Here is a 144,179-nt window from a genome sequence, read left to right on the forward strand (position 1 = left end):
TGAAGAAGAGGTTCATGTTCTAGCTAAGACAGGAGTCTTTGAGAATATTTAAGTGTTAATGGAGGAGGACATAAGGGTTAGCAAACCCTAGGATACCAGACTGCACCATTCAATACACAAATCCGTTCTTTCAAAGGCACATATCCCAAGTAGGTACTAACATATTGCTTCAAAACCATTTAATCTCAAATCTTTTACTAATTCCATCAACTAATCTTTCAAGGGAAATTAGAGTTTATTTCTTCTACTGCAGATTCCTTGACCGGAAGTTAATCTCACTTTTCCTAGAAGTATTCTCTCAGTCATTTCATTGAGAAGCCATGTATATTAGTATTGCCACCATACTCTTAGTATTGAGAAGGAGAAAAATAACTGCTTAAATCTTAGGATAGTGATTATATTTTGCTAATTATATGAAAGCATCAAAAGAAGCATATTGATTTTGTTGCTGTTACAGAATCTTGTCAGCGATCATTTTCTTTATTATTTATTTGTTCCAAACAATACATTTGGTTATTGCCTGTTGGTAGCAGTGTTAACCAAATATCATTAGAGCTGCTGCAGTATTATGGTAAACATAGGGAGAAAATACAATAATCATGTACTGCAGTACACTAGCTTTTTCATGTAAATTCAAAAGACAAAGGACATAGGTTTGCATTTCTTATTTAGGTAGTATTAGTTTTTATTCAAGGCAACCAATCATCATTAGAAATACATGATTAACAAGGCCACTGTTTTTCTGTATGGGCAATACTTCAGATTCTTTTTTTGGGACGGATTGATCCCTTGCATCAAAAATTCATCAGTTAAAAATAAAAAGAGCTTTTATGGAAAGAAAAAATATTTGTTAATCCAAAAGATCCTATTGATACCCTAGACAAATCTGGAATTTACAAAATCTCCTGCCCACATTGTGACCTTTCTTACATCGGGCAAACTCGCAGAAATATTCGCACACGCTTTAAAGAACACGCTGCATGTTACAGACTGGGAAATTTCAACAAATCATCCGTCGCCCAACACATACACGAAAACTCACACAACATCACAATTGAAGACCTACAGCTATTGAAACATGTGCCTAATCACCTACTCGACCATTACGAAAGTCTGTACATTAACAAAACAAAAGAAAAACTCATGAACAGTGACAAAGGCCCAATATCGTCATCCTTGTTTTCAATCTCCCTTCCGGAATCATGACCGTCCCTTCCCCAACGGTCAAACGACCACCCCCCCCCCTTCGACCTTCAAATTTCCCAAGAATTGTACCTTCTCCTGTTGGCCCCTCGCCCACCCACCCGTGCTTCCCCTCCTTCCCCCCCCCCATAACCTTCCCCCGTCCGTTACCATGCCCCCCTCCCCTACTTAACTGTTACTTACATATTTTGGCTCCGACTAATCATTCTTCTCTGAAGAGGCCTGCTTAGCAGGCGAAACACCTGGTGTCAGGTTTTTCGGCACTTTCCCCTCCAGCACTGTACTTTTGTGTCGTCCGAGTTTGAGTGACGGGTCACTGGCGCCGGGTTTCCAACCCCGTAAACCCTGTGTGTGTGAGTGTTTGTGACTTGCGAAGGTCAATTTGTTTGCAAATACCTGAGCGAGGGAGTAAGTGTTATATAATTTTAATTTATTTTTTCATTTGTATGAGTGACGGGTCACTGGCGTCGGGCTTCCCGCCCCGTAAACCCTGCGTGTGTGTGTGGTTGCGACTTGTGAAGGTCAATTTGTGGTGCAAATACCTGATCAAGGGAGTAATTGTTTGAACTATTTATTTTATTTTACATTTGTTTGAGTGACGGGTCACTGGCGTCGGGCTTCCCGCCCCGTAAACCCTGCGTGTGTGTGTGGTTGCGACTTGTGAAGGTCAATTTGGTGTGCAAATACCTGATCAAGGGAGTAATTGGTAGAACTATTTATTTTAAATTTCATTTGTTTGAGTGACGGGTCACTGGCCTCTGGCTTCCCGCCAAACAATAACTTTCCCACCCCCTTCTATATTCCACCTATAAGTGCCCTTAAGTGTACGGCTTTGGGTTTTACTTTCTTTCCATGCACTCGGCCGTAGTACGTTCTTTATCTATTTATTAAGAGCTTTTATGACTTCAAAACAATACCAGCAGATAAGAATTGAATATAAGTAAATAAAACCTTCATCTACTGTCTTAGAGTTATGACCATTGCCCCAGTATACACATCCTGTATGTACTGGAGAAAGATGAGTTCATGTTGCATATTTCAAGATGAAAATGATTGCTTACTGTAAGTTTTACCATTTACGCCCCAATACTAGAGTTAATATTTATTTAAACCAAATTTTTACTTATTCTTTTTATTATTTTAAATAATTTTATTTTAACTAAACTATGGTCTGATATTAATAAGTCACAAATGGTTGAAATATTTTTTGGGTCAAAGTTAGTCACAGCATAGTCATTTGGGGTGCCTCCAGGGAGTAACTCTGGTAAGATTATTAATAAAACATGTAAAACCATAATTGTTGAACCAATTCAGTAACTTCGACCTACAAGTGGAGTCTATCAAGATATCACATTTGAGGTCACTATTCACCATTGGTTTCCAGAGTGGAACCTCGCTTATCGAGCACCTCGCACTGCAAGTAATTCGCATAACGAGAAATGCTATTAATCCCGATAACGACTCCTTAACGACCGACTTACAAGCACGCATGGTATGATGTGAGTGTCTCGTGGCCTCCATATCTCATTTAGCCTGCTGTTTTGGACTTGAAACTTCTTAAAAGCTCGTGGAGTTTCTATATGGTAAAAAACAGCGGTATATTTTCGAATCGCCTCTCGACTTTGTGCAAAATAGCAACGTGGGACGGCCTTTCATTGCCTTACAATCGCATTCTCTTGCTATGGGCACACATATATGTTCACATCGGTATCTCCTCCTCCCACAGAAAACCGTCTCGTTACAATTAGAAACATGTCGTGATATATAATCCTCTGAATCCACGAGCTTACTGAAATCGCCGATGGAATTCTCTGCTACCTTTCTTGCTTCGCCATGCCTCAACACACCGTGGATGACTCGGGTGGTTCTTTTCGTTAACTTCTGGGCCACGCACGGCTCCCCTTCAACTTTGTTCGGCCGTTGATGATCCTGGTCTTATCTTATCCGGTCACCCAGCGAAGATGACTCCCCCCTTCTCGCAGATTATATTCTCATTAATGGTGTCACATTGCAATATCTTTCCATTTATGCATACGAGAAGCAACCTTTCAACGTCATTGAGAATACGTAACCGTTGCGTAAATACTCTACTCAATCTATTTGAAGCAATTATCTCCTTATTCTTGTTCGTGTTCTTGAAGAAAAGGTAAATCATTGATGACGACCGATTGTTGATGAGCGCACCAAGTCACCCACGCCCACACGATGTATCTGATTTTACATCCATTTCCCCTGTTATTTTTTATTTTCATTTCCATATGGCTTTCTTCTCACAGATTTTTCTTGGGGTCAATGTGCTCAACACAGAACATTATTAAACTTTGCACAAATAAATCACTAATAATATGCTTGAAAGCAGCGTTGGAAATATATGTGATCAATAGCGAAGCCAAGACGCAAGCGGAACGAGTGCTAGAGACAAACTGCGGTAGCAGGCGATCGATGTATCCGAGAATTCACCTTCCTCTTCACTCGTTGTGCGGAAAGTCGGTCGTTAAGGAGTCGTTATCGGGATTAATAGCATTTCTCGTTATGCGAATTACTTGCGGTGCGAGGTGTCCGACAAGCGAGGTTCCACTCTACAAAAAAGCATCTTTTAACTTTTATTTTGAGCGTAGGATGCGGCGAGGACACATGACAATTGAAGCAGGATAATAGGAGGCTGTTGAAATGTGGATGCAATGAAAGATGGAGAAGGGGAAGTGAACAGAAGGTAAATCTAATGAGGAAGTGATGAGTAATGTGAGGGTATTTTTAAGTGAAATCCTAAGGATCCCGAAAAAATTAATTGAAAGCGTATTAAATGGCAGGGGGATGTTGAGGATATTGATTAAGACGAGCATTCTAGACTAAAGAAGAAGGAAAGGAAAAGGATAAAGTTGTTGGACCCATTAAAAGGAGGAAGGATATATGCATAGTGATAATAATATCCCCCACATGAACTACAACCTTTCGTGGGGAAAATGTTTGTGCGTTTCGATAATCCCTTGATTTGTGATGCAGACATAGTAGTTGGCCAGCAGAGTTGGCATACGGGAGATGCAGCAAACAGTGGCATTTGACCAATCGGTTTCTCGGATTGCAATTGGGGCACACCTCATTGATTATTTGAAGTAGAATTCAGCGCTGTAAAAAGACACTTCAGAAGGGAACGATGCAAATACGATGAAAATGACATAATATGTTCGTAGAACCATAAAGGACTACAACAACAGAAGCCTATCCGTGTAATATTTTTACTGAACCGAAAATTCCAATACAGATGTTCTACACAAGCTCGACGACCTAATATTGCTATCAACAAAAACATAGCACCAGTAATATTTTATCCGCTGGTGATACTAATCTACCGTGCATTGATTGGGACTCATACTGCGAAAAAAATCTTCATAAAACAGATATTAATTCTGAGAAATCCTCCATATAATCCCAAAACAGCCTTTGGATAAAATTTCAAAGTCATAGCATTTCAACCATAGCATACTTGATATCTCATGATATTCAAGGCATACTTGATATCTCTACGACTTATGCACCGTAAATCTATATAAACCACGAAATAATGGGAGGCCTCCGTAAACATGAAGCTATTCCTGTAATATTGAAAATTAAATTCGCCAAAATAAACAAACCAAAGCGTAAAATATACTCATTCTACAAGGAAAATTTTAATAAACTACGATAATATTGAAAAAAAATCAGGATACAAGAGGAAACCCCGGACAACCGGTATTGAGTAACTTTGTAACATTGCTTCAATATTATACGCGAAGGAATGAAGACAGACATTCTATCCTGACTTAAATGCAACAGTAGGTAAATTGTATGACACAACGGAGAAGTCAGATTGGTATTAAAATGGCATAGAAGACTACAATCAGATTAAAGAAACAGTTCTAAATGTAATCATATTTTTTATATGAATAAACCCAAATAGAAACTCAAATAATGCCGAAGAAAAACGAAAAGTATCATACACAAAGCCCTGCACGCCTCAAAACCTATAATACCATGCGGATATCTTGAGGAAAAGTCAAAGGCGTCCTGATCCAACATTAGAGAATTTTCGGGGCAACGTCCAATTGTACATAACGTGATGGATGGAAAAACGGTAAACTAGTTACAAAAAGCGTCAAAAGGCAAATATTCAAAATGAGTTTTTCCAGATCGTAAAACCCACGTGGAGAACAATTGATCGACATATCACTGACCAAGAAGAGAACACAACATCAGTTCCGTAGCATCAAAGTGAACAAACGCCAGTTCCAGAAGAAATACCTGCTAGAATAATAAAGGAATCAACTGAAGATATTGCCCTGGCGTTAGAAAGTGTTTTTCTAAAATTGATAAAAGAGGGCTCAGTACTTTGCGACTGGAAATGATAGAACCTGCATCTATAAAGCCAGCGACCACAGAGAACACAACATTGTAAGGAACCTTATGAGATTTCTCGATAAACTGGAGACACGAAGGCAAAACCGGCAAGGATATAATAAGAGCAGATATTACGAAGCACAGTTGGGTCTTTTCATTGACGATATCCTACAATCGGGAGATAACATCACACAAGTTGATGCAGTATTTCTAGATTTCCAAAAGGTTTTCGTTCAGGTTAATGCACAATAATGTATTACAATATTTTCAATTATTATGGTAACAATGGGAAAATAATAATTGGATTAGAGAATTTTTGTCAAATCGCAAACAAATAGTGGTCATTGATGGGTTGTGCTCAACGGATATAGATGTACGTGTAGATGAAATAGAGAACGGTGTAGATGTAACTTCGGGCATCCCCAAGGATGCGTAATGAGGTCGCATCAATAGACATTTATGACTTGAACTCACTCGCTAATAGTAACCAAAATTATTTGCCAGCTATTCTCTGGAGCGGGGGCGGCCAATCCAGGGCATATGCGCCAAACGGGACGCATTGGATGATTGCAAGTGGCGCATTTCATCCTGGCGACTAGTTATTTTTTTAAGCAGGTTTCATAACTGGATCCATCTTAATATTATCATCACCAAAGTGATCTCAGTTCAATTCGTAAAGCTTTCGGTAATATTCAACTTCTCGGTGACTGAAACTTAGAATAGCACTTGTGAGATGTTACTTGTGGGGTTAACAAGGGTACGAATTATTTTTTTGGTGACGCAATTGCGCATTCGTGCTCAAACGACCACGAACACCGCACACCAGCACAAACACATCATGCGTTTGAAGTCACGTGCGAATGAGCGGCGAGCGTGCGATATGGTCAGTCAGTTCCGAGTTAACCATCGTGCCGCGGAGATTGAAGCACGGCTGCATTGAGTGAACTAGCGTGATCTTTTTATTTAAAGTTACTAAAAGAGGAATATAAAATTAAATAAATATCAAGATTTCCAAAGAAGAGTGTAACTACGTTATTACAACACTTGAGCAAGAGAAGCCAAGAAAGTGATCGTAAGAACGAATTCAACGTTCAGTGGGAAAACGAGTTGCAATTTATGGCAGGTTCATTAGGAAAATCGTTAAGGCAGACAGATATGAGACGCATCGATGAATCCTCTCCGCCTGTATCTCAGTAAACGGAGGACTATGTGCATTTTTAGGTTGTCTTTCCCATAGTGTTGGCAGAACATACCGGCCTATGTGATGTTGCCCAGGTAAACATTTTTTAAGAGGGATTGGTAATAATTTTAATGTTGTTGAAGAACTTTCCAGACTTGGGGTCTTTGCATGGTAAAGTGTAAATAACTGTATTTCAAAAGGCTCAATTTAAGGTCCAAAATTAGATTAAAATGAAATTATCAGTGAGAATACTGGGGCTACAACTTTGTTCAAACTTTTACAAAATATTCTATATTGAAATATCACTGCATATCACCAAGAGGCACAGTGTGGGAAAACAACAATTATGCGAAATGGTTTGTTTCACGTTGTGGACTTTGTGAATATAATTAGAGCAAGAGTATTAAAGAGATTTAATCAGATTGAAGGGAATTCAGAGAAATTTTAGATTTAGAATATTTTGAACGTATTGTGAAGTGCGCTGGCTTTCTAGAGGTAAGGTTCTAAGTATATTTTGAAAATTGGAAAACGTCTTTTCTAATTTTTTTGGAATAATGGAATGAAATATTTGATGAAAGTACCCTATAATTAAAATGGAATTTTTAATTGATGTTAATAGCCAACACAATTATCTAAATATAGAGCTACAATGCACAAATATATTATTTCCTAGCTTAGTAAATAGCATTAGCTCATTTAAAATTGAATTTCAACTTTTCATTTCCCAGTTAGAAAATAAGAATTCAAGCAATTTAACAATTTTGAAAGAGCAGGGTGAATGTGCTGCGATAAATAACAGTTAGACTTATTCCATTGAAAACCTCAAGTTTTTGAAAGAGTCGTTTCACAGACGTTTTCACGATTTTACTAAAGGAGAAGACCGCATGCTCGTATCTATAAACCCAATTTCACTTGGCGAACAAGGCACATGCATATGCCTAGCAACATACAAATGTCTGTGATTGATTTTAAAACAAATATATTCTTAAAATTGAAACTTTAAGACCTTTTTTCTGATCCACATGCTTCTTATACAATTATTTTCTGAGATTCCTTACCCAGTGAACATAATAAAAACTTCGTTGAAATTTTCCACAGTTAAAACTTTCGATACACTGTATCATCATCAGGACCTGATGATGATACAGTGTATCGAAACCATGGTCGGAAATAAAGTTTTAACTGTGGAAAATTGCAACGAAGTTTTTATTATGTCTCGATTCCACAACATCACGCCTGACTCTTCACTTTTCCCAGTGAAAATATTTCAGAGCTAAGAAAATATGAATAAAGTTATACAAATCACTTTTGAATGACATGTAGATGTGAACATCCATTTTCATCCATGAAATTCATTTAAAACTAAACCACGTCGCGAATAACTGACTCAAATTTGAAAACACTTCTGGTGCTTTCAGTGTCAAATTATGCACCAAAAAATAAAACACGTAATTTAATTGCAAATTTAATATAATTAATAATATAATAAATGGTATCGTATATTTAATAATTAAATGAAACATTTTATAACCAGCAGGGGTAAATGTTTCGACTAAGGTAAGCAATACTTTTGTTTCTCATGTTGATTTTGTCAATAAACATACTTTTATTTAAGAGGGCCACCGCTGCCATAACTAATATTCCAGGTCTCTTATTTAATATACTCTTGTCTTTAAAAATGGCTCAAATCAATGAATTAAAAAGCATGATGGAGTTATTCTTTTTCCTCCCTTAAGGCAAAGCAGATAATCCCTATTTTACAGCCCAAAATGGAAGAGGGAAACGGTAAAATATTTTCCTTGTGTAATTTATGGCACATCTGGACTCGTCTGTGAAATAATTGGACCAAAATTTGCTTAAAATTGGCCACTACAGCTTTGTGACAATTGGCACCAGACGTATCACACAGTCACAATATCGGATCGTTGCAATGAATGGAGATTGGTACTCAGCATAGGAAAATGCGCAGTTTTAAAATTTGGACGAAAGTAAGTTGTGAACAGGGCATAAATTATGAAATGGAGTGTTCAACGCTAACTACAGCGGATCAAGTAACATATGTTGTGGTAGTTCTAACACCACGCCTTTTCTGGGGAGAAAATATCAGGAGAATATGCGAATCCGCTTCCAAGGAACTCTTAATAGGCTATAATAAACGGGTTGTGTGGAAATGTAATGAGAAAGTAAAGGAGAGGTGTTATTTCACTCTAGTTAGGCCTGAATTGGACTTTGCCGAAAATCTTTGGGATCCTTGACAAAAGTTAGACATGATCCGGAAAAAATTCGTCAGAATCGTCTAAAATCGTTGAAATAAAAAGACGAGAGTGGCCCCTATGGGGAGTTAGGCTGGAAGTCACATGAGATGTGAAGAGAAAATGGGAGACTTTTCGTAAGTTCCAGAACAAATTATATTAATAATGGCAATGAAAGAATTGTTATGGCCCCACACTCAAACGTGCGTTATGGTGATGATACGTGGAAAAAATAATGCTAATGTGATTAATGGCTAGTGTTGAAGACGGATAATATGTATCAGTATAGGGAAGGACAACAAGTATGTGAATGTGAGGCAGTATATAAAAAGGAAACTGAATTTATAACCAGGCAAACCGATTTTTAAAACCCGAATTAACCTGTAGTAGTATCACTACCCCGGCGCAAACAGTGTCCCGTCTGTAGAATATCACTTTTCTCGACGCTCGTAGTCACACGTACTTAACGCACCGCTGGCATACTGTGACACTGTGATTCTCACGCATAAAACAAATAGAAATATATTCATTCCAATGTAACCTTACATGGTTGACGAAGGGTTGTAAGAAATATGCTTGCGCGGGAGAGAGAGAAAAGAAATAAAAAAGAAAGAGGAAGTGAAGTCTGACTTTCTTCGACGGCGCTCAATCAGAAGAGGACGTTCTAAAGACTTCCGTGAATGCATTAATGTAAGACGAATCCCTGAGATGAAGAAAGATGAATTGAAATATTCTCAACTTACAATTATTCCTATCGGCTGTAGTCTCCAAAGTTCCATTCCTCGGGATTCCTTATTTCCTTTCTGCATTTTCAACCATTCTCGTCTCTCACAGCACTGTAACATTCTTCCCTTTTAAACGAGTAGATTAACACTCAATCACCAAATATATATCCTGCAATGCCTTTCTTTTTCTCAATACATTATCCGCAATCGAAGGAATGCACTTCAAGTCTATTCTATAAATAAATTGATAAAAGATTTGGTGTTTTCCCGGCGTATCAGCTGCGTTAATTCCTCTCGGATCCTCCACTCGGTTAAATCGTCCATATAGACGATATACTATATATTCCATATGGACGATATAACCCGGCGGAGGACCCGAGAGGAGTTTAAGCACATAAATAAATTGTTTCCAGTTTGGTATTTAGTTAAAATGCGTACAATTCCATGAGCATCAGAGGATTAAATCAACTAATTAATTATTTGACCGAAAAACAGTGTTGGTCACACAAAGGTCTCCTTGCAAAAAGAACTAATACCCCCAAATATTAATGGTTTTCAACTCCAGATTTCAGACTCCGCACAGTCTCATTAAAAGTGATCGAAAAGCACTGAGGAACTCTTAGCACATGTTGATCTTGACCTTAAACTTGGAATATTAAACTTATTCGCTCAAGCAATTGAAATCGTTAACAATTTTTCGTCATATTCGTATGTACTTGTTATACTTCGATGTGATTACGTGGAATTAGCATTTTAGATTACCAGTCTTACTGGTATGGAAGCATGATGCAAAAACATGTGATTGTTCCAAGAAATAAATTCCCAAATAAAAAACTCGGATCAACGGAATGCGAAAGAAATGTACCGACTTCAGAATAGGCAATGACAAATACATTTATTTTTATTAATTAAGAGCAGAAAACATGCTGAAATTATGGTTGCCAGCTGACGGAAGAAAAAAATAATAATCTGAGCAAAGGAAATTTTCGTAGGACGGTGGCCATTTAACGCCGAAAAACTATCCAAAGTAAATTGAAATTTTTAAATCATCTCGTGCCACATTCCCTCAATCTGCTTTGCATTCATTTGATTTTGAAAGCACTTCCTTTATGATTGTAATCATGATGAAATATAACTCTTGTCTAGTAAACTTCTAGTGAATAAGTTACTAGCAGTCTCACAAAAAATCATCCGATACTGGTCCCCAATATTTTTGGTGGGAATCTACATGTCCGTCATTATCGCAAAATATTTGAAAAATTGGCCTGAAAATAATTACACCCATTCCACAAATTGCATGGCAAAAATTATAGCAAGAAGAGATTTCAAAATAATCAAGGCGCAACTATTAGAAAAATAAGCACTCACCTTCGTGTAGTTCGGCGACCAACTGAAAGGATTAATTTACTGAAGGAAAAGCCGTTGGCCAAACCGTTGGATGACGTCATTTCTTAAAATTTAAATTTGTCAATTATGATTGGTTATTACAAATACGCGAATTTTAGAAAAACCTATCTCAAGGATTTTTCATTATATAATTTTCAAAACCATATATTTATTATTAATTATATAATTTTTATTTCAGTTAAAATAATTTTGATTCGTGATTCAACTATCCACCGTGATCTGGTATTCCATAACAAGATGGTTCGAGGGAGATAGTTTACCATTTGCACAAACAATCTCAGGACGCTGACTGCAACACGGCCAAGGCGCAAAATGGCATAGATACACTTACCTGAGTAAAATATCCTTATGGGATCCCGGGCTCTTAGTCCATATTGAAAAAAAGGTTCTCCTGTCGTCTGTCCTGGTAAGAAGTATTATTCTTTTATTTTCAATCAATGACGGTTACTTAATATATACCCGAGAACCTGCACGGTCACTGAAATCATCCACCTCGATTATCTGCATAATCACTAATTAACACGATATTAAGCACTCACTTCCAGTTTCACCGTTCGTCGTTCTATTGATGCAATCAATCATTTTTTATGGAAACTACCCTTCAAATTTTGAACACACTTTATAAACATCCGTACCCGATAAAAGGAATGCACACTCGAGGGGGCACCTATTGGGACAGCTTGAAGTAAGTATCCAGAATTAAATCGAAAACATCACTTTTTCCCCGTGACAATCCAATCGTCAGCACGAAATACCGTAGCTGCACGCCGCGCAAGCTTTCGATCACTTCCCCTGCACGACCAGCGCCTATACGGATTACTCTTAGCTTTAGCAATACTCAGGGAAATAAAAGTACAGATAATGCCTGGACAAGGAGCACTTCTTAATGACGCACTGCTTGGTGGATGTTTCTTCGGAGAATTAATGCAAGACCCATGAGACTCTTTCAGCTGCTATTCTAGAATTGACTCAAACGGACATTTCGCATTGAATATCGGTCGAAACTCTTACCCTCTCAGCTCCTGTATAGAGAATGTAATGCCCGAATATGTCTGAAATGAGTCATGGGGCGCAGTTGAATTTCTTGAGGGCTCTAACTCCCCTTGCCGGCCTGGAATGTGTTCTAGTGGACATGTACGGTATACAAAGAACTCCTTTTGAAGTGACTGCGATAACGCCAATCCTCTTTAATTTTCAATGTATTTTTCACTTTTATTCTCGCGCTTGCCGTTAGTTTGAATCCTGGTCAAGGCTAATGATATTTACACCCTGAAATTGTTGCATTGTAAGAAAACTTTAATTTTGCGCTGTAATGTCTTATGGTGTCTCCCAAAGAACAGGTAGTAGATGCTGTCATGTCTCGACAGTGGTCAGCCAAAGAGAGTAAGAACCTGAACTGACCTTGAGGGCACTGACGCCACCGATGGGATCCACTGTGCCGGTTTCTTTGTTTTGACTGAAAACTTTGGTGGCAGTAATGTTTCATCCTTCAAAATAGTAATGGATATATCCTTTCACTAAGTATCATGAATTATTTAAAGGCCACTATCACTCTCTATATGCCAGTGAGTCACACGTGGCATTTAGTTGACACTGATAATAATTGGAATTTCCCCACTACAATTTTTTGTCCATTGATTTTTATCTTCTACGAAGGTTGGCATGCATGACCCTCCTTTACGGACTCTCTTGATATCTGTTGAGTTTGTTAAATTCAATGAGAGGCCGTGAAATTAATGTATTTAGCTGAGAATCTCAATGAGTACATCCATTCTAAAGGAGGCTCATACTGAAGAGTTCCAACTTAAGTGGCACACTCTCTTCATTAGTTTGATTGTATTACAACCAAACTAATGAAGAGAGCGTGCTAGGTAAGATGGAACTCTTCAGTATGAGCCTCCTTTAGAATGGATGTATTGACTTGACTGAATATTTAAAAAGGAATATGGAATAACTTTGGGACATCCATTTTTATTTTTACTTGTGACCTAGATCTTGGTGCCTCACATCATCAAGTAACATCAGTAATGAGCACAAAAGCCTCCTTTAGCTGGATCACAGCCAGGAGAAGGATATGGAATGAAGCAGAGGAGGCATTGGGGTAGGCATGCTGAAATTTCAACTTGATGAAAATGCAATTGCCTACTTAAAATGGACATTACATGGCAAGAGAATTGCCAAGTACCTGAGTGATAGCATATTGTTTTCAAAAGACTTTGAAATGATCATCACCACTCAAATATTTAGAAGTTAACTTCACTCAAACAGCATTAAAATTGACTGAAATGTACTGCAGCTGAGACTCCCCTTATTGAAGACTACTTGTTTCCAGCTCTATACGGTATCCGCCCTACTAGCTGTTAATTTATTATTTATGAAGGAAAAATTTCAACAGATATGGCAATAATAGTACTATGTTGCTAAGTACATGCTTTGGCGACCTGCCAATGCATATTCAAATTTTAGCATACAGGCATTACCTGATAAATAACATCATATTAACCCTGTCTTTGTCTCAACAGCAATCAATGCACAAATGAGATTACTATTAACTGGCAATTATGGAACTTGTCCAACTTAGTCACACACGGCAGGAGGGAATCATGATCCAGGAGCCAGGTTAACAACAGAAAATAGGACTGCACTTGCTAAATTGGGACTTAGAATGTGTGAGTGATGTTACAGCCAAGGTATATAGAGAGCATTATGCAGTATGTAAAGGGAGGAAATGTGGAATAGAGGGGAATGTAGAACCAGGATATGGTGGTCAGATTATTGAACACAATGGTGGAAAGAATATGATAAACATCAAGCAGGTAAATAACAGAGTATAAGTAGTAGAGATTAAAGTATCAACCGTGAACCTAGGTCTTATTCAGGTTTACGTATAGACAAGAAGAGGCCATAGGTAGAAAGATGGAGAAGGTGTACAATAGACACTGCTGAAAATACTACTCTGAGTATTAAGGGCGTAAAATAATGTAAAGCTGTAAAGTATCACTTTGAAACCTTGCCAGTATAATCGAAATTAAAAAAAACTTTTATAGACCACACGATAACTACTTGGAAGGGGACGAGGATTTAGGGAGAAGAGACCCAAGGGTGTAGCCATGGCACAAATGCGGTCATTAATAGAATAGAATATAAAATAGAAATTGAATAAGTTTGTTCATGTCGTAAATTTTGTTAAACAATGCGATGTAATTTGCTGTGTATTAATAATGAATCTATCATAGAAAATAGGAGAGTGTTGGAAGGATAAGCGACTTATTCACAACTTGAGAATGCCTCCAACTGCCTGCGGGGGATTTGCCAATAGGGGAAAAGGAAAGCACCATCCAATGTTACTCTTCATTATATATATATATATATAATTCTTAAGAAAAATGGAGAAGAAAATTGGAAGAGGAATGATAATTGATTGGGAATACATTATAACAGTTAATTCTGCTGATGATTAAGCTTAGATTACTAGTCAGCAAATGAGTTGAGATCCTAAGGCAGCACTTTATGATCTGCATGCCATAAAGGCGTAAATACCCTCTTTATTTATTAATGAAACAAATTTATTGAGTGTTAAACGAAAAAAACAAAGTACTTTACAATATCTCCTAAACCAGAACAGTTTTTTTCTCTAAATTTCACCATACACACTAGGCACCACATATACTTTAGGCAGTCTTTCGCTTAACCCACTTTCATAACCGAGTTTAGTAGCCAGGGCCAATTAAAAGTGACTACGACGCGACACTAAACTTGGCCCACGATCTCAGCTGATTTTCCAAGATTTTAAAATTATCTCCTTAACCAGAAAATTTTTTTCTCTTATTTTTACATTACACACTAGGCACCACATGTTCTTTCGGCAGTCTTTCGCTTACCATACTACCTTGATCAAAAAGTTCCCGGAATAACCACCATGTGGCGCTCCCATCGTTCCCTTTAAATCTTAGTGTCATAACTTGACATTTGCAAAAGTTACGTAGCCAAGAGTACATCTATCTCTGTGTGTGTTGGCGATTTTTTACAATTGCAGAAATGGATTTAAATTTGCAACAACGAACTTGTATTAAATTTTGCGTAAAAAACGGATTTAGTGGCGCACGGACGTTGGAAATGTTGGAAAAGTGTTTCGGCAACGATTCTCTAAAAAAAACGGTCGTTTACCAGTGGCACGAGCGGTTCAGAAGTGGTCGTGAGTCAATCGAAGATGATGAACGCAGTGGCAGACCATCGACATCGAAAGTCGGTGAAAAAATTGATAAAGTAAAAGAAATGTTGGTCAATAACCGCAAATTAACCATCAGAGAAATAGCGGAGGACTTGAACATTGCCTATGGATCCGCCCAAGACATTGTGGTTAATGATTTGGGTTTCCGTCGTGTAGCAGCAAAGTTGGTGCCAAAAGACCTCAATTTCATGCAAAAAAGAGACCGTGTTGACGTCGCAAAAGACATGATTTGCGAGGATGAATCCGATCCCACATTCATCAAAAGGATCATTACTGGAGACGAGACGTGGGTTTATGAGTATGACACGCAATCCAGACATCAGGCAAGTGAATGGCGTTCACCAAATGAGCCGAGACCAAAAAAACCACGTCGTTTTCAGTCAAAAAAGAAGGCAATGCTGACGGTTTTCATGGATTACAACGGCACCGTCGCACAGTGCTATCATTATTCGTAATTTTTTGACGAAAAATGCAACAAATACCATCCAACAGCCACCGAATTCACCTGATTTGGCTCCCTGTGACTTCTTTCTGTTCAATCGAGTTAAAAAAAACCATTACGGGGAACGCGTTTTAGCAGCCGAGAGGAAGTAATGGAAAAATCGCAGGAAGCACTGATGGACATACCGAAAACCGACGGTAACTTTTGCAAATGTCAAGTTATGACACTAAGATTTAAAGGGAATATCAACAACAGATGTACCAATTTAACAAAAAAAAAACAGAACTCAAATCGGAACGATGGGAGTGCCACACGGTGGTTATTCCGGGAACTTTTTGATCAAGGTAGTATACCTGAATAATAACTAAGTTCGTCGGTTCTGCTTTTATCTCTACTAGTAGTCTTCTATCCGTTACCTGCTCTATGTTGACTATGCTTCTTCCTACCTCTTCATTTAATACTATGGCAACCCCTCGTTGGCTCTCGTCCCCACCGCTGTATATTATTCCAAACTTATCACTCCAATAATCCCCGCTATCTTTCCATCTCACCTTGCATAGACCTAAAATATCGATATTTCCCCTTTCCATCTCTCGCTTAACATTCTTCAATTTCCCTGTCCTCATCATTGTCCTAGCATTCCACGTTCTTATTCTAACTAATGTGGTCTTCTTCTTCTGCGTCTTCTGCCCTGCTGCCGCTGGTTTTCCCTTGCAAGGGTTTCATAGGATGACGACTGTGGAAGCCTTGCCTCCCTTGCTGCCGGGCACAACACACAGCCGATTGGGCCGAGCCCCGTGGTTGCGAGGACTCAAAATCTCTGTATTGCCCATCATTTAAATCTGGGGAATGGGAATTGAGGTGGTTTCCCGTTGCCTTCCTCAATAGTGTTTTTAACATGACACCATTACTTACTGGCCGCCCCAATGGCATCAGACGCCATTGCAGCCGCCTCACTGAGGAACAGGCGCTGCGTGGACTACCTTTCGTCTGGCTCCTAACCTTCGACCTATCTGGGTGACCATACCAGGAGCAATTATTATTACTCCCGCCGGCAGAGCTCTAGGGGCCATCAGAACACACAAGCCCTTCCACCACGTCAAGGTTGTAGTCCGGGGAGGAATAAAAATATATATATATATATATATGTCTGTGTGTGTGTACATATATAACTAATAATTAGCACTGGGCCCATAAGGCCCATAGTTAGTTTATTTTAACAGATACACTAAAATAATTATATAAAGATTGCCGTGAAACACGGGGAGAGAAGAAGAATCATGTCTTTTGCGACGTCAACACGGTCTCTTTTTTGCATGAAATTGAGGTCTTTTGGCACCAACTTTGCTGCTACACGACGGAAACCCAAATCATAAACATCAATGTCTTGGGCGGATCCATAGGCAATGTTCAAGTCCTCCGCTATTTCTCTGATGGTTAATTTGCGGTTATTGACCAACATTTCTTTTACTTTATCAATTTTTTCACCGACTTTCGATGTCGATGGTCTGCCACTGCGTTCATCATCTTCGATTGACTCACGACCACTTCTGAACCGCTCGTGCCACTGGTAAACGACCGTTTTTTTTAGAGAATCGTTGCCGAAACACTTTTCCAACATTTCCAACGTCCGTGCGCCACTAAATCCGTTTTTTACGCAAAATTTAATACAAGTTCGTTGTTGCAAATTTAAATCCATTTCTGCAATTGTAAAAAATCGCCAACACACACAGAGATAGATGTACTCTTGGCTACGTAACTTTTGCAAATGTCAAGTTATGACACTAAGATTTAAAGGGAATATCAACAACAGATGTACCAATTTAACAAAAAAAACAGAACTCAAATCGGAACGATGGGAGCGCCACACGGTGGTTATTCCGGGAACTTTTTGATCAAGGTAGTATGCTCCTGGCCTAGTTTAGTAACCAGGGCCCAATAACGTCTCCACGGTCGTACTCTCACACGAAAAAAACAAAGTACTTCATAATATCTCCCAAACCAGAACAGTTTTTTCTCTAAATTTCACAATACACCTTAGGCTAAACATGTACTTTTGGCAGTCGTTCGCTTACCCCATGCTCCAGGCCTTGTTTAGTAACCAGGGCAAATTAACATCTACTAGTTCGACAACCATCACGAAAAAACACAAAGTTCTTCACAATATCTCGTAAACCAGAACATTTTTTTCTCTAATTTTTACACTGCACACTAGAAAAAACATATATTTTTGCAGTCTTTATCTAACCTCATGCTCATGGCCCAGTTTAGTTGCCAGGGCCGAATAAATGTGACTACGACACGATAATGAACTTGGCCCACCGTGAAGGGTTATCTCAGCTGATTTTTAAAGATTTTAAATATATCTCCTTTGCTAGAACATTTTATGTCCTAATCTTACAATACACCCTAGGCTACACATGTACTTTCGGCAGTCTTTCGCTTACACCATGCTCCTGGTCTAGTTTTGTATCCAGGGCCCAATTACGTCACCTCGGTCGTCATCTCACACGAAAAACCACAAAGTACTTCACAATTTCTCCTAAACCAGAACACTTTTTTTTCTAAATTTCACTATAAACCCTAGGCTTAACATGTACTTAGGGCTGTCCTTCGCTTATCCCATGCTATTGGTCTAGTTTATTAAATTCGGCCCAATATCGTCACCCGGGTCATCATCTAAAACGAAAAAACACAAAGTATTACATAATATCTTCGAAACCAGACCATTTTTTCTCTAAATTTCATTGTACACCCTAGGTAACACATGTACTATCGCCAGTCTTATGCTTACCCAGGGATACTGGTCTAGTTTAGTAAAAGTGGCCAAATAATATCATCAGGGTCGTCTTCTGACACAAAACGAACAAAGTATTTCACAATATCTCAAAAACTAGAACATTTTTTCCCTAAATTACACCACACACCCTAGGCTACACATAGACCTTTGGCATACTTTCGCTAACCTACTCCTGGGTTAGTTTTGTAACCAGGGCCCAATTACGTCACCTCGGTCGTCATCTCAGATGAAAAAACACCAAGTACTTCATAATATCTCCCAAACCAGAACATTTTTTTCTTTTTTATTTCCAACAATACACACTAGGCACCACTTAACTTTCGGCAGTCTTTCGCTTAACCCCTGCTCATGGCCAGTTTAGTGGCCAGCGCCGATTAAAAGTGACTACGGCACGACACTGAAATTTGCCCACGGTGAAGGGTTATCTCAGCTGATATTCCAAGATTTTCAAAATGCCTCCTTAACTAGAACATTTTTTTGTATAAATTTTACAATAAACCCTAGGCTACACATGTAATTTCAGCAGTCTTTCCCTTACCCCATGCTCCTGGCCTAGTATCGTAAAAGGGCTAAATGACGTGCTTCAAACAAAAGAAAACAAAAAGTGCTTAAAAATATTCCCTATACCTGAACATACTAGTATTTTTCTTTATGTTTTACACTACGCACTAGGCACCACACGTTCTTTCGTCAGTCCGCGATTACCTCATCCTCCTTGCCTATTTTAGTAACCAGGGCCAAATATTATCACCATGGTCATCCTCTCACACGAAAAAAAAAGTAATTCACAATATCTCCTAAACCAGAAAGGTTTTTCTCTAAATATCACCAAACACACTAGGCACCACATATTTTTCGCAGTCTTTCGCTTACCCCATTTTCATGGCCGAATTTAGTAGCCAGGGCCGATTTAAAATGACTACGATGTGACACTGAACTTGGCCCGCGATGAAGGGTTATCTCAGCTGATTATCCAAGATTTTAAAAATATCTACTTAAATTGAACATTTTTTGTCTAAATTTAACAATACACCTTAGTCTATACATTTACTTTCGGCAGTCTTCGCTTATCCCATGCCCCTGGCGTAGTATAGTAATAGGGGCCCAATAACTTCATCTCGGTTGTCATCTCAAACGAAAAAACACAAAGTGACTCACGATATCTCCTAAACTAGAACATTTTTTTTCTAACTTTTACACAATACACTGGGAAACACACAAACTTTCGGCAGTGTTTCGCTTACCCCAAGGTCATGGCCTAGTTAGTAGCAAGGGACCAACTATTTCACCAGGGTCGTCATCTCACACAAAAAACACAGAGTACTTCACAATATCTCCTAAACCAGAAACTTTTTTTCTCTAAATTTCACAACACACACAAGGCACCACATTACCTATCACCAGTCTTTCGCTTACCGAATGCTCATGGCCTAATTTAGTAGCCAGGGCCGATTAAAAATGACTACGATACGACGCTGACTTTACCCACAGTGAAGGGTTATCTCAGCTGATTTTTAAGGATTTTAAAAATATCTCCTTAACTAGAAGATTTTTTGTCTAAATTTTACAATACACCCTCGGCTACACATGTACTTTCGGCAGTCTTCTGTTAACCCCTTGGTTCTGGCCTAGTATAGTAACCAGGGGCCAATAACGTCACCACTGTCGTCAACCCCCACAAAACAACACAAAGTACTTCACAATATCTCGAAAACTTAAACATTTTTTGCTTCTAATTTCTCAATACACACTAGGCACCGCATATAATTTCGGTAGCCTTGGGCTTACTTCATGTTTCTGCCTAGTTTAAGAGCAAGAGCCGATTAAAAGTGACTACGACATAACTAAGCTTGGCCCACGGTGAAGGGTTATCTCAGCTGATTTTCCAAGATTTAAAAAAAATATCTCCCTTAACAGAACATTTTTCTCTGTAATTTTTACATAACATACTAAACACCACATGTTCTTTCGGCAGTCTTCGCTTATGCCATGCTCCTGGCCTAGTTTAGTAACCAGGGCCCAATAATATCACCTTTGTCGTCATTTCACACGAAAAAAATACAAGGTGCTTTACAATATATCCTAAACCAGAACAGTTTTTTCTCTAATTTTCACCATACTCATTAGGCACCCCAAAATCTTTCGGCAGTCTTACGCTTACCCCATTTTCATGGCCGAGTTTAGTAGCCAGGGCCGTTTAAAAACTACTACGAAGTGACACTGAACTTGTCCCACGATGAAGGGTTATCTCAGCTGATTTTCCAAGATTTTAAAAATATCTACTTAAATAGAACATTTTTTTGTCTAAATTTAACAATACACCCTAGTCTATACATTTACCTTCAGCAGTCTTCACTTACCCCATGCTCCTGGCGTAGTATAGTAACCTCGGCTCAGTAATTTTTTCTCAGAGGTCATCTTACACGAAAAAACACAAAGTATTTCACGATATCTCCTAAACCAGAACACTTCTTTGTCTAAATGTCACAATACTTACCAAGCACCACATATACTTTCGGGAATTTTTCGCTTACTCCATGCTCAAGGCCTATTTTAGTAGCCAGGGCCCAATTACGTCACCTCGGTCGTTTTCTCATACGAAAAAACACAAAATACTTCACAATATTTCCTAATCCAGAAGCCTTTTATCCTAAATTTCACAACACACACAAGGCACAACATGAACTTCACCAGGCTTTCGCTTACATAATGCCCATCGCCTATTTTAGTAGCCATGGCCGATTAAAAATGACTACGACACGAAACTGAACATTGCCCACGGTGACGGGTTATCTCAGCTGATTTTTAAAGATTCTAAAAATATCTCCTTTGCTAGAACATTGTTTTGTCCTAATCTTACAATAAACCCTAGGCTACACATGTACTTTCGGCAGTCTTTCACTTAGCCTATGCCTCTGCCCTAGTATAGTAACCAGAGCACAACCTCACCACGATGAGATGTTATAAATGTCTCCTTAACCATAACATTTTTCGCTTTAATTCTTTCACGGTTGTCAACTCACACGAAAAAACCCAAAGTACTGCACAATATCTTTGAAACTAGAACATTTTTTGCTCAAAATTTCTCAACACAATTGGCACCACATAACCCTTCGAAACTCTATCGTTAACTCCATATTCATGGCCTAGTTTAGTAGCAAGGCCCAATTAAAAGTGACTACGACACAACACTATACTTGGCCCACGGTGAAGGGTTATCTCAGCTGGTTTGGCAAGATTTTAAAAATATCTCCCTGACCAGAACATTTTTCTCTGTAATTTTTACCTTACACACTAGAAACCACATGTTCTTTCGGCAGTGTTTTGCTTACCCCATGCTCATGTTTAAACCCATGCTCATGGCAAGTTTAGTAGCCAGGGCCGACCGAAAGTGACTACCACACGACACTGAACTTGGCCAGGGGTGAAGGGTTATCTCAGCTGTTATTCCGAGATTTTTAAAAATATCTCCGTAACTAGAACATTTTTTTTAAATTTTACTATATACCATAGGCTACACATTTAATTTCGGCAGTCTTTCACTAGCCCCATTCTCCTGGACTAGTGTAGATCACAGGGCCCATTTACGTCACCTCAGTCGTCATCTCACACGAAAAAAAACAAAGTATGCCAAAAAATCTCCTAGAGCAGAATATTTTTTTTCTCTTAATTTAAAAATCAACCTTAGGTTACACATGTACTTTTGGCAGTCTTTTGCTTACCCGATGCTTCTTGCCTTGTTTAGTAAGCCGGGTCAAATAATGCCACCACGGTAGTCAACTCAAACGAAAAAACACCAAGTACTTCACAATATCTCCTAAAACAGAACATTTTTTTCTCTAAATTTCTCAATACACACTAGGAACCCAAAAACGTTCGGTAGTCTTTCGCTAACTCCATATTCATGCCCTAGTTTAGTAGCAAGGTCCGATTAAAAGTGACTACGACATCAACCAATCATTGCCAACGTTGAAGGGTTATCTCAGCTGATTTTCCAAAATTTTAAATTATCTCCTACCCAGAACATTTTTTCTCTAATTTTTACATTACACACTACATGCCACATACACTTTCGGAATATTTTCCCTTACCACATGCCCCTTGCCTAGTCTTGTAACCAAGGCCCAATTATCTCACCAAGGTTGTCATCTCACGCAAAAAAACAAAGTACTTCACAATATCTCCTAATTCAAAAAATTTTTTCTCTAAATTTCACAATACACACTAGGCACCAGATATAATTTCGGCAGTTTTTCGCTTAACCTATGCTTATGGTTTAGTTTAGTAGCCAGGGCAAATTAAATGTGACTATGACACGACCCTGAACTTTGCCCAGGATGACGGGTTATGTGAGCTGGTTTTCCAAGATTTTAAAAATATCTCCTTAACCAGAACATTTTTTCTCTAATTTTTACAAAACACACTAAGCACCACATGTTCTTTCGGCATTTTTCGCTTATGCCATGCTTCTGATCTAGTTTATTAACCAGGGCCCACAAAAGTCACAACGGTCGTCAATTCACACGAAAAAACATACCTCGTCAAAATATCCCCTAAAGCAGAACATATTTTACTCTAAATTTCACCGTGCAAACTAGGAACACAAACGTTCCGAAGTCTTTCGATTACCCCATGCTCAAGGCCTGGTTTGATAGCCAGGGCCGACCAAAAGTGACTACAACACGACACAAAACTTGGCCCACAGTGAAGGGTTATCTCAGCTTGTTTTCCAAGATTTTAAAAATATATTCTTAACCAGAACATTTTTCTCCCAAAATTTTACATTACACATTAGCAGCCACATATTTTTTCGAAAGTGTTTCGCTTACCCCATGCTCTTGGCCTAGTTTAATAAGGAGGGCCCATTTGTGTCACCACGATCGTCATTTCACGCAAAAAAAAGTACTTCACAATATCTCCTAAACCAAAAAACTTTTTTCTCTAAAGGTCACAATACACACTAGGCACTACATATAGTATACTTTCTGGAATTTTTCGCTTAGCCCATGCTCAAGGCCTAGTTTAGTAACCAGAGCCAAATAATGTCACCAGGGTCGTCATCTCACACGAAAAAACAAAAAGTACTTCACAATATCTCCTAAACCAGAACACTTTTTTCCTTAATTTTTAAACTACACACTGGGCACCATATATACCTCCCGCCGTCTTTCGCGAACCCCATGCTCATGGCAAGTTTAGTAGGTAGTGCCAATTAAAAGTGAGTACCACAAGACACTGAACTTGGCCCACGGCGAAGGGTTCTCTCAGCTGATTTTCCAAGATTTTTAAAAAAAAATCTGTACCGAGAAAATTTTTTTTCCAAATTTTACAATACACGATAGTCTACAGATGTACGTTCGGGAGTTTTTCACTAACCCCATGATCCTGGCATTGAATATTAACCACGACCAAATTACTTTACTACGGTTGTCAACTCACACGAAGAACACAAATTACTTCATAATATTTTCTAAACCAGAACATTTTTTCCCTAAATTTCACAATACACCCTAGGATACACATTTTGTTTTGGCAATCTCTCGTTTTTCCCATGCTTCTGGTCTTGTTAAGTAACCAGGGACAAATAACGTCACCTCGGTCATCATATCACACGAAAAAACGGAGCATACTTCACGATATCTCCTAAACTAGAACATTTTTTTCTAGTTTTTTACACTACGCACAAGGCAAACACATATACTTTAGGCAGTTTTTCGTTTACTCAATGCTCATGGCATAGTTCAGTAGCCGTGGCCCCATAATGTCACTAGGGTCGTCATCTTACACGAAAAAACACAAAGTACTTTACAATATCTCCTAAAGCAGAACGTTTTTTTCTTCAAATTTCACATTACACACTAGGTACCACATTAACTTTCGGAAATCTTTCGGTTACCTAATGTTCATGGCCTAGTTTAGTAGCCCAGAGCCAGAGACACGACACTGAACTTGGCCCACGATTAAGGTTTGTCTCATCCTATTTTCCAAGATTTAAAAAATATCTCTTTGCAGGAAAATGTTTTATGTCCAAATTTTACAATATACCCTAGGCTACACATGTACTTTCGGCAGTCTTACGCTTACCCCATGATGCTGGTCAAGGTAGTAACAAAGGCCCAATAACTTCAACTCGGTCGTCATCTACCACGAGAAAACACAAAACACATGACAATTATTTTTAAACCGGAACATATTTTACTCTAAATTTCACAATACACACTAGGCACCACATTATCTTTCAGCAGTATTAAGCTAACCCCATGCTCTTGGCCGAGTTTAGTAGCCAAGGCCGATTAAAAGTTACTACCACTCGACACTGAACTTGGCTCACCGTGATTTTCCAAGACTTCTCCGTAATTTTTTTGTTTAAATTTTATTTTACACCATAGGCTTCAAATGAACTTTAAGTACTCTTTCACTAAACCCATTCTCCTGGCCTAGTATAGTAACCAGGGCCCAATTGCGTCACCACAGTCGTCAACTCATACGAAAAAACACAAAGTACTTCATAATATCTCCTAAACTAAAACATTTTTTTCTTTTTTTTACACTACACACTAGGCACTACATATTCTTTTGGCAGTCTTTCGCTTACCCCAAGCTAATGGCATAGTTTAGTAGCCAGGGCCAATTATGTCACCAGAGTCGTTTTCTCACACGAAAAGCCAAAAAGGACTTCACAATATGTTTTAAACCAGAACATATTTTTCTCTAAATTTTACAATTTAACAATACTAGGAAACATATATGTTTTCGGCAGTATTTCGTTCTTACCATGCTTATGGCCTAGTTTAGTAGCCAGGGTTAATTAAAAGTGACTGCGACATGACACTGAACTTAACCCACGCGGAACGGTTATCTCAGGTAAATTTCCAAGATTGAAAAATATCTCCTCAACAAGAACATTTTTTTTCTAATTTTTACATTACACACTAGGCACCACATGTTCCTTCGGAAGTCTATTGCTTACAACATGCTCCTGGCCTAATTTAGTAACCAGGGCCTAATAACGTAACCACGGTCGTCACCTCACACGAAGAAACACAGAGTACTTCACAATATCTCCTAAACCAGAACATTTTGTTCTTAAAATTTTATAATACACACAAGGCAGTCTTTCGCTTACCCCATGCTCATGGCCTCGTTTAGTAGCCAGGGTCGATAAAGTGTGAGTACGATACGACACTGTACTTGGCCCACCATGAAGGGTTTTCTCAGCTAATTTTCCAAGATTGAAAACATATCTCCTTAAATAGAACATTTTTTTGTTTAGATTTTACAATTCACCCTAGGCTACACACGTACTTTCCGCAGTCTTTCGCATACGCCATGCTTCTGTTCCAGCATAGTCACAAGGGCAATTATTCTCTCCAGGGTCGTAACTGGTACGAAAAAACCCGAAATACTTCAAAATATCTCCTAAACCAGAACATTTATTTCTCTAGATTTCACAATACACACTAGGCACCACATGTACTTTCGGCAGTCTTTGGCTTACCCCATGCTTATGGCCTAGTTTAGTAGCCAGGGCCGATTAAAAGGGACTACGTCACGACACTGAACTTGGCCCACGGTGAAGGGTATTCTCAGCTGATTTTTTAAGAGTCTAAAAATATCTCAGTCACAAGAACATTTTTTGTCTAAATTTTACAATACACCACAAGCTAACGCATATCATTTCCGCGGTCTTTCGCTAACCCCATTCTCTTTGCCTTATTTAGTAGCCAGGACCCTATTATGTCACCTCGGTCATCATCTCACACGAAAAAACAAAAAGTACTTCGCGATATCTCCTAAACCAGAACATTTTGTTTTAATTTTCCACAACATACTAAACACCTCATGTACTTACAGCAGTTTTTCGCTAACCCCATGCTCATTGAGAGGAGAGAAAGTAAAACCCAAAGCCGTACACTTAAGGGCACTTATAGGTGGAATATAGAAGGGGGTGGGAAAGTTATTGTTTGGCGGGAAGCCAGAGGCCAGTGACCCGTCACTCAAACAAATGAAAATTAAAATAAATAGTTCTACCAATTACTCCCTTGATCAGGTATTTGCACACCAAATTGACCTTCACAAGTCGCAACCACACACACACGCAGGGTTTACGGGGCGGGAAGCCCGACGCCAGTGACCCGTCACTCAAACAAATGTAAAATAAAATAAATAGTTCAAACAATTACTCCCTTGATCAGGTATTTGCACCACAAATTGACCTTCACAAGTCGTTTCAACCACACACACACGCAGGGTTTACGGGGCGGGAAGCCCGACGCCAGTGACCCGTCACTCAAACAAATGAAAAAATAAAATAAAATTATATAACACTTACTCCCTCGCTCAGGTATTTGCAAACAAATTGACCTTCGCAAGTCACAAACACACACACACACAGGGTTTACGGGGTTGGAAACCCGGCGCCAGTGACCCGTCACTCAAACTCGGACGACACAAAAGTACAGTGCTGGAGGGGAAAGTGCCGAAAAACCTGACACCAGGTGTTTCGCCTGCTAAGCAGGCCTCTTCAGAGAAGAATCTGACACAAACGTTCCGAAGTCTTTCGCTTACCCCATGCTCTTTGCTTAGTTTAGTAGCAGGGGCAGATTAAAAGTGTCCTCGACACGATACTGAACTTGGTCCACGGTGAGGGGTTCTCTCAGCTTATTTTCCAAGATTTTAAAAATATCTCCTCAACCAGAACATTTTTTTCACTAATTTTTACATCACACAATAGTCACCACATGTTATTTCGGCAGTCTTTCGCTTACCTTATGGTCCTTGCATAGTTTAGTATGCAGGCCCCAACAATGTCACCAGGGTCGTCATCAAACACTAAAAAACAAAAAGTACTTCACAATATCTCATAATTAGAACATTTTTTCTCTAAATTTCGAAAAATCCTTGTCTACTCATGTACATTCGGCAGTCTTTCGCCTAAGCCAAGCTCATGGCCTAGTTTAGGAGCCAGGGCCCAATAACTTTACCCCGGCCTTCATCTCACACGAAATACACAAAGTACATCATACTATCTCCAAAACTAGATCATTTTTTACTCTAAATTTCGATAAACACCCTAGGGTACACATATACTTTCGGCAGTCTTTCGCTTACCACATGCTCCTGGCCTAGATTACTAACCAGTTGGCAAAACCGTCACCAGGGTCATCATCTAATCGAGAAAACACAAAGCACTTATTATCTCCAAAACCAGAACATTGTTTTCTTTAAGTGTTACACAATACAAGGCACCACATATACTTTCGGCGGTCCTTCTTTTACCTCATGCTTCTTGGCTAGTTTGTAAACCAGGGCCCAATAAATTCCCCTCAGTTGTCATCTCATACGAAGAAATACAAACTCTTTCACAATGTCTCCAAAACTAGAAAATTTTTTCCTCTAAATTTCACAACATCCTAGGCTACTAATATATATTAGGCAGTCTTTAGCTTGCTCCATGCTTCTGGCCTAATTTACAAACCAGGGCCCTATAACGTCACCTCGGTCGTCATCTCAGATGAAAAATCACCAAGTATTTCTTAATTTCTCCTAAACCAGAACAATTTTTCTTTAATTTCCAACATTACACACTAGGCACCACATATACTATTGGCAGTGTTTCGCTTACCCCATGCTCATGGCCATGTTTAGTAGCCGGGGCCGATTTAATTTTAATACGACACGACACTGAACTCTGCCCACGATGAAGGGTTATCTCAGCTGATTTTCCCATGATTCTAAAATTTCTCCTTAACCAGAAATTTATTTTCTCTAATTTTTACATTACACACTAGGCACCACATATTCTTTCGGCATTCTTTCGCTCACCACATGCTCCAGGCCTGGTTTAGTAACCAGGGCCCAATAACCTCACCAAGTTCGTCTACTCACATGAAAAAAAACAAAGGCTAAACCAGGAAATATTTTTCTTTAACTTCACAATACTTGCTGGGCACCACATATACTTTCGGCATTCTTTTGCTTACCTCATGCTCATGGCCTATTTTAGTAGCCGGGGCCGATTAAATTTGACTTCGACACGACAAATTACGTCACATCGGTCGTCATTTCACGCAACGCAAACACAAAGTACTTCACAATATCCCATAAACTTGAACATTTTTCTCTCTAATTTTTACCATACACACTAGGAACCACATATACTTTCGGAGGTGTTTCGCTAAACTCAGGCTTCTGGCCTTTTTAGTAAACAAAGCCCCATTACATTACCTCGGTCATCATCTCACACGAAAAAACAAAAACTACTTCACGATAGCTCCTATTCTAAAACATTTTTTTTAATTTTTGCAATACACACTAGGCATCATATGTTCTTTCGGCTGTCTTTCGCTTGCCCCATGCTCTTTGCCTAGTTTACTAACCAAGGCCTAATTATGTCACCTCGGACTGCATCCCACACGAAAAAACACAGTGTACTTCAGAATACCTCCTACACCAGAACATTTTTTGTCTAAATTTTACAATACAGCATAGGCTACAAATATACTTTCGGCAGTCTTTCGCTTATTCAAAGCGTATTCTAGGCTATAAAGAAAAAATGTTCTGGTGTAGGAGATATTGTGAAGTACTTTGTGTTTTTCGGGTGAGTAGACGACCGTGGTGATGTTGTTAGGCGCTGGTTACTAAACAAGGCCAGGAAAATGAGGAAAACAAAAGACTGCCGAAAGAATATGTGTAGCCTAGGGTTTGTGGTAAAATTTGGAAAAAAATGTTGCTGTTACAGAGATATTTTTAAAATCCTGGAAAATCAGTTGAGATAACCCTTAACCGTGGGCCATGTTCAGTGTCGTGTCAAAGTCAATTTTATTCGGCCGTTGCTACTAAACTCATCTATGAGCATAGGGTAAGTGAAAGATTGCTGAAAGTAAAATTGGAGCCTAGTTTATCTTGTGAAATTTAGAGAAAAAAATGATCTGGTTTATGAGATATTGTGAAGAACTTTGTTTTTTTTCGTGTGAAATTACGACCGTGTCGAGGTTATTGGGCCGTGGTTACTAAACTAGGTCATAATCATGGGGTAAGCGAAGGACTGCCAAAAGAACGTGTATATTATTAAGGGTATTATGAAATTTAGAGAAAAAAATTTTCTATTTTAGGAGGTATTGTGGACTACTTATTGAGATTGACCCTTGTGACGTTATTGGGCCCTGGTTACTAAACTAGGTAAGTAACATGGGGTAAGCGAAAGACTGCCAAAAGAAAATATGGTGCCTAGTGTGTAATTTAAAAATTAGAGAATAAAGTGTTCTTGTTAAGGCGATATTTTTAAAATCTTTGAAAATTAGCTGAGATAAGCCTTCACCGTGGGCCAAGTTCAGTGTCGTGTGGTGGTCACATATTTTCGGCCCTGGCTACTAAACTTGGCCAAAAACAAGGGGTAAGCAAAAGACTGAACACATTGAATGAGATGCCTAATGTGTATTTAGAAATTTAGAGGAAAAAAGGTTCTAGTTTCGGAAATATTGTGCAGTCCTTTTTTTCGTGTGAGTTGACAACCATGGTGATGTTATTGGGCCCTGGTTACTAAACAAGGCCAGGAGCATGGGGTAAGTGAAAGACTATTAAAAGTGCATGTGTAGCCGTTGGGTAATTACGAAATTTAGTGAAAAAATTGTTCAGGTTTAGGAGATATTGTGAAGTACTTTGGTTTTTTGCGTGAGATTACAACTGTGGTAAGATTATTGGACCTTGGCAAGGGGCATGTGGTAAGCAAAAATATACCGAAAGTGTATGTGGCATGTAATGTGTAATGTAAAAATTAGAGAAAAAATGTTCTGGTTAAGGAGATATTTGTAAAATCTTGGAAAATCAGCCAACTAGGCAAGAGGCATTAAGTAAGCTAAACACTGCCGAAAGTACGAGGGTCATCCGGAAAGTAGTACCCGTTCGTGAAATAAAGACACAAAAGTAAATATTAACAAACATAAAAAATTTTATTTGAAAGAGGATACTTTAAACTACTTCTCAACATAATCTCCAAGCAAATTAAGGCATTTGTCATAACGTGTGACAAGTTTCTGTATTCCTGCTGCATAGTCCTTCGCCGCCAGCTCATTGAGATACGCGAGGGACCCATCTTGCACAAATTTTTGCATAATGCAGATGGTGTTTAACAATTTCATGAACAATTGTTCGAGAAACATTGGGAAAATGCTCACAGATGTCATCAATTGTGACGCGCCGATCGTTCATCACGAATTCGTCAACTGAGCTCACCAGTTGGTCTGTAATGACAGACGGTCTCCCCGAACGCTCATCGTCGTGTGTGTTCCCCCTCCCCATGTTGAAGTTGCGACACCACCGCCGAACAGACGACTCGTCCATTACATTGTCTCCATACACCTCCTTTAATTGGCGATGAATATCACATGGGCGAACGTTTCTTGCATTGAGGAATTTAATCACTGCCCTCACTTCACAACTGGCGGCGTGCTCAATTTTTTTAAACATTGTAAACAATCACAGAAACAACACAGGCAATGCTAGCGTCACGCAACTTGGCTCAGAGAAGGCAGACAAGCCACTGAAGCTATCTGACCTCGTCCAGCGGCTACTCGCGTCGTCAGCACTTCATGCGGCACGAACGGGTACTACTTTCCGGATGACCCTCGTATATGTGGTGCATAGTGTGTAGTATAAAAATAAGAAAAAAAATGTTCTGGTTTAGGAGATATCGTGAAGTATTTTGTGATTTTTCGATGAGATGATGACCGAGGTAATGTAATTAAGACATGGTTACAAAACAAGACCAGAAGCATAGGGTAAGTGAAAGACCGCCGAGAGTATATTTGTAGCCTATGGTGTATTGTAAAATTTAGACAAAAAATGTTCTGGTTTAGGAGGTATTATAAAGTTCTTTGTATTTATTGCTGTGAGATGATGACAGGGGTGACGTAATCGGGCCTTGATTACTAAACTAGGCCAGGAGCATGGGGTAAGCGAAGGACTGCCGAGACTATATGTGGTGCCTAGTGTGTAATGAGACATTAAGAGAAAAAAATGTTCTAGTTTCGGAGATATTGTGAAGTACTTTGTGTTTTTTCGAGTAATATGACGACCGAGGTGACATTATTGGGCCCTGTTAGCCAGGTCATGGGGTTAGCCCTGTTAGCCAACTAGGCCAGGAGCATGGGGTAAGTGAAAGACTGGCGAAAGTTTATGTGTTTCCTAGTGTGTATTGTGAAATCTAGAGTAAAAAATAATCTGGTTTAGGAGATATTGTGAAGTACTTGGTTTTTTTGTTATGAAATGACGACCCAGGTGACATTATTTTGCCCTGGGTACTAAACTAGACATAGAGATTGGGTAAACGAAAGACTTCCGAAAGAACATCTGGTGCTAAGTGTATAATGTATAAATTAGAGACAAAATTTTCTAGTTGAGGATATTTTGTGAAGTACTTTGTGTTCTTTCATGTCAGTTGACGACCGTGGTGACGTCATTGGGCCCTGGTCACTAAACAGGACCAGGAGTATGTGTTAAACTAAAGACTGCTGAAGTTAGATGTGGCTCCTTTTGTGCAATATAAATATTAGAGAAAAAATGTCCTGGTGAAGGATATATTTTTAAAATCTTGGAGAATCAGCTGAGAGAACCCCTCACCGTGGACCAAGTTCAGTATCGTGTCGAGGACACTTTTAATCTGCCCCTGCTACTAAACTAGGCAAAGAGCATGGGGTAAGCGAAAGACTGAAGAAGGTATATGTGATGCCTATTGTGCATTGTGAAATATAGAGAAAAACATGTTCTAGTTTAGGAGATATTATGAAGTACTTGGGGTTTTTTCGTGTGAGATGACGACCGAGGTGACGTTATTGGGCCCTGATTGGTAAACTCGGCCAGAAGCATGTGGTTAGCTAAAAACCTCCTAATATTCATGAGTAGCATAAAGTGTGTTGAATTTTAGAGAAAAAAATGTTCTAGTTTCGGAGATATTGTGAAAGACATTTATTTTTTCGAATGATATGACGACCGAGAGAAAGTTATTGTGCCCTGGTTAAAAAACTAGCCAAAAGCCATGAAGTAAGCGAAAGACTGCCGAAATTATATGTGGTTCCTAGTGTGTATTGAAAAACTTAACGAAAAAAATGTCCTGGTTTTGGAAATATTATGAAGTACTTTGTGTATTTTGGTGTGAGATGACGACAGAGGTGAGGTTATCAGGCCCTGCTTACTAAATTAGCCCAGGAGCATGGGGCAAGCGAAAGACTGCCGAAAGAACATGTGGTGCCTAGTATGCAAAGTATCAATTAGAGAAAACAAGGTTCTAGTTAGAGAGATATTTTTAAATCCTTGGAAAATCAGCTGAGATAACCCTTCACCGTGGGCAGAGTTCAGTTTCAAGTCGCGCTGACATTTAATCTCCTCCGGCTACTAAACTTGTCCATGAGCATGGGGTATGAAAATGACTGCCGAAAGTATATGTGGTGCCCTGTGTGTATTGTGAATTTTAGAGAAAAAAGGTTCCGGTATAGGAGATAATTTGAAGTAATTTGAGTTTTTTCGTTGATTTGACAACCGTGGTGGACGTTATTGGGCCCTTATTACCAAACTAGGCCAAGAGCATGTGGTAAACGAAAGACTGCCGAAAGAACATGTGGTGCCTAGTGTGTTATGTAAAAATTAGAGAAAGAAATGTTCTGGTTAAGGAGATATTTTGAATATCTTAGAAAATAAGCTGAGAATACCCTTCACCGTGGGCCAAGTTCAGTGTCGTGCCGTTGCCAATTTTAATCGCCCCCGGCTACTAAACTAGGAAATGAGCATGGGGTAAGCGAAAGACTGCCGAAGGTATATGTGGTGCCTAGTGTGTATTGTTAAATTTAGAGATTATAATGTTCTGATTTAGGAGATATTTTTAAGTACTTTGTGTTTTTCACCAGCAGGATGTTGTAAGCGAAAGACATCCGAAGGTACGTGTGTTTCGTAGGGTGTACTGTGAAATTAAGAGAAAAAATGTTCTAGTTAAGGATATATTTTTAAAATATTGGAAAATCAGCCGAGATAACCAATCACCGTGGGCAAAGTTCATTGTCGTATCATAGTCACATTTTATCGGCCCTTGCTGCTAATTAGGCCATGAGCATGGGGTGAGCGAAACACTGCCAAAAGTATATGTGGTGCCTTTTCTGGATTTTAGAAATTAGAGAAAAAAATGTTCTGGTTTAGGAGATATTATGAAGTACTTGGTGTTTTTTCGTCTGCGATGACGACCGAGGTGACGTTAATGGGCCCTGGTTTGTAAATTACGCCAGAAGCATGGAACAAGCAAAAGACTGCCTAATATATTTTAGTAGCCTAGGGTGTTCTGAAATTTAGAGAAAAAAATTTTCTAGTTTCGGAGATATTGTGAAGGACTTTGTGTTTTCTCGTAAGAGATGACAACCAAAGTTAAGTTATTGGGCATTGGTTAATTAAATAACGCATTAGGTAAGCGAATGACTGCCGGAAGAATATGACGTGCCTAGTACGTATTTTAAAAATAAGCGAAAAAAGTTCTAGTTTCGGAAATATTATGAAGCACTTTGTGTTTTTTCATGTGAGATGACGACCGAGGTGACGTTATCATGCCCTGGTTATTAAACTAAACATGGAGCATGGAGTAAGCGAAAGACTGCCGAAAGAACAGGGGTTCCTAGTGTGTGATGTAAAAATTAAAGAAAAATATGTTCTGGTTAAGGAGATATTTTTAAAAATTTTGAAAACCAGCTGAGATTACAGTTCAACCTGGAAAAAATTCAGTGTCGTGTAATAGTCACCTTTAATCAGCCCTTTCTAATAAACTAGGCGATGAGTATGGAGTAAGTGAAAGACTGCCGAAAACATATGTGGTGGCTAGTGTGTATTGTAATTTTTAGAGAAGAAAATGTTTTGGTTTTGGATATATTGTGAAGTACTTTGGGTTTTTTTCTGTTAGAAGACGACTCTGGTGATGTTATTGGGCCCTGGTTACTAAACTAGGCGAGGAGCATTTGTTAATGAAAGACTTCCAAAAAAACATGTGGTGCCTAGTGTGTAATGTAAAAATTAGAGAAGAAAATGTTCTGGTTAAGGATATATTTTGTAATCCTTGGAAAATCAGCCTTTACCGTGGGCCAGGTTCAGTGTCGTGTCGTGGTCACATTTAATCGGCCCTTGCTACTAAATTAGGCCATGAGCATGGGGTAGGCGAAATACTGCCAAAGATATATATGGTGCCTAGTGAGTATTGTGAAATTTAGGGAAAAACATGTTATGGTTTAGGAGATATTTTGAAGTGCTTTGTGTTTTTCGTGTGAGATGACGACGAGCTGACGTTATTGGGCCCCGATTACTATATTAGGCCGGGAAAATGGGGCAAGCGAAACACTGCCTAAAGGACATGTGTAGCCTACGGTGTACTTTAAAATTTAGGGAAAAATTGTCCTAATTTCGGAAATATTGTGAGGTACTTTGTGTTTTTCCGTGAGATGACGAACGAGGTGACGTAATTGGATCCTGGTTACTAAACTAGGCCAGAAGATTGGGATAAGCGAAACTGCCAAATGTAAATATGAAGCCCAGGGTGTATTGTGAAATTTAGGGAAAAAATATTCCGTGTTGAGATATATTGTGAAGTACTTTGTGTTTTTTAGTGTTAGATGACGACCCTTGTAACGTCATTGGGCCCTGGCTATTCAAATATGCCCGCAACATTGTATAAGCGTAGGTCTGCCGAAAGAACATGTGGTTCCTAGTGTGTATTGTAAAAGTTAGAGAAAACAATTTCTGGTTAAGGAGATATTTTTAAAATCTTGGAAAATCAGCTAAGACAGCCCTTCGTCGTAGGCCAAGTTAAAGGTCGTGTCGTGGTCACTTTTAATCGGCCCTGGCTAAAAACAAGGCCATGAGCATGGGGTAAGCGAAACACTGCTAAAAGTATATGGGGTGCCTAGTGTTTATTGTGAAATTTAGAGAAAAAAATATTCTAATTTAAGAGATATTGTGAAGTAGTTTGTGTGTTTTCGTGTGACTGACGGCCGTGGTGACGTATTGGGCCTTGGTTACTAAACTAGGCCAGGAGCATGTGGTAAGAAAAAGCCTGCCGAGGGTATATGTGGTGAATACTGTATATTGTGAAATTTAGAGAAAAAAAGTCTTCTGGTTTTGGCTATATTGTAAAGTAGTTTGTATTTTTTCTGGTGAGATAACGACCGAGTTGAAGTGGTTGGGCCCTGGTTAAAATCCTAGGACATGAGCATGGGGTAAGCGAAAGACTGCCGTACGTAAATGTGTAGTCTAGGGTGTGTTGTGAAATTTTGAATAAATAATGATTAAATTACCGAGAAATTTTAAAGTACTTTGTGTTTTTTCGTGTGATAAGGCGACCGAGGTAAAGTTATTGGGCTCTGGCTACTAAACTAGGCCATGAGCGCGGCGTAAGCGAAAGACTGCCTAAAGTATATGTGGTGCCGAGTGTGTAGTGTAAAACTAAGAGAAAAAAATGTTCTTGTTTGGGAGATATAGGAAGTACTTTGTGTTTTTTCGTGTGAGTTGACGACCGTGGTGACGGTATTGGGAAAAGAAAAAAAATGTCTGGTTAAGGAGATATACATAAAATCTTGGAAAATCAGCGGAGATAACCCTTCACCGTGGGCCAAGTGTCGTGTCGTAGTCATTTTTAAACGGCCCTGGCTACTAAACATGGCCATGAGCATGGGGTAAGCGAAAGACTGCAGAAGGCATATGTGGTGCCTAGTTTGTATTGTGAAATTTAGAGAAAAAAATATACTTGTTTGGTACCTATTAAGAAGTAGTTTTTGTTTTTTCAGTTGGAATGACGACCGAGGTGAAGTAATTGGGCCCTTAATAAAAACCTAGACCAGGAGCATAATGTAAGTAAAAGACGGAAGGTTTCTGTGTATTCTAGGTTGTGTTGTTAAATTTAAACTAAAAATTAATCTAGTTTCGCTGATATTGTGAAGACCTTTGTGTTTTTTCGCTTGAGATGACGGCCGAGCGTAAGTTATTGGGCCCTGGTTAATGAACTATATCAGAAGCATGGGATTATCGAAAAAATGCCGAAAGAACATGTGGTTTTTATTGTACACTGTAAAAATTAGAGAAAAATATGTTATTTAATATCTAGTGTTTATTAAGAAATTTAGAGAAAATAATGTTCTGGTTTAGGAGATATTGCGAAGTACTTTGTGTTTTTTCGTGTGAGATGACGACAGAGGTAACGTCATTGGGCCCTGGTTACTATTCTAGCTAAGAGACATGAGGTAAGCGAAAGACTGCCGAAAGTATACATGGTTCGTCCGGAAAATAAGTGTACTAATTTTTTCCCACCGCTCCAGGCGCGCCCAGCACCGCTCTGACGGGCTGCGATTGGAGGGGGGTATGTTGGCAAGCGACGCTGAAAAAGGCAGTCGGCTCTGAGCTGTGGTGTAGTGAGGAGCTCTGTTAACGCGAACCTCCACGCTCGACCCACGTCACGGAACGCGATGCCGAAGTTTTTGGAGCAGCGTTATTCGCTCAAATTTGCGGTAAAGCTTGGGAATTCGTCTACCGAAACTGTCGGTATGATTAACCAGGCTTACGTGGAGTCAGCCATGTCCAGAAACATGATCTTTCGGTGGCACAAGATGTTCGTGGAGGGCAGAGAAGAGGTCGACGACGAACCACGGCCTGGACGCCCATCAACGACACTCACCGACGAAAATGTGCGAAAAGGTCGCGATGTACTGAACTCTGATCGTCGTCTTAGTGTTCGGATGATAGCAGAGCAGTGTAATGTGCCAAAAACAATAGTGCACGAGATTATTAGGGAGCAATTACAGATGCGAAAAATTTGTGCAAAGTTGATGCCGAAAGTGCTCAGTGATGATCAAAGACTCAATCGTTTGGAAATCGCGACACAACTTGCGGATCACTGCAAAAATGATCCACATTTTTTGGAGAACGTTGTTTCGGGTGACGAGACGTGGATCTTTGAGTACGACCCGGAGTCGAAGAGACAAAGTGCGGAGTGGCACACCCCATCATCACCCCGTCAAAAGAAAGCTCGCATGAGCAAATCTCGGATCAAGGCGATGCTCATTGTATTTTTTGACAAAAGGGGAGTCGTCTACTACGAATTTGTACCTGAACGACAAACTGTAAATGCTGCATTTTACGTCCAAGTGCTCAACAGGCTTCGAAAACGAGTCGCCCGCGTCCGGCCAGCGATCAAAAACATCTGGCGGCTGCATCACGACAATGCGCCGTCTCACACCGCGCTTGTCGTGTCGGACTTCATGGCCAAGCACGGCGTGGCAACGCTGCCGCACCCGCCCTACAGCCCGGACTTGGTGCCACCGGACTTCTTTCTGTTCCCGAAGATAAAGAGGAGTTTGAAAGGAACGCGATACGGGACTTTGGACGCCGTCAAAGACGTGTCTTCGAGAGGTTCCCGATGATGCCTTCGCGGGAGCGTTCCAGGAATGGGAACGCCGCTGGAACAAGTGTATCGACTCACAAGGGTCCTATTTTGAGGAATATTAGCTTAAGATATGTAAAAGTGTAATAAATTTTTTTGCCTGAGCTCAGTACACTTATTTTCCGAACGAACCCTGTATGTGGTGCCTAATGTATATTATAAAAATTAGCGTAAAAAATGTATGCTTTCGGAGATATTGGTAGTACTTTGTGGTTTTTCTTGGGAGATAAGGACCCTGGTGACTTTATGGGGCTTTGTTACTAAACTTGAACAGAAGCTAGGGGTAAGCGAAAGACTGTTCAATATACATGTGTAGCCTTGGTTGTAATGTAAATTTTAGAGAAAAACATATTCTAGTTCCGGAGATATTTAAACGAATGTGTGTTTTTTCGTAGGAGACAAAGACCGAGGTGAAGTTATTGGGCCCTGGTTCATAACCTACACCTAGAACATGGGGTAAGCGATAGACTGCCGAAGGTATGAGTGGAGCCTAGTGTTTATTGTGAAATTTAGAGAAAAAAATTTTCTGGTTCAGGAGATATTATGAAGTACTTGGTCTTTTTTCGTGTGAGATGGCGACCGAGGTGACGTTATTGGGCCCTGATTACTAAACTAGGCCAGAAGCATGAAGTAAGCGAAAGACTGCCGAATGGACATGAGTAGCCTAGGGTGTTTGGAAATTCAGAGAAAAAAATTTTCTGGTTTAGGAGATATTGTGTAGCACTTTTTTTAGTGTTAGAAGACTTCCCTGGTGACGTTGTTGGGCCCTGGGTACTAAACCATGCCTAGGATGTATTTTGAAATTTAGAGAAAAAAATGTTCTAAATTTAGGAGATATGCCAAGTACTTTGTGTTTTTGCGTTGTAGATGACGACCCGGTTGACGATATTGGGCACTGGTTACTAAACTAGGCCAGGAGAAAAAGGTAAGCAAAAGACTGCCCATAGTATATGTGGTGCCTTGTGTTTTCTAAAACTTAGCAAAAACTGTTTAGTTTCGGAGATACTATGAAAAACTTTGTTTTTTTTTCGTGTGAGTTGACGACCGAGGTGACGTTATCTGGCCCTGGTTACTAAATTAGACCAACAGCAAGGGATAAGCGAAAGAATGCCGAAAGAACATGTGGTGCCTAATGTATACTGTAAATAATAGAGAAAAATATGATCTGGTTAAGGAGATATTTTTAAAACTTTAATAATCAGCTGAGATAACACTTCAACAAGGGTAAAGTTCAGTGTCGTGTCTTAGTCACTTTTACTCGGCCCTGGCTACAAAACAAGGCCATGAGCATGGGGTAAGCGAAAAACTGCCGAAAGTATATGTGGTGTCAGGTGTTTATTGTAAAATTTAGAGAAAAATATTTTCTGGTGTAGGATACATTGTGAGGTACTTTGTGTTTTTTCGTGTGACTTGACGACCGTGGTGAATTTTTTAGGACATTGATACAAAGGCTAGGAAAATTTATAAAGAAGAACACCGCCGAAAATAACATGCGGTGCCTAGTTTGTAATGTAAAATTTAGAGAAAAAAATGTTCTCGTTTAGGAGATATTATGAAGTATTTATTGTTTTTTCGTTTGAAATGACGACCGAGGCAACGTAATTGGGCCCTGGTTACATAACTAGGGCAGAAGCATGGGGTAAGTCAAAAAATACCGAAAGTATATGTGGTGTCAAGTGTGTATTGTACAACCAAGCGAAAAAATGTTCTGGTTTAGGAGATATTGTGAAGTACGTTGTGTTTTTTCGTGTGAGTTGACGACCGAGGTGACATTATTGGGCCCTGGTTACCAAACTAGGCAAGGAGCATGGGGTTGGAGAAAGACTGCCGAAAGTATATGTGCTGCCTAGTGGGTTCATTAAATTTCAGAGAAAAAAATGTTCTGGTTTAGGAGATATTGTGAAGTACTTTGTGTTTTTTAGTGTTAGATGACAATCCTGGTGACGTTATTGGGCCCTGAATACTAAACTATGCCAGGAGAATGGGGATATTGAAAGACTGCCGAAAGAACACGTGCTGCCTAGTGTGTAATGTCAAAATTGGGGAAAAAAATGTTCTGGTTTAGGAGATATTGTGAAGTACTTTGTGTTTTTTAGTGTTAGATGACAATCCTGGTGACGTTATTGGGCCCTGAATACTAAACTATGCCAGGAGAATGGGGATATTGAAAGACTGCCGAAAGAACACGTGCTGCCTAGTGTGTAATGTCAAAATTGGGGAAAAAAATGTTCTGGTTTAGGAGATATTGTGAAGTACTTTGTGTTTTTTAGTGTTAGATGACAATCCTGGTGACGTTATTGGGCCCTGAATACTAAACTATGCCAGGAGAATGGGGATATTGAAAGACTGCCGAAAGAACACGTGCTGCCTAGTGTGTAATGTCAAAATTGGGGAAAAAAATGTTCTGGTTTAGGAGATATTGTGAAGTACTTTGTGTTTTTTTTGCGTGACTTGACGACCGTGGTTACGTTATTGGGACATTCTAAACTAGGCCAGGAGCATGTATTATTCAGAACACTGCCGAAAGAACATGTGGTGCCTATTGTGTTATGTAAAAATTAGAGAAAAAAATTTATCTGGTTAAGGAAATATTTATAAAATCTTGGAAAAACAGCTTATATAACCCCCTACCGTGGACAAAGTTTAACGTTATTGGGCCCTGGTTACTAAACAAGACCAGGGCATGGGGTCTGCGAATGACTACCGAAAGTACTTGTTTAGCCTAGGGTGTAGTGTGAAATTAGGAGAAAAAATATTCTGGTCGAGGAGATATTTTTTAATCCTGGAAAATAAGCCAAGAAAACCCTTCAACGTGGACCAAGTTCAGTGTCGTTTCGTTGTCAAATTTAATCGCGCCTTGCTACTAAATTAGGCTATGAGCAAGGGGTAAGCGAAAGACTGCCAAAAGTATATGTGGTGCCCTGTATGTATTGAAGAAATTAGAGAAAAACATTTTGTGGTTTAGGAGATATTATGAAGTACTTGGTGTGTTTTTGTTTGAAATGACGACCGAGGTGACGTAATTGGGCCCTGATTACTTAACTAGGCCAGAACCATGGGGTAAGCGAAAGAATGCCGAAGGTATATGTGGTGTCAAGTGGGTATTGTACAACCTTGCGAAAAAATGTTCTGGTTTTGGAGATATTGCGAAGTACGTTGTGTTTTTTCGTGTGAGTCGACGACCGAGGTGACGATATTGGACCCTGGTTACTAAACTATGCCAGGAGCATGGGGAAATTGGAAGACTGCCGAAAGAACATGTGCTGCCTAGTGTGTAATGTAAAATTTAGAGAGAAAAAGTGTCGAGTCGTAGTCACTTTTAATCGGCCCTGGCTACTAAACTAGGCCATGAACATGGGTTAATCGAAAGATTTCCGAAAGTTTAACTGGTGCCTAGTGTGTAGTGTAAAAATTGGAGAAAAAATTTTTCTGGTTTAGAAGATATTGTGATGTACTTTGTGTTTTATCAAATCAGATGACGACCGAGTTGAAGTAATTTGGCCCTGGTTAAAGAACTAGACCAGGAGCATGGGGTAAGTCAAAGGTTGCCGAAAATATATGTGTAGCCGAGGGTGTGTTTTCAAATTGAGAGTAAAAAATGATCTAGTTACGGAGATATTGTTAAGTGTTTTGTGTTTTTTCGTGTGAGTTGTTGACCGAGGTAAAGTTATTGGGCCCTTGTTTCGAAACTAGACTAGTAGCATGGGGAAAGTGAAAGACTGCCGAAAGTAAGTGTGTATCTGAGGGTGTACTGTGAAATTTAGAGAAAAAAATCTTCTAGTTAAGGAGATATTTTTAAAGTCTTGGAAAATCAGCCCAGATAACCCTTCACCGTCGGCCAAGTTCAGTGTCGTGTCGTAGTCACATTTTTCGGCCCTGGCTACTAAACTAGTTCATGAGCATGTGGTAAGCGAGAGACTGCCGAAAGAACATGGGTTGCCAAGTGTGTAATGTAAAAATTAGAGAAAAAATTTTGCTGGTTAAGGAAATATTTTTAAAGTCTTGGAAAATCAGCTGAGATTATCCTTCCTCCTATGCCAAGTTCAGTGTCATGTCGTAGTCACTTTTAATCGGCCCTGGCTACTAAACTAGGCCATAAGGATAGGGTAAGTGAAAGACTGCCAAAAGTATATGTGGTGCCTAGTGTGTGTTGTGAAATTTTGAGAAAAAAATATTCTGGTTTAGGAGATATCGTGAAGTACTTTGTGTTTTTTTCGTGTGAGATGACGACTGAGGTGAGATAATTGGGCCCTGGTTACTAAACTAGGCCAGGAGCATGGGGTAAGCGAAAGACTGCTTGAAGTACATGTGTAGCCTAGGGTGTATGGTGAAAATTAGAGAAAAAAATGTTCTAGTTTAGGAGATATTGTGAAGTACTTTGTGTTTTTTCGTGTGAGATGACGACTGAGGTGAGGTAATTGGGCCCTGGTTACTAAACTAGGCCAGGAGCATGGGGTAAGCGAAAGACTGCTGAAAGTACATGTATAGCCTAGGGTGTATTGTGAAAATTAGAGAAAAAAATGTTCTAGTTTAGGAGATATTCTGAAGTACTTTGTGTTTTTTCGTGTGAGATGACGACCGAGGTGAGATAATTGGGCCCTGGTTACTAAACTAGGCCAGGAGCATGGGGTAAGCGAAAGACTGCTGAAAGTACATGTGTAGCCTAGGGTGTATGGTGAAAATTAGAGAAAAAAATGTTCTAGTTTAGGAGATATTGTGAAGTACTTTGTGTTTTTTCGTGTGAGATGACGACTGAGGTGAGGTAATTGGGCCCTGGTTACTAAAATAGTCCAGGAGAATGGGGTAAGCGAAAGACCACCGAAATTATATGTAGTGCCAAGTGTTTTTTATACATTTTAGCGAAAAAAATGTTCTGGTTTACGAGGTAGTGTTAACAACTGTGTTTTTTCGTGTGAGACGACGATCGATGGGACGTTATTGGACCCTGGTTACTATATTACACCAGGAGATGGGGTGAGTGAAAAGTTCCTAAAGTACATGTGTTGGTTTGGGTGTATTGTGAAAGTTAGAGAAAAAAATGTTCTAGTTTCGTAGATATTGGGAAGTGTTCTGTTTTTTTTCTTGTGAGTTCACCACCTTGTTGACATTATGTTGCCCTGGTCACTAAATTAGGGCAGGAGCATGGTGTAAGCGAAAGCCTACTGAAAGTACATGTGTAGCCTAGGGTGTATTGTAAAATTTAGAGAAAAAAATATTCTAGTTTCGGAGGTATTGTGAAGTATTTTGTGTTTTTTCGGTTGAGATGACGACTGAGGTGACGTTATTGGGCCCTGGTTACTAAACTAGCCCAGAAGCATGGGGTAAGCGAAAGGTTGCCGGAAGTATATGAGGTGCATAGTGTGTGTTTTAAAATTTAGAGAAAAAAATGTTCTGGTTTAAGAGATATTTTGAAGTTCCTTCTGTTTTTTCGATTGAGATGAGGACCGTTGTGACGTTATCGGGCCCTTGGTCGTAAACTAGGCCATGATCATGGAGTAAGCGAGAGGCTGAATGTAGAGGAAAGAGGGTTTAGTGTTTTTGCTAAATTTTAGAAATAAATGATCTAGTTTAGGGGATATTTTTAGTAATTTTTTTTGTGTGAAAGGACGACTGTGGGGACTCTACTGGTCCCTGGAAGCTACATTAGGCTATAGATGTTGGTTTTATGGCTACGTCTTGATAGAGCAGGGATTGATGAGTGTTTTCGGTGATTTTTAAGAAAAGTTCTTTTTTAGTTCATCAGATATTGCCGAAAATTGTTTTCGTTAGGACATATGTGTTTTTCTATAAAAGACGACCCCCGTTTGGGCTAACTTCAGTGTAGTTGTCTTCCTAAGGCCGTATATCGTATACTACATAATTCATCCCGGTCTTACAATTCCAAGTGATTACAGGGAGTATCACTTAGTGTAATATGTCCGTTGTAGTTGAATTACTTCAATGGTTTATGGGATTTACTTAGTTACTTCGTGCAAAATATATACGTTGGTATGACTGAAAAATTCAGAGCTCCAACGGCCGTTGGATAGTCGTGGGCTAGATCTCCGTGGGCCAAGTTCAGTAAAGTCGCACCGCGACCTTCATTTTTATATCTAATTGTCCTCGGGTCTCTTTAGCTATTGCCTACACAAATACTTGTGCGTTGAGCATTATAGGTGATAATGGAGATCTCATTCCTCTACCAGACAATGTTCCTCCGTATTTTAATTTCGAATATACTGGCTACAAGCATATATATATATATATATATATATATATATATATATATATATATATATATATATATATATATATATATATATATATATATATATATATTTATTTATTTATTTATTTATTTATATATATATACTAGCTGAATACCCGGCTTTGCACGGGTTAGGGAGAAACAATAATATAAATATACTACATAAATAAAAACAACAAATTATAAAGTACAATAATACACTACTTCATACAAATTTAAGAATCTTTTTTATTTAACACCTGTTTATAAACTACATTTTTTGTTTCATATCCAGGAGAAAGAATATATAAATTTTTAGGCGAACCTACTTTGGAGCAAGCAACATAAAGTTGCCCGTGGCTAAAACATGGCGATCTTAGATCAACACCACAAAACTTTAAAGACTGTCCCTGTGATTTATTAATGGTAATTGAAAAAGCTAGCCGGACTGGAAACTATAATCTTTTAAAGTTGAGGGGAAGATCAGTTGGGATTAGAGGTATCCGTGGAATAAAAATGATTTCACCTTTTCCTTTTCCAGTTAAAATGACTGCCTGGATTATATTTTTCATTAATTTTGTCACACACAATCGTATCCCATTGCAGAGATTTTTGGTGGATCTAAATTTCGTAATAAAATGATTGGAGATCCTACTTTAAGTATAAGGCGATGTTGTGGCAATCCAGCTGGATCAAGTGAATTTAGGAATTCCGTTGGATAATTGACGGCTTCGTCAGCATCCACTACGGTATCAACCGATTTATATTCAATCACGTCTCCTGGCAGCATGGCTAGTATCTCCTTGTTAATTTCATTAACATCATCGTTCTTAGGAGCAAGAATGGCTCTTTCTCGCAACCATTCTAAATTTTTATAATTTTGATTAACGTTGGGATAGACTGCTTGTATCATATCGCGGACAGTTTTCACCGATACACATAAATCTGATGACAATTTTATCATACCAGATGCTTCAATAACTAATCTATCTTCTCCAATCTCCAAAAGTATATTTGCAAAGTTTTGAGCATTCCCATCTCTTAAGAGGATTCGCATGTTTTGTTTAAGGCTAATTTCTTGGACATGATTCCATAGAACAGAATGTTTTAAACAGGCATAAATTTCATCGGCTGGAGTCGATTTTGGAATGACAGGCAGAGTTTGACGGAAGTCTCCACACAGGAGTACCAGAGCTCCTCCCATTAAACTGCAGTTTCCTCTAAGATCTTGAAGTGTTGCGTTGAGGGCCTCAAGAGATTTTTTATGAGCCATCGTACACTCATCCCATACTATCAATTTACATTCTATAAGAACTTGTGCCTGGCCGCTTGTTTTATTTATATGACATGTGGGATTTTCTTGTCGGGAAATATTAAGTGGCAACTTAAGGGCAGAGTGGGCTGTTCTTCCTCCTTCCATTAATGTCGCTGCAATACCTGAAGATGCAACGGCTAGAGCAATTTCTCCATGAACCCTGATTTCAGCGAGAACTAAATTAATTGAAAATGTTTTTCCCGTGCCACCAGCAGCATCAAGAAAAATGATACCTCCTTCTTGTTTATCTACTTGATCCATTATTGTTTCGTACGCGAATTTCTGATCTTCATTAAGAAGTGACTTTTTATCCGCGATGTGTGCTTCTAAGTCTAAGACATTGTAGCTAGTTTCATGTATATGATCTGGATAAAATACACCCCGTTGATCTTGTACAGGTGCAAAAAGACCGAGTTCCACTAAAGTCTTGTTAACCATGGTGATACACTTTTCCTCCAAAATAATCAAAGTTTTATTAAAAATGTCGGAGTTAAACATAATATCCAATGTAGGATTTTCACTTCGAACTTTAGCCAGTATATCCTCACTCATTGATTCTTTATATTTTTCCCATAATGTTTTTGGGTTAGATGGATTTCAGGAGGTTGTTGTGTTTCTATGACAGCAAAAAAGTAAACAAATTACATACATACAAACAAACACTCTCCTTTATATATATAGATTATTAATATATATATTAATATATATATTTAATATATTATTATATATTTTATATATATATATATATATTATATATAATTATATATATATATATATATATATATATATATATATATATTATATATATATATATATATATATATATATATATATATATATATATATATATATATATATATATATATATATATATATATATATATATATATATATATATATATAAGAGAATGAGGGCAGTGCTTGTAGTGATTTCGAGGTCGACATGTAAAGTTTTTTAATAAAAAAACTTTTAAGAAATTGTTCTTTTTATTGCTTTAGAGGGTAAAAGTAAATGATACACAAGGATTTAATGATACATTTTACAATATATTATAGCATATTAAGTACAAGTTTTTGAGTAAGATACAACTTAAAAGAAACGTAGGTTTTCTTCTTTTTCTTCAGCTTCTAATTTTAGCGACAATCTTTTCTTAGAAATAAATCTACAAACCCATCTTTTCAATCTAGAACAATTTTTTACTGCAAACCTGTACTTATCCGTCTGATTACATGGTAATGGGCACTTGCCTCCCAATGGTTTAAGATACTTTAGAGAGGGTACATTAAATAGGTTTCTAACTTCGAATACATCACGATCAAAAGCATTAGAGAGGAATTTAAATTTTTCAATACCTTTTACAAAGATACTTATAGGTCAAGGTGTTTTATTTGAGAATTTTATGCAGTTCATTGTATGGTGTTTCCCCCACATTGGGAGATATCCCATGGTGATGCTCTTGCACCAACGTATTTTCACAGTTCAAAACATAGTCAGGAGGTATTTGAAACACCCACGACTCACGCCGGTCATGTTCGAGATCCTCGATGGCTAGTTCTCTGACTATGAATTCATTCATCACACCATTCTTCCACACTAGAGCTTGAAAGTCTAATATCAATGCATTGATTACGGTTGACCCTAGTGGGTAAACTCAAAACGGTGGTACATTTTATCCCACTGGAAATCTCACTCTCAGGACGCTGTATTGTTCGTCACCGAAAGTGATGTACGCCTTCTCGATGCCCGCAACTTTCAAAGCGTGGGAAATATTGCTTATGTGGATAATTACTGAATGACTCGATTAAGTGACTACATCAAGAGCTGAGTCAATCGCTTCGAAAGAATTTACTAATTCTTTCCAATCTTCAGCTTTAACAGCAACGCAAGTGTTCTTACTTCCCAAATTTACATTGAGGTTTACTAAAATATTTAACAAAATGGACAGAAGAATCCACGAATGGAGGAATGACTGAGGTTTCAAAATAGTCTGTAACGGAAGCTGCGTAGTTCTTTAGGTTGGTCCACTGTTCCCGGTTGAGTCTTGCATTTTTACCCGAAGAGGAAATTACCACGCACGGCGTAGTCATTTCCGTCAACCAACCGATCTGCTCACTTTTGCTCTTGGTCAGTTTCAGGGATGACCGGAGCAGAGCAGGGGAACTCGTACGGTCGGAGGATGAAGACCACCTCCTCTTGATCGGCTGCAGTTGCATTCTCGACTGATACTCGTGAGACTATCACCGTGCTTATATAGTAGAGGATGCATCCAGCTCCTTAAACATTTCGCTGATTCCATTAAGAGAGGAATCAATCGAATCGAAAGAATTTACATTCTTTAGCTTCAAGGGCAATGGGATAGCGAGTGATCCGACTTCTCAACTTAACGAGGGGTTTATCGAATTATGTAATAAATTGAACGATGGTTGAATCCACCACGTCCCAAGGAATCACAGATATTTTTAAATAGTCCGCAACAGAGGCAGCTTGGTTTTTTCAGTTAGTCCACTCTTCCAGGTCGAGTCTCACGGTTTTCCTCCAAGAGGAAATTTGCACATTGTATACCACCCTACACAAAAAGCGATACACACGCTTTTGTTTCTGCCCAGAGACTCAATTGTCTACGGCAGGGGGAAGGATCTGTCCTTCTTCACCTGAGGCCGCAGCATAATTCACTGATGCCGTGAGACTGTCACCGTGCTTTATATTACAGGATACATGCATTCATCGTGAATGTTATCTTACTCAAAGAATATTTCGGACACGTCTCATCGTGCAATAAACATTCTAAGAAAGAATCGATCAGATGATAGCTATCTGAATCATCCAATTTGCTGACTATTTAGGAGATAAATCAATTGACTCGAAAAAATTCACTAATGCTTCCCAATCTTCAGCTTTAAGAGCTACGCGATTGTTCCCACCAAACAAATTTACATGAGGTTTACCGGAATACGTTGCAAATTGAACGCACTTAAATTCATTTCTTTAAAAAAGGTAGAACGTGTCGGCAGGCATCGCAGAAGTGTTTTGCTTTAGTAGAGCTAGCACCAGCTCCACTTTATATAATCAGGGTGTGTCTCACTAGAATCAGTTAACTATGCAGCAGTCACAAGTGAAAGAGAAGAAGAGATCTTCGTTCTTTACCTCCTACCCCTTATTCTGGAGAATTGAGGATCTGGGTAAGAACAAAAGTGCACGCGTCAGTTGGTTGACGGAGTCGGCCATGCCTTACGTGGAAATTTCCTCCTTTAGCAAAACCGTGAGATTTGACCAGAGCAGTGGACCGGGATCAAAAACTACATAGCCTCCGTTACGGACTATTTCAAAACATCAGTGATTCCTTCATATGTGGATTCGTGCGTTCAATTTGCAACGTATTCCGGTAAACCTCACTTTCGGTGACGAACAATACAGCGTCCTGAGAGTGAGATTTCCAGTGGGATAAAATGTACCACCGTTTTGAGTTTACCCACTAGGGTCAACCGTAATCAATGCATTGATATTAGACTTTCAAGCTCTAGTGTGGAAGAATGGTGTGATGAATGAATTCATAGTCAGAGAACTAGCCATCGAGGATCTCGAACATGACCGGCGTGAGTCGTGGGTGTTTCAAATACCTCCTGACTATGTTTTGAACTGTGAAAATACGTTGGTGCAAGAGCATCACCATGGGATAACTCCCAATGTGGGGGAAACACCATACAATGAACTGCATAAAATTTCCCCATATGCCTTTGAATTACTCGAAATACGTTGATATGCGTTGAAATTTTTTCCGCGTAAGCTTATGTCACGTATACGTTTCCTGATTTTCCAGCCATTCTCTCACACGTCTTTTACTTATTTTATTTCCGACTCCCTCCCACAGTCGCTCGACAGTAGAAAAGCTGTAGTGATTCTTCGGGTTGAAATACTACCTTGAACAAAAAGTTCCCGGAATAACCACCGTGTGGCGCTCCCATCGTTCCGATTTGAGTTCTGTTTTTTTTGTTAAATTGGTACATCTGTTGTTGATATTCCCTTTAAATCTTAGTGTCATAACTTGACATTTGCAAAAGTTACGGTCGGTTTTCGGTATGTCCATCAGTGCTTCCTGCGATTTTTCCATTACTTCCTCTCGGCTGCTAAAACGCGTTCCCCGTAATGGTTTTTTAACTCGATTGAACAGAAAGAAGTCACAGGGAGCCAAATCAGGTGAATTCGGTGGCTGTTGGATGGTATTTGTTGCATTTTTCGTCAAAAAATTACGAATAATGATAGCACTGTGCGACGGTGCGTTATCATGGTGCAAAATCCACGAGTTTTCTGCCCACATTTCTGGTCTCTTTCGGCGAATTGCTTCACGCAAACGTCTCATAACGCCCAAATAATACTCTTTGTTTACTGTCTGGCCTTCTGGCAAAAATTCATGATGCACTACACCGTTGTAATCCATGAAAACCGTCAGCATTGCCTTCTTTTTTGACTGAAAACGACGTGGTTTTTTTGGTCTCGGCTCATTTGGTGAACACCATTCACTTGCCTGATGTCTGGATTGCGTGTCGTACTCATAAACCCACGTCTCGTCTCCAGTAATGATCCTTTTGATGAATGTGGGATCGGATTCAGCCTCGCAAATCATGTCTTTTGCGACGTCAACACGGTCTCTTTTTTGCATGAAATTGAGGTCTTTTGGCACCAACTTTGCTGCTACACGACGGAAACCCAAATCATTAACCACAATGTCTTGGGCGGATCCATAGGCAATGTTCAAGTCCTCCGCTATTTCTCTGATGGTTAATTTGCGGTTATTGACCAACATTTCTTTTAATTTATCAATTTTTTCACCGACTTTCGATGTCGATGGTCTGCCACTGCGTTCATCATCTTCGATTGACTCACGACCTCTTCTGAACCGCTCGTGCCACTGGTAAACGACCGTTTTTTTTAGAGAATCGTTGCCGAAACACTTTTCCAACATTTCCAACGGCCGTGCGCCACTAAATCCGTTTTTTACGCAAAATTTAATACAAGTTCGTTGTTGCAAATTTAAATCCATTTCTGAAATTGTAAAAAATCGCCAACACACACAGAGATAGATGTACTCTTGGCTACGTAACTTTTGCAAATGTCAAGTTATGACACTAAGATTTAAAGGGAATATCAACAACAGATGTACCAATTTAACAAAAAAAACAGAACTCAAATCGGAACGATGGGAGCGCCACACGGTGGTTATTCCGGGAACTTTTTGATCAAAGTAGAATGTAGAACTTAATTTGGAGTTTTCCAATGAACACACGAATAGGCTTCTGCCGTTGCATTTAACTTCGGGCGTCCCCCAGGGAAGTGTGATAGGGCCTCTTCTTTTCTTAATATACATAAATGACTTAAGCACACACGTTAGTAGCAATATAAGGTTATTTGCTGACGACACGGCGATATACAGGGAAATAAGGAGCCAACTAGATCGCGAGCTACTCTCTAGAGACTTAGACAATATCTCGGAAAGGTGCAATAAATGGGGATTAACACTTAATATAGATAAATATGCAGTTTTGAAATTTTGGAATAAAGGAAGCGAGGAACAGGATATAAACTACAAAATAGAGGGTTCAGTATTGACTACGGCAAATCAAGTTAAATATTTGGGGGTTGTTCTAACACCACGCCTTTCGTGGGGAGCACATATCAGGATAATATGCGGATCAGCTTTAAAGAAACTTTGCTTCATATAACGGGTGGTGGGGAATTGTAATGAAAAAGTTAAAGAAAGGTGTTATTTTGCTCTAGTTAGACCTCATTTGGAATATGCCGCAAGTATTTGGGATCCGTGGGAGAAAATTTGGCAAAAAGAATTAGATAAAGTCCAGAGAAAATCCACTAGATTCGTTAAAAACTGTTATGATAAGAACACAAGTGTGAAAGGTCTCTTAGGGGATTTAGGCTGGGAGCCACTTGAAATACAAAGAGAAAAAGCGAGGCTTAGACTTTTAGAAAGGTACAAAACAAAGGAGTTTAACTATGACACTGAAGGAATTATAATGGCCCCACACTACTTAGGTAGATCAGACCACAAAGATAAACTAAGGGAGATAGATTCCAGGACAGATAGGTACAAATACTCATTCTTTCCCCGAACAATCAGAAATCATAATAGTAAGAAACCGAAGTCACTTTAGAAATATTAAAAACATTGAATTTACAAGTCGGAACAAAATTAAACACTGCAAAGCTGTTAGGTATACTTTAAGGTGCATGTGTATGTAAGATGTAGTTTGAGTGTTTGCATGTGTGTGGGGCGTAAGTGTTCATGCATGAATTTATGCCAAGTTTTTTTATATGATTTTGTGGTTATTGCATGCGGCTTTTTTTCTCTTTCTTTTCTAAATTACGGGTGGTGTCCTAACACCCCCCGCCACACGCCCTTGCGGCGGCTTGCGGGGTATTAAATAGATGCAGATGTAGATGTAATCGTCACGAAAACACAAGTCGAAGTGAGAAAGGGTAAGGGCAATGCGAAGAATATATAGTGTTACATGTGTGGGGGAGGGGGGGGTTGGTGAAAAGGACAAGAGCCAATGGATAAGGCTGATGGTAGAGAAGTTTGAAAAGATAGGTTTTGTAGTGAGGGGGGGGGAATTACACGGTCAAGGAAATGACCGTTGCAAAAAGGGGGAAAAGTGAAGGGGAAGCTTAGCACAACCGTTAAGCGAACGTAGAGGGGGAGGGAGAAGTGAAAGGCAACCTACAGACAAATAACCGTTGAGAATGTGGGAAAAACTTTACAGAGGATGAAGGGAATACCTCAAAAACGGAGAATTGACAGTTAGGGAAGGGAAAGGAAAAAGGATAAGAAACACAAACGTTGAAGAGACTGTAGGTTTACAAAGAACTAAGGGCTATTTTAAATTTAAGAGGGAGAAAAGCGAGGAATGTGAAATAGGTCCTGTGTCACTGTTTAGGAGATTGTCTCTGTTTTGAAAATTAAAATACTCTCATAAGCGTCAAGTAAATTATTCGTAGTTTGTTTTAGGAGATTTAAATTGTCTTTTGTCATGTGGTGTCCTGTTTCAATTAAATGCTGTGCCATACTGGATTTGTCTGGTTTCTTTTGTTTGTAGTGGGCGTAGTGTTCTTTATATCTAGTAAAAATGTTTCTGCGTGTTTGGCCTATGTAAGAAGCTTGGCAAGTCCCACAGTTGATTTGGTAAATACCAGACTTCTCTGTTGTAGGTAGGGGTACATTCGTTTGAACTGATTGGTCTAATTCACGTCGATCATATTCACGTTCCAATTCTCTATCAAACGCTTCCTTCATTACACGATCCAGCATTGCCATTCCTAACTTCACCAATAAACTGCCGCACATGAAGTAACACATGTTTTCAATCAACAGCAAAGCCTGGTTATGCACCTCCTCATGTACCTCAATATCGAGATTTCTTGAACTTACTGGATTTCGATGTATAATTTCTTCTGACCACAGGTCACGTGAATTGGATGGGAAGCATGTCGAATGGATGATAACAAATAATGTGCGTATCTGACTTGGAGAAGCAGATATAGTTGTTTCAGCAATTGCCGGGCTCCTATGATTATCGCTTTCATTTAAATTGAGCTCTTGACACGCAGCACGAAATGTCGGGCACATCATACCATTAACAGATCGTAGTAATTCGAACGATGTTGGCCCTCGAACATTCACCAGTAACAACCGCAAATAGAAGTATTCATCATTCTGCGGATGAACTGCATTAATACGGCCAAGACATCCGTAGAACACACATCCGGACAACCAGGAAACCCGTCGCCTTGCTTAAAATGCTGAAATGTATTCGATACGGTATTTTATGATACGATATTACGATACGATATTACGATAAGACATTTTAATGGCTATTCTGCTATTCTGGGGTGAGACGAATCCAGAAAACTATCCATGTACTAATAGATGATAACAATCAATGAATTCATGGAATCATAATTTACTATATCTATATCTACCGTCTTTGCACAGAAGATTAGAGCTATGTGATTGATATTAATTTCAAGCAACAGATGGATAAAAAAATAAACTACATTTACGAGCCAACACAATATGCCATCTTATTGCTTTCTCACTATGGTTCGAAACGAGAAATAGGCTTGTGCACCCTCTTATATGCTATATAAATTAACTTTCAGCATATCAAATATAAAAACTAAAAAAGTCTCGTTTTGTTTGCTTTACTTCGCTTTCTTAGGATTGGCTCTCAGCTGTTCTATACACCCTCTAAGTTCTATGAAAGATCCGCCTACGGTGATTGTTTCACACCTGAGTTTAGCTTTGGAAATTTAGAATTTTCTCAAGAAAATTACCCATGGAGAAGAAAATCGTATAGAGTGATGTTTAAGCTATAAGTCATCAATTTCGCAAAAGAAAAGGTGAATTGTGAGGTTGCCAGGATTTATCCATTTGTAAATCTTTTCAATCAAAGTTATGTTCTAGTTGGGAAAAGTGGATGATGTCTGGTATGAAAGACAACACAGAATCGGAAAGAATTGAAAGTCTCTTATGAAGAAATAAGCCAGTGGATCCTGGAAAGTTGGCAGGGTGTAAAAAATACATTTGAAAAAGCTTTTGGCAATATTTCAATGCAAGTCATAGAAGATGAGGAAGTGGTAACCTCGGAGAGCGAACTCGGCGATGTGTGTGATAATAAATGCACTTAATTCATTTCATTGTGATTCAGGTGACGAATTTCTTGGATTCGAGTGATCTAGCTATCCTATCATGTATTTATATTTATGTGAACATACTACGACGTCCTCTTCGTATACGTGAAGTATTATGTATTAGAATGAAGAAGTACTGCGTATTAAAATAAATGAAGCATAGAAATTATAAGTTTATTTTTTCTCATGGATTTATGAGATTAAATAACACCAACAGTAGCAGATTTATATAAAATAGAATGCAATTAGAAAGGCGTGCTTCCAGGTTAGTTTATTTTTGTTAAAGTCTTTTTTAAATTATTGTAAACATGTACATGTTTGATTTTTTCAATTTTCATTGCATAACGCGCATTGTCATTTTTTTGATCATCTGAACATTTTTGTATAGATAACACGTGCGTTATCGATGGGAAAATATGGTACTTGTGCATTATGCACGCAACATTTAACAGTCGCTTAAATAATTTCATGCACAATTTCTTATTTGTTTTACATTCTATCATGTTTGGCTGAAGTTTTTGGTCTTTCATATCCACTCCACTCATGGCTCTATAATGTACTTCAGCTTAAAATTTCCATCCTTCAATTGAAAATTAATGCGGTGAAAGGTTGAGATAAATGCTACAGGTGTTTTATCCTTCCACTTCATGACCATAATTTGTCACAAAATCATGAAATATTCTCTCCTTTTCTCACCGTTGTGTTTTTTACTTCTTTCGGGACATTTTCCCAAGACCACCGTAAAGTTCCAGAAACATTGGTGCCACACTTCAATAAAATAAAAGCCTTTGTGAAATAAAGGTTGAACAAGTTCTATGGCAGTTGAAGATGTCTGAGCCCATTCAGAGTTTCTGTAATTAAAATGGTTGAACCAGCCCCACAATAAATGATAAAGCTCCACAAGTAATCAGTGTCAGATTTAAAAAGTTCATAGGTTTTTATGTCAAATTTAGATGACTTCAGAGGAATTGTCTGAATGACAGATGCCCAAAGTGTAAGGGATTCATCAATAGCAATATTTTCCTTTATAAAATAAATACTCTCAAATTTATTCTTCAAACAACCAGTGATAGGGTAGATTTTGAAAAGCTTGTTGTTTCCGGTAAAATTTTGAATTTTATCGTAATTAGCAAAATGTAAAAATTTGGAGATGGAGAGGAGAGACTTTCAAACCTATCCTTTGACAAAATTTGGAGGAAAATGGTTGTTTCCAGGAGTGGATTTCTTGAAAAATATGAATGAATGCTAGGTTTGTGCATCATTCCCATCAACATTATCAGTCTGAAATAAACATAAGTCTCTCCAATATCTACAGGTTTCTGTTGGTTCAGTCGTGAGTGAGACAATGAAGCATGGTTTCATAAGCAGGCTTAAGCATATCTATTAGTCTCCAAAACAATTTTTTCCATAAGAATTATATCAACATTTTTTGTAAAAGATTCAAGAATATAGTTGACATATATTGCTGGACCACATTTCCCAGTAAACAGTATTTTTTTGGATCTAAATCCTCAACAAAATCGGGCCCAAACCCGAGAGGAATGGAGAAGGTGGCCCTTTCTTGGTATCTCACCATCAATTTCGTCTTCACTGACACTATGGTGATGAATATCTGCTGTAAAATCATCATTTTCCTCGCTCACACTTGCACTATCACATCCATTGCTCGCTTCACTTTCTTCATCCAAATCTTTATAAATTTTCTATTTTATCTTCACTAAAAAAACTTCTTCTTCATGGAATCCATTGGGTGTTATACACAGGGCTTCTTTACCTCTCTTTTCAAGAGAGAAATCTAGCAACTGTGACTAGACAGTGATGACCTTTTGCCCTTGTAACTGTTATGACAAAATAAAAAAAAGAATGATGCCTTAATGGTTCTAGAGGAATTTGATAGGAGAGATCATTAATGGTGCATTAAAAAGGAATAGAACCTGAGGACAAAGTGTAAATGCTGAGAACTTGCTTATCCCATTACGATGGATCTGCTAGTCTCCCTTATAGAGTGCCTTTTCATGAAATCAAAACAGAACAATTAGGAAGAATCATTATCTTAGAGGCCAAGGGCAACCATAGATATTTAAAAAAATTCTATGGCACTCCTGGAATGGTATATTCCATTATTTACTATTTATATGCATGGAATTGTCTCATAAACTTCATTAGATTGAGTGGCTATACTTTGATAATGATGTCCATTAGACATGCAATGAGATTTTCTTTCAAAAAAGAGCGAAAATGAACCGTAAGCTTGAGTTACTACGGAAAAATAAGGAGTCCAGTTCAAAATCAACAAGTTCTAACTGAGACCGTAAGTTAGGGCCTCCGATTAATGATCTTTCCGGACATTCCTTTCTAAGAGTCAGATTTCTTATTTAGAAAATGGCCTAAGGTGCGAATCTAAAATTCCTATTTCAGTTAAAGATATAACAAACCTGGCGGTCGACCTTGAAGTTGCCCTTCAGAAAGAAAACATCGCGGTTAAACATGTTGTTTCCCAGGAGCTCCTTAAAATCTCACCACCATAAGTAAAAAAGAAAAAGTCATCGTGAAAAAGTGCATGCTTGTTTCCTTCGATGCACGCAACCTTTTCACCAACGTGCCACCCATGGAAGCTGTGAACCTCGCCGTAGACATCCTCATCCGGAAATCCATCCCAGTGCCAGTTATGAGTGAACTCTGTTTATTACTAAAGACGTGTGTTTCCCAAAATCATTTCATTTTTAATGGTACATATTTCCAACGGCCCAATGGTTTAGCCATGGGCTCGCTCTTGTTCCCACTCCTGGTCGATATTTGTATGGGCACTTTTGAAAAATATTTCTTCTCCTTAGCTCACCCTCTCATTAATAATGTAATTTCTTGGTTATGATATGTAGAAGATGTCTTCTATGTGTGGACAGGTTACGATGGGCAACTGAATCAGTTTCTAGCACATTTAAATTCTATAAATTCTAATGTACAATTCACATGTGAAAAAGAGGAAAAAGGTTCCCTGAATGTCCTCGACTTATCCACTTGTAAAGACAAAGACGGGTTACACTACTACATTTTTAGGAAGGAAATGTATACAGACCAATTAATTTATTCCTCTTCAAGGCATTTCTTCGCCCTAAAACTTTCGGCATTTCATACAATGATCCACCGTTTAACCGCTATCCCCATGTCAAAATACAATTTAAATAAGGAACTAAATGTAATTAGAACGCCAGTAGTAAAAATGACTATTCAGAAGATCTAATTAATAAAATTTACCGGAATAAATTTATAAAAATAGCCTCAAGCCACATTTACAACCACAAACATTTAAAAGACTCCACTGCGAAATGGCGTAGAGCAGTCTTTACAGGGACTATTTCTAAAACATTCATTAAAATTTTTACCTAAGAAAAAATTAAATGTGCCTCTTACAGTGGTTCATGCCTTAAGAACCTGATCCCTTACCCTAAAGATAAAGTCCCCAAAAACGAGAGGAATGGAGTGTATTAGTTAAAGTGCTAAGAATTAGCTGAAAGTGAATTGGGCAAACAGGAGGTAAATTTAAAGAAAGAACGCCAAACATGTGTAAAAAATAAGAACCTAACATCCCTCTTTGCAAAGCATCTCATCGAAAGTGACTAAAAAAGTGACTTTGCAACTAAAATTATTCATTTTGAAAATAAAGGTCAAAGGCTCAATGCTGTGGAGCAGTTGGAAATTTTTAAATGCATCCATTGCAAAGATGAACTTGGCAAAAAAATTTTGTATCCATTCCACTCCCCACTCCTAGACCTACCACTCTTCCAAGTCAACAATTGACACTGGAAGATACAATTCTCTTTTCTTCCCAGCTATGTTGTAACCGTTTTACCCCTCCACCCTCCCCCTCTGACCAATCCCCCTCCCTTGATCAGAGGGTATGTATACCAAGTTTACTTCTATGAGGACCACCTGATGATGAAGTTCAACGTCAAAACCTGGGTCATGTTTTTTTAATTAAAGTGTATGGAATTACAAAGTAAATTGTTTCATTTCAACTGTGGCGGCTCAACACTTGAATCATCATTGAGCGCCATTGCGAACGCGCCTTCGCCGGCAAGTGTTTTGGCTTCCGGCGTTCGCCACCAGGGTCCGCCGCCAGGGCGCAACCACGCTGCCAGAGCCACGCCGCCAGACCCAACCTCACTCTCACTCTCTCTCTGACTGGCTCTGGACTGCCTCGCGCGCCGCCATCGTGGTCAACCCAAGGACGCTGCTTCCTGGTGAAGGATTCTCTCCTGGCTTCGCCACCGCACGGCCGAATAATTACTGTTCAATCGCCTCATCAAGGTTTTAATTTTCTGAGCACAATAAACTTTGTTAATTGTTAGGAGGTGTCATTATTTCCACCGCGATACCTCCTTCAATAGTGGTGACCCCGACGTGATTCATTTCTCCCCACGTGCTTAGCCGTGCACTGACCACGCCGTTTTGGTCGATCCCGAATATCTGCACATCTGCCTCGCTATGTGATTATCGGCTCCAGTGTTTCCAATAGTGCATTCGTTTTGTTTATCTGTTTTTCCCCACGTTAATCGTTTGTCTAAACGCCGGAGATGTCGACGGACCGAGCCATGCTTCGCGTGCCTCCATTTTGGCCGGAAGAGCCGGCATTATGGTTTGCACAACTGGAAGGGCAATTTTTCCTCGCAGGTATCAGCGAGGACGCAAAAAAATTCTATACGGTGGGGAGCCATTTAGAGCCTCGATTTGCGCAAGAGGTTAAGGACGTTATTTCCAACCCCCCCGGTGACAACAAGTATACTAAGATCAAGGAGGAACTTATTCGCCGATTGTCTGCGTCTCAGGAGGAGAAAATCAGGCGACTCCTTGAGCGAGAGGAGATGGGCGACAGGAAGCCATCCCAGTTTCTCCGCCATCTTAAGGACTTGGCAGGCTCGTCGATGCCTGACGAGTTCATGCGGTCGCTGTGGCTGACCCGGCTACCCACGCCTCTCCACGCCATCTTAGCAGCTCAAGATGGCGTCGACCTAGACGCCGTGGCTTCCCTCGCCGACAGAATTAGTGAGGTGATACCCCGGGAACGAGTGCCCGCCCCTACCCACGCTCAGGTAAGCGAGGTGAGTTCCGACCCGCCATCTTGTTCCGGTGGATGCTCGGGCATGTTGGCCTCCCTCCTGAACCGAATGGACGACCTCACCCGGCAAGTTGCGGCTCTTTCGGTGGCGCGGCACCCTCGAGAGGAACGCTCCCGTTTCCGAGGCCATTCCCGTTCCCGCAGCCAATCTCGCGGCTCTGAAGATGGACCATCAGGACGCCGTACGACGCCACAAATCTGCTGGTATCACCGGAAGTTTGGTGCCGACGCGCGGCACTGCACCCAGCCGTGCTCATTCCAGGTGCCGGAAAACACCGCGGGCGCTCGGTAGACGCGGCCGCCGACCTTAGCCCTACAGCAAGCCGCCTCTTCGTTATGGACACGATCACAAAGGTACAGTTTCTTGTTGACACTGGTGCTGACCTTTCTGTGTTTCCCCTATCGCTCGTCAAAATTCCTAGACAGCGGACCGACTACCAACTTTTTGCTGCCAACAATTCCGTAATAAATACGTACGGTTGGGAAGTATTAAACCTAAATTTCGGTCTGCGTCGCGACTTCACGTGGAGGTTTGTTGTGGCAGACGTTGCACAGCCTATTATCGGAGTGGACTTTTTAACACATTTCAGTCTTTTGGTGGACGTTAAGAATTCTCGTCTTACAGACAGTTCGACGACAATTTCCGTCGCCGGAAATATTGTACGCCTCCCGGCAACGCAGATAAAGGCGGTAGTCGGAGAAACCCGTTTTCACGTTCTTCTCTCGCGCTTTCCCTAAATTACGCGTCCAGCAGGGACACCCGGTCATGCGTCCCACCCCACAGTGCATTTCATTCGCACGACCGCAGGTCAGCCGGTGTCATGTAAACCACGTAGGCTTGCACCCGACAAACTTGCCGCAGCCAAACGGGAATTTGAATTAATGGTGCGATTAGGGACAGCCCGCCGCTCGGATAGCTGTTGGTCCTCCGCCCTCCACCTTGTGCCCAAGAAGGGAGACGAGTGGCGCCCCTGCGGAGATTATCGCGCGTTAAACGCAAGGACCATCCCCGATCGCTATCCTGTCCCCCATATCGAGGATTTCGCTGCATCCCTCAATGGTGCTCGTGTTTTCTCCACCATTGACCTCGTGAGGGCATATAACCAAATACCTGTGAACCCGGAAGACATACCGAAGACTGCAATCACGACCCCCTTTGGGTTGTTTGAATTCCCCTTTATGTCATATGGACTGCGAAACGCCGCACAGACTTTCCAACGTTTCCTCGACGAGGCACTCAGAGGTCTCTCCTTCTGCTACGTCTATTTAGACGATATTTTGGTCGCCTCCCAAAATGAGGACGAACATGAGCATCACCTGCGTGAGGTTTTTTGCAGATTAAAATCATACGGTGTGCTCATTAATCCTGCAAAGTGTGTTTTTGGTGTTCCCAATGTCAAGTTTTTAGGATATAGTGTAAGTGCCGAGGGTACAACGCCTTTAAGTGACAAAGTGAGTGCTATCGCAGACTTCCCACTCCCTGTGACGGTGAAACAGCTCCGCCAATTCTTGGGGATGCTGAATTTTTATAGAAGATTCCTTCCCCATGCCGCCGACTTACAGGCCCCCCTCAGTGAAGTGCTACGCGGTGGTGTACACGGCCGCGACAAAGTGGATTGGACGCCCGAACTGCGCCTTTCTTTTCAGCGGTGTAAAGACGCTCTTTCGGACTTTGTGCTTCTCGCCCATCCGGCCCCCTCCCTTCCCCTCGGCCTGTTTACCGACGCCTCAGACTTCACCCTGGGAGCTGTGCTCCAGCAGCGCACTGAAGCGGGTTGGCAACCGCTTGGTTTCTTCTCCAAAAAACTAAGCTCGGCCGAGAGAAACTACAGCCCTTACGAAAGGGAGCTCCTGGCGATTTATCGGGCGGTCCGGTATTTTCGCCACATGGTGGAGGGTCGGAATTCTACAATTTTTACAGACCACAAGCCGATAGTGTACGCGTTCCAGCAAAAACCTGACAGATGTTCGCCCCGTCAATTCCGCTACCTCGACCTGATCGGCCAATACTCGACAGACATTCGTCACGTAGCCGGCGCGGATAATGTCGTGGCGGACGCTTTATCGCGCATCGATTCCTTGTCCTCCGCGGTAAATTTTGAGGAGTTAGGCCGTGCACAGGAGGCAGACGCTGAACTTGCTGCGCTCCTTAAGAACGAAGAGTCTTCCCTCAAGCTCAGAAGACTTCCTGTTCCCGGTTGTGCTGTGCACTTGTTTTGTGACACTTCCACCCCTTGTGCTCGCCCATACGTCACTCCCACATTCCGGCGTCAGGCGTTTGATTCGCTTCATAACCTGGCGCATCCCGGAGCGAAAGCGACGATAAAACTCGTGACATCGCGTTTCGTGTGGCCCTCTATTAGGAAAGACTGCCGCGAATGGGCACGCGCGTGCATCCCGTGCCAACAGGCAAAAGTGACTCGTCATGTTGCCTCCCCTGTGCGCAATTTCCCGTCTCCCGGACGGAGATTCGAGCACGTCCACATTGATTTGGTCGGACCTCTCCCAAGTTCACGTGGTTTTCGATATTGCCTTACGTGCGTGGACCGTTTCACCCGTTGGCCCGAGGCAATACCGATTGGTGACATTTCGGCCGAGACAGTGGCATTCGCTTTCTTTAGCGGATGGATGTCGCGTTTCGGCTCACCCCAACGCATCACTACCGACCAAGGACGGCAGTTTGAAAGCAACCTCTTCCGCCAGCTCTCCCTCATGGCCGGCGCGGAGCATTTCAGGACGACAGCATACCATCCTGAGGCGAACGGGATGGTAGAACGGTTCCATCGACAGCTGAAGGCCGCCATTCGTTGCCACGGGACCTCTCAGTGGGTGGACGTACTTCCTGCCATCCTCCTGGGATTCCGCGCCTCCTGGAAGGAAGACCTAGATGCCTCCACTGCAGAGTTAGTGTATGGGGAGCCTCTCCGCCTTCCCGGAGAATTCCTCTCACCAACCTCTCCATCGCAGCCAGCTGACACCACCTTCATGTCCCAGTTGCGCGAGCATTTCCGGGAGTTGAGCCCTCGCCCCGCTGCCCGCCACGGTTCCCGTCAGGTCTTCATCTTCAAAGACTTGCCGACGGCGTCCCACGTCTTCGTCCGGCACGGCCCCCCGCGGGGTTCTCTTCAGCTGCCGTATGACGGGCCGTTTAAAGTTTTAGAACGGAATGATAAGGCGTACAAAGTCCGCTTACCAAACCGTGATGTGTTCATTTCTCTCGACAGACTCAAACCTGCCTTTACGGTATCCAACCTACCAATTTATAACCACCAGGCAGCCCTACCGCTTCACCACACCGCGCCACAGCTGGAGGCAGCAGAACCGGACGAAAGACGGCCTGCCGCCTTCACATCGCGCCCAGCTACGCTGCCTGCACCGCCAGACCCTCAGCCCCCAGGTGCTGCACTGCGCACACAGCGCAGCGAACGGACAACCCGATCTGGGAGACGCGTCCGCTTTCCGTCGCATCTTGAAGAATTTCAACTATAATTTTCTCTTTTTTTTCTCTTTTTCTTTCGTTGTCTTGACTTCATTACCTAACCTGTCATGCTTCCACCACCCCTACACCCTCCTTCCTTGCCCGCGCACCCGTTATCACCTCCTGTTTCCACAATTTTTCCAATGTCTACTACTACCACCAGGGACTATAAAACAACCAAGGGGGTGGTGTGGCGGCTCAACACTTGAATCATCATTGAGCGCCATTGCGAACGCGCCTTCGCCGGCAAGTGTTTTGGCTTCCGGCGTTCGCCACCAGGGTCCGCCGCCAGGGCGCAACCACGCTGCCAGAGCCACGCCGCCAGACCCAACCTCACTCTCACTCTCTCTCTGACTGGCTCTGGACTGCCTCGCGCGCCGCCATCGTGGTCAACCCAAGGACGCTGCTTCCTGGTGAAGGATTCTCTCCTGGCTTCGCCACCGCACGGCCGAATATTTACTGAATAATTACTGTTCAATCGCCTCATCAAGGTTTTAATTTTCTGAGAACAATAAACTTTGTTAATTGTTAGGAGGTGTCATTATTTCCACCGCGATACCTCCTTCATCAACTTATTGAGGAAGCTTAAATTTTTACATAATGTCACAGTAATTTTAATAGTCTGATTGTAAAATCATCTTCAAAGGTAAAAATTGCCCATTGTCCAATTTTTCAACAAGTCTTTCTAACTCAAGCGGCAATCTTCAAAAACCAGATGCACTGCACATTTTCTTGCATTTTCCCTAACCTCCACTAAGGAAACACTGTCCTATGATATTTTAAGGATAATATTAATTTTAAAGTTAATATGCCTCCAGTAAAACTATCTCACTGATTAAACAGTGATGATTAGACCATTTGAAATAAAAATGACAACGGCAGGGAATGGACCGGAAGTGTTTCTACGTGGTTTCACTGTTTCAATTGTAGGAGAGCTCCCAAGTCAAGCCTCATTATATACATGTAGAATACACATTCATTACCTACCGCTCCAAGGTATTACGAGTGAGGATTAAAAAGACTTTTGAAACCTGTATACATCTTCATTAAAGGTTAAACTTGGAGCATTTGGCTGTTATTATGTTTAAAGAATATATCCTAGAGGATATGGCTGGTTAAGAAGGTTTATGGCTGGGCCAAGGACCCCATCATATACTTTCTTTAGGATATAAAGCTGTGGCCAGAATCATCATTTAGGTGCCTAAATCACCCAATTTACGGTTGACGCTTGGAGGGAGTCCAAAAATATTAATCAGCAAGAGGGTGCAAATTTAGGCAACTTATTATTTGGTCCTTGGATTTAGGACACATGAAGTGTATCCTAAATCTACCATTTGGCAGCCCAGAATTTCTAGCGCAAGAAGCAAGACAACCAGCAGAAGAATAATCGCCATGGCAGTAGTGTATTATATATATTGCTCACAATAAAATGGGTTATTTCTTCAAGAAAGTACAATTTTACTTGTGGAAAAAAATGAAGGTTTTACTTCACATGGAGGAAAAAGGAAGAGCTTTCCTTGGGCAAAGGATGTTTAATGTCTTCCACATGAATGTAGTTTAATTATTGTAATAACTATATTTTATCAAGTTATAAGATACAGATATTCGAAATGCAGCAGTAAGAATAAATTATCCATGCCTCCTTTGCATGCACGTTAAATCTTTTTTTGGCATTTAAACATCATGGGAAATAATCTTCAAGCTTGATGTTGTGTTTGGAGAGTGGAAGCCTCCAGTGATATTTTTAGGGAAAATCTAGCTTGCTGCATGAATACAACTGATCAATTATTGGCCGTTCAGCAAACCTTAGCAAAAGGAGTCATCATTTCACTATGTAAGCCCACAAAGTAATAAATCAACAAAAATGAGAAAATACCGGCAAGGACTAATTGTAGAATAAATTTTGAATTGATACTAAGCATATCTTAAAAATATGACTCTATAAGAAGGAAAAGTACCCATTAAAATAAATGAATTATATGTGACACAAAGCATATCTTAAAACAATTACTGACAAAGACATAAACAATTAATGATCAAAAAACTATCCTGGAGTAAAATGACATTTAATAAGATAAAAAGTTTTTCATTAATGAAATTTAATACTATCTGACCTATTAATTAAATCAAAATATTTAAAAAATGGATCATCTATAGACTGAATATAATCCAATTAGAGAAAATGAATATGAAACTAGTACTAAAAATCGCCCTGGTTACTAAATTATGGCAAATAAATTGAATAATTCTATAAAATATTGTCAAATGAATTTTAAAAAGAACTCAGAATCACCCTGCAACCATTACGCGGTTTTGCAACTACACAAAAATATTTGCTCTAACTATCTCAAATATCTAAATATTTACATTCGGACATCGTCAGTATTTTATTCTTAGCTAAACAGATGGTAGTACGTAGCGCATCCAAACTCAAACTACCTTTGCGTTAGGCGCCTTACATTTAGGAATTTATCTCAAAGCATGCTCCCCAATGCCCAAGTTGTCTGGATGCAGTTTAAATTCCCGCCATTATTCCGGCGATTATTCTTCTACTTGTTTTCTCGCTTCTTGCACTCGGCATTATGGGGCTGAAATATGGCATATCGCTAAATCCGGGACGCTTAAATTTGCGCCCAAATGAGTTTTTACGTCCTTTGAGATGTCTCCTTCCGATATTTAAGTGAGTTAAGGCGTAAATGACGGGGTTGGACGCAGCTATGTATGGAAGAAGATGAAACTCGTGGTTCAGCCATGCTGTCCTTAGCCATCGAAAGTGAAAGTAAATTTGTCAATCATCCTTCAAAGAAACGATTGAATCTTTTGAATGAAAGGTTAGAATGTTATATTTATAGCATTAAATAGAAGTTATTTTGAACGTAATTCGGGTATTAAAATATTTCATTGTGCAAGAATACCTTGGGCCTACCAAGAACCTGCTGCATAAATTGTGTCTAGTTCCGCTTCTTGTTTAATTCCAGCTTTTCAATGGCAGCAGGCTTCTGTCGATATCAGGTTTTTCTCCACGGCAGAGAACTTTGATTCTCCTTTTTAAAACAATTGATAACAAACTTCGTCATTCAATTCTTAAAATGTGTGTAACTACAATATTGGTTTAGTTATGATTGCTTTAGAAAAGGTAGGTTTTCGTTATTTGTATTTCATTGGTATCGTTTGGTTTCCTCTTGTAAATTTGTTAGAATTTTCGAGTGGAAAATTATTAATTTATGAAACATATCCTGTGACTTGAAGTTTCACACGTCTACTGTCACCAAATAGTATATATGTTTGATGTATTCGTCGCTTGTGGGTTCGGCCGAGCTTTATTGCGGATGGATTATAAATGTCATATAGAAGTGCAGATAGCAGTTAGGGTACCGCGTTGGGGAGAGAAACGGCTTCGCGTTTAGTGCATGGCCATCATTTTCGGTCAATCATTTGTCGAGAAACCAAACCAGACTAATCGGTGCAGATGATGCCAAACCAGAAAGGTGCGTATGAATGTATAAGAAAATATTTGTTCTTTTGTTTTTCGATGATTTTGAATATTTTAAAGCAATAGTATTCTTCAAAGTATGTAATTTTGGTACTCTTAATATACTTCCTTGTGTATGGCGAGGATTCTTTGTTTCAAGTCTGATTATTTAACAGTGTATGTGCTATGAAAACTGAGTAAATCGGAAACGCCTGGACCCAGAAAAATTTTCTCTGCCTACAAGTTTCCGTTATATAAAGGTCTGTAATACTGGAATGGGGAAATTATGCGTTTGGAGAAAACTTTATCCAACATTTTACTTAATGGTGAGTGTTATTACAAGCGTTATCATGAGTAAACATTGCCCCACAAGATTTAAATTTGTCAACAAAGAATTGGTTATATATTACGACAAAAGATTAAATGTTATGTGGTCCACATGTAAACTTGGTCACATTCCGCTTGCCTTTGCTACACCCCAACAACTTTGATTGGTAAGAGGTTCCCTCTTCTTCATACACACCGATCGCCAGCATAGAATTTTTAATTTTAATGTTGCCCGAGGTTTTATCCAATGTAGTTCCTTAAGGCATTTATGAAACTAATACTTAATGCAATGTTTCATAAAAGGCAAAAATATTTTCTCCCTTGTGTAACAAGTTTTAACTGCCGGCTTCTTTAGATTTTTAGGTCTTTAGTTTTCGTCTGTGTTATTTTTTTCAATGTCATCCTTCTTAAGTCCCTTACTGCATTAATTTTCTCTTCCAAAGAATCAGTATAAAAATCAAGGAAGTGGTCATAAAAGTGCTGTCACACGACACAAAATCTTACCCTTGTGGGATAATTAATATCGTTGTTTATAGAGCTATTTTTACTAGTGATTACTGCACAGAAAGTAAATCTAGCTCTGCAGAAGCATTTTGTGGCACTATGACTTTGCGCACTCCCATTTTGACCTACCCATAACTTCCTAACTGCATGTCTGAAATGAAATATTGTTAGGGCAACAAATCAGTGTGAAGCACATATGTGGATTCGCCTTGGGAGAATATTTAACTTGCAAATGAAACCAAGGATGCTGAATTTATCGTGTACCACTAATTCCTTTCATGAAGAAAATAAAGTTTTGGCATCATAGTTGCGTAATAAATTTGTTTTGAAGCAAAGCAAATAGAGCCTTAGTGAAGATGTCACAACCATGTTTTTTATTGTTAAGTACCGTAAACATAATGTATTTATTTTGGTTAATCACTCTCTGAATAATTAAATTGTTATGTGCTAGGTCTAAGTATTCAGAGAATCCAGGAATGGGTCCTTTTCCGCCACACATTTCAAACGTGAAATCCTTCGGTAAAGTTGTCTTTCTGTACTTGGAATTTGACTGTATAACTTGCCTTAGTTTACAGTAGTTCCACACATTGCCTTTGACCTTCCTGGTAGATTGGCCCTCTGGTATTAATGAATAAAATCAAGTTACTTAGTATTATTGTTAGCCAAAGAGCCATTTTCTGATGGAAAAATAACAGTTGTAACTTTGATTTTCTTTGACTCTGTATGGAAGTAAGTACATTTTAAGTTCTTTAATTTTCTTTTCTAACCTTGCCAGATCACAATGGTATTATAATTGTTCCATGTATTCAGGTAATTGTTTCTTAAAACATAATTAACTACAGTTTAGTGTTTGGTATCAAACATGCACACAGTCTATGGGTGTTCCTCATTCATGCACCTATCTAGTAGTTTAGTCTATTATATAATTTCTGGATTCTAATATACCAACTTTTGCCTGCAAATTCGTTATAAACTGCTTAAATCTAATTTGGTTTTACAATCAGCTGTCTAAATTCACATTCTCAAGTAATCCCTTCCCTAGTGATCTCAAGTCAGTAACCATTAAAATTGAATTGAAAATTTGAAAGTTTGTCTTCCTGTTTACGCTTCATAATTGAAAATCATTGGAGAAACATCCACATAATTAGCAAATAGAGCAAAGTAGGTGCTCTCTCTCTCCAAAAATAAATGTCTCCAACCCACTAAAAAGAGCAATAGAATGTACTTGTTAGTCTTGGACTGAGCAATTGATTAACCAAGTCTCAGATACGAGGGTCATCCGGAAAGTAGTACCCGTTCGTGCCGCATGAAGTGCTGACGACGCGAGTAGCCGCTGGACGAGGTCAGATAGCTTCAGTGGCTTGTCTGCCTTCTCTGAGCCAAGTTGCGTGACGCTAGCATTGCCTGTGTTGTTTCTGTGATTGTTTACAATGTTTAAAAAAATTGAGAACGCCGCCAGTTGTGAAGTGAGGGCAGTGATTAAATTCCTCAATGCAAGAAACGTTCGCCCATGTGATATTCATCGCCAATTAAAGGAGGTGTATGGAGACAATGTAATGGACGAGTCGTCTGTTCGGCGGTGGTGTCGCAACTTCAACATAGGGAGGGGGAACACACACGACGATGAGCGTTCGGAGAGACCGTCTGTCATTACAGACCAACTGGTGAGCTCAGTTGACGAATTCGTGAGGAACGATCGGCGCGTCACAATTGATGACATCTGTGAGCATTTTCCCAATGTTTCTCGAACAATCGTTCATGAAATTGTTAAACACCATCTGCATTATGCAAAAATTTGTGCAAGATGGGTCCCTCGCGTATCTCAATGAGCTGGCGGCGAAGGACTATGCAGCAGGAATACAGAAACTTGTCACACGTTATGACAAATGCCTTAATTTGCTTGGAGATTATGTTGAGAAGTAGTTTAAAGTATCCTCTTTCAAATAAAATTTTTTATGTTTGTTAATATTTACTTTTGTGTCTTTATTTCACGAACGGGTACTACTTTCCGGATGACCCTCGTACATTATCTCAGTACTCAAGGAAAAGAATCTAAATTGTAACTGTAATATTCATCCCCTTGCAATAAGGCAAGCTTTATTCAGATCATCATCGACTGTTCTTTTTACTTGAAATATCACATCTCTATCTAAATGATGTTTCTCCTTTCAGATTTCCCTACCAAATCCCATGCATCATTTTTGTAAAGTTTATCCTGTTTGATTGCGGATCTCTGCTGAATACTAACTGCATCACTCAGTCCCTCAATTACTAAAGTATACTCAGAACAATAAAAGTAAAAATTAGGGAATATTGATTGGCAGTGAGATGTTGAAGCTGTGATAGAGGGGAGAATGTAAGATAGAGGAGAAAGGAGCAGGGATAGGATGGGGATATTGGACGGGATGAAGGAAGTACACAGAGAAAATGAGGGGCCTGTTGTAGAGTAGGATGTCGGGTAGTGTTTGGTTAGGAGAGGAAGATATTTAATTGGTAGTATATTCACCCCAAACCTACCTTAATTGGAGGATTACCTATAATAACAATGATAATGATGAAATAAGAAGACCTATATTTTTCCATTTCTCATTGTGCTGCTATCCTTTTTCCAAGCTATAGGTGGTGTAAAATTGATGTGCCTTAACTTCCCGAGTACCAACGGAAAAAGGCATGAATTACATCGAAGGAATATTCATCATATTCAAGCAATACTTCTATGATGCTGCCATGTTGATATTTGTCCAAAGGATAATCCATTAAGTTACTGCTATCATCAGGGCACCACTTGGAAAAATTCAGAGGTATGTGGCTTTTCAGGGATAGCATGTTTAACGTAGATGTGAAATAAATTAAATGAAGAGACTTTAATGGCAGGTTGCACTGGGTATATCTGTCATGTAGACCTTTAGTTAGCTTTTTGAGGACATTTATGTCTATATTGACTCCTGTAAAGTGAAGTAACAGTTAAATCTTCTTTGTGTGATAATGAGTGATTATTAGATTTGGTCCACCAAGTGTGAGTTAATTAAAACAGTAGACCAATTATCTGATTACTTAGTGTGCTCACGCAATGGGCTAGAACTCCTTAGAATTTCCATTTTGGTTTTGTGAGAAAATATTAATTAGAGGATAAATTTGTTGCCCCATCATTTTTGGAGTCCATTTGAACCCATGAACGAAATTAAGATTGTACATCTAAGATTTAGGGTTTACATAAAATCATTAGTTCAGCATGAAGAAGCATGCAGTGCACTTTCTCAAGGATGGTATAGTGCAGTAGTCATAAACTTCCAGCAAAGGAAGTTAAGGAGTATATCTGGCAGTTGTTTCATACCTTAGTGCCTGGGGTAAGCATAATTCACAAACAGGTGTATTATCAAATCTCACAGCATCTCCTGCACGTTCTTGGGATGTGTCAAAGGTAGACACCAAAGTGTTCAAAAGTGGGCCTTAACCTTGTGGACTGTGGCACAATGCATGCAACTACAAATGCATGTGACTTTGTGCCATATCATATGCCATATAGCCATCTGTGTGTACAACAATTTAACCTTTTGATCCTTTGAAACTCCTTAAATTTTGAGGGTTATAATTCCTGCCATTTGGTATTTTCCTGTACATTTTACGAAAGATGCCATTCTGTTCTGCATTAATGTCTGTGTCATGTACAATTTTTTGCTTCAGATTTATTTTTAGAAAATAAGCAGTTGCCTATAGAGAAGGGTCATCAAAAGTTGTCATGAATATAGCCCCATTCCATGACCTCTTCTGTGATCTAAACTCATAAAAATTAGAACAAACTCGGCTTAGTGCATCACCCTCCCATCCTTAGGATTTTATGAGAGAAAGTTCTCCTTTATCAAATGGACAAACAATCTTCTTTGTCCTCTCTCTTAAATTTTAAACAGAATCTTAAACAAAATCACTTCCATTTTCATGCAATATCTCAATATTACTTGCCTGCAACTAAATCTATGGTGCCTCTGCTGATATTAATTTTAGCCGCGGCTTGATTTGGTTTTATATTTATGCATTGAAATGAAATGCCCTAATTCTACTGGCAGTATATGGAGCATTGTGGTTTTAAGCAAAAAAATCATCATTGTGCTTGTAATATTGCAGGCTTTAATAAATGACATTTCTTTGTCAATGACAAGGTTGACAAAGTGAAGTTGAAAACCAGACCCTGTTTAACATTGATTGCATTTTTCATTTAAGATACACCGTCATGTTAAATTTCATGCAGTTGACATGTTTGTTGTTATGTCCCTCTCTGATTTCCACTGGTCTATTAGTGTGAGACAGTGGTGGACGAAGGTAATCCGAGGCCTGGCGTGGTGTTTCATTTTGGGAGCCCTTACAAACTACAGAGTGAAGTCATGCCATCAGGTAAAATTTACTGATACCAGGCTTAGTAACTCCACCTGCTGTTATTATCAGTGAGGGGGCAAAGTTTATGTAAACTTTCAGTGTGTTTACGTTAGGGGTCGAATTTAATTAATAGCGGGAAGCTTCGAATATAGGACAATTATTGTGTTCATATGGTCGAAAAAGCTTTAACCAATGGTGATTATTCGTTCAATTAGGTGTGACTCCTGAAGTGCTACCCGGAAGCTTTAGAAATAGGCATTTCCGTCTTTACTTGGTGAAAATGATTAATTTGACAACAAATACAAATTAGCTTGTCTAAAATTGTAGATTAACAGACAAATTGAGAAGATATTAAAGTGCATTGATTTATTTGAAGGGAAAATATAGACAAACATTCACTCCCAGACAAAAGAACCAAACAAGATAAAGTGAACTTTGTTCCTGCATCATCAATGGTCCCTTATCATTATTTTTAGAAGGCACACGTGCAGATAGACAATGTTAGGCGGCACACAAGTCCTAAGTATTACAATCCAATTTGCATTGGAAAAATAACATGAAATCTCAAATCCAATCAATATCACAAAAGATAATGAATAAAATCAGTCAGAAAAAAACAATACACTGAAAGGAAACTTTCAAACACCAATCTCTAACACAAGAAAATAGAAAATCCCCATCTCATTAACATCAGTTGTTTCAATCAACAAATATTTTATTGAGAAAGAAAGATTTTTATTTGTTGTTTGTGCCCGGCATTTTAACTTGAATTTGTGATCTTTCCTCCCTATGAAATTTGGATTTTCCACCTCTTTCCTTAGTTCTGCCCAAGCTTTCTCTCCCTCAAATATGTGGGACATTCCACAGTGTGTGCTTATTTTTTTCACTTTGTTAAGGTTCACAGCCCAGCTTTTTTAAAATTTCAGTCACTCTCTCCATCCTCCCATGCTTCCCCAGTGCATATCTGGCAGCCTGTCTTTGTACCTTTTCCAGTTTTCTAATTTGTCTTTCTTTATGCAGGTCCCATACAAGTGATGAGTACTCTAAAATTGGTCTCCAGGGTCTGATATGCCTTTTCCTTATTTGCTCTCATGCTCCCTTTAAGGTTTTTCGTCTCCCAATGCAGCGTTTTAAAAGCTTTCTTAACAATATATTCCACGTTCAGCCTCACCCTAAATCCTTGGTTAAATATATGCCTAAGTATTTATAGCTATCACTTCTAGGAATGACGTTTTCTGAGAATTTGTAATTCCTATTGGTTCCATTTACCTTGTTACTAAAATTGATGGATATGCATTTGCTATCATTAATATTCATCCCATTTTTTGTCACCCAATCTGCGATTTTATTAACGTCCCTTTGCAGTATATCGTGGTGGCTGTCATTCTCAACTTTTCCTTAGATAATGCAGTCGTCGGCAAAAAGTTTGTCTGAGAATTGATATTTACTGGGAGATCATTTATATAGATAAAAAATAAGAGTGGGCCAAGGACTGTACCTTGTGGGACTCCTGATGTTACCCTCGTTTTTTTAGAATGCTCTTTTCCTTATTTGACCCTTTGTGTTCGAACTTTCATGAAATATTTTACCCACGAAAATACTCTTATATCTGTGTTTAGTGGTAATTGGCCTATCTGAAGCACTGAGCGATTGTGGTCACCTTTGTCAAAGGCTTTTGACTGGTCGGCTATAATAGCATGCACTTTTATTCGCTCATCCATATAGTCGGACATATCTTGGCAAAACCCTAATAGCTAAGTTTTGCAAGAGTGCTCTTTTCCGAAACCATGTTGGCGACTGTACAACCAATTCTCACTCTCCCACGAATCCCAGAGATAATCAGCAATTATCTTTTCCAATAGCTTGCATACAACTGACCAAACCCCAACCGACCAAATCCTCGACGGCACTTCGGAGAGGCACTTCCCCCAGTACATTCCACCCTCAGAGAAGAAGGAAAAGCCTTATTGGCAGTGTGAATTTTGTTGTGCAAAAAGGGATGGAAGTAGAAAAAGGATTAGGAAGGAAACAAGGTTCTTTTTTGCCAAGCATGTGATGTTGGACTCTGTGCTGCACCATGCTTCAAAATCTACCACACGGCAAAGAACTTTTGGAAAATGTTGTAAAATTACTTAGGTCATAATTATCGTTTTTTATTAAAAGTAAAAAATTAAGATTTTCAGTAACACGTCATTTCTTGTCATCAACATAAGAATGGAATGAAATAATAAAAAACATGACTTTTTTGTGCAGAAAATATTTTAAATCCTATCAGTCAAGTAGTTAATACCTGTATGTTTCCGCCTCCTTGCCAACTCAGGGATGTATCTACAGAATCCATTTTGTTAACTATTCCCTTAAATACATTTACATACCAATTGTTAAATGCATTAGCCTCTTCCTTATGGTCTACGATTAGTCTTATGTCCTCTTTTTTTAAAGCTGTTGTGTTTTCCCTGTTGTCTTTCCGCCTCAGAAGGTACTTATAAAATTCCATTATCTTTCAAGGTTATGTTCTGTCAGAAAGTTTCTTTGAATATTTACTTTTCTTTTTCTAATTCACGAGCTAATATTTTGTGATTTATGAGCCATTCCAATTCCTTTATTTGATAATAACCCTTAGTGTTTTCTTCAAGGATCTGATTTTGTAGTTTTAGATGTCTTGGTCCTTATTTTCTTAAAGAATTTTTTTCTGGACAAAGTTATATAATCCCCCCTCCATTATCTCCGTAAATGTCTTCCAGATTTCTTCTACATTCTGCCCACCACTTACCCATTTCAAATACTTTTTCCTTAAAAAGGTCTGAAACCCTTCCCTATCACGGCATTTATATTGCCATATTGTCTTTTTGTTTACTAGCTCCTTATACTGGGACCTCTCCCAGTTTAGATACATATGGACAGCTGAATGGTCGCTCAATCCTGGAAGGACCTCAATTTCCACCACCCACTTTTTCGGTCTTGTATGTTGTCGAGAGTGTTTCCCCCACACATGGGTTTCTACCACCTGTACCAAACTCTCCTCGTTTATGAGACGACTAGTGATTTCATGGGCCCTCCCATGGCCTACCGTGACCTCGTCTGCCAACCTGCAAGGTTCAAGTCCCCCGCTATGAGGGTGTGATCCTCGGGGGTAGCCGAGAATATGCCTGCTAATGCCTTGACTGCGTACATCGCTTCGTTGGGGCTTCTGTACATGGCATCCTTTTTGCGTGCACACCCACTTTATTCCTTCATTTATGCCATCAATTCTGTTACAATGTATGTCCCTTCCACAAAGAATTCCACGAATGACAATTTGAGCACTTTTGAACTTATTTTTGGACGAGGTTGCCAAATCCCTAACAAAACCAATAAGATGGTCATCTGACTTAGCAGTATTTACGTCATTTGTTCCTACGTGAATTATGACAACACTTTCATCACTTTTGCTAGTCATATTAATTATTTTATTGCCCAATTGTTTCACTCTTATCCCCAGAAAATGCTAAATGCCTTCATTGATATTTTGTCACAACCTCTGACGAAATGTATTATGGAATCACCAATTATTTTCATTTTGAATGACCCTGGATCACCAAGAGTCCCATTAAAAGTCCCATCCCTAGAAACTATGTCCTCTCTCATCGTAATCTCATGCCTCTTACATGATTGATCTAATGAATTTTACCTAAAATTTCTGTGGAGAAAATAGCATGTGTTATTGAAGCTTTTCTACTGACATCACAGAGGTCCCTGAATCAATAGAGAAAACATCAAAAATATAGTTCAAGAAAGATTATTACACACGTTATGTCCTTATGATACGTTAATTTTATCCACCGCAAACTGGTCAGTGTGAGAGGAAGACAAGAAAATTTTTCATGAATGCTGACTGCATGCATCACAGATTTTATGTTTTATCCAAAGTATTTTGTTTTTGTTTGTTTGGGCACCACACAAGGCATAGGCAGTCAAGTAAAGTGCCAGGTGAACTCCAAAAGGTATCAGGTAGACTCTACTAGGTCTAAGAAAGAATTGATAAATAGGAAGTGTGACTTCCACTCTATTATTTGTATTTGTACGACCTGGGTTTCAACACTTATTGTCATCTGCAGGTGAGAATTGAGTGCATGCGTGCGAACGTATTCCATTGACGGAAGGAAGGACGGTGGTTAGGGGAGGCATAAGGGGTTATTTGGTTGGCGGGAAGTGGGGACTGATTGGCTGCGTGAAAGAGCCAAAAGGGTGGTTCACAGAGGGAGGGTGAGGAAAAAGGGAAGCACTGTATATGATGGTCTGAGTACATTGTGACAATTCATGATCACTGGGACCTCGCACAACTTCAGAAAAGCAACATTATGCCACCACCCGTCTGGATGTAAAGTTTATGGCCGAGCCATCATAGAGTATGATCAAATTGTAACTTACAATTGAGGATAACTGATGGCATCTACCACGTGCCAAAGCTGCGACTAAAATTCATGCACGGCCCACTTATTCAGTGGAAAAGAAACCCTGTTTCCACTCGTTCTCCCTTCAATGCTTTTTTCCTCAGCAGGCAGCTGGCCTTTGTGGTTCCAAGAGTGAGTTGGGCGAGAGGTGGGTGCAGGGAAGGAAGAAGCGAGTTTCAATCTTCAATTAGGAATCGAAAGGTGGCTGGCCGTTATGTGTCCTCTTGATGGAATTAAGGGGGATGAAAAACAATGGGAATGCGAGGGAGAAACTTGTTCATTAACTGGGGTTACGCTGTCCATTTCAAGGGTGTCAAGTCTCCTTCTTTCTTCTTCAGTGGGGAGGAGAGAAGTCACTGTTGTGGTGACTCTCTGGCAAATGTTGTGCAAAATTGATGGTATTTTTCCTTCAAGGAAAATAGACAAGGAAACAGAGCATAGGATAGTGTATCCTATGCTCTATTTTCCTTGTCTTGATTCTTCCTCCAGTCTTAAATATATATTTGCTTTGTACCCAATAGAAGAAGGTTTTATTAAACAGTGAGTTGGGAGGTAGCATCTTGTCATGGGAGGCAGAGAAGAGAACGTGCCTTTGAACTGTGCATCCAAAGCAGAACCGGAACCTGGTTCACAAGGTGTGCTTTTCCTTGATGCATATATTTGATGGAGTCCTGTTGGCTTCTGTGTGTGCTTTCTTGGAATGATGTAGGTTGCAGTGGTGGTTCCTTGACAGATTTAGAGGATGGGTCCGGTGATGTTTTTCTTGGTGGCTAGTTAATTAGCTAACCACCATTGATTAGAGTGGTCATCTCACAATCAGTGCACACTAGAAGTCTGTGTGATATTAGCTTGTGTATGAGTCAACTTTTGAATGCAATTTTCTAGGGAAAAATCATTGATTGGCATATGTATGAGAGAGGTATTTTATTTTAGAAGTCAGTTAAACTTCTACAAAGTCACATTGCAAAGTCACTGGCATAGCACCATGCCATAAAGAAGTCTCGGTGATGACTTTTCTTGCCATGAAAACTACTGCTGCCTGCTTTTTGTTGTGCAGTGGTCAAAGAAAACAGTTGCAGGAGTAGATTTTGAATAGTACTCTAAGCCTTGGTGACAAAATTGGATCTCACTGCAAATCTTGCTGTTGATGGTTATAGTCATATCTTAGAAATGATCAAAATAAATATTGATTATATAAGTCTTGATAACTGTCATTAAAAGTATCCAATTGTATTTCTGTTTGTCTTTATTTCTTTAGAATATGCACTTAAGAAATATTAACAAATTATAATTTTGGGCCATTTTTCTCAAAATATTGCCTGGCTGTATCCTCTCCAGTCAGACCTTGTACATGAATCAATATGATGAGTGGAAATTCATGGACCAGAGAACAGGTGACAGTATTGATGAAATCAAATAGCCTGCTTGTATGCAATTCATTGTCCGAATGAGAGCACTGATGCAATGAGGATAATTTCAAGGAGTATCAAGTTGTTCTGGCGTAGCTTTCCATTCATCAACTCAGCAGACATTGATATTTGTGTACAAGTGGCAAATGTCTCCAATGAATTTTAGTGTTGGGTGCCAACTTTCTCAGTTCTTTTAGCAATCATTGTAAAAGGTCTTGAAATATGCTCCCGGCTGCTAGGTTCTGCAAAGTAGCTGGGAGAGCTGCTTGGAGTAATGTACCATATTTCTTATAATCTCAGACCCTCCTTTTCTAGCAACTCTTCCCCTCAAAAATTAAGGTGCATCTTAGATTCATAGGTTCTGATCGGATGCAAGAATAGGCAAGAGACTGCATATGCAACCAGCACAATGGAACGGTATTACTCCTAGACGTCGCAGCGCTGTGCCAGTGTAAGTGTAGGCATATTACAAGGAGGCCTAAGGGGAAAAAAACAGTTGTCTAAATAATTGATTGCAAAAGAAACTTAGGTAAAAGCACAATAATTGAGAATGGTAATGTCATTATTTAGGTTGCTTTGATACAAGAATAGGTAAATCGTCTTCTTCTTCATCTGAAATCCTGGACGTATCTCTTTGCCCTGGCCCCAGATGACCCTGGAAAGAGTCCACTTCAAGCATAGAAGGCTGATTCAAATAGGCACCTGGTCTGCATTTCCACGCTGTGTTAAAAAGTCAACTCTTCTGTCATCAAGCCTTATTCTTGGGCCTGAATGTTGACATCTCTTTGGAAAACCTCTCCTCTCGGGATAATATTTTCTTTTTATGATAATAAATGGTGGCAACTTCCAACCGTCAGATAAAGTAGTCATCATAACCATCAGTCATAGTTTTTCATGCCCTAATTCCTTCAGAAGAACGTTTTTGACCACCTTTCTCTGAAGCATGTAATTTGGCGGCATATCTAAGTAAATTGCCGTCTCATCTGCATATGCCATCTGCCCCAGCGTGAAATTCCCTTTCTTTCAAAGGTCAAGAACGTGTTTTTTGTAAGACTTCAATTTGTGTTTGAAGTCTGCTGGGAGCTTGTGACAAGTCGTTCACCGACGCAATGCTAGCCCTATTCATCGCATGAATCATTCTGCCCATTCTCATCTTGCCCAAAATTGTGTGCGAGGGATGCTCAAAGATCTTGCTTTGTTGGCTTTTGGTCACAGTCGGTTGTAGCTAACGAAAAATCGACCTTTCTGCCTCGTGTGGAAATATTCTCAAAATGCTGGGTTGACTTCAGGGAATCTTCTATGTTTTGGCCCAGTGAACTTCTTTCGCGAAGACTTTCATTCAAAATTGTGGTCTTTTTCTGATGCCATTGTCTTATACTGCACTCGTTTACACCAATCTTGCCGCTGCTCTTTTGTTCCAATTTTCTTCTGCAAATGATAACTTGCCTTTTGAATTTTACAATGCATGATTCAAGGCAATACACCCCGGGTCTCGGTTCTTTAACCAAGATCGATCATCTTACTCTCTGGAAGCTATCTTGTGAAATGGCCCTAAGTTAAATTTTCCCTGACCAAGAAAAATCGTGGCATCACTCACTTGGGAAGAATAACGGTTCAAATATTTTCCCCCTTTACCTTTCCCTTGTACATGTTTCACACGTGTTCAAGTGCACTAATTTAATCCAAGGAACGACCACCCACTTATCCCTGCTAACCCCCTGAAGAATTGCCTGTTAACCTTTTTTGATATTTGGTTTAAGGGTGTTAAAAATTGGGTGTGTCTTAGATTCGAAGAAATATGGTATGTTCTCCCATTGCTGTGCTGCCTTTCTTAATGACAGGGACATCCTCAGGAGGTCTACCTGAATATCTTTGTGCATAGTGGTGTAGTTTGAAAATGCTCTTGGATCTTTGTGGCTATATTTCATTTCTCATTTGTTATCAAAAAAGATTAAAAGGATTTCATTTATAGATTCAAGGGTACCCCTTTGAATATTTGCATAATGTAGAATTCTAGCATTCGTGTAGTTCACTGCATGGTATAACCGTGACATAATGCTTAGATTCTTTGTATTTCCTGAGTTACTTGAACACAGCCACTTTGTAGATTTCTTTTCTTCACTCTATATTCCTTTCCCTTTCAATCCAAAGCCATCACCCTGGCAGTAGTGTTAAAATACTTTCTTCAAACAACTTGGAATAGAGTATCTACTTTAACTTCCCCTCTATTTATTGAGTATGTAGCTAGAGTATATATCTCTACCTCCCCTCTGCATGGTAAGCTGTGAAAGTTGGCTGTTGAGCAAAATCCTCTATTAGAACACCATCTAGGCAGAGCAGAAGTTGTAACTGTCTCTGCTGAAGAATTTGCTCTCCCAGCTTGATGTGATCAGGTGACCATTGGTGAAGCAATCTTAGCAGCAGGAGTAAGTGACAAGGAGAGAAAATTTAAGGTAGGGCATGCAAGACATGACGTTTGGCTTGGATAATGTGACTTGCGAGGCAGCAAAGAAAATCCTAATTGAATCTTGAAATAAAGTTACTCTGAAAATTTATTTTAAATTACTTGGAATCTTTTTCATATCATTATGGTTATTATATTAGAGGGTGTGAATAGGGTGCAGCAATAGTGCTTTTGATGGCAGTGTGGCTCTGTGTGCTAATGGGTGTGCTTTGGAGTGACCTTGGAAGCTCCAGCCAAAGTGGAAGCCCTAGATAATGGTGGTGCTTGTTGAGTGGCTATGGAATATAATGCTGTCAGAGCAAAAATAATGTGTGGTGAATAATGTTGATGTTGTGGAGTAAAACTATGATATTATTTGGAGAAGAAAGCATACTAGGGGTCATAACAGTAAAATTAGTCCATAAAGCTAGTTCAATGGAATTTTCCTTCAAAAGAGCATATGGCATATGTAGAGGAGGATAGCTTATGTCCAGTCATAGGTGGTGGAGGAATGAGAAGGGAAATAAAATAAGTCTGTGGGAGTGCATACATTCCTGCAAAACTGATAGAAATATTTATTTAACCACAAAACAATAGTTGTAACCTCATAAACGTGTGGGGTTCATCAAAATATCAAATTAACAAATAATGTAAGATAACATGCATAACAGCGGTTCTTTCTATATTCTCTTGGACACAATAAAAAACATTTTCAAGAAAGTCTTTTAACATTTTGTTGTTGAAGTATTTGTTTTAACTCCTCAGGAAATCTAATTACTAGCAGCTCCACATAATTTCTAGGTTTTTCTAGCACTGATACTCAGCTATTATGGAAATTATTATTACCCTTGGCATTGTACTTGTTGGCATTCCTATTTCTGACCTGATAAGAGGATTTGCAGGCATGCAGCATCTTTATATATATATACATATATCGAAGGTTAGGAGCCAGACGAAAGGTAGTCCATGCAGCGTCTGTTCCTCAGTGAGGCGGCTGAGGCAATCTATAAGGATTGTTGTGAAACCTTCTTCTCTCCCCGTGTTTCACGGCAATCTTTATATAATTATTTTAGTGTATCTGTTAAAATAAACTAACTATGGGCCTTATGGGCCCAGTGCTAATTATTAGTTATATATGTACACACACACAGACATATATATATATATATATATTTTTATTCCTCCCCGGACTACAACCTTGACGTGGTGGAAGGGCTTGTGTGTTCTGATGGCCCCTAGAGCTCTGCCGGCGGGAGTAATAATAATTGCTCCTGGTATGGTCACCCAGATAGGTCGAAGGTTAGGAGCCAGACGAAAGGTAGTCCACGCAGCGCCTGTTCCTCAGTGAGGCGGCTGCAATGGCGTCTGATGCCATTGGGGCGGCCAGTAAGTAATGGTGTCATGTTAAAAACACTATTGAGGAAGGCAACGGGAAACCACCTCAATTCCAATTCCCCAGATTTAAATGATGGGCAATACAGAGATTTTGAGTCCTCGCAACCACGGGGCTCGGCCCAATCGGCTGTGTGTTGTGCCCGGCAGCAAGGGAGGCAAGGCTTCCACAGTCGTCATCCTATGAAACCCTTGCAAGGGAAAACCAGCGGCAGCAGGGCAGAAGACGCAGAAGAAGAAGACCACATTAGTTAGAATAAGAACGTGGAATGCTAGGACAATGATGAGGACAGGGAAATTGAAGAATGTTAAGCGAGAGATGGAAAGGGGAAATATCGATATTTTAGGTCTATGCAAGGTGAGATGGAAAGATAGCGGGGATTATTGGAGTGATAAGTTTGGAATAATATACAGCGGTGGGGACGAGAGCCAACGAGGGGTTGCCATAGTATTAAATGAAGAGGTAGGAAGAAGCATAGTCAACATAGAGCAGGTAACGGATTGAAGACTACTAGTAGAGATAAAAGCAGAACCGACGAACTTAGTTATTATTCAGGTATACTACCTTGATCAAAAAGTTCCCGGAATAACCACCGTGTGGCGCTCCCATCGTTCCGATTTGAGTTCTGTTTTTTTTGTTAAATTGGTACATCTGTTGTTGATATTCCCTTTAAATCTTAGTGTCATAACTTGACATTTGCAAAAGTTACGTAGCCAAGAGTACATCTATCTCTGTGTGTGTTGGCGATTTTTTACAATTGCAGAAATGGATTTAAATTTGCAACAACGAACTTGTATTAAATTTTGCGTAAAAAACGGATTTAGTGGCGCACGGACGTTGGAAACGTTGGAAAAGTGTTTCGGCAACGATTCTCCAAAAAAAACGGTCGTTTACCAGTGGCACGAGCGGTTCAGAAGTGGTCGTGAGTCAATCGAAGATGATGAACGCAGTGGCAGACCATTGACATCGAAAGTCGGTGAAAAAATTGATAAAGTAAAAGAAATGTTGGTCAATAACCGCAAATTAACCATCAGAGAAATAGCGGAGGACTTGAACATTGCCTATGGATCCACCCAAGACATTGTGGTTAATGATTTGGGTTTCCGTCGTGTAGCAGCAAAAATACCTCAATTTCATGCAAAAAAGAGACCGTGTTGACGTCGCAAAAGACATGATTTGCGAGGCTGAATCCGATCCCACATTCATCAAAAGGATCATTACTGGAGACGAGACGTGGGTTTATGAGTACGACACGCAATCCAGACATCAGGCAAGTGAATGGCGTTCACCAAATGAGCCGAGACCAAAAAAACCACGTCGTTTTCAGTCAAAAAAGAAGGCAATGCTGACGGTTTTCATGGATTACAACGGTGTAGTGCATCATGAATTTTTGCCAGAAGGCCAGACAGTAAACAAAGAGTATTATTTGGGCGTTATGAGACGTTTGCGTGAAGCAATTCGCCGAAAGAGACCAGAAATGTGGGCAGAAAACTCGTGGATTTTGCACCATGATAACGCACCGTCGCACAGTGCTATCATTATTCGTAATTTTTTGACGAAAAATGCAACAAATACCATCCAACAGCCACCGAATTCACCTGATTTGGCTCCCTGTGACTTCTTCCTGTTCAATCGAGTTAAAAAACCATTACGGGGAACGTGTTTTAGCAGCCGAGAGGAAGTAATGGAAAAATCGCAGGAAGCACTGATGGACATACCGAAAACCGAATATAAAAAATGTTTCGAGCATTGGATCAAGCGCTGGCATAAGTGTGTTGCAGTCGATGGGGATTACTTTGAAGGGGACAATATAGATTTAGATGAATAAACTTGTATTTTTAATTTTCTGAATAAATTCCGGGAACTTTTTGATCAAGGTAGTACATGCCACCGAGCAAGCATAAGGAAGAAGAGGTTGATAGGATATATGATCAGTTAGAAGACATAATCGTGTTCCCACAGGGAAACATTTGATAGTGATGGGGGATTGGAATGCAACGGTTGGTGAAGGAAGAGATGGTGACGAGGTCGGGGACTACGGTTTAGGCACGAGGAATGACCGCGGGGAGAAAGCTATTGAGTTCTGCAGGAGACAGGGGCTAGTCATCGCCAACACTTGGTTTAGACACCACAAAAGACGCAGGTATACATGGAAAATGCCAAGTGACTCAGAAAGGTATCAGCTAGATTATATCCTGGTTAGGGACAGGTTTAGGAACAGTGTGATAAATTCGCACAGCTTCCCGGGAGCGGATGCCGACTCTGACCACAATTTAGTTGTTATGAAATGTATCGTCCAATGCAAAAAGATAAGGCAGGGGCGGCGAGTTAGAAAATGGAATGTAGAAGCATTAAATGGTTTGAATAGCAAGGAATACAAACAGGCGGTAGAGGAAATCATGGAGGATGGAAAATAACTAAGTACTATTAAAGAAAAATGGGAATGTATCAAGAAAGGGTTGTCTAAAGCCATAAAAGACACTATTGGAACCGTTAATGCTAAAAGGACTAGGAAACCATGGATCACGGATGAGATGATTACAAAGATGGAAGAACTGAAATACAGAATTAGGCAAAATGAAGTGCAAAGAATTAAACAATAAAATGAGGAGGGCAACAAATAAAGCAAAGGAAGCATGGTGGAAGATGCAGTGCGAGGATATGGAAAGTCTGCAGAGGAAGGGTGAAATTGGTGCGCTGTACAGCAAAGTTAAATCGTTATCGGGAAGTAAGAAAGGGAGATCTATGCTAACTGTTAGAGATAATAATAATAATAATAAATTTATTGGTCCTGTTGATATGTTAGTACATATATAGGCCTTGTCAAATACATTAAAATAGTAGTACATATTACAAGATTTAAACATCATACAGCAATATTAACAGTCATTTAAACAAAAATTCTTTTACATTGTAAAAACAATTGTCAAGTAAATATTTTTTTAATTTAATTTTAAAATACACCAGTCTTTGCTTATTTTTTATTTCTATTGGCAAATTTTTAAATAATTTACAACCCATATACGTAGGCCCATTGCTGAACATAGAAAGTTTATGAGAACTTGTTACATAATTGGATTTTTTTCTGGTATCATAGTTATGCACATTTTTATTTGTTTTTAAGTTAAATTTACCTTCAAAAGTTTTTACAAATAATATGGATTCATACATATAAATGCAGGATAGAGGCATAATCCTCAGCTTTTTAAATAGGCCTCTACAGCTCTCTTTTTGACTAGCATTACAAATTGTTCTTATTGCCCACTTTTGGAGTTTAAAAATTCTTTCAGGTGGAGGGGAATTTCCCCATGCCACTATGCCATATTTCAATCTGCTATAGACATGTGCATAATATAGACTTATGGCTGTGTCAGTATTCGTAAGTTTTTTCATCCTTCTGATTAAATAACAACCAGAGGCAATTTGAGATGCAAGATTATCAATGTGACTATCCCAACTAAGACATTCATTTAAGAACAAACCAAGGAATTTAATACCTGTTGTACGTCCTAGACTGTTGTCTGTAAACTTAACGTATGGACTACAGTCAATTTTCTTCTGTGGCGTATGAAACAGCATATAGGATGAATTACTCTTATTTATTAGAACCTTATTATTAGAACAACAAATCTCCATGTTTGTGACAGCTTCCTGAGCTGGTAGAACCACATTTCCTGCATGCTTTAACAGATGATTGGTATCGTCTGCATACATGAATACCTCACCATTTAATGAGTTGGGCAGATCATTAATGTATAACAGAAATAGCAGTGGCCCCAGAATGGATCCTTGGGGAACCCCTCTAATAACCTCCTGGTAGGAGGATGACCATTTTTTCCTATTTGCACTGGAAATAGTTACACATTGCATTCTCTTTGTCAAGAAGGACCTTATTAATTTGGTTGCAATACCTCTTAGTCCATAGCAATGGAGTTTATGCAGAAGAATTACATTGGCAACAGAGTCAAAAGCCTTTCTAAGATCATAAAATATACAAAGTGTCTTGGTGTTATTATCTATGCCATCAAGAACAGAGTCAATAAACTTGTATAAAGCGAGCTCAGCAGAAAGTCCTTTAAGAAAGCCAAATTGTGACTTTGATAAAATACTGTTTTTTATTAGGAATTCCATTATTCTGTTTGCAATGACAGATTCAAGTATTTTTGAGAACACAGAAACTTTTGTTATCGGGCGGTAATTGTCCATTACCTCCTGATTCCCACTTTTGTATAGCGGAATGACTACTGAGAATTTCAGTTTGTCAGGAAATACACCTGATGATAGGGAAGCATTTACTAAGTGAGTAATGGGAGCTAAAAGATAATTGCTACATTTCCCCTTAAGGAGTGAGCAGGGAACCTCATCCCATCCAGCTGTCTTTTTTGCTAATTTTTTTTATGATTAGTTTCACTTCTTGTTCACATGTTGGGCGAAAATAAATATTACTTGAAACTGAGATGACGGAGTTTTGTCCTCTATATAGTTGGGGAGCAAGATTTAGAGGCAATGATTTTTCAAGGAAGTTAAGAAAATGGTGATTGAAATAGTTGGCAATATCATTGGGTTCAGAAACCAGTTCTTTTCACAGAAGACAGAGTCAATAGAAAATTTTCTCTGTGATTTAACAGAGTTATTATTGATGATTTCCCATGCTGCTTTGGTTTTATTTTCAGAAGAATAGATGTAGTTTACATTGAAATTTCTTTTTGTATCAATTATTAATTTGGAATAGTACTTCTTATAATCTGAATACTGTTGTTTTACCTTGATATCATTAGTCTCTCTATATCTTGACCAAAGGGACATTAATTCCCTTGAGATACAAGAAATTTCTGGGGTTACCCAAGATTTGTAATGTGGCTTTCTTGATTTGGTTGGTTTCAAAGGAAAGCAACCATTGAAAGTGGAGATGAAGATGTTGAGGAAAATGTCAAACTTTTCATTAACAGAATTTGTGCCATACACTAATTCCCAATCTGTTTTTTGTAAAATATTACAGAATTCTTCCATTGCCTCTTCTGTGAAGAATCTTTTTTTAGGGCGAATAACACTGTTGTTTCCCCTCCCCGGACTACAACCTTGACGTGGTGGAAGGGCTTGTGCGTTCCGATGACCCCTAGAGCTGTACTGGCGGGAGTAATAAAAATTGCTCCTGGTAGGGTCACCCATGCCAGATAGGTCGAAGGTTAGGAGCCAGATGAAAGGTAGTCCACGCAGCGTCTGTTCCTCAGTGAAGCGGCTGCAATGGCGTCTGACCCCAGTAGGGCGGCCAGTAAGTGATGGTGTCACGTTAAAAACACTATTGAGGAAGGCAACGGGAAACCACCTCAATTCCCATTCCCCAGATTTAAATGATGGGCAATACAGAGATTTTGAGTCCTCGCAACCACGGGGCTCGGCCCAATCGGCCGTGTGTCGTGCCCGGCAGCGGGGGAGGCAAGGCTTCCGCGGTCGTCATCCCACGAAACCCTTGCAAGGGAAAACCAGTAACAGCAGGACAGAAGACGCAGGAGAAGAAGACCAAATTAGTTAGAATAGGAACGTGGAATGTTAGGACAATGATGAGGACGGGGAAATTGGAGAACGTTAAGCGAGAGATGGAAAGGGGAAATATAGATATTTTAGGTCTATGCGAGGCGAGATGGAAAGATAGCGGGGATTACTGGAGTGATAAGTATAGAATAATATACAGCGGTGGGGACGAGAGCCAACGAGGGGTTGCCATAGTATTAAATGAAGAGGTAGGAAGAAGCATAGTCAACATAGAGCAGGTAACGGATAGAATACTACTAGTGGAGATAAAAGCAGAACCGACGAACTTAGTTATTATCCAGGTATACATGCCACCGAGCAACCATAAGGAAGAAGAGGTCGATAGGATATATGATCAGTTAGAGGACATGATTGCATGTGTTCCTGCAGGGAAACATTTGATAGTGATGGGGGATTGGAATGCGACGGTAGGCGAAGGAAGAGATGGTGATGAGGTGGGGGACTACGGTTTAGGCACAAGGAATGACCGCGGGGAGAAAGCAGTTGAGTTCTGCAGGAGACAGGGCTTAGTTATCACCAACACTTGGTTCAGACACCACAAAAGACGCAGGTATACATGGAAAATGCCAGGTGACTCGGGAAGATATCAGCTATCAGATATCCTGGTTAGATACAGGTTCAGGAACAGTGTGATAAATTCCCACAGCTTCCCGGGAGCGGATGCGGACTCAGACCACAATTTAGTTGTTATGAAATGTAGCGTACGTTTTAAAAAGATAAGGCAGGGGCGGCGAGTTAGAAAATGGAATGTAGAAGCGTTAAATGGGTTGAAAAGAAAGGAATACAAACAGGCGGTAGAGAAAATCATGGAGGACGGTAAAGAGCTAAGTACTATCGAAGAAAAATGGGAATGTATCAAAAAAGGGTTGTCTAAAGCGGCAAAAGACACTATTGGAACCGTTAACGCTAAAAGGACTCGTAAACCATGGATCACGGATGAGATGATTACAAAAATGGATGAGCGGCGAAAATGGAAGAATATAAATACAGAATTGGGCAAAATGAAGTACAAAGAATTGAACAATAAATTAAGGCGGGCAACAAATAAAGCAAAGGAAGCATGGTGGAAGACGCAGTGCGAGGATATGGAAAGTCTGCAGAGGAAGGGGGAAATTGGTGCGCTTTACAGCAAAGTTAAATCGTTATCGGGAAGTAAGAAAGGGAGATCAACGATAGCAGTTAGAGATAAGGCCGGTAAGGTAATAGTTGACGCAGGAAAGATCCAAGAGAGATGGAAGGAATATGTAGAAGAACTGTATAGTAAAGAGCTTAGACCAACAAAGTTAGACATTGAAAAGGAACATGACGTAGAAGAAGATAGCTTAGGTCCAGGCATACTGGACAATGAGATAGAAAGGGCATTAAGGGAGATGAAACTAAATAAGGCCGTTGGGGTAGATAACATTCCCGTGGAACTTTTGAAATGCTTAGGAAAATGTGGGAGGAAGAGGCTATATGGGCTGATCCGTAGTATTTATGAGGAGGGAATCTGGCCGGAAGACTTTGTGAGATCAGTTTTAGTTCCTATTCCGAAAAAGGTAAAGGCCACGTCATGTGAGGACTATAGGACAATTAGTTTGATATCCCACGCAGCTAAAGTTGTTCTCAGGATCATAAACAAAAGGATAGATAATAGGGCAAACGATTACTTAGGGGATGATCAGTTTGGGTTCAGGAAGGGGAGAGGTACGCGTGATGCCATTGCAGTAATGAGATTATTAATCAAGAGGAATATAGAACACAACCAGGAGGTATTTGCCTGTTTCGTAGATTTCGAAAAAGCGTTTGATAGAGTAAATTGGGAAAAACTAATGAGTTTATTGCAGAAATTAGGAATAGATTGGAGGGAAAGGAGGCTAATCCGCAACCTGTACATGTCTCAGACTGCTCAGGTGCGGGTGGGAAACGGGGAGTCAGGATGGGCAGTGTTAGGAAGGGGTGTAAGGCAGGGTTGCCCATTATCACCGTTGCTGTTCAACCTGTATGCAGAGGAAATGATCAAAGAGGCATGGGAAGAACTAGAGGTAGGAATGAAAGTGGGCGGGGAATTCGTAAAATCAGTTAGGTTTGCTGATGACCAAGCTTTAGTTTGTCAGTCAGCCAAGGGGCTGCAAGCATTGCTGAGTGAATTGGAAATTCAGTGCGACAGGTATGGGATGAGAATCAACATTAATAAAACAAAGGTTATGCGATTTTCTAGAAAGAAAAAGGCCAAGCTTAACATTAAAATAGGAGGGCAAAAGCTAGAGCAGGTAGAACAGTTTACGTATCTCGGTAGTGTTTTGGACCAACACGGTCAAAGTAGTAGGGACGTAAGGAGAAGAATTGCGCTAGGCAAAGAGGCTTTCACGAGGAGGAGGGAGTTGATGACGGGGACTTTGAGTAAGGATGTTAAGAAAAGACTCGTTAAAACTTTGATATGGAGCGTAGCTATGTACGGAGCGGAAACGTGGTCATTGAAGCAGGAGGATAGACGTAGATTGGAGGCTTTTGAAATGTGGGTGTGGAGAAGAATGGAGAAGGTGAAATGGACAGAGAAGAAAACTAATGAGGAAGTACTTGGTATGGTGGTCGAAGAGAGGGGTTTGTTGGGATAAATCCTATGGAGGCAGGAAAAGTGGATGAAGGGGGTTTTGACCGGCAGTGGGATGCTGAAGACTGTGATAGAGGGTAGAATGTTGGGCAAAAGAGGAAAGGGAAGGAACAGGATAGGGTTGTTGGACGGGATGAAGGGAGGAAGAAAGTACTCGGAGATGAAGAGGGACCTGATATAGAGTAGGATGATGGATTTTGTGTTTAGTTAGGAGTAATAAAATATTTGTTGGTAGTTGTGTCCATCCAAAAACCTACCTTAACCGGTAGATTACTTAAAAAAAAACACTGTTGTTTAGAGCTTTTGAAACAACTGGTACATTAACTGATGTTATTAAGGCCTTGTGATCAGAGAGATGGGATTCTATCACAGTACCACAAGTGAAAGTCAAGTTTGTGAATATGTTATCAATTATAGTTGCACTATTCATCGATTCTCTGGTAGGTAGGAAAATGGTTTGCTTTAGATCAAATGATGAGAATAAATCCACTAGTTTGCCCTTCTCATTATCATTTTGACTTAGATCGATATTAAAATCTCCACATATTATCAGGAATTTGGTTGCACAAAAGGATTTCTCTACAACTTTAGCTAGATTAGTTAAAAATAACTGTTGATTACCTATTGGTGATCTATATAGACTCATTACGTAAATGTGCTGCTTTTCGATGAGGAGGTCAACCACGCAGCATTCAAAGTCCTTCTCCACACACAAATCATCCGATATTTTACATTCATTGGAACATAAACCATTTCGAGCAAAAATAAGGACTCCACCGCATTTGAAGTTCTGCCTACAGAACATTGCGGCAATGTAAAAACCATCAATATTCACAGTAACTAGTTCAGCTGGCCTGAGCCAATGTTCGGTGATACAAACCACATCAGCATTATTCTGATTTATCGATAACTCTAAGCAATCTATTTTGTTTCTAATGCATTGAATATTTAAGGTTAATACTTTTAGGGGCTGCTCTAGTCAGAGCGATGCACTTTGATTAGAAGGTACACCAGCTGCAGGACCATTTAGTTTACTTTTCGTATGGTTTTTGTTGAATCTAAACCTATCAATTTCTGCATTTTCTGGCCACAGACTTAAGTCAAGGACATGGCTTAACATAGGAAAGTCAACGGTAATTTTAAATGAGGCATATGGACCCCGGGCGTTTAAAGTCTCAACAATCACGGGAGAATTCAATTTTTGTTCCAGATAATCTTTAATCTCCTTATCTTTAGTTTGCGGTTCGAGCCTCCAAACATGAATATGTGCTTTCCTCTGTATCGCCTTGAAAGGACAGCCCAAACTGGCGTCTCCAGTTCCGAACTTTCTTGACCTCCGCCGATTTCTCTTGCTCTCGTAAACGGTGTATCCCGCGTCATTGTTTTCATCCTGTTTCAAATTTTTCCTTACAAAGGTTCCATTAGGGGATGGAGATGGTTCCCGCGATTTTTCTAAAGTGGCCTTATTTGGCTCATCAGCTGACTGCATCGGAATCTTTTGCGAAGTTGTTAGAGGCACCTTAGATTCAGCTTTTTCCTCGGGCGTAATTGGGTTGGACGTCTTCTTATGGGTGTCTTTCTCGTGATAATCAACTCTCAGCATAGAAGAGAAAGATTTCTTGGCGTCATAATTTTCAGCGTCATAATTTTCAGATAAGGTGGGTAAGGTAATAGTTGACACAGGAAAGATCCAAGAGAGATGGAAGGAATATATAGAAGAACTGTATAGTGAAGAGCTTAGACCAACAAAGTTAGACACTGAAAAGGAACATGATGTAGAGGAAGATAGCTTAGGTCCAGGCATACTAGATGATGAGATAGAAAGGGCATTAAGGGAGATGAAACTAAATAAGGCCGTGGGGGTGGATATCATTCCCGCAGAACTATTGAAACGTTTAGGGAAATGTGAGAGGAAGAGGCTATATGGGCTGATTCGTAGTATCTATGAGGAAGGAATCTAACCAGAAGACTTTGTGAGATCAGTTTTAGTTCCTAAAAAGGTAAAGGCTACGTCATGTGAGGACTACAGGACAATTAGTTTGATATCCGACGCAGCTAAAGTTGTTCTCAGGATCATAAGTAGAAGGATAGAGAGTAGGGCAAATGATTACTTAGGGGATGATCAGTTGGGGTTTAGGAAGGGGAGAGGTACGGGTGATGCCATTGCAGTAATTAGATTATTAATCAAGAGGAATATAGAACACAACCAGGAGGTACTTGCCTGTTTCGTAGATTTCGAAAAAGCGTTTGATAGAGTGAATTGGGAAAAACTAATGAGTATATTGCAGAAAATAGGAATAGATTGGAGGGAAAGGAGGCTAATCCGCAACCTGTACATGTCTCAGACTGCTCAGGTGCAAGTGGGGAACGGGGAGTCCGGTTGGGCAGTGTTATGAAGCGGTGTAAGGCAGGGTTGCCCATTATCACCATTGCTGTTCAACCTGTATGCAGAGGAAATGATGAAAGAGGCATGGGAAGAACTGGAGGTAGGAATGAAAGTGGGCGGGGAATTGGTAAAATCAGTTAGGTTTGCTGATGACCAAGCTTTAGTTTGTCAGTCAGCTAAGGGGCTGCAAGCATTGCTTAGTGAATTGGAAATTCAGTGCGACAGGCATGGGATGAGAATCAATATTAATAAAATAAAGGTTATGCAAGTTCCCAAAAAGAAAAAGGCTAAGATAAGCATTAAAATAAGAGGGCAAAAAATAGAGCTGGTTGAACAGTTTATGTGTCTCGGTAGTGTTTTGGACCAACACGGTCAAAGTAGTAGGCACGTAAGGAGAAGAATTGTGCTAGGCAAAGAGGCTTTCACAAGGAGGAGGGAGTTGATGACAGGGACATTGGGTAAGGATGTTAAGAAAAGACTCGTAAAAACTTTGATATGGAGTGTAGCTATGTACGGCGCGGAAACATGGTCATTGAAGCAGGAGGATAGACGTAGACTAGAGGCTTTTGAAATGTGGGTGTGGAGAAGAATGGAGAAGGTGAAATGGACAGAGAAGAAAACAAACCAGGAAGTACTTGGTATAGTGGGCGAAGAGAGGGGTTTGTTGGGAGCAATCCTATGGAGGCAGGAATAGTGGATGAATGGGGTATTCACCGGCAGCGGGATGTTGAAGACAAGTTGAGGGGAGAATGTTAGGCAAACAAGGAAAGGGAAGGAACAGGATAGGGATGTTGGACGGGATGAAGGGAGGAAGAAAGAACTCAGAGCTGAAGAGGGACCTGATGTTAAAAAGGATGTTGTGTTTTGCTAGGGGTCACAAATTATTTAATTAGTAATTATGTCCATCCAAAAACCTACCATAACCGGTAGATTACCTAATAATAATATTAATATATATACATATATATATATATATATATTATATATATACATATATATATAAATACACATATATTTGCATAAATAAATATAAGGGTCGCGGTAGTGCAGTGGGCAGAGCGTTGGACTGCTGACTGGAGAGTCCCGGGTTAGATTCCCGGGCAAGTCCCTGGGCACCTGCAGCTCCACCCAAGCTATGTGATTTTTTGGGTACCATATCTTCCTGGGAACCCATAACCAGCGCAGGGAAAGGAACCGGCCCCCCTACCCTGATGAGTGAATTTTCAGACGCGGTAGGGCTTAGTACTGGGTGAACTCTATCTACTAAACTGACCTTCGGGTTGATTACTGTGTTTATGGTTTTTTTTATATGCATACCTGAATGTATAAGTATATATATGTATACATAAATATATAAAAACACAGATGTAGATTTTTAGAATATAGAGACACAAAGAAAGGACACTCACAATTTGTTATTTGACGTTTCGACAGCACGGCTGTTGTCTTCAGAAGCCGTGCTGTCGAAACGTCAAATAACAAATTGTGAGTGTCCTTTCTTTGTGTCTCTATATTCTAAAAATCTACATCTGTGTTTTTATATATTTGTGCGTCGCCGAAGAGCGTTCCATTTCGAAGATATTTTTTATATGTATGTATATATATATATATATATATATATATATATATATATATATATATATATATATATATATATACACACATACATATATTTTATATCCAAAGCCCTCACTCACCTGAACGATACATCCACCTATACCACTCTAACCAAAAACCTAAAACAAACTTTCCAAACCAAAATTCGGTCTTTTCTCCTCTACTCCAGACCAGAGGAAGGCCTCACCTCCCAAGACATATCCCTACTTTCACCCCCAAACCCCAGAACACCCCAGTTTTATCTCCTCCCAAAAATACACAACCCCAACATCCCCTGTCGTCCTATAGTTTCGAGTTACAATTCTCCCACTGAAAGAATCTCCGCATTCCTTGACCACCACGTACAATCACTTGTACTCTCCTTGCCCTCCTTCACGAAAGACACATACCACTTCCTCAACCGTCTAAATTCTGTCTCTATTCCCTCTGCAACCAACCTGCTTATTGCCACCATCGACGTTACCTCACTTTATACTTCTATTCCCCATGCAGAAGGTTTATCCTCCCTCGGGCATTATATTTCTCTACGCCCCCTACCCCAGCGCCCCTCGACGGAATTTCTCCTCAATCTTGCCACTTTCGTCCTAACTAAAAATGCATTCACTTTCCAAAATTGTTTTTACCTACAGACAAAAGGCACAGCAATGGGAATGAGGATGGCACCATCATACGCCAATCTCTTCATGGGCCATTTTGAAGAGACTTTCCTGTCACAGCAACCCTTTCAGCCTCTTTTCTGGGTCCGCTACATGGACAATATTTTTATTCTCTGGAGACATGGCTCTGATTCTCTCAACAATTTCTTATCCACCTCAAATTCATCATTCACTGTTAAATTCACCTCTTCCATTTCAGACTCCACCATCACCTTTCTTGACACCGACATCTCACGTCAAAACAACAAATTGAATACTTCAGTACACATCAAAGCCACTAACCATCAGCAATACCTACACCACACTAGCTGTCATCCTCAACACATGAAACACTCGATTCCTAACTCTCTCTCTATCCGCGGACACCGAATTTGCAATGCCACAGCCACTCTCAACAAATACCTTGACAATCTACATCTTGCACTCCTCAAACGCGGTTATCCAGAAAAGTTACTACAAAATAAAATCCACCGCTCCACCCGACCACACACACCACACAATAACAAGCCCACATCTGACGCAGGACTTAACCTTTGCACCACCTATTTCCCCGGATCACACAGACTGAAAACCCTCCTTAAAGAACTGTTTCCAATTTTACATGCCAATGACGCGACCTCATCCTTACTACCCCAATGCCCATCTATCGCATACAGACGACCAGCCAATCTCAAAAACCTTCTGAGATCCACCAACCCTTTGGCGCCCCCCGTGACTAATTTCCCAATATTTCCCCAACTTGCAACCGCCCCCGATGTAAAACCTGTCCTCTTATTATGCCTGCTCCCCTCTCCCTACATCCCCTCACGTCGTTCCCACACTAATTTCCTTTCAAAAAACATTATTTATCTTTTATCATGCAGACATTGCTCTTCCTTTTACATAGGCGAATGCATTACTCCCTTATCCATCCGAATGAATAATGACTGGTACTCCAGCAATTCTGCCTCACTCTCTTCTCTTCCTATACCTTCACACGCCAATTCCCACAACCTTTCATTCGACCTGTGTTTTGCTCTCAGCATCCTAGAATCCCTACCTGATTCAGCCACCAATTTAGAGGTGAGAACGTTTGAATCCGCCTTCATATTAGCTTTCCGTTCTTTCAAAATTCCCACCCTTAACCGCCATCTTTAATTTCCCTCCCAGCAATCCCTCCACACCTCCCCTCCCCGCCCATTCCTCTTTCCCCTCTCCCGAGCAACAGCATATTTTCAGTCTCTCTTGAAGAAGGCCTCTGAGAGGGCCGAAAGCTCGAACAATTTACCTGTGAGTGTCCATTTAAATGTTGCTATTCTATTCTATTTGTGTTATATTGTGTCAGTCCATTATTGTGCCGCTCGTGTGAGTTTTTCCGTGCAATCGTCATATATATATATATACATATTTATATATATATATATACACACATATTTATATATATATATATATATATACACATATTTATATATATGCATATATATATATATACATATTTATATATATATATATATATATATATATATATATATATATATATATATATATATATATATATATATATATATATATATATATATATATATATACATATTTATATATATGCATATATATATTTCTGTGAAACAAAGTGTAATCTCTCTAAGAAATAACCAATGCTTGTTAAACAACATCCCAACAACTCCCGATATGGCTATTATTCTCCCGCTAGATGTCACGCGTTTAACACTAGGCATCATGGGGTTACAATATCGCGTGTCATTGATAAGATATTGGTATCTGAAGGCCGGTATCCAAATAGGCATCTTAGTTTGAGCCCTCTTTCTGACTAATTGGTTGAGATATCTATTAAGATGGTTTTTTCAATAAGTTTCTTCGATTTAGGCGCGTTAATGACGAGGATGGATGCAACTATTTGCAAAAGGTTGAAACTCGTGGTTTAGCCATGCCGTCCTGAGCAATCGAAAGTGAAAGTAAATTTATTTAGCGTCCTTCGAAGAAACGCCTGATCAACGTTACAATTTTTGAATGAAAGGTAAGGAAAGTATATTAAGAAATCTTGGTGTTAATTCTTATAAGAAATTTGAATATTTCATTGGTTAATGATACCTTGGGCATATCGGGAACCTAGTATTGTTGCTGAAGGTTTATTATACTTGTTGAATTCCAGCATTGCAATGGTAGTAGGTTCCTGTGGAGAGCTAGTTTCTCCATGGCAGAGAATTTCTCTATAAACCTCGTAATTCAACTCCATAAATGTGCGCTATCTCAATATTGGGTTTACTAAATACAGATGTTCGTAATTTATATTTCGTCAGTACTATTTAGTTAAGTCTTGTGAATATTTCAGACTCCCAGTGGAGAGTTATTATTTTATTAACCATATCCGTTTACTGAAAGTTGTACGTATTTTCTGATACCAAGCAGCGTGTATGTTTGATATAGTTGTTTGTAAGTAAAGGTTCGGCTGTGCGTTATTACAGGTGAATGATGAACGTCATGGAAATGCGTGCCAAAGCTGTTACTTACAGTAATGCGATGCGACGAAAAACATTCGATGAATAATAACATGTTTAGTAAATGGCTACCATTTTCTATCGACAAGCCAAGAAAATGAGGGGCCTGTTGTAGAGTAGAGAAATGGACTATTGGTAGAGAAAGTTTCAAGCGAGTTTCACAAGAAAAACTTCGTAGGCGTGTTTTTTATTGTATCTATGGTTTTTAACATGATAAAGCATCAGTACTTCTTAAAGTATGTAATTTTGGAACTCTAAATGTACTTTCTTCTGTGTTACAAGACTCCTTTGTTTCAAGTTGACACTTAAACAGTGTATGTGCAGTGAAAACTGAGTATAGCGGAAATTCCTGCTTCCAAAAAGATCTTCCGTTGCTGACAAGTTTCCGCAATGTACATCATTACTAGTGCATGACGCTATCTTGAACAAACATTGCCCCACAAGATTTAAGTTTGTCAACAAAGTATAGGTTATATAATACGATAAAAGATAAAATGTTAAAGTTATCATAAGTAAACGTGAGCACATTACTGCTTGCCTCTGCTGCAACCCGGCAACTTTCATTAGTAAGAGGTTATGTCTTCTTCTTACAGGCCGATAACCAGCCTAGAATACTTCATTTTAATGTTGCCGAAGGTTTGATCCAATGTGGTTTTTAAGGCAGTTAATCAAACCCAACAGTCGTGCAATATCCCTTGAAAGGAAAAAATATTTTCTCTATTGAATATTCTTTAACTGCCGGTGATCATGTTTAGATGTTAAGTTCTATGTTTTCGCCTGTTATTTTTTTTTCAATGCCATCCTTCTGAAGTTCCTTCCTGCATTGATATTCACTTCCAAAGATTCCTTGTAAAAATCAATGTAAGTGGTCACCAAGGATTGCCAAACTAAGCAAATTCTAACCCTTGTGAGGTACTGCAATATGAATGTGAAATGATAAATGTGTGCTTATATAACTGTTTTTACTAGTGATAATTTCTAGCTCTGCAGAAGCATTTTGTGGCACTATGACTTGACACGCTCTTGTTTTGACCTACCCATAACTTACTAACTGCATATCTGAAATGCAATATTATTAGGGCAACCAAGAAATGCACAGCACATATGTGGACTCGCCTTAGGAGAATATTTAACTTGCAAATGAAACCAAGGATGCTGAATTTATCTTGTGCAACAAATTCCTTCCATGAAAAAAGTAAAGCTTTGGCATCATAGTTGTATAATAAATTTTTTCTGAGTAAAGCAAATAGAACCTTAGTGAAGATGTCACAACCATGTTTTTAATTGTTAAGTATCGTGAACATTCATATATTTATTTTGATTAATCACTCTCTTAATAATTAAACTGTGATGTGATAGGCCTTAGTAGTAGATAGTATTCAGAGAATTCACAAATGGGTTCATTTCCACCACATATTTCAGACATGAAATCTTTTAGTGAAGTTGTCTTTCTGTACTCAGAATTTGAAAGTGAAACCATACAGGGGTTGATTGTAAGACTACTGACTGGAGGGCCCGGGTTCGATTCCCACAGAAATTTGCAAGTGCCTCCCTCTGTGGGCACTTGCAGCTCCACCCAAGCTATGTGATTTTTCAGGTACTAGATCTTTCTGGGAAACCATAACCGGAACAGGGAAAGGAACTGGCCCCCCTACCCTGATGTTTGATTTTCACATATCATGTGTCTTACTGCTGGGTGAACTCTACCATCATCTACCGAACCGACCTTCAGGTTAATTACTGGGTTTATGGTTTTTAATGGCTCTAGTTGACAGTAGTGCCTGAAACTACCCTTGATCTTCCAGGCTGATTGCTCCTCTGGTATTAGTACATAAAATTAGGTTATTAGCAAAAGAGTCATATCATATCCTTCAATGCTCTTTTCAAACTTAGCCAGATTTTTTTGTTATTATAATTGTTAAATGTACCCAGATGAGATAATGAAATACAGTTTGGTATTGGGCTTGTACACAGTCTATGGATTTGCCTTACTCTAGTATGTATTTAGTTGTCAAGGCTATTATTTAATTTTTACTGTTTAGTGTGCTTACTCTTTTACACTTGTGCAATAGCTTCTAGATAGCTATCAATGTAATATTTATCCCCTTGCTATAATCCTTAAAAATATAATAACAATGATAATGATTAAATAAGAAGACCTATATTTTTCCATTTCTCATTGTGCTGCTATCCTTTTTCCAAGCTATAGGTGGTGTAAAATTGATGTGCCTTAACTTCCCGAGTACCAACGGAAAAAGGCATGAATTACATCGAAGGAATATTCATCATATTCAAGCAATACTTCTATGATGCTGCCATGTTGATATTTGTCCAAAGGATAATCCATTAAGTTACTGCTATCATCAGGGCACCACTTGGAAAAATTCAGAGGTATGTGGCTTTTCAGGGATAGCATGTTTAACGTAGATGTGAAATAAATTAAATGAAGAGACTTTAATGGCAGGTTGCACTGGGTATATCTGTCATGTAGACCTTTAGTTAGCTTTTTGAGGACATTTATGTCTATATTGACTCCTGTAAAGTGAAGTAACAGTTAAATCTTCTTTGTGTGATAATGAGTGATTATTAGATTTGGTCCACCAAGTGTGAGTTAATTAAAACAGTAGACCAATTATCTGATTACTTAGTGTGCTCACGCAATGGGCTAGAACTCCTTAGAATTTCCATTTTGGTTTTGTGAGAAAATATTAATTAGAGGATAAATTTGTTGCCCCATCATTTTTGGAGTCCATTTGAACCCATGAACGAAATTAAGATTGTACATCTAAGATTTAGGGTTTACATAAAATCATTAGTTCAGCATGAAGAAGCATGCAGTGCACTTTCTCAAGGATGGTATAGTGCAGTAGTCATAAACTTCCAGCAAAGGAAGTTAAGGAGTATATCTGGCAGTTGTTTCATACCTTAGTGCCTGGGGTAAGCATAATTCACAAACAGGTGTATTATCAAATCTCACAGCATCTCCTGCACGTTCTTGGGATGTGTCAAAGGTAGACACCAAAGTGTTCAAAAGTGGGCCTTAACCTTGTGGACTGTGGCACAATGCATGCAACTACAAATGCATGTGACTTTGTGCCATATCATATGCCATATAGCCATCTGTGTGTACAACAATTTAACCTTTTGATCCTTTGAAACTCCTTAAATTTTGGAGGGTTATAATTATTGCCAGTTCGCATTTGCCTGTAAATCTTACGAAAGAACATCACTTCTCCTATGGAGTCATAGTAGTCCACAATGGCAAGAGATTTCTCCTTAGCCTCCCCTTTCCTGTCCCACGCCAACTTTGTGCTGGCATCATGAGTTCTCACAAATATCCTTCTTGTGCTTCAACTTCAAAGCCATCAATTTGTTTCTAGAGGAATCTGTAACTTCTCCGGGTTCCAATTTCTTTGTCATGATAAATATCAGCAATTCTCTCGGTTTAGACCCAAAGCAACGGTTACCACTGTATTCAGAGATTCATGTAGCTCAGAACTGCAGTAATAAACGTTAAAATCTATCGGATAACTTTTATAAAGCAACTTTTCTGATATTGTTAGCGCAATCTGTGAGGGTTTGGTAAAATGTCACACATCAACTCCTCTCTTTTAATGTATGAGTTCCGTATCATTCCCTGTGTACATTTTCATTTTCCAAACATATTTACTCTTTGCTTTACAAAGCCTCTGAGATTCAATGTTGAAACACCTCTTTGGAAATGTAGACCTTCCACCCTAGGTACGGCCTTCCCATAAAATATGTACTTTCATTGATAGAAACGTCTCCCTTGGAAATGTTACTCTCCAAAAGTTTATTCTAATACAATAATCGAAGAAAGGCTTTATTTGGTACAACTTTGGGAATACTGGTTGTGTGTCACTAAACGATTCATTATATGCAAAATGCAGAAAATATTTTCTCGCTCATGATTTCTTTTAAAAATGGAGGTTGACAAGAGTCGGTGGCGTATTAAATAACTGGTATTAGTGGGCTTATGGACAATACCCTGAAACAGCATCATTACAAAAACTTAATTTCTCTTCCTCTCGGCTGGTGTCAACCCAGTCTAAATTACTGCTTTTCATTTTCTTTTGCAATGTTTTGAGTTTATCTTTAGCTGTGCAAACAAATTTGTTTGCTGCACTATGTAGTTACACATGTCATCATGGAAGAAACGTTCAAATATTTCATCCAACACAGTTTTCTTGACTAAATTGCCAGTCTTAAATCTAACCAAGAATGTAGAACTTGTGGAGGTCCTCTTTGAACCAAAATGCTGGAAATAGATTGGATGGTACTCTCATGCTCTTCACCTCCATCCTCCAATTTACTCTCTGTTTTGCTCTCAGATCTCTCGTACAATCATTGTAATTTGCGAGGAAACCCTGCTGGTCTTTCACTGGCATGCACAACCGTTCTCACAGACACAGAAAGAGAAAAACATCCGCTGATTGTCAGCTTGTTTCATTAATGCTTCCCTCTTCATCATTTAGCTCCATTATTTTGTTTGTAAAACCATCACGCAGTGTAGGTGTTCTCTTACTCATTTTATTGATAGCTTAGACTAAGGACTAAGAATTATAATTGAGAGACTGAATCAAATTCTATGGAAGAAGCAAAGAAACTAACTTGTGTCACTCAGTTCTAACAAGTGCAGAGTTACTGTATATTTTATATGCTGTTAAACTTTTTCTATATGGGGGTTTAATTTTGGAGAGTCAGGTATAACAATTAAAAAGCATGCAAAATATAAATTTAAGCATTAAAATTCTTACAAAAAGCAGGGAGTAAAATCATGGGTTATATTTATGCTACTTCAATGGCACATTCCGCTTAAACAGCAATATTATATCGGTTTTGGTACAAGCATGAAAATCAATGCTGTAGTCCTTCAATGTAGCAAAAACTTTGGCTACAAAGTCCTATCTAAATTCCTAAGCTCTAGGGCAAGGAGGTAGAGAGAACTTGATGAAGATTTTAGATAATTGAAATGACATTAGAATTATATTATGTCTTGTGGGTTTTTTGTGGCTGAAGCTGTCATTGCTGCCATCAAAGTCCAAATGAATTTCTATTCTTCTTTCTGTGAACTAAATGGCCTAGCTTTTTAGTCTATGGTCAGTCAAGATGTGCGCATCATCACGCTGGTGCTCCAACCTCTATTATGTAATCTCCTAATGGCCTTGAAGGATATGTCTTTTTGTTTTCGCTATCTTTTTAAGTTATGAAATCTGTTTAAGGATGGAACATTATACCGATAGCCACTGGCTTTCATTGAGGACAGGAGGTCCTTCCGATCGCGAAGAATCAGCAATACCTGCAAAAAGTGGCATGCTCCAACATATGTTTACTGTATTATTACCGCCATCGTACTACGGTAGGAGAGATAATGTCAGTAAAATTAGAGAGATAAAGTGTACAACAGATTAGGTTAAAGATTTTTCCATGAATGATAAGGGATCAGAAGAACATTGTCAGACAGCGGTAGGGTCACATTCTGGTCAAAATTAGTCTGGTCTGTATCCATGCCACACACCCTAGCAGTGGCGTACAGGGTACTAAAATAAAATAAATAAATATATTTAGACAGGTTAAAGTTTTTTCCTCCACGGCATTGTCAACATTATATCAGGATAGAAGAAACCCATGAACCTGCATGAACTATCAGAAGTCCACAAAAATCTTTGTCTGAAACTATCTTTAGTCATGGTCAATTGAAAACAATTGGTGGTCTATTTAAGGTTGGGAAATCTCTTTCACCTTAAGCCACTGACAGACAGTATTAAGAAATGTTTCGGGGTGATACAGTTTGGGTATGGGTTGGATTCAGCTGAGTCCTATGATGCCTCTGATGATTGATGATAAACTGAAAGACGTCTTAGGAGTCCGCAATGTTGCTTCTCCTGTTGTAATTAGCATTTTTATGTTATTGCAGGTTCTTCCCTTTTTCTTGCTCAAGTCATGGGGCACTGAGATTGTCCATAGCCATTTCTATTTCATTTCCTAGGGCTTCCGTTAGAGACTGAATATTCAATATTAAAAGTATTGAGAAATTCCTTGGTAGTAAATAATCTCACTGAAATTTTGTATGCAACCTTGTCATTCTAATTTTTCATTAACCATGCCTACAATGTTGACATCCATCTCTTATTATTTTTGAGTGCCAGATTTGATAGCTTCAGTGTATATCTTAGTTGGCCCGGGACTGGTTCACATGATTCCTTGCCGAGCATTGCTCATCCAATGCAGGCAGCTACGTGAGAAGAGGTGCATGGAAGTTGAAGGCAGTTGTGGGGAAGAGGTGTAGCTGGGCCCTCGGGTAAAGCGTAAAGCAGAGATGAGTCAAACCCGTGGTTCTGAGCTTGGTGTGGTATGGTTCTGGAATTTCTCCTGGATAATGTAGAGTGAGAAGAGGTAGAGATAGGGAGCTTGTAAAAGGGGAGGAGGAGTAAGGAGGAAGAGGCTTGGTTCGATGGCAACAACACTGCTTCAGTGTCACTTTTTTAATTTTTCTCTGCTCTTTGGTGTATGCAATGACAACTTTTTGCAGTGTATAATGTAAACACATTTTGTACATGCTTCGATGGAGCAGTGTGTTGTGAAGACTCCTCATAAGGCTCAGTTGCATCACCTAATCCTTCAGTTTTAATTTTGAATGTTATGTATGATTTATTTGGGAGTTAATACTACAGAAACAGTTGATAACTCTGATTTAAAGGCTAAAATGAAAATTAACTAGCATTAGAGAAAAAATGCAGTCATGAACTTAAGCAATGAAGGGGGATGGAAATAAAAAGTTTAAACACTCCTTAAGAGATAAATTATTTTGTCAAGTTAAATTGCAAAAGGAGAAAAACAAAGATATATGTTTTCATCTGAAAAACGTAAAGTAATCATGTGCATTTACACGTTGAATTCTATGCTTCATATTTATTTGGAACATCAATTCCTTTTTATTAGCAAATCAGTTTATGTATTCATGTTCCTTCCAACATCGCCAAGTAGTAGAATGTTTCCATGGTTGATCACACAAATCAATAATTGTGTATCATTGTGATGACTTCTTCTGGTGAATTAAAAGTTGATCACATCTGTAATCCATACTTAAATGTGCCAACATACAAGTTGAAAAATGTGCACAATTACTGTGACTGCATTGATAACTACCTTGAATACACATCCATAATACTTTGTCAGAAAAACTAAAAGGTTTACAGAAAAAGACATCTCTTGGCATTCTTGGTGTGAAATAGAAATGGGGGTAAAGTAGGTCAAGTCGAATAAGGATTTGGGAATAAGTAGCATCCCTATGGAACTGACCAAGGGTTTAGGAAACTGTGAAGGAAAGAGGTTCTTCTATGGTCTGATTTGTAGAATTTATGAAAGATAAGAATGGCTGGAAGAAATAATTTCTTACCTTCCCAGTAAAGAGAAGCACGAGTGCAATCAGTATGTATTCATTTGATTCATGTTTTTGGGAGAGGGCATTTACTGGAGGTATTTCCTGGACACCCATAATATGCACCTCTATTACTCAAATGTGTGCTTTAGAGTCAGGCTGCATCTGATGTGGGCCAGGGGTATAACATGGGTGTAGCCTTGACCTGTAAAATGCCAGGCGATTAACCAGAATTCGTGAAATTTGGCTTCAGAGTACGGAAACAAGGCAACTGTTTTTGCCATGTGATGATGAATTTAAGGGATTCTGAGATGAATAAATGTTGATATGCAAGCACCTTCTAATTTTTTAATGTGGCAATGCAAATATCTTCTTGTTAAGTGTCAATTTCCAAATAATTTAATAATCTCTGTCTGATCCAAGTACTTCTTGTAATGCAACAATTTCAGAGGGTAAAATTCATCTGCCTTGACCGGGATTGGAACTCGGATCTCTTGATGTCTGTCCGAGTGCTTGAGCCAGTTAAGCTATCGAGGCACCCTCATAAACTGTGAAATATTGTAAATTTTTTACTTTTTGTAAATTCTGACATGAACAATCAGGGTGCGTGAAATGCACTGCGGAATGTGACATATTGGGTGGAATAAATGAATGCCACTCAGAAGAAGTTTGTATATTGGAGAGATAGGTGACTTATTTGGCCTTTGGTCCCTGGCTGCCGAGGTCTATGTGGGAAAAAGGGAGTTAAGATGAGTAGTGAAAGGGAAAAGACATAGAACAAAGGAATGAGTATGAATTGGAGTATTCCCCTTTTATAAACACAGTTTTTGAACTGCATTTTGTGTTCCTTTATAATTTTTCTCCTTCACCACTTACTGCAGCATGGTTAATAGTGTGTAATTGTAATGATTAGGGTAGACTTCCTAAATGGACAGCTTCACTGAAAACTTCTTTGCTTTCCACCATTTCCAGTACGTGCACTTAGTGCATCTACTATTAGTCCTAGCACCAAATTTGGAACAAATTCAGTTAATGTGGTGTCTTTTTCAGTTGCACTCATGGGCAATTTCCAGGAATTAACTGTGCAGGTGTTCAGTGCACTTGCAGGAAGTGGCCACCACCATTGTTGCCCTCTGGCAATGATTTGGTGCAACCTATCTAATGATCATGGAGATCCTGCTATTCCTTAGTTCTGATGGAATATAGAATATGACTGAGGCCCTTTTTTTAGTCATCTTGTTTTGGCCTTTACAGTTTTGTGAGTGGACTCAGGGCACCTTTTGAGATTGTAATTGTGGTCATGGAGTTAACATGCCAGTAAGCAACAAATATTTCATTTTTTGTGTGAAAAGCATAATCTAAAGTTCATATCTGCTATTAAATATTATATGTCCATTGTAGTGTGCTCCCTTTGAAATCCCTTTCTCGCAAACTGTTATTAGTGAGGAAAATACCAATTCCCTTATTTTGCACCGGAGAAAAAGCTGCCATAAATATTTTATGATCTTCCAAATGTCTCCCAACTATTAATGTATCAGGTACTTAATGCTCTCTGAGAGTCAATTCTTTAATAGATCTTGAACATCTCCCACTTAAGGAAAGATTTAAATGTGTATACATTTGGAGAGTCTAGACAGCAGGGTTTTGAAATCAAGTCTCACTGGTTTATCAAGAATGATTGTGTACATGAATGCTTGTGAAAGTTTTTGAAAGGAATTATCTGCTCATAGATAGAAAGATTCTGGGAACTTATACCCAAGTGTTTTCAATGATATTTAGAAAAAATGCCTCATTTTTGCAATCTCAGGTCTAGTAGTTCATTGTGAGAAACATGCAAATATTGATTTTTTAGTTCCTCTTAACTTACTTAAGGCATTCTCTCTCTAATGATTTTTACCTCTTGGTAATGGGTAACCTTGCATAAATTGTACAATATCTATATATTAGCACCAGTGCATTTAAGTATGTATCAGTTAGTACAAAAATAAAATGACCATGGCGTGTTTCCAAAAAATCTATTAATAATTAGCATCTCACTTTAGAAGTTTTACAAAAATTAAACCATTTCATTCAAGATATTTTAAACCTTGTACCTTAGATAAAATCTTCATTGAAAAGGTCTTGGTTAACAAATAGTGTTAAAAAAATAGCAGCCATAACATATCCTGTTCATTCCAAGAGGTAAAAAAATGAGAAATCCAAGTGTAAGAAGTGATTGCACGTATCCTCTGTATTGCGATGATTGCCATCTTTCGTAAAACTTGCTAATTGACGCTGTAGCACGCACGTTAGGCCATTGAGTCCCCTTCTTGAAACCAGTAAATTTTCCTTTTATGCTTCTTCTTTCGGACCCCATGCAGCGAAAATTTGGCGTTCACTACCCTGTGGTCACTAATTCCTTTTATGGTCTCTCTAGTGAAGAATTTGTCGGTAATGTTCGTTGTTAACAAATCAGGAATATAATCGCCCCTAGGCGGTGAAGTGACAAGTTGATGCAAGGAGTTAAACGTAAAGAATTCAATAGCGACTCTTAGAATAGATATCTTTGACTTAACCACCCGTTTTAAAACTATATGTGCTCCATTCAATAGATAGAGGGACAGAGAAATCTCCACCAATTATATCTTCGCGATCATTTTGTTGGGATAAGAAGCCTAGTCTAGTTCTAGTATTGAATTATCGTTGTCCCACGGTTATCCGGTAGCCTGTAAGATGTTCATGCAAAATGCTTTTGCATTGAAGACTTCTAACCACAACGCTTTCCAAACCAATATCAGGACTTCGTTTTTTAAACGTCGGCGATTAACTACAATACAGATAATGTTTCCTTGACATATCTGAATTTTGATCGAGGATCGTCTTCTTATTAATATTGAAACCCTGGTTAAATTTTCCGCCCGGTGCTACCTGATTCGTGTGAACTACGTATTGCTTTCACTGACCCTCACTGCATTTGAAGCTAAATAAGTTGGCAAAAAAGACTTATTTTTGACCTACAATTCAATCTAGAAAAGGCCTGCTGTGCTCGAATATCCCACCCGCTACGCACCTGGCGGCCTCAGACGTGTGTGTACTGAACGCGAGAACGGTTGCGGGGGTTCCTATACGATTGGATCGCTGGCCACCCTTTCGGCGATTCCGGGCCCAGTCCGCATCCCCGCTTCCTTCATCCTCAGCACCGGCGCCCTCTCAGGGTGCAAGCAAAGGAAAAATCCCGGCCTGCCCGCTGGCTGATACGAGCAAGTGGTCCGAGATAAATGCTCGAGAAATTTGCGCGCTTGGTCTACTCCCCTGATCGCCCATTCTATGGGCATAAACTCGGCGATGATCACGTGAAGCAATGCGGAGGTTGAAAACTCAGTGTCGGCTATCCTTCGTGAGCTAAAAGTCCCTGGCGTAACCTACCATCTTCCGGCAAACCTGCACCCTAAATTCATTCTCCGAGGTCTCCTCCCTTCGATCGAGAAGCCTTTCATCATGTCCTTAGCTTTCGCTTGACCTCCCCGTGCTCTCGGTCCGCTGACTCTCACCCTCGCGTCCGTCTGATATCGAAAACGGTTCGCGAAGTTGCTAGATATCCGACCGGGACGTGTCGATTACTTGCGGAAACACAGTCCATAGCGACGTATTTGCGGGAATTCCATCCTTTGCGGGCCTTCGTGGCGCCGTTTCAGATTTCCGGAAAGCGAATGAACCGACCCAGTGTGACCAATGACAACTCGTCGGTCACACTAAAAACCATTGTATTTTTAAATCGAAATGGTATCCGCTGCGGCGGCGATCGTTTAAGCTGCCCGTGTACGAAGCCCCGAGAGGATTCTGCTGTGTACTCCTTTGTGGTAGCAATCATTCCGCTAATTAACGTGGATTCGACGTCCACGAGGAGGCCAAGCGACTGCAAGCCGTGCGAAAAAAGATCGCGCCACGTTTTCAGCTGTTTTCCTTTGGGCATGGCTCTCTCGCTCCCTCGCCCGGGCGGTGACCTCCGCAGCTGAGTTCCCTACCATCCCTTCCCCTCACCGGCCATCAACTTCCTCCCCTCCAGCCTTCCTCCGCTTAGGAGCTTTTGTAATGGTTTCGGGGTGCTAGAATAAAAAAAACAGTTGACTTAGTTCTTTGAACCTCTCTGAGGTACTACTAAATTACTTTCGGATTCTCTTGCCAAGTTTCCGCTAACCTTTTCCTTTTGAATTCGCTGAATGCTTTCCGAAATTCATTCTTGGAATTGGCGTAGATATCTTGTACTCAATAAGTGATCTCAATTCTTAAGTCGGAGAGATATCATCCTTAATGTTTTTCATCTTGGCGTGAGATAACCTTTGACGTCGCTACGCTTTAACATCCGCTTGGTATTATCCTGGTCCCGAGTCATCTTTTATCAATTTACTGGGAATGAACTTGTTGACTGCTGCGCGGCAGATCTCAAGGAAGTGATTCCATGTATCCGCAGTATTTCGGTGATTACGATCATTCTTAAAACTTCCGCATTGGCTTTGTAGCAGGAACTTAAGGCCATGGTAGTAGTAGTCCCCTTCTTAAAACAAGTAAATTTTCCGTTCAGGCTTATTACAGGGCTACAGTGTTCAGTTTGTTTGGAGGAAAATATGAAAGGAGGAAATGATAATTTTTTCACCCTGGCGGTGGCTTGCAGAGTGCCAAAAAAATTAATTGCGTCGCACAAAAGCACTCGGCATATCATGCACGGATTAGCCTCTATTCCCATGTCAGATTCAAATATATGTACGTAACGTAATGAAGCCGATAGCAGTTAGCAATAGATATCCAGAAGTAATAAATAAACGTTACCGTAAGAAACTTACAAATATAGCCGTAATCAATGTTAATAATCCTGAATTTTGTAAAGATCCCCCTGGCAAATGACCACTAATTCTCTATCAAGGGAATATTTCTCAAAAAGGTATTCATGCATTTGCCTTAAAAATCAAATATGCCCTTTGCCGTAATACCTTGATACCGAAGAACGTGATCTCCCACGCTAAAGAAAAAGTTCCCATAATACGAGTGGAGTGAATGAATCAATGTGCGCGGACTGTTCCACTGCGTGTATTGGGCAAACAGGACGAAACTTTAAAGAAAGGATGAGGCAGCATAGTGCACGAGTAAAGAATAAGGAGCATCATATATCACTCTTTGCGAAGAACCTCATCGAACGTGACCAAAGAAGTGACTTCCAGACTGAAATTCTCTGTTTCGAAAATACAGGCCATAGACTCGATGCTTTGGAGCAATTAGAATTTATAAAATGTCTTGCAAGGATGAACTTCCAAGGAAATTATGTATTTCCCCCCTCCTAGACCCCAATCGCACGTCCAATGCTATCCCCCTCCTAAACAAAATCCCTATTAACAGCCAATGATTGAAACCGAAAGCTCTACTCCCCTTTCCATCCCATCAACATTGCAAACTTTTCACTCCCTCCCCCCTCCAGAAGTTATAGGTTGGTTGAAAGCTGGCTGCCCACGCGCAGAAACGACTGTTGGGCCATGGAGCTTACCCCTTCCATAAAGGGCATAAAAGTTTCCGAGTTCAAAGTATAAAATACAAAGTTTCATTCTATCTCGAGACTGCACTGTGACCAAGTTCGATCTTAGTTTTGTTTTTATATTTATCTACTGAAGGCTTGTTTAGGTTTTTAGATAGTTAATCTATGGTGTGTTCTTAGCATAATATTCTTTTCAATCATTAGTTTCTATGGTAAGGTAAGTAAAATTTCTAGGTAGGGTATTTTTGTAAGTTAGGCATAATTGTCATATAGATTCATTTATTTAAAATATTGGTATTCAGCTAAAGATTATTGAATTATACTCTAAAACAGGTTTAGTTCACTTGTACATTTTATGGTTATTTAGGATAAATCACGAAAAGTGTGTATAGGAGCGGAAAAGTGGCGAAACCAATGCGCGAGAGGGGCATTCTCCGTAATAACTTCTCCATAACATCTTCAATATTTTTTCCGCGGAAGTAAAATGAATATTGAAGATGAAGTTGTTATGGACAGTTTCCATAATGATGTTATAATTAATGAAGGGATTGATGAAGGCGGCAGTAACTAGGGAAATTTGTTAATTGATATATGTTGGCATATTAAAAAATAAATGTAAAACACAATTTTTAATTCCCTAATTTATTTAAAATATTGGGATTATAGCGTGGAAAATTGTTCAATTACAATAATCTGTTGGCTAAGAGTAATGTGCTCTTGGCGATATCTTCGAAGATGTTCTCAAAGCCTTCCGCTAGCATTGGCTCCATTGTTAAGCGGTTGCTCGGGGCCTTTCTGCTACCCCTCTAGCCATATTTCCCCCATTAATGCCACGACCACAATTTATTTATCTTGGGAAATTGTCAGAAGCCCTTCCTGCCTACTGTTTCATACTGAGTTGGTTGCTGGTAATAATGCTTTTGTATGTTTATTTCAACATGGGAAATAAGTGTTCAGGAGTGGGCGTAGGTTGAAGGGTGATTTTTGGTTTTTGTGTAAGGATGGTAAATTATGGTCATAGTCGCATAGTTTTTGATGAGTGGGTTTTTTGTGTTCGGCAATGTATCGGTAAATTTGTGTCATTTCCGTGAGGATCTGAAGAATTGGTATAATTTCTAGGTCTTTCCTGTTATTATCATTACTTACGAGCCAGGTTGCGCCTAACAATGAACTTTAAAATTTGTTAAGTATGGAAAAATCACCTAGGCGGGAATCGAACCCGCGACCTCTGGCTTGGCAGACGAGGACGTCACTTCGCCGCCACTGGGGCCGGCGAAATATGTATGGTTTTCCCCTTCCCCCCAAAGTGGCTTTTTGAAATACCATGAGGAAGAGTGAGTGCATGTAGATGTTTCATTGTACTTATTTTCATGCCTGGAAATTATAAACATACACAAGTTGTATGCATGGTCGTGTACTTCAATTCAGCAGAAACATAATTTAAGTGATAAAGCTAGTGTAAAGCGATTTCCTCAATTCTTGTAACTATGAATCGCTGATTAGAAGGGGTCCATTCCAAAGGAGGGAGGGTTATATGAAGGCAAGAAACTCAATCCATTTGATACTCCCGACAACCGCATAGTGACTCAAGTGGAAAGGATCCGTTATTTCTCATCCGACAGTTGTATTCTGGCACTGAGCCATGACCACCTGGATAAGTTCGTGGCTCAAAGGAATAGGAGTGGGGAATAGAGGCTGGGGATGGCGGCAGGATTCGGGGAAGGAGAGGGTGAATTTTATTTTCTACTATGCATGATATTCCAGAGGGCAATTTTCCGAGGAATGAACAATTGGTGGATCATTGCTGCATAAAACAAAGTCGTTCCATGGGACACATCCAATCGGAAAGATATCGCCTCTACACCAGGTGACAGAATCAGTCCAGGGAGCTTATCTTGAGTGTTGCACACTCTCCTTGAGAAAATTCCCATCAAGTTCTTTCAGAGAAGGGACAGTCAAGCGCTGCGGTTAGTGCATAGTTAGCGGAGTGGATGAAAGCGGCGCTCAGGAGGCTAGAAGTCAAAAGTTGCTGTGATCCCTGATTGGCTGGGTCCCCCTCGTAGCTCCGCCCTCGTATTTCTTTCATCGAGCACTGAAAAGTTAAACTGAGGGAAGTGGTTCCGAGGGTAGGTATGGTTTGAGTCATCTCAATATTTCCCGCGTAAAAATGGGAAATCAAAATTAAGTGACTTTCCTCTAATGTTTGCTTTCCATAAGCGAACGGTGAGGAGTTACGCACTGCTTAATATTTCCGCTTAGGAAAACATTGGGGACGTTCCTCGGAGAGCACCTGGAATCTTGATTTCTGATGGTCGTGTGTATGATAAGACGGTCTTTGTCCGGCTCGTTTGCGAGATTCGTTTCCTGCGCTTACGCAGTGCCTTTGCGTGCTGTATATAAATCAGGTTAGTGCTGCACCTAGCGATTCTTTGCAGGTAAATTAGTTATGGTGAATTCTAAAGCTATCGTGCGTGTAAATCAGCCTGCTTTCGTAATATTTACTTCTAGGAACGGTTGATGAGATACTCTGACGTTGCTATGCTGTCGGCGTAGGTGTGTGTAAGTACGAAAAACGTATTGATGGTCGAGTGGAATCGTAATGTTTTGAGCATTCCCATGGCAGCAGTAAACGGAAGTCTCATGGTGAGTGAATTGTTACTGTTTTGACGGAGAAAGTAGTACTTTTCATCTGAATTACCTCGTTGTTGATACACCTGTTTTCGTGCGTATTTAGTGTTTAAAGTAGGAATGTTCCATGATCCTCTAATTCGGTGCAATCTTGAATCTAATGCCCTTGGTCCTCTTCCCGGGGTAACAGTCAACCGTCGTGGGAATTACGACGGGAGTGAATTAAGCCATTTAAAGTGGAAACTTGCTTGCAAGGAAATTCCATGTAAACTTGCATTTTGGTGAAATGTAGCGTAATAAGTAATGTTCACGTAATAATTTGTCACGATATGTGGTGAAAACTGCGTGCTCGGAAGAATTGGGAGATCCAAAGGCAATGCGTATGAGTCATCCTTCCCTACTCTCGCGGAACAAGTTCCACTGGAGTCGTGGAGTGTAATTTGTGGTCCTGGTTTTTATGGATAATTGTGTATTATAATGAATTTTTTGTAAGGTTTTCTGAAATTGATGTCATTTAATTGGAGGCGGTCTTATGGTGAGCGGGGTCTTGTGCAGCCGCCAGTCCGCGAGGCCTGACGTTGTGGTCTTCATACAGCTGGAGCGGCGGGAATGTTATGGTTTCGGCAAGACGGCTAATAACCGCGGAACGACGAAGGGTACTGCAAGCTTTCTATCGCTGAAAGTTATTCTTCGTGCTGGCACGAGAGAGTTTGTGCCGCTACATTTTCTGTTCTCTAAAGCTAATGTATTACGCGCGTTAAAATGCTTCCACGCTTCAGTTTTAAATCAAAGTAACGGTTAAATTAGGTTTGTTAATCTTAATGTAAACTGAGGAAGAGCGTTTCTGTGGTTTGTCTCTTAATGCTGAGTAAAGTAATTTGATTTTTAGTTTGAAGCAGTCCTACGGTAAGAGGGTCCACATTCGGAAACACCATCCGCACAATGCATGACTTATTCTGTGAGGCCTTTGCGGTGTCACAAAATCCCTCCCGTGATCGTATTTCGTGACACATTAGTAATCGACAATCGGCGGGGCCCTGGTGCGGCTGCACCACTTGCCATTCTTAAAGGCCGGCAGTGCATTTCACAATAGCTGGAAATCATTGTTTGGCATCGGTTATTTCCTCTGTCGTTGCCAACCCAGTGACCGCTTGACGTTTCGCCGACGAGGGCACCTGGTAGGCGGTTCAATTATAATTCTCCTTAATATTGGTACCTGCAGCATTTTTAAGTTGGCCAGGCATTATTATTTTAATAGATAGAGGAGTCATTAGGGTTAATGAATGAGTCACTATTGTTTCAGTATAACTTTCTTAGGCTATAAGGAGAATAACTCAAAGCTTAAGTTAACATTATCATGCGGAAATGTATGCGTAGTAGTTGCCTTTATGGTTCAAATTCATGCCGCAATGTTAATCTAGCATTACCATTTAAAGGATTTGTGTGCTGTCGTGGACTGCTCTTGTTGGCACAGAGGTAATATTCAAGAAACATTTACAATAACTTGAATGACGGAATAGTTAGTGTATTTCATGTGTGCTTGGAGTTTCTTTGCATGGCATAAGCATGAAAATCACGCATACAATTTGAAGTGATGAATAAGAGTGTGTTCCATAATTTTGGCTAATTTTTCTTAAGTGTCGTGTGGCGAGTTGTGTAAAATAGCTTGTGCTTATGTCCTACGGGCCAGTTGTCCTGAAATGAGTGTGAACACCACAATATTTGAGCCGTTCCATGCTGCTTGAGAAGATCACAAACCATATTATTACATTCTTCACATCATAGGCAGAAGTTACTGATGATCATATCTATACAATCTCATATTAGGTGTAATAACTGTGTTTAAAAACTGCACTAAAAGTATATAAGTTAATTTTAATCAGGTTCTTAATGGTTGTGAGTTAATGTTGTGCGAGGGAGTGGTGAGTACTTGAAGGTGTCTGTGGTGTCTCTTATTTTGTCATTGCAGTCAAAACTACCTTTATAATATGTCTCTAATATATCCCTAGTCTTCATAAGGCGACTCCTGACATTTACTTTCTAATAGTGAAGCTTGCTTTTTTTGTGACTTTAGAGGTTCTAACATAACTCCTTGCTTTGCATGAATATCAGATATTACTGTGCAACACTGCCATTTAATTTATAATTTATATTGAAGTTATAAATTGTCAACTTTTCTACCCTTCATTACCTGATGACTGGACTCACAGTGATGCCAGGAGATACAGTTCTTCCTTCAGACCCATCTAAACTTGAAGTAGAATATGTACTGTTTGATTAAGCTCATTTTGATGGTTAATTTAACAAAGTAATTTCCATAACTAATCCTGTACTATTCCAAAAGGGTTGAAATGACTGTTTCTTTGTTTCATGTGGCTTGTCCAGCAAAGGCTTGTTCCATGTAATAAATATTTTCTCCTTCCCATTCAGTGGAATTTCGACACTGAACGTTCAGAGTCCAATCTTGATCTGGCCTCTGTGGGTGGGCATGTGACGTCCCGACTTGAGAGCCTTTCTTCAGGACAATGAGGACTTGTGCAACTGAAAGTGCCCTCTGTGCTGCTGCCTGCAACACAAAGGCACACCTGCCTGCAGCCTCCGGTGGGTCCTACCACTGTCCTTCTGAGTTGACTGCACTATACTACAGGAGCCAGCCAGAATGCAGCAGACGGTACTGTGCCTAATCAGTCTATTTCATTGTTGCCCTGGACTTGAATTAGAATACGAGAATAAAGTTGTCATAGTTATTTAGTGAGGTTTCATCCTGAAAGAAAAATGCAGCTTAAGGGGTGGGGACTGAGAGTTGCATGTGTATAAATTAATGGAGTCCCCCTTATTACTTTCCTGTTCTCTATGACCTGTCATGGTATGGTAGTGTTCCATCGTATACATGGTTATGGTTAACTTCGATGCCTTCCTTTTTCGTGCCACAGAAAAGTAATTCTTTGGGTGAAATTAACTTTGGTGTTTGACTAACTCTGCCGTCAGCATGTGTATGAATATGCGCTTTATTTCAGGTTTTTCAATTGTATATTCCCTTTCACTTCCTCTCCCCTATCCTTCCGTTAACCCACCTGGTGCTTGCACCCCTTACCAAACACCTTTTTGGTGGATAGCGGGGTATAGATGTAGTTGCTGAGAAAAATTTATGAAACTTGATTAAGTGAAAAATGCAGGAGATTCTGCAAAATGTTGGGCTGGTTTTTCATTTGTCTGAAATAAAAACATGGCCATATATGCAGTGCAATTGTGAAGATCAAATTTCTGTCCATAATGCGTATTTTTAACTAATCTCCTGACTAAATATTGCTATCAGTAGTAGCCTCCCTGGCGTTGGTAATGTGCAATTCACTCTTGGATGCCAAAATTATTTTCTAAGAGGCCAGTGTATGATTTGGAATGTCAACCAATGTGAAAGAATAGGTTTGCTCAATGTCTGCTTAAGGTTAAGGCCAACTCTCTTTGTTTAATTTGTAAATGGCAGGAATGAATTGACACTGCCTTCAGGTGGCATTTGTTGGATTGAAGTGATCCATCTATCCTATCATATATGTATATATATATATATATATATATATATATATATATATATATATATATATATATATCCATACGTAATCATAATACATCATACTTCACGTATACGCGAAGTACTTGGTACTAGAATGAGTAGTAGTATGTATTAAAATAAGTGAAGTGTAGAAATAATTTGTTTCTTCTTATTCTCGTGGATTAATGAGATGAAATAACTGTAACAGATAAGTATAAAATAGAAAGTAATTGCAAAGGCATACTTCCAGACTAATTTATTTTTGCGAAAGTCTTCTATAAAATATTGTGAACATAGGTGTGTAAATGTTTGGATATAATTTTAATTTCTATTACATAATGTGCATAGTAATTTTTAGATCATCTGAACATTTTTGTAGAGATAATGCGTGCATTATTGATGAGAAAATAAGGTACTGGGATGAAAATGCTCGTTAATATGTTGATGTCGTTTTCAAGCAACATTTAAACTTCATGCATGTTTTGTAAGTTCTGGGATATGTTCACAGGGTAATCAATGCTGGAAATGAAGTATATTGGAAACATCTTGATCCGAAGAAAACCTTGTCAGATTTCACTTTCAAGAATTAAATTGTTTTTAAATCATTTGGTTACATTTGTATGTACCTAGGCATCTGCATGACATTTTGTTCACGGAGTGAAAATGAGTTTTCAAATGTGAGTCTGCAGCCTTCTTTGCCAGTGAAAAATGAAAATGACTTTCAAATGATCCTAAATTTGTCTAGATCCCATGTCTAGATTTGTTCAATGTATGAAGGTAATGCCTTAAGCCCCCAAACCAACTAAGAAAAAACAAATTTTGGAAAAAATTATTTGTTTTTCAACAATCTCCTTTCATGTCTATACAATTCTCTCAAAGATAGTCAATAATTTCGATACCCTTTTTGTAATAAAAAGTCTTGCTCCTTCAAATAGTCATTAACTGCCGACATCACTTCTTCAGAATTGGAAAATCTTTGTTCTCCAACTATTTTATCAAGTTAATGAAGAAAAAATAATTCAAGGGGGCTAAATCTGGCATATAGGGTGAATGAGGTACCAATTCAAACTTCAAATCATGAATTTTGGGCAATCCAATAACAGATATGTAAGCTTATGCATTGTCTTGATGAAGCATCACTTCCTTCTTAGCGTAATACGGCCACATTTGCTTGATTGCTTAAACGTTGCAATAAGTTTGCATGATCCTTGTCGTTTATAGTGTTTCGTCTTTCAAGATAGTCATATCCCACACACCTCCCAAAAAGCCAATGCCTGTCTTGGCCGGATGCAAAAGAACCAGTCTTCCTCTTCCTTGGAGCCGGTTCCCCCTTTTGAATCCATTGCATTCATTGTTCTGTTATCTCGAGTGTGAAGTAATGGACCAATGTTTCATCCATGGTTATGAAACTGCACATAAATTCATTCCGCTTAGTTGCTGTGAAACCTAGCTAAATACTCAATTGAAAAGTCATCATGACACTGGTTTTACTCGTGTGAGCAAATGCGGCACCTATCTTGCACATTGCTTTCTCGTCCTAATTTTTAGTTAATACGTGATTTACTGTACTACTTAAAGTGTGTACTATGTCTGCTAGCTCATGGACTTTGTCAAAGATCATCCAGTATTACTTTTGGGATTTTCTTTCCGTTTCTTGCATCATCACCTCATTTGGTCGACCAATGCGATGCTCATCTTACAACTCTTATGGCCTCATTTAAACTTGGCTACCTAATATTCAAATGTGGTAAATAAAGGAGGACTCAACCAGAGTAAAATCCAGTTAAGCTTTTAAATTTGTTGGGCTGAGTACCTTTCAAATAATAGTATTGTATCACATAAAGATCCCAAATTTGCTCCATTTTCACGTTACCGTAAAACCATCACTTTTGGTGGCTGCCAAAGAAATACTAAGCAACGTATTGTCTTCAAACTTGAAACATGTTTTATAGATTACGTAATTTTTAATATAGTGCTATTTTTCTGAAAACTACTGCATCCATCTTGTGTCAGGCCGGGTACACCACTATTGTATTTGGTCAAACTGCTATTATCTGCAGCACATTCATTTTGCTCTTTCAAATGTGGAACAAAAGTTAAATCCTTATTTTTGTTACTGGGTTGTGATCAGTTTTAATTTCATTTTAATTGAATTTTTGCTATCTACTCAGTTATGTGATAATTTATTCTTGCCTTGTAATTTTAAATTCGATTACGGAAATGGCTAGTAATATCAATTTAAAATTCCAAATCAAATAGACGGTGATTGTCAAAGAATAGGGTACTTTCATCTGTTAGTTCACTTATGAAAAAAATAGGAATAGAACTTGTCAATTGCCAAAATGTACTCAGAACCTGACTGCTAGAAAGCCAGCAAACCTTATAATTTAGGATAAGTTCACCATATTCTAGATGTCACAATTCAAAGTTTTTCCTGAATTCTAGTCTGTTTAATGCTCTTCCTCTAATTTTATTCAGACAACACATCTGGCAACAAAGCATCCTGCAAATTTCAAGTTTTCTTAAGTGTCTCTTGGTACACAATGCAGTGATATTTCTGTATAGGATGCGCCAAAAAAATTTCAAGCTAAGTTAGTGGCAGCAATGACTTTGTCTATCATTGATGGCGGTCCATCAATACACACACTCATAAGTATGTGATTTATCTAATTTTAGATTTTCTAGCCATGATCTCACCTTGTCAAATCTATCTACATCTACTTAATACCCCGCAAGCCACCGCAAGGGCGTGTGGCAGGTGGTGTTAGGACACCATCCATAATTTAGAAAAGAAAAATAACCGCGTGCAGTAACCACACTATAACCACAAAATCATACATCCACAAAAAAAACATGGCATACATTCATGCATGAACACTTACGCCCCACACACATGCAACCACTCAAACTACATCTTACATACACATGCACCTTAAAGTATACCTAACAGCTTTGCAGTGTTTAACTTTGCTCCGACTTGTAAATTGAATGTTTTCAATATTTCTAAAGTGATTTCGCTTTCTTAGTATAATGATTTCTGATTGTTCGGGGAAAGAATGAGTATTTGTATCTATCTGTATTAGAATCTATCTCCCTTAGTTTATCTTTGTGGTCTGATCTATCTAAGTAGTGTGGGGCCATTAAAATTCCTTCAGTGTCATAGTTAAACTCGTTTGTTCTGAACCTTTCTAAAAGTCGAAGCCTCGCTTGTTCTCTCCACACTTCAAGTGGTTGCCATCCTAAATCCCCCTAAGAGACCTGTCACACTTGTGTTCTTATCATAACAATTTTTAACGAATCTAGCGGATTTTCTCTGGACTTTATCTAATTCTTTTTGCCAAATTTTCTCCCATGGATCCCAAATACTTGTGGCATATTCCAAATGAGGTCTAACTAGAGTAAAATAACATCTCTCTTTAACTCTCTCATTACATTTCCCCACCACCCGTTTTATGAAGCCAAGTTTCTTTAAAGCTGATCCGCATATTGTCCTGATATGTGCTCCCCATGAAAGGTGTGGTGTTAGAACAACCCCCAAATATTTAACTTGATTTGCCGTAGTCAATACTGAACCCTCTATTTTGTAGTTTATATCCTGTTCCTCGCTTCCTTTGTTCCAAAATTTTATAACTGCGCATTTATCTATATTAAGTGTTAATCCCCATTTATTGCACCATTCCAAGATATATTCAAAGTCTCTAGAGAGTAACTCTCGATCTAGTTGGCTCCTTATTTCCCTGTATACCACCGTACCAGGTGCTCTTTTTTTAGTAACCAATGACTCCAGACTGGTAAGTTATCAATGATATTAAAAGTATTAGCAATTCCTCTGATATAAATGTTTATCTGGGCAGCATCCCTTAAGTCCATTAGTTCATCCCAAGGAAGAGAAAAGAAAGTATAACAATAGGCTAGTTCTTCCAGTAGCTGGGATACATCCTGAAACATTTCTTCTATACCAATAGCCCATCGGTAGCCTGGATGACACCAGTAGGCAGGTCGAGGGGTCAAGTCCTGGGAGCATTCAGAGTTTCGTGTCACTTGTGGTCAATGTTAACAAACGTAAGTTAATGGAAAGGAGGGGACAGAAGGAAGTGAACTGCATGTCACTGAGAAGAGGGGTGTTGTTTCTTACTTGTCAGACAATTTCAAATTGTGCCATTGTGAGAATATTTTGCTGTTATTTGACACATGTAGTTCTGGTAATTTGAATTCACAGGCGTGGTTGATCTTGTATGTGTTTGCTGTTCATTGATGTGGTCTTGCCTAAGATGGTATACTTTGATTGGGGTGGAGAAATTCCTACTCGTTTGGCCCACATATATTACACTTTACACTCGCACTGTATCGCATACACCACTCTTCCTTTTATTGTCCGTAGTCCTCACATGATGGAGCCCTTACCTTATTTGGAATAGGATCTAATACTGATCTGACATAGTCTTCTGGCCAGATTATTTCCTGAAAAATGTATTAAAGAGTCCGTAAAGCCTCTTCAACCCATATTTTCCTAAATATTTGAGTTGTTCTGCAGTAATGTTGTCTACCCCCATGGCCTAATTTAATTTCATCTCCTTTTGTATATCATTATTGAGTATACCTGGACCTAAGTTATCTTCCTCTATGCCATGTTCCTGTATGTCCATGTATGGCTAAGTTCTTTATAATTCAGCTTATATAATTCTTTCATCCCTCTTGGAACTTTTCTATGTCAACTATTATCTTACCTAACTTATGTCTTACTGTTAGCACCATAAGCTTCTTACTTACTGATATTGATTTAACTTTGCTGTATAGTGCCTCAATTTTGCCTTTTCTCTACAAGCTTTCCATATCCTAGCACTGCATCTTATAACATGCTTAATTTGTGGTCCGTGTCAATATATTAACTGAATGTTTTTCCTTTTGCCTAACTCTGTTAACATTCTTCCATTTGCTTCTCTCATCTATCTCTGTAATCATCTTATTTGTGATCCATGGTTTCCTTGTCCTTTTCTGATTAAGGTTCGTATAGTTTCTTTTGCCGCTTTTGATATCAATTTTTTGATACATTCTCATATTTCTTCAATAGTACTCAATTACCGTTAGCTCTTTACAGATTTTCCCTACAGCCTGCTGATACTCCTTAGTCAAGCCATATAATGATTCTACATTCAATTTCCTAAACCGGCCTCCCTGCTTTATCTTTTTGAAACAGGATCAACACTTCATACAAAAGTGTGGTCAGAGTCTGCATCTTCTCCCGAAATGCTGTGCGAATTAATCATACTTCCTAAACCTGGGCCTAAACAGAATATAATCTAACTGAAACCTTTCTGAGTCACCTGGCATTTTCCATGAATACCTGTGCTTTTTGTTGGTGTGTTAATAGTGTTGGTGAGGGCTAACCCCTGTCTTCTACTGAACCCGATTGCTTTCTCCCCGCAGTCATTCCTGGTGCCTGAACTGTAGTCCCCCACCTTATCACCATCTGTAAAATTCTTTGCTTACCATCACATTCCAATCCCCCATCAATATCTAATGTTTCCCTGCAGGAACGTATGTGATTATGTCATGTAACCGATCATGGTGTGTATTGACTGCTTTCTCCTTGGTTTCTCGGTAACATGTATAAATGAACGAAGAAGAAGTTCGTAGGTTCTACTTTTGTATCTAGTAGTAATATTGCATCTGTTGCTTTTTCATTATTTACTATGCTTATTCCTATTTATTCAATATTATGGTGCCCCCTTGTTGGGTCGTATCCCTGCTGTGTATATTATTAAAAAAAATTCACTCCAGGAATCCCGCTTTCCTTCCATCTTACCACCACGTGAGTCTAAAATGTGTATATTTTCTCTTTCCATCTCTTGCTTAATATTCCCTAATTTTCCTGTCCCCAACAATTTCCAAACATTCCCAGTTCCTATTCTAACTGATTTGGTCTTCTTCTCCTGTCTTCTGTCCTGCTGCTGTAAGTTTTCTCTTGCAAGGGTTTCTTGAGAAGACAACCATGGAAGCCTTACCTCCCATTTGTCCGCTGTGGCTCATGAGTGATTGGGCCAAGTCTCGTTGCCAGGAGTCATTCTCTATATTGTCCATGATTCTGTTCTTAGGAATGTTAGTTAAGGTGGTTTCCCATTGCCTTCCTCAATATTTTTTTTAACTTGACACAATCACTCTGTGGCTTCCCCATTAGGCTCAGACTTAATGCAGCCACCTCACTGAGGAACAGATGCTGTGTGGACTAGCTTATCTCTTTTACTCCTTATGTTGACCTATCTGACCTGGGTCACCCTACCAGGAGCAATTATCATTACTCCCATCAGCACAGCTCTAGGGGTCATTAGAATGCACAAGCCCTTCCGTCATGACAATATGATAGTCCATGGGAGAAATTATATAGTATTAACACAATAATCAACCCAAAGGTCAGTTTTGTAAGTGATGGTAGAGCCCACCCAGTACTAAGCCCCACAGGGTGTGAAATTCTCACGTTAGGGAATGGGGCCAGTTCCTTTCCCTGTGCCATTTATGGTTTCTCAGGAAGATGTAGTACCCGAAAAATTGCATAGCTTGGGTAGAACTGCAGAAGCCCAAAGAGGCTTGCCTGGGAAACGAACCTGGGCCCTCTTGTCAGTAATCCAATGCCTTACCCTCTGAACTAGGGTGACCTCCTATGAGGGATTATATATGTATCAAAATTTATAGTCATAAATAACTTAACAGTTACTTGTGATAGGCTGGGAAGTACTTCTATGAGAATGTCAGGTTTTTGCCGAGAACATCATAGCCTGAGCTGTAGTTTCATTAAGAATAAGGTCATTGCCATGGCACTGCGTGCCTATGTAATGAATAAAGGATTCACTCAAAGTCATCTAATATTCAAAGGATGTCTGATTGAGCACAAGGGTTATATCATTGCAAACAAGGCACAGTTACTGAGAGGATGTTTGCATAATTTTCTCGGGAGATACTTAATATAAATGAGAAAATGAGTTAGACCAACCCAGATGCTAGAGGAATGCCTTTATCAATATGAAATGGTGAAGAGAGAGGGATATCATGTTCTTCTGGACAGCTAATTTTAGCTGATGAATGTTATGTTCCCAACCACTGCTGTGCTCTGCCTTTAATGCCCATGAAATCACATTTGTGCAAGAGTATATCATGCTCAACCACATGAAATGCCCTTGGCAAAGTCAAAGAATACACCTTTTTTGCTGGAAGTGAAATTGTTGTATGAAGATGTAAAGTGCAGTGAACTTTCCTGCTGTGTTGACTTTCCTATTTTAAATGAAAATTTTTTAGGGATAGCCGGTTATCTACTAGAAGGAATTCCATTAGTCTTATGTTGAATATATACTTATAAGTTTTTGTGTAGCTGGGTGATAATTGATATAGGTTTCCCACATCATTTCTCCCCTTGGTTCTCATATATTGATATTGCCTTGGATACTTCAAGGGTATCAGGATAGATCCCATCTCTTTGACTGTGATCTACAAGTGAGAATAAGGGACTTGAAATTTTATCTGCATAGTTATGTATTAGTTTTCCTGATATACCATTTATATCAGTTAGGGCTTTATACCCTACCTTAATATAATGTGGGTGAAGGTCTGGTATGCTGCATGGTTTAAGGAAAATAGACTTGAAAGGTGAAGTAAAGAAGGTATTGATATCATGAAGAAAATATCGTTCCGTTCTTCCGTAAACTTGGCTGGTAACTCGAAGACATTTCAGTCAGTTCTATCAGTCAAACACATTTTTATTTATTATTTTATTTTACACAATTACGTTGCAATTAGGCAAACTTCCTGGTGGCAACAGTCAGGTTAGGTCAAAGATAACTACTAACAACGAAAATTACATACGAACACATAAAAACAGATAAGAGACAAAATATTTTTACATAATGACACTTCCACATCACATACAAACAAACTTCCATATTACATACAAAATGCCATCCACATCACATACAAACAAACTTCCATATCACATACAAAATGCCATCCACATCACATACAAACAATATTTTCAAAACTACAGTGAAGTTTATTACCCAGTGGCTACTTTACATTTCAACTTAAAACTTCTAAAATTGGATGGAAAGGGCTCAAACAAACCTCCAGGCAGCTGGTTCCAATCAATAATGGTTATATTTAAAAAAGTTTTTTTTATTGGTTTTTTGAGTCCTTATTTTTATTTTGTGGCTATGGTCGTTTTTCCCTTAAAGTTAGGCTTTTCTATCCCTTGCCATAAATCTTCCCATGCTTCGTCCTTTTTAACAATTCTATGCATCGCGCCTAACCTACTCCTTTTTCTTCTATTTTTCAAACTCTCCCATTTCAGTACATCTAACATATCTGTGACACTATCTGTTCTTTTGTACCTTCCAAGTACATATCTTGCTGCCTTTCTTTGAACTTTTTCTATCTTTTTAATATGTCCCACCTCATATGGATCCCATACTATGGAGGAGTATTCTAGGATAGGGATAACCAGTGCCTTATATGCTTTTTCTTTTGTGGCTACGCTACTTCCTTTTAAATTTCTCATCACCCAATGCAATACTTTAAATGCCTTCCGTGTCAAATTATCTACTTGGACTCCCCAGCCAAGATCCCTAGTTAAATAAATGCCTAAATATCTGCATTGACTAGTATATGGGATTCTTTCTCCAAAGAGAGTGTAAATTTCCTTTTCTGCATTCTTTTTATTTGAAAATTTAATATGCTTACTTTTACTTATATTAATGCCCATATTATTATTTGTAACCCAGTCACCAAGGCGATCGATATCATTTTGTAATATTACGTGGTCATTTACATGTTCTATCCGTCTGTATATAATGCAGTCTTCAGCAAAGAGTCTTATTGGGAATGTAAATTGTTTGGTAGATCGTTTACGTAAATTAGGAAGAGTAATGGCCCAAGAACACTACCTTGTGGAACTCCTGCTAATACGCTCACCTCATTTGAAAATGTATCCCCTAATTTTACTTTTTGAGTTCTGCCTCTGAGAAAATTTTTTATCCACTGTTTTACCTTCAAGTGCAATGGTAACGAATCCAACTTTAACAATAGTATATCGTGAGGCACTCGGTCTAAAGTTGCCAAAAAATCAACAATTACTGCATCCACTTCCTTTCCTTCATGTAATGCGTCGCTGATGTCTTGACTTCATCCCAAAAGCTGCGTTTCACACGAGTATCCCATTCTAAACCCATGTTGGTGTTTGAATAGCCATCTATCTCTTGCCCACCATTCCCAAATGTAGTCAGCGATTCTTTTTTCCATTATTTTGCAAACAACTGAGGTTATGCTTACTGGTCTATAATTGTTGGCTATTGTTTTATCCCCTTTCTTGAAAATTGGTGTAATATATGCTTTTTTCCAGTCATTGGGCAAGGCATCATTATTTAAAGTTACTTTGAATAGATGACTCAGGTACAAAGCTATTGCGGTATCACCCAGTTTTAGAATGTCAATTGAGATATTATCCGGTCCCACTGACTTATTTTTCCTCATCCTCCTTATTTTTTTCACAAAATATGAGTCCTCCAAGATAATACCGTTTGTCGAGGGCAGTAGGCTATTTGGTGCTGTTATGCTGATGAAGTTCTGTTGTTTCTGAGCAATTTAGGCAAGCCTTATTTTCCTTTTTGTTTCCTATTCCCTGAAAAACATCCGTAAAGCAGGAGTTGAACATATTTGCTATTTCTACAGTGTCTGTTACAAAACCATTTTCCTTAGTTTTTAATATAGTCAAGCGTTCCTCATTATCTTTCCTTGTTCTAATGTATCTATAAAATTTCGTTGCGTTGTCTTTTGAAATTGCATTGATAAGAAATTTATCCTTTGCCTCCTTCTTTTCCCTATTTAGGTTCCGGACCAAGGTCCTAAATTTTGCAAGTTTAGATTTCACAGATTTCAGATGTAATACTAAACTGAGAAGGTCTTGCTTAGCCTGAATTAGCAATGGTATTGACCATTATTTTGGATATGCCAATACGGATAACATGATAGTGTTATTACCAAGCAGTATGCGCAAACATTACCATATCTACTATCTTGAACATGATATTCCATAATGTGAAAGGCGTGATAATTCTCCAAGTAATCATTTGCCTTGCTCTCTATTGTTTAATGAATCAGAGAATAACTTTTGCTGCATTGGAAGTGAAATTAATACTTTCGTTCCCTCATGATTTACACTTAACCTTTTTCAGAATAGGAACTAACATTGATATCATTAAGTCTTGCGGCAAGTAGCCTTCCTCATAGATACTATGAATTAATCTGTAATGACCCTTCGTCCCATATTTTGCCTAAACTTGTAAGTTGTTCCACACGAATGGTGTCTACCCCTAAGGGCTTTATGATTTCATAATCCCAAATGACCTTTGTAACTCCTTGTCAAATATGCCTGGACTAAGGCTATTGTCCATTATATCATATTCTCTTTCATGTAATGATTACCAAGTATAAAAGTTATGATGTATAAATTTTGAGCGGTAGGTGAACTAATTAGAAGGGCCCCTTTTTGATATGGTTATTTCTAAAGTCAACATGCGGGCATGTGTCAAGTCTGACAGTATAACTTCCCTTAACAAAGATTTAAATGTTGAAATGTTATGGGAGCTATTTTATGGTTTTGGTAAGTATACAGAGTAGGTTCCTAGTAAGTAAATCCAGAGCAAGTGGAACAGTTTTAAAGGAAATGTGAAAAAGTCATGATAACTTTTGGAAAAGGACCTTCATGCAAAAGTAGCAATAACTCAGGGCATGTAATTATAGCATCTTAGATTTGCCTGTTGTATACTTGTTTCCTCTGTATGTTAAGGACACTAGGCAATAACTTAACACAGAATCGCACTGATATTGACTCGGCATTCATGGAACTTTTTGAGGTAAATATTACAGAAAGAAATGTAACTTCTGGGTGAAATTCACACTAATTTTATTAAGGAAAAAGCGAAGTACTTTCATTAAACTCAGTGACAATAGTCAGCAATAGTTCGGTAGTCTTAATATATTCAGGTGAAGATTGATGGTCATAATGGGTATTAGAAATTTTCAGAACCATGTTTTTGATTTTTGTCCAGGCTGCAAAGGAAAATGCTTGTGAAAATGAAGTAGTAAGTATTGAAAGGTGAATGGACAAATCAAGATTAAAATACCTGACAATTGTAATGTATCATAAAGTCAGACATTGATGTTGGGGAGTTAGCCGAAAGAAGGTTAGCCATAAGTATGACTATTTTTAAAGATAGTTGAGACAGAAAAATGTTCGGCAGAATTTCATTTTGGATGAAGTATGAGTCTAAAAATAATAAAAAAGTATAGGAAGTGTATGGAAGACAGTTAAGGTAAATAAAGGAAGAAGAATGAAACAAAATGCATGATCTCTGTAGGGAAACGTACAGATGTTAAGAGAAGTAAACTTGTGAAAGACAACTTGTGGCCAATAAGTGGGGTTCCTATGTGGGAAGAATATAAAAAGGATGAAAGTAATACATAATTTGCTTTTTCTCTGCTGTACTTGTTTTGATACTGGTATGATACTGCTGCTGATATATTGGTTGGTTTTTTGGGGAAGAATAGGAAGGTTGAATATGAGTTCAGAAAAAGGAAAATTTATCAATGGGAATGTGATCTGGCTGTTAGCTTTTGAAGGGTATGGAAAAAATCCGTTTCTGCAAAGGGACCAAAGTTTTCATCCTGTTTAATCTGTAACCTTAAAATGCTGCTTGAAAATGTACTGGGAAAATTACCTCATGTGAAATGTGCAGTGGACTTAATTCTTGTATGATAATCTTTATTTTGGAATTTATAATTTGCTAGTTGTGCTTGGGAAATGTGTTGAATAACATCTGTCCATAGATATAACCAAGTATATTATGTGGAAATTGGTTTTGTTATTGTTAACTCTCTTTAATAGCTCCATGTTGCTCTGATAGCTTATTTGTCTTCTCAATAATGTTTCAATATTCCTGCTATCCAAGGTGTTTGCGGTTGAAGTATCTTCTCATCCAGGATTCATGTAGCAAGTCTGCAATTTGCAATGTAAATAATGTTACCTATTTTCCAAGTATATGCAGGGGCCGTTTAATTACTTAGAATAAAATAGTGACAGTAAAATTGTTTAGGTTAAGGTTTAACTGAGATAAAACAGCTCAAGAATAGTAAGAATGTGGACTTAGGTAAGAGGTTGGATGTAATGTTATTTAATTGCTCAAATGTGAAATGTTGATGCAACAAATAGGATACTTTTTCATCTATCTGTGAGCTAGCTAGGTTTGTCACAACCATTTGGTGTTTGATGTTAGCTATATATAATATCTCTGTAGTTTTTATGTCATCATATCATCCCGCAACAGCATTGAAATCACACGTAGTAATGATATAAATGGCATCCATTGTTATCCTAGACAATTCCTAAATATCCATGGACATGTAATGACAATATAGTCTTCTTTTGTATGTCGTGATAGTGAGTGTAAGTGTGAAGTGGTAAGAAGTATGTAGCTAGATAATTTTAAACCTCATGTTGAAAAGTCACCATCCATGAGATTAGCCAGGTGAATGGAAATTGAGTTTTTTTCCCCTGTAATCCCCTTCGCTATGCATAATTGAAAAAGGTAAAAGAAATTATATATCCTGATGAATTCATTATTCTTTCAGGAATTTCCGTTGTGTAGGTGAGTTAATGGGAAACTTTCGATTAAAATCATATATCCTCTTCCCATGGGGAGGCATACATGCAGCCCTAGTGTCTGTATACCATGTGTATAGTTGCATTAATTACAAGAAATTTACCATTAATTATTGTCACATGACAAAATGTAAATGTTTTTTAATGTCCAGATGTATTTCTGCGGTAAAAACTGATCATGTGATAACCGCTTAACCCCCGTATGTAGAAACCCCTTGAAATTGGCATCAATAAGCGCCTCGTGTATAGCGAAGCCCAATTATGTAGATTAGAACACCCCCCAATTCTAGTTGCCTCCTTCCATTCCCTTTCACCAAGCAGCCATGGGTGGCTTTCATTAGCTGTTCGCCCGAGGGAGCAATATAGTCGACGCCCACACCTTAAGTAAGCGACTTCCTATTTCCGTTTGAACAACTCTGAAGTTAGTCGGCACCGCCCACTTTAAGAATCCAGGCTGAATAATCCTCCCCCGATACCACTTTCCAAGAACGCCTAGCGATTTGTTTGAAGAAGATAACATTTTGGTTTGGCCGGGTCATGTTTCGTCATCCCTAGATCACGCCCAAGAAGGAATGGTTGACGCCCAAAAAAGCGACGAAAAATCGTGGAAAAGCCAAGTCCACGATTACGGATGAACGCCGGGGAGCGTACACGCCTAGGAAACAGATGCCATTTCATTAGCCACGCCCATTTTAGCGGGCCCACGCCTACTCATTTCTTGGAAGCAGTGTTAGCCCGCGGACTTTGGGGGGGGGGGGGGGGTGAGGGCGTCATCACGAGACCACGCCCATGTAACAAGTCGCTACTAAATAGGTGAATCCTGCGAAAAGCTGCGCTCGGTCACCCAGACGAACCGCGGGTTTCGTTGACACCCCTACGTACGTCCCTTAGTTTCTGAGGAAAAACATGTTAGAAAAGCGAGGGGCGCGGAATTGTAGGCCACGCCCATTCTTTATTGCTCCGCCGCCTTAGAATCCACGTAGTTCCTTTTCCTATAATTCTTCCAATCCCTAGAATACCTATTTCCCAGAATTGTTTCCAGGCAACCTTTTAAAACTCCATTTCCTAGAATTCCATTTCCTAGAATTCCATTTCCTAGAATTCCATTTCCGAGAATTTCTTGCGAACAGAGCATATTGTAATCCGTCGTGGAGGGGCGCGGAAAATTTTTAGGCCACGCCCACTTTTTTTTAAGCCACGCCTCTTTTAAAACAGGCCCCTCCCATTTGTGAGAAATCTTATAGAATAAGTTTGTAGCTCCTCCCATTTCTTCGAATTCCCCCTCCCCTATTTAGCAGGTTCCTCCCATTTCCCAGAAACCCCTCCCACGGCACGTTCCTTCAATTTCGTGGAATGCCACGCTCAAAAGAATGAGCATTTTAGAAGATGTTAAGCCCCGCCCACGTTCGACAGGCTACTGCCACTGGGCACGCCCACTTAAGGGGAACCTCGTTCCCAAAGGCGCGGCCTATCTTATTGTTTGTCCAAGGCAGGACCCAGTCACCTCAAGCCACGTCCACTAAAGTGTAAAAGCCCATCTCGCGCGTCTTCGTCGTAATAGTAACTGCCTGCCCAAAGTTGGTAAATGCCGCCTGAAATGATGGGCACGCCGATGTAACAGCAGTGAACTTGGCCCCGAGACCTGTTGTGCCGGTCTTGTATTTTATGACCTCTTAATTGGCCACAGCAATGCAGATAGTTAAGATAAATTCTTATGAAACCTGCGCTCAATGAGCTGAAAGGCACTTCTTTTGCTCGTGGCCTCTGTTGAAATTTCCCGTGTTGAAGTCAGGCACACAGACATACTGTGACCGGTGTACCTTGAGGGAGTGTTGTGGGAAATGGGAATCAAACATTTTTTGTTACATTCTGAAATCGTTCCTCCCCGGGTAGAAATAGATGAGACTTCGTAGTGGCTTTTATTTAAGAAGTGGAATAGGCTTATTAACGGGATAAGTGTGTTAAGTCTCTTGGATATGAAATTGCTGTGGCAAGGGATAGTTGTGAATGGTGGCGGCAATAAGAGATGATAGGGTGCAGAAATGTGGTCGTCGGAAATGCAGAGAACGTTATGCTAATATGTGATGTTTATTTTGCCTAAATGTAGACTTGACTTAACCTTAATGATTAAAGTTACCGAAATGGGCTGCTGTAGGAAGTAGGATGACCCAAGGATACGGCGCTCCGAACGAACTGCGTAGTTACTGTAATGGCGGCGGGACAGTTCACGAGCGTTTCAAGTGAACTCGCTTAGGTCGTCACTGAAATGAATAGTAAATGGTGTGGAAATGGCGCCTAGGATTCCATTTGTTGTTATTTCCGTCATTCACTGCGTAGTTAACTAATCGATTGTTATATGTTTGTTAGTGTGGGCCGTTTGTGGCCGTAGGCTATGAAAAATAGGAGATTGAAATTGGCTATTGAAACAGCAACTTCTGCCGCAAAATCCCAACCGCAGTCACATGTGGTTTCGACTATGGCCTGTGTGGAAAAATTATATAGAAGTGTATTGAGGAACATAGCTTAACAACGTGGAACAACTAGCCCGGAAGATGTTCATTCAAATTGGGTTAAGTAAAAGGAAATATGCAGGAAGCACACGGGAAGGAAGGGGAGTTAGGGTGATGGATATCATCGATATTTTCTTAGTGAAGGGTCATGTTTAAATCGGAAATATATGAAGGAAAAGGATATGTTGAACAACTGGAAATGTGAAATAATTGATAAGGACTTATTTGATATAATATTAATATCTTAATACTGTTGTTTAATAATTATAATTGACAGTTGATGTTTAAGCAACAAATGGAATGAAGTAGTCCGGGTCCTTCGGGAAACAGGTCCTTACTCGGCAGAATACCAGCAAGATCCCTCCTGTGAGTGTAAACAAGTGAGGTAGAGAATGAAAAGTCACCTCATTTTGTTCCGGAAAGGTCCATTGCTCGGTTATCAATATCCGCGAAGTTCATAGGGTGAATGCCTAGATAACAGGGAAGTTCCACTAAAACCGATGATTGAAAAAGTTAGGAAGGACGAGGGGGTTGATTGAAGTGATCGTGTCGTGGCAGTCTTTGATCGTAAATGCCTTAATGAAGAATGGCCATACTTGATGCAGATGGAAGTAGCGTAGAAAACATTGGTAGGTGTCGCAAAGGTATTATCCATCCTTTGTACGCAGAGTTGTGTAAACCCGTGGAATCAATATGTAAAGAACTTGACTAATTGTAAAGCAGGTCAGGTGTGATCCTTGTTGGAGGGTCAATGTAACCTAGTCTTGGAATAGGTATGGATGGTGAAATGGATTAATAAAGGGGCATAATTAGGATAAATGTTGCTGTGGGATTTTGGTGACTGTAATGTAGTCTAGATAATTTTTCCCACACGAGTACCTTGACGTTAGGATAGAGGGTCCGCTTACCTGCGGGACAACTGCCTATACATAAAGGACTGCATAATCCGCTCGCAGTACCGTTTCATTTTATTTTGGACACTTTACCGTCTCTACCGATATTTGTGCATTCCTTATCGGTTTTGTTACAATTCAACCTAAATTCATAGGGAAACAATTCGACGACGAAGACGGTTGCAGGCATTCACAGGCCTGCTCCGCTTCGCTCCGCAGGCCTGTGGTCGCCTGCGACGGATTCGTCGTCGAATTGTTTCCCTATGAATTTAGGTTGAATTGTAACAAAACCGATAAGGAATGCACAAATATCGGTAGAGACGGTAAAGTGTCCAAAATAAAATGAAACGGTACTGCGAGCGGATTATGCAGTCCTTTATGTATAGGCAGTTGTCCCGCAGGTAAGCGGACCCTCTATCCTAACGTCAAGGCATATGATTGGGTAGGCGTTTTGGTCAATAATCTACCGGTAAAACCAAATTTAAGATTATATAAATAGGTGGCCAGATAACCAGTTAAGAAAATAGTTATTGGCTGCTGGCTCCTTATTCCGTGGCGGCGCCTGGACCGTTGTTTTTGCATGGCATTAATCATGATAAATGTTAACTTTGGGCGTGCTCAGTGGCGTGGGCATTGAGTGGCAAGCATCTTTGGAAGACATGATGGTCCTAAAAAGGACCGAGATTGGACGCTGTCTGCTGTCCTAGGTGCGCCGGTGGCGAAGCAGTGATGGTTCACTTCTTTTTCTGGGCGGCGGAAGGTTTCTTGGCGGCGGGCTTGGCCTTGGTGGGCGTCTTCTTGGGCTTGGGGGTCTTGGGTTTGGTGGCCGCCTTTTTCGCCTTCGACGGGGACTTTGCCGCCTTGGCGGCGGGTTTCCCAGCCGCCGGCTTCTTCTTTGGCTTGTCCGCCGCCTTCTTCGCCTTCTTGGCTGGTGGCGCGGACTTGCTTCGCTCCTTGGGCGCGGACCTCTTGGTGCCACTGGACGCCTTCTCGGAGGACTTCTTGGCTCCGACCGCTTTCGGTTTCTTTACTCCCGTCTTCTTGACGACCTTTTTCGCCTTGGTCGTCCCGCTGGCTGCCGCGGGTGCGGCCTTCTTGCTGTGGCTCAGCTTGAAGGAACCTGAGGCGCCCTTTCCCTTGGTCTGGACGAGAGTTCCGGCGGTGACGGCCGCCTTGAGGTACTTCTTGATGAAAGGCGAGAGCCTCTCGGCGTCCACTTTGTAGCTGGCTGCGATGTACTTCTTGATGGCTTGAAGGGAAGAGCCACCGCGCTCCTTGAGGCCCTTGACTGCGTTGTTAACCATCTCGGAAGTGGGCGGGTGCGACGGCTTTGCGCGAGCCTTCTTGGCTGCTCCGCCCTTGCTGGCCTTCTTGGAAGCCGCGGAGGTTCCTGAAGAAGGCAGGGGTTTTACTGCGACGGTGCCCGAAGGCTGGGCTGCCGGTGGTGCGGCTGCCGCTGCTCCAGATGCTGCGTCTGCCATGTTATCGGCTGCTGCGTGATGATAGAAAGAGAAAATTACCAAGACATGGATTTCATACGAAAGTCCACCTTGCTATCGTACCATTTCGGAGCAAAATACGATCTCTTCCTCTCGCCTCCGGTGCGCTTCTCGGATTGTTTGTACTCCACTCCTCCTCCGACTTTCGCGTTTCGGAGAGTGTCGGGGGCGCGTAACGAGGGCGCCTTGCGCCGCGGCGCCCGTCAGGGTTCCACCCTGTCGGCCGTGGCGGCGCCAGGCGTTTGGCGAGCCCAGTTCGTGTGCAGCGGGTCGTCAAAATACGGGTTGTCGTCCTGTCGAAGGCGTACCCGGGAATAAACGTTGCACACGTTTCTACCGGGGTCGATTCCTCGAGATCCGAGGTAACGTACGTTCGAGGCCATCCTTCACCTGGTATTGGACGCGCTCGCGACCCGGTGGGCCGCGCGCCGGCCGCGGAAAGCGGCCCCGAGAAGACGGTCCCTTCGGACGCCTTCCCCCTGACTCGGCGCCTGTCAAACCTTCCTCCTGTTCCTCCCCGGTGCCTGTCCCGTAAGCGGACGTTTATGCATTTTTCGACGACTCGGGGGCGTCGCGACGCACCCACCTCCCGCGCCCGTGGGAAAGGATTATCGAGTCGCAAATGGAGACGGAGTCACCCGTTAAGCGCACGCCTTACGACGCGTCCGCGTGGGCTTCGAAATGGTTGCATGGGGTGGCCGAAGGGGAAAAAGAAATGAACTGTACGCACGCGAATGGGACGTCAAAGTTCACGTACAACAAAGTCGAGGATGGCGCCGAATTATGCTTTAGCCCCGTGAGCGGGCGGGAAAAACAATGTAGTAGCCGAGGGCGCGCAGTGGCGACCCGGCCGTGACGAGTTTGCTCCGTCTCCAACGGCTTCGGACGTCGGTACCTCGTTGCGGGATGATGAATTTGTAGCAACCGGCATGTCATCGGAAACGAAATGATACTTCATCACGGGAAAACTCTTATTGTCGTTGAAACGGCGCCACATCCACGTTTCCGCGGATGTCTACCCTAGTTTCCTTGCACGTCTTTCGAAGAGGAGAGTCGTCTGCCGTCGACTTGTTATCGCGTACATTTCTTTTATTAACCTTCCTTATCTGTGCGATGCGTTGGATGTGCTTTTCTCCACGGTGCCGTCAAGTTACGGAATACACCCCTACGACCTTAAAAAAAAAAATCCCTCCCACACACACGCTGTATGTCACGTTAAATGACCCTGTGTGATGGGATACCTCGGGGACGTAGTCAACGTGAAAGCGACTCCTTGAAAACCAGGCTCTCGTAAGCGTACGTAATTCGTGTCGGCAATTTCGCTCGGTACACATCCCCCGCCGTACGTCTTATTCACGGAAACGGCGAAAATAGGGCGCATCGCGGGATTGTATGCGCGATCATTACGATGGGAATCGCCATAAGCAAATAGGACAGATGCGTTTAACTCAATAATATCCACATCCCTTTCGTCGTAGTTGCGGAGCTATGACGGCTTGTATTCGTGTCACAATATTTTTCAGTTGCTTCCAACCTAATTTCACATCGTTTCCACTTGTTTCCAATCGACATAATGTGTGTCAAGCATATGGATCTTGTTTTTTACCTCCATGCCGTTGGAATAATATCTTTCATTAGAGCAATGGTCGACTTTTCCTTATAACTTTCGAGGGTCGGGATAGTGATTGACGGATAAGGTAGAGTGAATAGCCCTTACCTGGAAAACATTCCTGTGAATAAATAAAAAAAACGTGGGAAAAAGCCGTCGGGGCGTGATGCGGCGTTCAATAGTGATGACAGATTATACTATCTGGCGTAGGAAAGACTTGAACACGATTTTTCCTGGGATCGTAATCAGGGATCCAGGCTGGTTTCCAGTGCTTGCGGGGTTGGGGGGACTAGGGGCGGCATTAACAGCCGGAACCGTTCATTCCTCTACGACCTCTCTTTCGTGGAACTCTATCACCGTCGACAGTTCACGGAACATCATTTCTCGGTTCTGTCTCGAAGAAGCCCCTGTGTTAATTCAATTACTCAGTATCTACTTCGTTCTGCATTACTTAATCAATACATGTGGACCCATCAAATATTTCATCCCCGTTCATTGTTGATTCCTTGAGGTTCTTAGCGATGCGGAAGCAACTTTATCGTCACGAGTAATAAAAGAACGATGATTAACAATTTTAAGCTGTCTGGTACCTAGCACATCACCATAAAAGATACGAAATAAGCATTCCAGTGAACAGGAAAACAAATAGTCGTCTTTTCCCCGGCCAATCTGGGATCATTGCAATGTGAAGCGAAAGTCAATCAGGAGTTAAGAGGATTCAATCCACTCACGATGAAGTAGACGACTGAAGGTTGCGTAGGTCTATGTGCACGTTCGTGTGTGTTAGTTTCTAGTGTTCATATGTAAATGACAGTTGTGTCAATGGGGGAACGTTATTCGAAAGTAACACTAGTTGACTCGAATTTAATCATTCTTATTACCAGTAGTTGCATTGCAAAATTTGACATTATCACGGCAGGAGGTAGGTGATGACTGTCATAAATGTTCGCTAATGGAGGACGTTTGTCATCCATTCCGAGATTTTGAAAAAAAAACTGTCTCCGTTTACATATCGCTGCGTACCCGAGATATTTTACTAATTTGGTACTCTGTGTGGATGAATTTATTAACAGATGTCATAAGGGTGATTTCAACTACACAAATTTGACAAAGTTCAATGTTAAGTATTAACGCCTCGCTGTGACTGGTATGACATTACATGATATCCCGGTGATTAAGCATCACCACAACTGCTAAGGTAATTAATCGTCATGGTGTATATCATGAGTCTTAAAATCACACGATCGTTATGAAATTTACACCGCTTCACGGCTCGTCGGCATTTTCTCCCGTCCGTAGTTAAGTTGTATGTTACTAAGTTGCCTAGGCAAGGACGTTATTCCATTCCATTCCCGGCCACTGTTACTAGATGAATCTGATTAAATATCGCTTCACGAATCACTATTGTCCTCAAAGCCGAGCGTCCTTCGGTTAACGCCACTGCGGGAAATCGGTTGTCGAATACGGTGAAGTGACGATCTCGTGTACCTAGTGTCAAAATGCGGCCGGGGTGGATTCTTCAATGGGGCTAATGCGGTAAAGATTTTCACCAAATTTGCAGAAAGTTGAAATGCTAAAAGGACGGACAGGTAGGCACATGCGGCAACCTTTTTCGTCAGAAATGCACTTGTAGGAAGAGTCGCCTTAATGAAAACGTTATGCAATCATCTCATAAATGATTATACCGGCCGCTAATTTTAAAGATTTCTCTTTCACGTCAAACTTCGACCTCTTTTCCCTAGATTTCATTTCCCTAATCCCGCAAAGAAATAAACAACATTAACGTATGTCCTTCCATCCCTTGTGTATCAACGTAATAAAATTAGCGGGTAAGTTGGGACTGGGACCATTTAACTTTTGCCTAGAGAAACATTTTCTGTTCTGTGGCGTGACAAGACAAGTAAAGATTTCTGGAAAGGTTAATTTCGTTCAAAAGAAGGGGAATGAGTCGTGTCCCGCGGAAGGGACCCCGGTTCAAAACTATAACAAGAATCGGTCATTTGGAGGCATGGTGATCAAAGAACTGGTCTACTTGTCACGTCTGTCTCGATGCATTTGTAATCAATTGCTGATAAATCGTTGCAGTATCGCAAAAAAAAAATTGCGGAAAAGGATGAAAAATCACTCAATCGACTTTAAAATACTTGGGGGATTCGTTCAGAGGAGGTTTATCAACATTGTTTCAGCGAGATGGCGATTTTCCAAGAAGGAAACCCGATGCCCATTACATAAATTGTTATTTGTGCGAATGATGCTGATTCCATATGCTGTTAACGACGATGCATTCCGTAGAAATAGTTTCTGGGAATTGATTGATTGGATAGAATTAGCACAATGGAAAATCCACGGAAGCGCTCACTGCCCGCCATTTTGTTTATTGCGACGCCTGCTCGTCACGACTTGGTGAATGTACAAGGAACGCTGTTGCCCAGCTGCGTTCTATGCTTGCGAGGTTTCCACAGAAATTTCTTCCTCGTGCGGAATGCCACGTGGGTCATTGCGACAGCCCTTTTCTGGTTAACGTAGAAACTTGGGGCGAGGACGGGTCGCATTACCTGCCTCCTCGCGTTGAACCCCCGAGGAGTTTTACGACGTAGCGGATGGGACGGGAGGTTAAGCGGAATTAGCCTTCGCGGAAAAACGGCCGCGTGGGAAGGGCATGTGGGGACCTGTCATTTACTGCCCCTGGAAGTGAAGCAGGAGCAACGTGACCACAAGCGTACCAGTTTCGGAGGGAGACGGACGCCGTGAATCCATATTATTTTTGACGGAGGGAGACATGTAAGTCAAGGCTTACGTCTGAGAAACGAGCATAGCAGGTCAGTGGTTTGAAAAGTACTGGGTGAAAGGGAAGTAATCATGGGAATATAATATTTTTTCCTTAATATCTCGACGGTCATTTTCATCAAATGCAGACGCATAGCAGTAGAAAATATATTTGAATAGGAGGTAAGAAATTCGTCCATCTTTTATTGTCATAAGTTTCTCCTTTACATTTACTCTATTTTTTCGTGAACCGCGCGCGTGCACACCAGGTAAGTAGTTGGTGAATCGGAGGAAAGCGTGGGACTCTAATTTCCCAGGTTTTTACGTTTATTTATGTACGTCCTTTGCGGCCGAGTATTGACGATTGCCCATCGCAGTCGGGTATTTGAAAACTGAAGATTATTTCATGGCCCTTAGAAGGGCCGTTAGGATGCATCAAAGCAATCCCGTCGAGGAATTTACTTTGAGCTGGTGTACTTGGTGACGGCCTTGGTCCCCTCGGAGACGGCGTGCTTGGCCAGCTCACCGGGAAGCAAGAGCCTGACGGCGGTCTGCACCTCCCGGCTGGTGATGGTGGAGCGCTTGTTGTAGTGAGCCAGGCGAGAAGCTTCGGCGGCGATTCTCTCGAAAATATCGTTGACGAAGCTGTTCATGATGCTCATGGCCTTGCTGGAGATTCCGGTGTCGGGGTGCACCTGCTTCAGCACTTTGTAGATGTAGATTGCGTAGCTCTCCTTCCTCCTGCGCTTCTTCTTCTTGTCTCCCTTGGAGATGTTCTTCTGGGCCTTGCCCGCTTTCTTCGCAGCCTTTCCGCTCGTCTTGGGTGGCATGGTGATCACGTTCGGCGAACGGGGTCGATTTCAGTATTTTCGCCGAACATCAGTCGCCTGCTTATGTACCCCTGGTCCGTTCCGTGAGCCGAATCTCCTCGACGACCAATCACGTAAAAGCATGATGTGGCGTCGCTAGGACGGCGGCAGCCTATATAAATGCGCCCAGGAGTCTGACAGCGATTAGACAGCACTACCAGATAAAGAAGCATTCAGCCATGTCCGGACGAGGAAAGGGAGGAAAAGTGAAGGGGAAGTCCAAGTCCCGCTCCAGCAGGGCCGGTCTTCAGTTTCCGGTCGGTCGTATCCACCGTCTGCTCCGCAAGGGGAACTATGCCGAGCGTGTTGGTGCCGGTGCCCCAGTCTACTTGGCCGCCGTCATGGAGTACCTGGCCGCGGAAGTCCTCGAGTTGGCCGGTAACGCTGCCAGGGACAACAAGAAGACGAGAATCATCCCTCGTCACTTGCAGTTGGCCATCCGCAACGACGAGGAGTTGAATAAGCTCCTGTCGGGCGTTACCATCGCTCAGGGAGGTGTCCTTCCGAACATCCAGGCGGTGCTCCTGCCCAAGAAGACTGAGAAGAAGGCATAAGCATCACGCTGTGCGCATAAAAGGTCCTTTTCAGGACCAGAACATACTAGAGAGATGTACGCGATAAATGTCATGTGAAAAAAATAATAATAACAATAAACGTAATAAGCATAGCGAATGAAACGTGGAGCTATAATTGGGCTAAGGTAAACGATGGGAAATAAAGCGTATAAAAAGTGAAAGCGTTTGTGCTGAAATGCAACGAAGAATGATTGAAGGTGACACTGCTTCGTTTACAATGTATTTCATAGTCTGTCATAAAATTTCACCTGCAATCTGCCGCTTAACTACGTTATTTCTTGTTAACATGTATGGTTGCAACGGCGCGATACACATTGTCGCCAGTCCGTTGCCACGTGCTTATTCATGTACGGTTGCAACGGCGCGATATACATTGTCGCCAGTCCGTTGCCACGTGCTTATTCCGATTCGCTGACAATGTCTTTAACGTCGGTAAAGGCTCATACAATTTCAACTCTATTATCACCGCCATTTTTCCTGTGCGCTCGAACAGGTCTTACTTTACTATTTATCGCCGTCACATACGCTATAGCGAATAATTTTTCGTTCCGTTATGGCAAAGGATTAGCTCCATCTCTGAACATTGTATTGGTCCTTAGAAGGACCTTTTTTATCGACGTACGCCGGGTGTCGGATGGCGATCCCGTCGCGTCGTGTCTAACCGCCAAACCCGTAGAGAGTGCGGCCCTGTCTCTTGAGTGCGTACACGACGTCCATGGCTGTGACGGTCTTCCTCTTGGCGTGTTCGGTGTAGGTGACGGCGTCACGAATAACGTTCTCAAGGAACACCTTGAGCACACCGCGCGTCTCCTCGTAGATGAGTCCGGAGATACGCTTCACTCCACCTCGGCGGGCGAGACGGCGGATGGCCGGCTTGGTGATGCCCTGGATGTTATCGCGGAGAACTTTGCGATGACGTTTGGCTCCTCCCTTTCCCAGGCCTTTTCCTCCCTTGCCGCGTCCAGTCATCTCTGTAGTCTGCTCGTAGTAAGGGCTGCTGTCTGATGACCTGAAATGCACCTTCGCCGGTATTTATAAACGTCGCCGCCGCGGCGATGACGTACCCGACCTCTCCACCAATCAGCGTCGCCCGTACTATCTGGCGCCATTCTCGGAAGTGCTTAAAAGACGGCGTTGACCCGGCTTTTTAATTTTGTCAGAGGGAAATGAAGCTGTCTTGGTGGAGTGTCGAATAAGTCGGAAGACTATATTCGTATGTTCACTCTACTCCAGAACAGATGACCCCCTACCTACGGCTCTCTTGTCTCACATCATCTCTCTTGGCAGATCCTGCATCATCCTTGGTGACTTTAATGCAAGGAGCCAGTCTTTCCGTGACGCGGTGACCACGGTAAAGGGCCGCCGGTTGGACAATTACCTGCTCACCCATCCTCTCATTCGCCTTGACATCCCTTTCCCAACCTATGTTGGTCGCGGCCCCTCCTTCCCTGATCAAGCCCTGGTCTCCTCAAACCTCTTCCACCTAACCGGCGACGTTACCATTGGGGACTGCGTCACGTCCGACCACCTCCCTTTCTCCTTTCCTCTGCAGGGCACCAGACGCCTAGAACGGAGAGGCTTTACAGTCACGGACAATAAAAACGCTGACTGGAAAGCCTTCAACAAGTCGATCGCTGATGCAACTGGGGACCTTGCGGCGCCGCGTTCCCGGGACGACGCCGACGACGCCTTGAAAAGGCTGACCGACGCGTTCAGGGACGCTACGGCGCAACTACCCAGAAGGCAGATCGATCCTTCGCGCCCTCCCCTTCCCGTTGACGTTGTACAACTAATAAAAAACAAACGCTCCCTTTACAGGCAATGGCTACGCACAAGGGACCCGGATCTGAAAACAGAATGGAACCGCTCTAACGCCATCATCCGGCGACGGGTGATAGCATACAAGGAGAAATCCTGGGCGATCGCCTGTTCCAAACTCGATAGTGCGGACGGCGCTAAGTTCTGGAAGCAGTTCCGGGCTCTCTCTGGGCAGCGCTACGTAACTCAGACATCTCTTATCAACTCAGCAGGCGACCCTATCGCCGAACCAAGAGAGAAGGCGGAAGAATTTCGGCGAGTCCTCAGCGATGTGTTCCGTCCACAGGAGGACCCGGCCTTCGACGAAGGACACAAAGCGGCATGCAGACGGCACTTGGACTCGCTGACTTACTCTCTTCTTCCCCTGCAGGAACCAGACCCCAATAATAACGACCCTATTTTCCTTCCGATTGATACAGATGAAATGGCAGAATGCAGGCCCCGACGTAACACAGCCCCAGGCAACGACGGGATCACCACTCGCCACACACAGCGAGCCCCAAGCTGTAATCAACCCCTTCTTCTCATTTTCAATTCCCTTCTTTCCCTAGGCTATTATCCTACGGCGTGGAAATCCATGACCATCATCATGCTTCCAAAACCAGGGAAGGACCGGAAGAAAGCAGAGAACTACCGGCCGATATGTCTCACCAGCGTCATCGGGAAATGGTTTGAGAGAATCATTACCCGCCGGCTCACCAACCTTTTCTCCTCTAATGGCGTCCTGCCGCCACACCAATATGGTTTTCGCCCCCACAGGTGCACCACTGACCCACTCAGTCATCTCACCACGATGGCGGCCGAGGCGATCAACTGCCGACAATATGTGGCGGCACTATTTCTGGATATCGAGAGAGCTTTCGATAGGGTATGGCATGATGGTCTTATCGGCAAGCTCTCTCTTACCCCGGGAGTATCCCCCCCCTCCTCCGATTAATTTCCTCCTTCCTTTCTAACAGGCAGGCAACAGTCAGGGTGAATGGACACCACTCCTCTACCTTTCCCCTGCTCGCAGGCGTCCCTCAGGGTACCGTCCTTTCCCCTCTCCTCTTCACCCTGTTCTGCTGGGACATGCCCACGGACAAGTATCCAGGCAAGCGAGTAACACTCGCCCAATATGCTGACGATACAGCGCTGTGGATAAGGGCGCAGAGGGTGGAAACAGCCGTCAAACATCTACAGCGCGCTACGACCACCCTCGAGGGATGGTTCCGGAGATGGCGTTTGCGGCCAAACCCCCATAAATCCACCTTCATGGTGTTCACCGGCACGAACGATAATCGTGGGGTCGGTCTTTCACCTCCCTCCCTTCAACTTTGGAACAAGTTGATCATCCCATCCCCTTCCGTTACCTACCTTGGTGTCCATGTTGATAAACATCTTTCTTTCAGGGCACATGTGGCAAACGTTACAGCAAAGTGCAGCCGTCGCGCGAACCTATTGCGTGCCGTCCGGGCTAACGGCCATGGGGTGTCCGAGGGATGCGGGGTCCTCCTATACAAAGCCTTTGTCAGGCCTGTTATGGAGTACGCCGCGCTCGCGGTTCTACCCCTGCGTAACAATCTAGAGCGCTTTGCCTCTTTTGAACGCCGGGTCTTGAGGCGGCTGCTTCTCTTGCCTAACGATGCCCCGAGAGAATACATATATGACCGTGCTGACATTGAGCCGATCCTTCACAGGTTATGCCGCGCCCGCTGCAGGACAGCGGCTCGATGGGCTGAATACAACGAAGACCTTCTGACCACCATCCTGGACAACATGGGAAGCCTGCTACGCCGTCGCCCCGTGGTGAAACTACAGTCGCCCGCTCGGATCATCACCACCCTTTTCCCAACCTACTACCCGGATATGGAGCTGCCGCCGCACGCGGTTCGCACCACTCTGGATCTTCCACCTTGCCTTCAGCCGGACCCAGACCTACCACTCTTCCGCCCACCCCGCAGGAGAGCCCGTCGACCGACCTTACCCAACCAGTGAATTAACCCCAGTGAAGTGACTAAAGTGAAGTGACACTCAATATATATATTGTTATCTGTTCTCTGTTACTCTTGTTATGTTAGCCTTATGGTTACTGTTTTTTCTTGTTTCTTCTTCTTCGGTGGCCTGGCGGAGGTTTTGCGGGTTTCCCTCCGCCCGTGGGTGAATACCGGGCCAATACCGCTCCCGCAGAAAATATATCAAAGGTTTTCCGCAACCGCTACCACCTTTGTAGCCTTTTCTTATTTATTTCTTTCCGCCCCGAAGAGGAGTTTCATCCTATAACGGGGTTTCCGTATTGTTTTTATTATGTTTCAATGTTATATTTTATTCACTCTTGTATACTGTTCTTTACGGAAATAAAAACCTTTTAAATCGAAAAAAAAATCGGCTTTTTACAGATCGCAGAAATGGCACGTACGAAGCAGACAGCCCGCAAGTCCACCGGAGGAAAGGCCCCGAGGAAGCAGCTGGCCACCAAGGCCGCTCGCAAGAGCGCGCCGGCGACGGGAGGCGTCAAGAAGCCCCACAGGTACCGCCCCGGTACCGTGGCCCTTCGTGAGATCAGGAGATACCAGAAGAGCACGGAGCTCCTCATCCGCAAGCTGCCCTTCCAGCGCCTGGTGCGTGAGATCGCCCAGGACTTCAAGACCGATCTTCGGTTCCAGAGCTCCGCCGTCATGGCTCTCCAGGAGGCCAGCGAGGCTTACCTAGTGGGTCTCTTTGAGGACACCAACCTCTGCGCCATCCACGCTAAGCGTGTGACCATCATGCCCAAGGACATCCAGCTGGCCCGCCGTATCCGCGGAGAGCGAGCTTAGAAAGCTACTTTCGGCCGAAAAACAAAGGTCCTTTTCAGGACCAGTACATACTTAAAAGTTTGAATTTAGCACGATCGCACAATAATTAACGACGATGTAAATCCATTGGAATGATGGACGACATGAAATTTCCTTTGCGCATGGCAAGTGCGTTTGCACGGCTACGCATGAAATGAGATGAAATAAAAGTTCGTGCGATGCTTACCTGACGCGCTTAACGAAAAGAAAACAATACTCCGTGACGTGTTGTTCATTTTACACGTTCTATGAATGTTATTCTTAATTTTTTTTTTCGTCCGTCCATGTCGCATCATCAATTTTAAATAGGACCGTTGTTTTTGCATGGCATTAATCATGATAAATGTTAACTTTGGGCGTGCTCAGTGGCGTGGGCATTGAGTGGCAAGCATCTTTGGAAGACATGATGGTCCTAAAAAGGACCGAGATTGGACGCTGTCTGCTGTCCTAGGTGCGCCGGTGGCGAAGCAGTGATGGTTCACTTCT

General features: G+C 40.4%; 1 protein-coding gene across 1 annotated transcript; it reads left to right on the plus strand.

Annotated features, from left to right (window-relative positions):
- The first annotated feature begins 58,883 nt into the window (after positions 1-58,883).
- On the plus strand, positions 58,884-114,617 carry LOC139700513 (uncharacterized). Its single transcript, XM_071599072.1, has 2 exons — positions 58,884-59,399; positions 114,519-114,617. The coding sequence occupies exons 1-2, from the start codon at positions 58,884-58,886 to the stop codon at positions 114,615-114,617; spliced, it is 615 nt and encodes a 204-aa protein (XP_071455173.1).
- The last annotated feature ends 29,562 nt before the right edge of the window (positions 114,618-144,179 follow it).

The sequence above is a fragment of the Hetaerina americana genome, unplaced genomic scaffold, assembly GCF_022747635.1.
Source record: "Hetaerina americana unplaced genomic scaffold, ioHetAmer1.1.p SCAF_103, whole genome shotgun sequence".
In the NCBI taxonomy this organism is placed as follows: Eukaryota; Metazoa; Arthropoda; class Insecta; order Odonata; family Calopterygidae; genus Hetaerina; species Hetaerina americana.

What these genes read in the sequence shown, in the direction of transcription:
- LOC139700513 (XM_071599072.1), top strand. Translation starts at nt 58,884, where the DNA reads ATGTCGACGGACCGAGCCATGCTTCGCGTGCCTCCATTTTGGCCGGAA. An exon ending in CCGCCCCTACCCACGCTCAG is followed by an intron (nt 59,400 to 114,518) that starts GTAAGCGAGGTG and finishes CTTCCCATTCAG; the next exon opens with TGGAATTTCGACACTGAACG.